This window comes from Haematobia irritans, chromosome 1 (assembly GCF_050003625.1).
Source record: "Haematobia irritans isolate KBUSLIRL chromosome 1, ASM5000362v1, whole genome shotgun sequence".
NCBI classification, from domain to species: Eukaryota; Metazoa; Arthropoda; class Insecta; order Diptera; family Muscidae; genus Haematobia; species Haematobia irritans.
The window spans coordinates 175,955,584-176,099,762 of record NC_134397.1 but is presented as its reverse complement, the minus strand read 5'-3'; positions in this window follow the sequence as shown (position 1 = coordinate 176,099,762).

The following is a 144,179-nucleotide window of genomic DNA, read 5'->3' as shown; positions in this document are numbered from 1 at the left end:
TTCTTTTGCCCATATCTCCTAAACTAAGCGTCCTAGAGCGAAAAGGACGATAATTCCTGACCACCCCCAAAAAGTTGAAAAATCCACCCAAAACCTACAAAAATTGAAATTTTTATATGAAAAACTTCTTTTGCCCATATCTCCTAAACTAAGCATCCTAAAGCGAAAAGGACGATAATTCGTGACCACCCCCAAAAGGTTTAAGAATCCACCCAAAACCTAAAAAAATTGAAATTTTTATATGAAAAACTTCTTTTGCCCATATCTCCTAAACTAAGCGTCCTAGAGCGAAAAGGACGATAATTCGTGACCACTCCCAAAAAGTAGAAAAATCCACCCAAAACCTAAAAAAATTGAAATTTTTATATGAAAAACTTCTTTTGCCCATATCTCCTAAACTAAGCGTCCTAGAGCGAAAAGGACGATAATTCGTGACCACTCCCAAAAAGTAGAAAAATCCACCCAAAACCTAAAAAAAATGAAATTTTTATATGAAAAACTTCTTTTGCCCATATCTCCTAAACTAAGCGTCCTAGAGCGAAAAGGACGATAATTCGTGACCACTCCCAAAAAGTAGAAAAATCCACCCAAAACCTAAAAAAAATTGAAATTTTTATATGAAAAACTTCTTTTGCCCATATCTCCTAAACTAAGCGTCCTAGAGCGAAAAGGACGATAATTCGTGACCACTCCCAAAAAGTAGGTAAATCCACCCAAAACCTAAAAAAATTGAAGTTTTTATATGAAAAACTTCTTTTGCCCATATCTCCTAAACTAAGCGTCCTAGAGCGAAAAGGACGATAATTCGTGACCACTCCCAAAAAGAAGAAAAATCCACCCAAAACCTAAAAAAAATGAAATTTTTATATGAAAAACTTCTTTTGCCCATATCTCCTAAACTAAGCGTCCTAGAGCGAAAAGGACGATAATTCGTGACCACCCCCAAAAGGTTGAAAAATCCACCGAAAACCTAAACAAATTGAAATTTTTATATGAAAAACTTCTTTTGCCCATATCTCCTAAACTAAGCGTCCTAGAGCGAAAAGGACGATAATTCGTGACCACCCCCAAAAAGTTGAAAAATCCACCCAAAACCTAAAAAAATTGAAATTTTTATAAGAAAAACTTCTTTTGCCCATATCTCCTAAACTAAGCGTCCTAGAGCGAAAAGGACGATAATTCGTGACCACCCCCAAAAGGTTGAAAAATCCACCGAAAACCTAAAAAAATTGAAACTTTTATATGAAAAACTTCTTTTGCCCATATCTCCTAAACTAAGCGTCCTAGAGCGAAAAGGACGATAATTCGTGACCACCCCAAAAAGGTTGAAAAATCCACCGAAAACCTAAAAAAATTGAAATTTTTATATGAAAAACTTCTTTTGCCCATATCTCCTAAACTAAGCGTCCTAGAGCGAAAAGGACGATAATTCGTGACCACCCCAAAAAGGTTGAAAAATCCACCCAAAACCTAAAAAAATTGAAATTTTTATATGAAAAACTTCTTTTGCCCATATCTCCTAAACTAAGCGTCCTAGAGCGAAAAGGACGATAATTCGTGACCACCCCCAAAAAGTTGAAAAATCCACCCAAAACCTAAAAAAATTGAAATTTTTATATGAAAAACTTCTTTTGCCCATATCTCCTAAACTAAGCGTCCTAGAGCGAAAAGGACGATAATTCGTGACCACACCCAAAAGGTTGAAAAATCCACCCAAAACCTAAAAAAATTGAAATTTTTATATGAAAAACTTCTTTTGCCCATATCTCCTAAACTAAGCGTCCTAGAGCGAAAAGGACGATAATTCGTGACCACCCCCAAAAGGTGGAAAAATCCACCCAAAACCTAAAAAAATTGAAATTTTTATAAGAAAAACTTCTTTTGCCCATATCTCCTAAACTATGCGTCCTAGAGCGAAAAGGACGATAATTCCTGACCACCCCCAAAAAGTTGAAAAATCCACCCAAAACCTAAAAAAATTGAAATTTTTATATGAAAAACTTCTTTTGCCCATATCTCCTAAACTAAGCGTCCTAGAGCGAAAAGGACGATAATTCGTGACCACCCCCAAAAAGTTGAAAAATCCACCCAAAACCTAAAAAAATTTAAATTTTTATATGAAAAACTTCTTTTGCCCATATCTCCTAAACTAAGCGTCCTAGAGCGAAAAGGACGATAATTCCTGACCACCCCCAAAAAGTTGAAAAATCCACCCAAAACCTACAAAAATTGAAATTTTTATATGAAAAACTTCTTTTGCCCATATCTCCTAAACTAAGCATCCTAAAGCGAAAAGGACGATAATTCGTGACCACCCCCAAAAGGTTGAAGAATCCACCCAAACCCTAAAAAAATTGAAATTTTTATATGAAAAACTTCTTTTGCCCATATCTCCTAAACTAAGCGTCCTAGAGCGAAAAGGACGATAATTCGTGACCACTCCCAAAAAGTAGAAAAATCCACCCAAAACCTAAAAAAATTGAAATTTTTATATGAAAAACTTCTTTTGCCCATATCTCCTAAACTAAGCGTCCTAGAGCGAAAAGGACGATAATTCGTGACCACTCCCAAAAAGTAGAAAAATCCACCCAAAACCTAAAAAAAATGAAATTTTTATATGAAAAACTTCTTTTGCCCATATCTCCTAAACTAAGCGTCCTAGAGCGAAAAGGACGATAATTCGTGACCACTCCCAAAAAGTAGAAAAATCCACCCAAAACCTAAAAAAATTGAAATTTTTATATGAAAAACTTCTTTTGTCCATATCTCCTAAACTAAGCGTCCTAGAGCGAAAAGGACGATAATTCGTGACCACTCCCAAAAAGTAGGTAAATCCACCCAAAACCTAAAAAAATTGAAGTTTTTATATGAAAAACTTCTTTTGCCCATATCTCCTAAACTAAGCGTCCTAGAGCGAAAAGGACGATAATTCGTGACCACTCCCAAAAAGAAGAAAAATCCACCCAAAACCTAAAAAAAATGAAATTTTTATATGAAAAACTTCTTTTGCCCATATCTCCTAAACTAAGCGTCCTAGAGCGAAAAGGACGATAATTCGTGACCACCCCCAAAAGGTTGAAAAATCCACCGAAAACCTAAACAAATTGAAATTTTTATATGAAAAACTTCTTTTGCCCATATCTCCTAAACTAAGCGTCCTAGAGCGAAAAGGACGATAATTCGTGACCACCCCCAAAAAGTTGAAAAATCCACCCAAAACCTAAAAAAATTGAAATTTTTATAAGAAAAACTTCTTTTGCCCATATCTCCTAAACTAAGCGTCCTAGAGCGAAAAGGACGATAATTCGTGACCACCCCCAAAAGGTTGAAAAATCCACCGAAAACCTAAAAAAATTGAAATTTTTATATGAAAAACTTCTTTTGCCCATATCTCCTAAACTAAGCGTCCTAAAGCGAAAAGGACGATAATTCGTGACCACCACCAAAAGGTTGAAAAATCCACCCAAAACTTAAAAAAAATTTAAATTTTTATATGAAAAACTTCTTTTGCCCATATCTCCTAAACTAAGCGTCCTAGAGCGAAAAGGACGATAATTCGTGACCACTCCCAAAAAGTAGAAAAATCCACCCAAAACCTAAAAAAAATGAAATTTTTATATGAAAAACTTCTTTTGCCCATATCTCCTAAACTAAGCGTCCTAGAGCGAAAAGGACGATAATTCGTGACCACCCCCAAAAGGTTGAAAATCCACCCAAAACCTAAAAAAATTGAAATTTTTATATGAAAAACTTCTTTTGCCCATATCTCCTAAACTAAGCGTCCTAGAGCGAAAAGGACGATAATTCGTGACCAGCCCCAAAAGGTTGAAAAATCCACCCAAAACTTAAAAAATTGAAATTTTTATATGAAAAACTTCTTTTGCCCATATCTCCTAAACTAAGCGTCCTAGAGCGAAAAGGACGATAATTCGTGACCACCCCCAAAAAGTTGAAAAATCCACCGAAAACGTAAAAAAAATTGAAATTTTTATATGAAAAACTTCTTTTGCCCATATCTCCTAAACTAAGCGTCCTAGAGCGAAAAGGACGATAATTCGTGACCACCCCCAAAAGGTTGAAAAATCCACCCAAAACCTAAAAAAATTGAAATTTTTATATGGAAAACTTCTTTTGCCCATATCTCCTAAACTAAGCGTCCTAGAGCGAAAAGGACGATAATTCGTGACCACCCCCAAAAAGTTGAAAAATCCACCCAAAACCTAAAAAAATTGAAATTTTTATATGAAAAACTTCTTTTGCCCATATCTCCTAAACTAAGCGTCCTAGAGCGAAAAGGACGATAATTCGAGACCACCCCCAAAAAGTTTAAAAATCCACCCAAAACCTAAAAAAATTGAAATTTTTATATGAAAAACTTCTTTTGCCCATATCTCCTAAACTAAGCGTCCTAGAGCGAAAAGGACGATAATTCCTGACCACCCCCAAAAAGTTGAAAAATCCACCCAAAACCTAAAAAAATTGAAATTTTTATATGAAAAGCTTATTTTGCCCATATCTCCTAAACTAAGCGTCCTAGAGCGAAAAGGACGATAATTCGTGACCACCCCCAAAAGGTTGAAAAATCCACCGAAAACCTACAAAAATTGAAATTTTTATATGAAAAACTTCTTTTGCCCATATCTCCTAAACTAAGCTTCCTAGAGCGAAAAGGACGATAATTCGTGACCACCCCCAAAAAGTTGAAAAATCCACCCAAAACCTAAAAAAATTGAAATTTTTATATGAAAAACTTCTTTTGCCCATATCTCCTAAACTAAGCGTCCTAGAGCGAAAAGGACGATAATTCGTGACCACCCCCAAAAAGTTGAAAAATCCACCCAAAACCTAAAAAAATTGAAATTTTTATATGGAAAGCTTCTTTTGCCCATATATCCTAAACTAAGCGTCCTAGAGCGAAAAGGACGATAATTCGTGACCACCCTAAGAAGGTTGAAAAATCCACCCAAAACCTAAAAAAATTGAAATTTTTATATGAAAAACTTCTTTTGCCCATATCTCCTAAACTAAGCGACCTAAAGCGAAAAGGACGATAATTCGTGACCACCCCCAAAAGGTTGAAGAATCCACCCAAAACCTAAAAAAATTGAAATTTTTATATGAAAAACTTCTTTTGCCCATATCTCCTAAACTAAGCGTCATAGAGCGAAAAGGACGATAATTCGTGACCACCCCCAAAAAGTTGAAAAATCCACCCAAAACCTAAAAAAATTGAAATTTTTATATGAAAAACTTCTTCTGCCCATATCTCCTAAACTAAGCGTCCTAGAGCGAAAAGGACGATAATTCCTGACCACCCCCAAAAAGTTGAAAAATCCACCCAAAACCTAAAAAAATTGAAGTTTTTATATGAAAAGCTTCTTTTGCCCATATCTACTAAACTAAGCGTCCTAGAGCGAAAAGGACGATAATTCCTGACCACCCCCAAAAAGTTGAAAAATCCACCGAAAACCTAAAAAAATTGAAATTTTTATATGAAAAACTTCTTTTGCCCATATCTCCTAAACTAAGCGTCCTAGAGCGAAAAGGACTATAATTCGTGGCCACCCCCAAAAAGTTGAAAAATCCACCGAAAACCTAAAAAAATTGAAATTTTTATAAGAAAAACTTCTTTTGCCCATATCTCCTAAACTAAGCGTCCTAGAGCGAAAAGGACGATAATTCGTGACCACCCCCAAAAGGTTGAAAAATCCACCCAAAACCTAAAAAAATTGAAATTTTTATATGAAAAACTTCTTTTGCCCATATCTCCTAAACTAAGCGTCCTAGAGCGAAAAGGACGATAATTCGTGACCAAGTTGAAAAATCCACCCAAAACCTTAAAAAATTGAAATTTTTATATGAAAAACTTCTTTTGCCCATATCTCCTAAACTAAGCGTCCTAGAGCGAAAAGGACGATAATTCGTGACCACCCCCAAAAAGTTGAAAAATCCACCCAAAACCTAAAAAAATTGAAATTTTTATATGGAAAGCTTCTTTTGCCCATATCTCCTAAACTAAGCGTCCTAGAGCGAAAAGGACGATAATTCGTGACCACCCTAAAAAGGTTGAAAAATCCACCGAAAACCTAAAAAAATTGAAATTTTTATATGAAAAACTTCTTTTGCCCATATCTCCTAAACTAAGCGTCCTAGAGCGAAAAGGACGATAATTCGTGACCACCCCCAAAAAGTTGAAAAATCCACCGAAAACGTAAAAAAAATTGAATTTTTATATGAAAAACTTCTTTTGCCCATATCTCCTAAACTAAGCGTCCTAGAGCGAAAAGGACGATAATTCGTGACCACCCCCAAAAGGTTGAAAATCCACCCAAAACCTAAAAAAATTGAAATTTTTATATGGAAAACCTCTTTTGCCCATATCTCCTAAACTAAGCGTCCTAGAGCGAAAAGGACGATAATTCGTGACCACCCCCAAAAAGTTGAAAAATCCACCCAAAACCTAAAAAAATTGAAATTTTTATATGAAAAACTTCTTTTGCCCATATCTCCTAAACTAAGCGTCCTAGAGCGAAAAGGACGATAATTCGTGACCAGTCCCAAAAGGTTGAAAAATCCACCGAAAACCTAAAAAAATTAAAATTTTTATATGAAAAACTTCTTTTGCCCATATCTCCTAAACTAAGCGTTCTAGAGCGAAAAGGACGATAATTCGTGACCACCCCCAAAAAGTAGAAAAATCCACCCAAAACCTGAAAAATTGGAAATTTTTATATGAAAACCTTCTTTTGCCCATATCTCCTAAACTAAGCGTCCTAGAGCGAAAAGGACGATAATTCGTGACCACCCCCAAAAAGTTGAAAAATCCACCCAAAACCTAAAAAAATTGAAATTTTTATATGAAAAACTTCTTTTGCCCATATCTCCTAAACTAAGCGTCCTAGAGCGAAAAGGACAATAATTCGTGACCACTCCCAAAAAGTAGAAAAATCCACCCAAAACCTAAAAAAAATGAAATTTTTATATGAAAAACTTCTTTTGCCCATATCTCCTAAACTAAGCGTCCTAGAGCGAAAAGGACGATAATTCGTGACCACCCCCAAAAAGTAGAAAAATCCACCCAAAACCTGAAAAATTGGAAATTTTTATATGAAAACCTTCTTTTGCCCATTTCTCCTAAACTAAGCGTCCTAGAGCGAAAAGGACGATAATTCGTGAACACCCCCAAAAGGTTGAAAAATCCACCGAAAACCTAAAAAAATTGAAATTTTTATATGAAAAACTTCTTTTGCCCATATCTCCTAAACTAAGCGTCCTAAAGCGAAAAGGACGATAATTCGTGACCACCCCCAAAAGGTTGAAGAATCCACCCAAAACCTAAAAAAAATTGAAATTTTTATATGAAAAACTTCTTTTGCCCATATCTCCTAAACTAAGCGTCCTAGAGCGAAAAGGACGATAATTCGTGACCACCACCAAAAGGTTGAAAAATCCACCCAAAACCTAAAAAAATTGAAATTTTTATATGAAAAACTTCTTTTGCCCATATCTCCTAAACTAAGTGTCCTAGTGCGAAAAGGACGATAATTCGTGACCACCCCCAAAAAGTTGAAAAATCCACCCAAAACCTAAAAAAATTGAAATTTTTATATGAAAAACTTCTTTTGCCCATATCTCCTAAACTAAGCGTCCTAGAGCGAAAAGGACGATAATTCGTGACCACCCCCAACAAGTTGAAAAATCCACCCAAAACCTAAAAAAATTGAAATTTTTATATGAAAAACTTCTTTTGCCCATATCTCCTAAACTAAGCGTCCTAGAGCGAAAAGTACGATAATTCGTGACCAGCCCCAAAAGGTTGAAAAATCCACCGAAAACCTAAAAAAATTGAAATTTTTATATGAAAAACTTCTTTTGCCCATATCTCCTAAACTAAGCGTCCTAGAGCGAAAAGGACGATAATTCGTGACCACCTCCAAAAAGTTGAAAAATCCACCGAAAACGTAAAAAAATTGAAATTTTTATATGAAAAACTTCTTTTGCCCATATCTCCTAAACTAAGCGTCCTAGAGCGAAAAGGACGATAATTCGTGACCACCCCCAAAAGGTTGAAAAATCCACCCAAAACCTAAAAAAATTGAAATTTTTATATGGAAAACTTCTTTTGCCCATATCTCCTAAACTAAGCGTCCTAGAGCGAAAAGGACGATAATTCGTGACCACCCCCAAAAAGTTGAAAAATCCACCCAAAACCTAAAAAAATTGAAATTTTTATATGAAAAACTTCTTTTGCCCATATCTCCTAAACTAAGCGTCCTAGAACGAAAAGGACGATAATTCGTGACCAGTCCCAAAAGGTTGAAAAAGCCACCGAAAACCTAAAAAAATTTAAATTTTTATATGAAAAACTTCTTTTGCCCATATCTCCTAAACTAAGCGTTCTAGAGCGAAAAGGACGATAATTCGTGACCACCCCCAAAAAGTAGAAAAATCCACCCAAAACCTGAAAAATTGGAAATTTTTATATGAAAACCTTCTTTTGCCCATATCTCCTAAACTAAGCGTCCTAGAGCGAAAAGGACGATAATTCGTGACCACCCCCAAAAAGTTGAAAAATCCACCCAAAACCTAAAAAAATTGAAATTTTTATATGAAAAACTTCTTTTGCCCATATCTCCTAAACTAAGCGTCCTAGAGCGAAAAGGACGATAGTTCCTGACCACCCCCAAAAAGTTGAAAAATCCACCCAAAACCTAAAAAAATTAAAATTTTTATATGAAAAACTTCTTTTGCCCATATCTCCTAAACTAAGCGTCCTAGAGCGAAAAGGACGATAATTCGTGACCAGCCCCAAAAGGTTGAAAAATCCACCGAAAACCTAAAAAAATTGAAATTTTTATATGAAAAACTTCTTTTGCCCATATCTCCTGAACTAAGCGTCCTAGAGCGAAAAGGACGATAATTCGTGACCACCCCCAAAAAGTTGAAAAATCCGCCGAAAACGTAAAAAAAATTGAAATTTTTATATGAAAAACTTCTTTTGCCCATATCTCCTAAACTAAGCGTCCTAGAGCGAAAAGGACGATAATTCGTGACCACCCCCAAAAGGTTGAAAAATCCACCCAAAACCTAAAAAAATTGAAATTTTTATATGAAAAACTTCTTTTGCCCATATCTCCTAAACTAAGCGTCCTAGAGCGAAAAGGACGATAATTCGTGACCACCCCCAAAAAGTTGAAAAATCCACCGAAAACCTAAAAAAATTTAAATTTTCATATGAAAAACTTCCTTTGCCCATATCTCCTAAACTAAGCGTCCTAGAGCGAAAAGGACGATAATTCGTGACCACCCCCAAAAGGTTGAAAAATCCACCCAAAACCTAAAAAAATTGAAATTTTTATATGGAAAACTTCGTTTGCCCATATCTTTTGCCCATATCTCCTAAACTAAGCGTCCTAGAGCGAAAAGGACGATAATTCGTGACCAGCCCCAAAAGGTTGAAAAATCCACCGAAAACCTAAAAAAATTGAAATTTTTATATGAAAAACTTCTTTTGCCCATATCTCCTAAACTAAGCGTCCTAGAGCGAAAAGGACGATAATTCGTGACCACCCCCAAAAAGTTGAAAAATCCGCCGAAAACGTAAAAAAAAATTGAAATTTTTATATGAAAAACTTCTTTTGCCCATATCTCCTAAACTAAGCGTCCTAGAGCGAAAAGGACGATAATTCGTGACCACCCCCAAAAGGTTGAAAAATCCACCCAAAACCTAAAAAAATTGAAATTTTTATATGAAAAACTTCTTTTGCCCATATCTCCTAAACTAAGCGTCCTAGAGCGAAAAGGACGATAATTCGTGACCACCCCCAAAAGATTGAAAAATCCACCCAAAACCTAAAAAAATTGAAATTTTTATATGAAAAACTTCTTTTGCCCATATCTCCTAAACTAAGCGTCCTAGAGCGAAAAGGACGATAATTCCTGACCACCCCCAAAAAGTTGAAAAATCCACCCAAAACCTAAAAAAATTGAAATTTTTATATGAAAAACTTCTTTTGCCCATATCTCCTAAACTAAGCGTCCTAGAGTGAAAAGGACGATAATTCGTGACCAGCCCCAAAAGGTTGAAAAATCCACCGAAAACCTAAAAAAATTGAAATTTTTATATGAAAAACTTCTTTTGCCCATATCTCCTAAACTAAGCGTCCTAGAGCGAAAAGGACGATAATTCGTGACCACCCCCAAAAAGTTGAAAAATCCACCGAAAACCTAAAAAAATTGAAATTTTTATATGAAAAACTTCTTTTGCCCATATCTCCTAAACTAAGCGTCCTAGAGCGAAAAGGACGATAATTCGTGACCACCCCCAAAAGGTTGAAAAATCCACCCAAAACCTAAAAAAATTGAAATTTTTATATGGAAAACTTCTTTTGCCCATATCTCCTAAACTAAGCGTCCTAGAGCGAAAAGGACGATAATTCGTGACCACCCCCAAAAGGTTGAAAAATCCACCGAAAACCTAAAAAAATTTAAATTTTTATATGAAAAACTTCTTTTGCCCATATCTCTCAAACTAAGCGTCCTAAAGCGAAAAGGACGATAATTCGTGACCACCCCCAAAAGGTTGAAGAATCCACCCAAAACCTAAAAAAATTGGAATTTTTATATGAAAAACTTCTTTTGCCCATATCTCCTAAACTTAGCGTCCTAGAGCGAAAAGGACGATAATTCGTGACCACCCCCAAAAAGGTTGAAAAATCCACCCAAAACCTAAAAAAATTGAAATTTTTATATGAAAAACTTATTTTGCCCATATCTCCTAAACTAAGCGTCCTAGAGCGAAAAGGACGATAATTCGTGACCACCCCCAAAAAGTTGAAAAATCCACCCAAAACCTAAAAAAATTGAAATTTTTATATGAAAAGCTTCTTTTGCCCATATCTCCTAAACTAAGCGTCCTAGAGCGAAAAGGACGATAATTCGTGACCACCCCCAAAAGGTTGAAAAATCCACCGAAAACCTAAAAAAATTGAAATTTTTATATGAAAAACTTCTTTTGCCCATATCTTCTAAACTAAGCGTCCTAGAGCGAAAAGGACGATAATTCGTGACCACCCCCAAAAAGTTGAAAAATCCACCCAAAACCTAAAAAATTGAAATTTTTATAAGAAAAACTTCTTTTGCCCATATCTCCTAAACTAAGCGTCCTAGAGCGAAAAGGACGATAATTCGTGACCACCCCCAAAAGGTTGAAAAATCCACCGAAAACCTAAAAAAATTGAAATTTTTATATGAAAAACTTCTTTTGCCCATATCTCCTAAACTAAGCGTCCTAGAGCGAAAAGGACGATAATTCGTGACCACCCCCAAAAGGTTGAAAAATCCACCGAAAACCTAAAAAAATTGAAATTTTTATATGAAAAACTTCTTTTGCCCATATCTCTCAAACTAAGCGTCCTAAAGCGAAAAGGACGATAATTCGTGACCACCCCCAAAAGGTTGAAGAATCCACCCAAAACCTAACAAAATTGAAATTTTTATATGAAAAACTTCTTTTGCCCATATCTCCTAAACTTAGCGTCCTAGAGCGAAAAGGACGATAATTCGTGACCACCCCCAAAAAGTTGAAAAATCCACCCAAAACCTAAAAAAATTGAAATTTTTATATGAAAAACTTCTTTTGCCCATATCTCCTAAACTAAGCGTCCTAGAGCGAAAAGGACGATACTTCCTGACCACCCCCAAAAAGTTGAAAAATCCACCCAAAACCTAAAAAAATTGAAATTTTTATATGAAAAGCTTCTTTTGCCCATATCTCCTAAACTAAGCGTCCTAGAGCGAAAAGGACGATAATTCGTGACCACCCCCAAAAGGTTGAAAAATCCACCGAAAACCTAAAAAAATTGAAATTTTTATATGAAAAACTTCTTTTGCCCATATCTCCTAAACTAAGCGTCCTAGAGCGAAAAGGACGATAATTCGTGACCACCCCCAAAAAGTTGAAAAATCCACCCAAAACCTAAAAAAATTGAAATTTTTATAAGAAAAACTTCTTTTGCCCATATCTCCTAAACTAAGCGTCCTAGAGCGAAAAGGACGATAATTCGTGACCACCCCCAAAAGGTTGAAAAATCCACCGAAAACCTAAAAAAATTGAAATTTTTATATGAAAAACTTCTTTTGCCCATATCTCCTAAACTAAGCGTCCTAGAGCGAAAAGGACGATAATTCGTGACCACCCCCAAAAGGTTGAAAAATCCACCGAAAACCTAAAAAAAATTTAAATTTTTATATGAAAAACTTCTTTTGCCCATATCTCCTAAACTAAGCGTCCTAGAGCGAAAAGGACGATAATTCGTGACCACTCCCAAAAAGTAGAAAAATCCACCCAAAACCTAAAAAAATTGAAATTTTTATATGAAAAACTTCTTTTGCCCATATCTCCTAAACTAAGCGTCCTAGAGCGAAAAGGACAATAATTCGTGACCACCCCCAAAAAGTTGAAAAATCCACCGAAAACCTTAAAAAATTAAAATTTTTATATGAAAAACTTCTTTTGCCCATATCTCCTAAACTAAGCGTCCCAGAGCGAAAAGGACGATAATTCGTGACCACCCCCAAAAAGTTGAAAAATCCACCCAAAACCTAAAAAAAATCGAAATTTTTATATGAAAAACTTCTTTTGCCCATATCTCCTAAACTAAGCGTCCTAGAGCGAAAAGGACGATAATTCGTGACCACCCCCAAAAAGTAGAAAAATCCACCCAAAACCTGAAAAAATTGAAATTTTTATATGAAAAACTTCTTTTGCCCATATCTCCTAAACTAAGCGTCCTAGAGCGAAAAGGACGATAATTCGTGACCACCCCCAAAAAGTTGAAAAATCCACCCAAAACCTTAAAAAATTGAAATTTTTATATGAAAAGCTTCTTTTGCCCATATCTCCTAAACTAAGCGTCCTAGAGCGAAAAGGACGATAATTCGTGACCACCCCCAAAAAGTTGAAAAATCCACCCAAAACCTAAAAAAATTGAAATTTTTATATGAAAAACTTCTTTTGCCCATATCTCCTAAACTAAGCGTCCTAGATCGAAAAGGACGATAATTCGTGACCACCCCCAAAGAGTTGAAAAATCCACCCAAAACCTACAAAAATTTAAATTTTTATATGAAAAGCTTCTTTTGCCCATATCTCCTAAACTAAGCGTCCTAGAGCGAAAAGGACGATAATTCGTTACCACCCCCAAAAGGTTGAAAAATCCACCCAAAACCTAAAAAAATTGAAATTTTTATATGAAAAACTTCTTTTGCCCATATCTCCTAAACTAAGCGTCCTAGAGCGAAAAGGACGATAATTCGTGACCAGCCCCAAAAGGTTGAAAAATCCACCGAAAACCTAAAAAAATTGAAATTTTTATATGAAAAACTTCTTTTGCCCATATCTCCTAAACTAAGCGTCCTAGAGCGAAAAGGACGATACTTCCTGACCACCCCCAAAAAGTTGAAAAATCCACCCAAAACCTAAAAAAATTGAAATTTTTATATGAAAAACTTCTTTTGCCCATATCTCCTAAACTAAGCGTCCTAGAGCGAAAAGCACGATAATTCGTGACCACCCCCAAAAAGTAGAAAAATCCACCCAAAACCTGAAAAATTGGAAATTTTTATATGAAAACCTTCTTTTGCCCATATCTCCTAAACTAAGCGTCCTAGAGCGAAAAGGACGATAATTCGTGACCACCCCCAAAAAGTTGAAAAATCCACCCAAAACCTAAAAAAATTGAAATTTTTATATGAAAAACTTCTTTTGCCCATATCTCCTAAACTAAGCGTCCTAGAGCGAAAAGGACGATAATTCGTGACCACCCCCAAAGAGTTGAAAAATCCACCCAAAACCTACAAAAATTGAAATTTTTATATGAAAAACTTCTTTTGCCCATATCTCCTAAACTAAGCGTCCTAGAGCGAAAAGGACGATAATTCGTTACCACCCCCAAAAGGTTGAAAAATCCACCCAAAACCTAAAAAAATTGAAATTTTTATATGAAAAACTTCTTTTGCCCATATCTCCTAAACTAAGCGTCCTAGAGCGAAAAGGACGGTAATTCGTGACCAGCCCCAAAAAGTTGAAAAATCCACCCAAAACCTAAAAAAATTGAAATTTTTATATGAAAAACTTCTTTTGCCATATCTCCTAAACTAAGCGTCCTAGAGCGAAAAGGACGATAATTCGTGACCACCCCCAAAAGGTTGAAAAATCCACCCAAAACCTAAAAAAATTGACATTTTTATATGAAAAACTTCTTTTGCCCATATCTCCTAAACTAAGCGTCCTAGAGCGAAAAGGACGATAATTCGTGACCACCCCCAAAAAGTAGAAAAATCCACCCAAAACCTGAAAAATTGGAAATTTTTATATGAAAACCTTCTTTTGCCCATATCTCCTAAACTAAGCGTCCTAGAGCGAAAAGGACGATAATTCGTGACCACCCCCAAAAAGTTGAAAAATCCACCCAAAACCTAAAAAAATTGAAATTTTTATATGAAAAACTTCTTTTGCCCATATCTCCTAAACTAAGCGTCCTAAAGCGAAAAGGACGATAATTCGTGACCACCCCCAAAAGGTTGAAGAATCCACCCAAAACCTAAAAAAATTGAAATTTTTATATGAAAAACTTCTTTTGCCCATATCTCCTAAACTAAGCGTCCTAGAGCGAAAAGGACGATAATTCGTGACCACCCCCAAAAAGTTGAAAAATCCACCGAAAACCTAAAAAAATTGAAATTTTTATATGAAAAACTTCTTTTGCCCATATCTCCTAAACTAAGCGTCCTAGAGCGAAAAGGACGATAATTCCTGACCACCCCCAAAAAGTTGAAAAATCCACCCAAAACCTAAAAAAATTGAAATTTTTATATGAAAAACTTCTTTTGCCCATATCTCCTAAACTAAGCGTCCTAGAGCGAAAAGGACGATAATTCGTGACCAGCCCCAAAAGGTTGAAAAATCCACCGAAAACCTAAAAAAATTGAAATTTTTATATGAAAAACTTCTTTTGCCCATATCTCCTAAACTAAGCGTCCTAGAGCGAAAAGGACGATAATTCGTGACCACCCCCAAAAAGTTGAAAAATCCACCGAAAACCTAAAAAAATTGAAATTTTTATATGAAAAACTTCTTTTGTCCATATCTCTTAAACTAAGCGTCCTAGAGCGAAAAGGACGATAATTCGTGACCACCCCCAAAAGGTTGAAAAATCCACCCAAAACCTAAAAAAATTGAAATTTTTATATGAAAAACTTCTTTTGCCCATATCTCCTAAACTAAGCGTCCTAGAGCGAAAAGGACGATAATTCCTGACCACCCCCAAAAAGTTGAAAAATCCACCCAAAACCTAAAAAAATTGAAATTTTTATATGAAAAACTTCTTTTGCCCATATCTCCTAAACTAAGCGTCCTAGAGCGAAAAGGACGATAATTCGTGACCAGCCCCAAAAGGTTGAAAAATCCACCGAAAACCTAAAAAAATTGAAATTTTTATATGAAAAACTTCTTTTGCCCATATCTCCTAAACTAAGCGTCCTAGAGCGAAAAGGACGATAATTCGTGACCACCCCCAAAAAGTTGAAAAATCCACCGAAAACCTAAAAAAATTGAAATTTTTATATGAAAAACTTCTTTTGTCCATATCTCTTAAACTAAGCGTCCTAGAGCGAAAAGGACGATAATTCGTGACCACCCCCAAAAGGTTGAAAAATCCACCCAAAACCTACAAAAATTGAAATTTTTATATGAAAAACTTCTTTTGCCCATATCTCCTAAACTAAGCGTCCTAGAGCGAAAAGGACGATAATTCCTGACCACCCCCAAAAAGTTGAAAAATCCACCCAAAACCTAAAAAAATTGAAATTTTTATATGAAAAACTTCTTTTGCCCATATCTCCTAAACTAAGCGTCCTAGAGCGAAAAGGACGATAATTCGTGACCAGCCCCAAAAGGTTGAAAAATCCACCGAAAACCTAAAAAAATTGAAATTTTTATATGAAAAACTTCTTTTGCCCATATCTCCTAAACTAAGCGTCCTAGAGCGAAAAGGACGATAATTCGTGACCACCCCCAAAAAGTTGAAAAATCCACCGAAAACCTAAAAAAATTGAAATTTTTATATGAAAAACTTCTTTTGCCCATATCTCCTAAACTAAGCGTCCTAGAGCGAAAAGGACGATAATTCGTGACCACCCCCAAAAAGTTGAAAAATCCACCCAAAACCTAAAAAAATTGAAATTTTTATATGAAAAACTTCTTTTGCCCATATCTCCTAAACTAAGCGTCCTAGAGCGAAAAGGACGATAATTCGTGACCAGCCCCAAAAGGTTGAAAAATCCACCCAAAACCTAAAAAAATTGAAATTTTTATATGAAAAACTTCTTTTGCCCATATCTCCTAAACTAAGCGTCCTAGAGCGAAAAGGACGATAATTCGTGACCACCCCCAAAAAGTTGAAAAATCCACCGAAAACCTAAAAAAATTGAAATTTTTATATGAAAAACTTCTTTTGCCCATATCTCCTAAACTAAGCGTCCTAGAGCGAAAAGGACGATAATTCGTGACCACCCCCAAAAAGTTGAAAAATCCACCCAAAACCTAAAAAAATTGAAATTTTTATAAGAAAAACTTCTTTTGCCCATATCTCCTAAACTAAGCGTCCTAGAGCGAAAAGGACGATAATTCGTGACCACCCCCAAAAGGTTGAAAAATCCACCCAAAACCTAAAAAAATTGAAATTTTTATATGAAAAACTTCTTTTGCCCATATCTCCTAAACTAAGCGTCCTACAGCGAAAAGGACAATAATTCGTGACCACCCCCAAAAGGTTGAAGAATCCACCCAAAACCTAAAAAAATTGAAATTTTTATATGAAAAACTTCTTTTGCCCATATCTCCTAAACTAAGCGTCCTAGAGCGAAAAGGACGATATTTCGTGACCACCCCCAAAAAGTTGAAAAATCCACCCAAAACCTAAAAAAATTGAAATTTTTATATGAAAAACTTCTTTTGCCCATATCTCCTAAACTAAGCGTCCTAGAGCGAAAAGGACGATAATTCCTGACCACCCCCAAAAGGTTGAAAAATCCACCCAAAACCTAAAAAAATTGACATTTTTATATGAAAAACTTCTTTTGCCCATATCTCCTAAACTAAGCGTCCTAGAGCGAAAAGGACGATAATTCGTGACCACCCCCAAAAAGTAGAAAAATCCACCCAAAACCTGAAAAATTGGAAATTTTTATATGAAAACCTTCTTTTGCCCATATCTCCTAAACTAAGCGTCCTAGAGCGAAAAGGACGATAATTCGTGACCACCCCCAAAAAGTTGAAAAATCCACCCAAAACCTAAAAAAATTGAAATTTTTATATGAAAAACTTCTTTTGCCCATATCTCCTAAACTAAGCGTCCTAAAGCGAAAAGGACGATAATTCGTGACCACCCCCAAAAGGTTGAAGAATCCACCCAAAACCTAAAAAAATTGAAATTTTTATATGAAAAACTTCTTTTGCCCATATCTCCTAAACTAAGCGTCCTAGAGCGAAAAGGACGATAATTCGTGACCACCCCCAAAAAGTTGAAAAATCCACCGAAAACCTAAAAAAATTGAAATTTTTATATGAAAAACTTCTTTTGCCCATATCTCCTAAACTAAGCGTCCTAGAGCGAAAAGGACGATAATTCCTGACCACCCCCAAAAAGTTGAAAAATCCACCCAAAACCTAAAAAAATTGAAATTTTTATATGAAAAACTTCTTTTGCCCATATCTCCTAAACTAAGCGTCCTAGAGCGAAAAGGACGATAATTCGTGACCAGCCCCAAAAGGTTGAAAAATCCACCGAAAACCTAAAAAAATTGAAATTTTTATATGAAAAACTTCTTTTGCCCATATCTCCTAAACTAAGCGTCCTAGAGCGAAAAGGACGATAATTCGTGACCACCCCCAAAAAGTTGAAAAATCCACCGAAAACCTAAAAAAATTGAAATTTTTATATGAAAAACTTCTTTTGTCCATATCTCTTAAACTAAGCGTCCTAGAGCGAAAAGGACGATAATTCGTGACCACCCCCAAAAGGTTGAAAAATCCACCCAAAACCTAAAAAAATTGAAATTTTTATATGAAAAACTTCTTTTGCCCATATCTCCTAAACTAAGCGTCCTAGAGCGAAAAGGACGATAATTCCTGACCACCCCCAAAAAGTTGAAAAATCCACCCAAAACCTAAAAAAATTGAAATTTTTATATGAAAAACTTCTTTTGCCCATATCTCCTAAACTAAGCGTCCTAGAGCGAAAAGGACGATAATTCCTGACCACCCCCAAAAGGTTGAAAAATCCACCCAAAACCTAAAAAAATTGACATTTTTATATGAAAAACTTCTTTTGCCCATATCTCCTAAACTAAGCGTCCTAGAGCGAAAAGGACGATAATTCGTGACCACCCCCAAAAAGTAGAAAAATCCACCCAAAACCTGAAAAATTGGAAATTTTTATATGAAAACCTTCTTTTGCCCATATCTCCTAAACTAAGCGTCCTAGAGCGAAAAGGACGATAATTCGTGACCACCCCCAAAAAGTTGAAAAATCCACCCAAAACCTAAAAAAATTGAAATTTTTATATGAAAAACTTCTTTTGCCCATATCTCCTAAACTAAGCGTCCTAAAGCGAAAAGGACGATAATTCGTGACCACCCCCAAAAGGTTGAAGAATCCACCCAAAACCTAAAAAAATTGAAATTTTTATATGAAAAACTTCTTTTGCCCATATCTCCTAAACTAAGCGTCCTAGAGCGAAAAGGACGATAATTCGTGACCACCCCCAAAAAGTTGAAAAATCCACCGAAAACCTAAAAAAATTGAAATTTTTATATGAAAAACTTCTTTTGCCCATATCTCCTAAACTAAGCGTCCTAGAGCGAAAAGGACGATAATTCCTGACCACCCCCAAAAAGTTGAAAAATCCACCCAAAACCTAAAAAAATTGAAATTTTTATATGAAAAACTTCTTTTGCCCATATCTCCTAAACTAAGCGTCCTAGAGCGAAAAGGACGATAATTCGTGACCAGCCCCAAAAGGTTGAAAAATCCACCGAAAACCTAAAAAAATTGAAATTTTTATATGAAAAACTTCTTTTGCCCATATCTCCTAAACTAAGCGTCCTAGAGCGAAAAGGACGATAATTCGTGACCACCCCCAAAAAGTTGAAAAATCCACCGAAAACCTAAAAAAATTGAAATTTTTATATGAAAAACTTCTTTTGTCCATATCTCTTAAACTAAGCGTCCTAGAGCGAAAAGGACGATAATTCGTGACCACCCCCAAAAGGTTGAAAAATCCACCCAAAACCTAAAAAAATTGAAATTTTTATATGAAAAACTTCTTTTGCCCATATCTCCTAAACTAAGCGTCCTAGAGCGAAAAGGACGATAATTCCTGACCACCCCCAAAAAGTTGAAAAATCCACCCAAAACCTAAAAAAATTGAAATTTTTATATGAAAAACTTCTTTTGCCCATATCTCCTAAACTAAGCGTCCTAGAGCGAAAAGGACGATAATTCGTGACCAGCCCCAAAAGGTTGAAAAATCCACCGAAAACCTAAAAAAATTGAAATTTTTATATGAAAAACTTCTTTTGCCCATATCTCCTAAACTAAGCGTCCTAGAGCGAAAAGGACGATAATTCGTGACCACCCCCAAAAAGTTGAAAAATCCACCGAAAACCTAAAAAAATTGAAATTTTTATATGAAAAACTTCTTTTGTCCATATCTCTTAAACTAAGCGTCCTAGAGCGAAAAGGACGATAATTCGTGACCACCCCCAAAAGGTTGAAAAATCCACCCAAAACCTAAAAAAATTGAAATTTTTATATGAAAAACTTCTTTTGCCCATATCTCCTAAACTAAGCGTCCTAGAGCGAAAAGGACGATAATTCCTGACCACCCCCAAAAAGTTGAAAAATCCACCCAAAACCTAAAAAAATTGAAATTTTTATATGAAAAACTTCTTTTGCCCATATCTCCTAAACTAAGCGTCCTAGAGCGAAAAGGACGATAATTCGTGACCAGCCCCAAAAGGTTGAAAAATCCACCGAAAACCTAAAAAAATTGAAATTTTTATATGAAAAACTTCTTTTGCCCATATCTCCTAAACTAAGCGTCCTAGAGCGAAAAGGACGATAATTCGTGACCACCCCCAAAAAGTTGAAAAATCCACCGAAAACCTAAAAAAATTGAAATTTTTATATGAAAAACTTCTTTTGCCCATATCTCCTAAACTAAGCGTCCTAGAGCGAAAAGGACGATAATTCGTGACCACCCCCAAAAAGTTGAAAAATCCACCCAAAACCTAAAAAAATTGAAATTTTTATATGAAAAACTTCTTTTGCCCATATCTCCTAAACTAAGCGTCCTAGAGCGAAAAGGACGATAATTCGTGACCAGCCCCAAAAGGTTGAAAAATCCACCGAAAACCTAAAAAAATTGAAATTTTTATATGAAAAACTTCTTTTGCCCATATCTCCTAAACTAAGCGTCCTAGAGCGAAAAGGACGATAATTCGTGACCACCCCCAAAAAGTTGAAAAATCCACCGAAAACCTAAAAAAATTGAAATTTTTATATGAAAAACTTCTTTTGCCCATATCTCCTAAACTAAGCGTCCTAGAGCGAAAAGGACGATAATTCGTGACCACCCCCAAAAGGTTGAAAAATCCACCCAAAACCTAAAAAAATTTAAATTTTTATATGGAAAACTTCTTTTGCCCATATCTCCTAAACTAAGCGTCCTAGAGCGAAAAGGACGATAATTCGTGACCACCCCCAAAAGGTTGAAAAATCCACCCAAAACCTAAAAAAATTGAAATTTTTATATGAAAAACTTCTTTTGCCCATATCTCCTAAACTAAGCGTCCTACAGCGAAAAGGACAATAATTCGTGACCACCCCCAAAAGGTTGAAGAATCCACCCAAAACCTAAAAAAATTGAAATTTTTATATGAAAAACTTCTTTTGCCCATATCTCCTAAACTAAGCGTCCTAGAGCGAAAAGGACGATAATTCGTGACCACCCCCAAAAAGTTGAAAAATCCACCCAAAACCTAAAAAAATTGAAATTTTTATATGAAAAACTTCTTTTGCCCATATCTCCTAAACTAAGCGTCCTAGAGCGAAAAGGACGATAATTCCTGACCACCCCCAAAAAGTTGAAAAATCCACCCAAAACCTAAAAAATTGAAATTTTTATATGAAAAGCTTCTTTTGCCCATATCTCCTAAACTAAGCGTCCTAGAGCGAAAAGGACGATAATTCGTGACCACCCCCAAAAGGTTGAAAAATCCACCGAAAACCTAAAAAAATTGAAATTTTTATATGAAAAACTTCTTTTGCCCATATCTCCTAAACTAAGCGTCCTAGAGCGAAAAGGACGATAATTCGTGACCACCCCCAAAAAGTTGAAAAATCCACCCAAAACCTAAAAAAATTGAAATTTTTATAAGAAAAACTTCTTTTGCCCATATCTCCTAAACTAAGCGTCCTAGAGCGAAAAGGACGATAATTCGTGACCACCCCCAAAAGGTTGAAAAATCCACCGAAAACCTAAAAAAATTGAAATTTTTATATGAAAAACTTCTTTTGCCCATATCTCCTAAACTAAGCGTCCTAGAGCGAAAAGGACGATAATTCGTGACCACCCCCAAAAGGTTGAAAAATCCACCCAAAACCTAAAAAAAATTGAAATTTTTATATGGAAAACTTCTTTTGCCCATATCTCCTAAACTAAGCGTCCTAGAGCGAAAAGGACGATAATTCATGACCACCCCCAAAAGGTTGAAAAATCCACCCAAAACCTAAAAAAATTGAAATTTTTATATGAAAAACTTCTTTTGCCCATATCTCCTAAACTAAGCGTCCTAGAGCGAAAAGGACGATAATTCGTGACCACCCCCAAAAGGTTGAAAAATCCACCGAAAACCTAAAAAAATTTAAATTTTTATATGAAAAACTTCTTTTGCCCATATCTCCTAAACTAAGCGTCCTAGAGCGAAAAGGACGATAATTCGTGACCACTCCCAAAAAGTAGAAAAATCCATCCAAAACCTAAAAAAATTGAAATTTTTATATGAAAAACTTCTTTTGCCCATATCTCCTAAACTAAGCGTCCTAGAGCGAAAAGAACGATAATTCGTGACCACCCCCAAAAGGTTGAAAAATCCACCCAAAACCTAAAAAAATTGAAATTTTTATATGAAAAACTTCTTTTGCCCATATCTCCTAAACTAAGCGTCCTAAAGCGAAAAGGACGATAATTCGTGACCACCCCCAAAAGGTTGAAGAATCTACCCAAAACCTAAAAAAATTGAAATTTTTATATGAAAAACTTCTTTTGCCCATATCTCCTAAACTAAGCGTCCTAGAGCGAAAAGGACGATAATTCGTGACCACCCCCAAAAAGTTGAAAAATCCACCCAAAACCTAAAAAATTGAAATTTTAATATGAAAAACTTCTTTTGCCCATATCTCCTAAACTAAGCGTCCTAGAGCGAAAAGGACGGTAATTCGTGACCAGCCCCAAAAAGTTGAAAAATCCACCCAAAACCTAAAAAAATTGAAATTTTTATATGAAAAACTTCTTTTGCCATATCTCCTAAACTAAGCGTCCTAGAGCGAAAAGGACGATAATTCGTGACCACCCCCAAAAGGTTGAAAAATCCCCCCAAAACCTAAAAAAATTGACATTTTTATATGAAAAACTTCTTTTGCCCATATCTCCTAAACTAAGCGTCCTAGAGCGAAAAGGACGATAATTCGTGACCACCCCCAAAAAGTAGAAAAATCCACCCAAAACCTGAAAAATTGGAAATTTTTATATGAAAACCTTCTTTTGCCCATATCTCCTAAACTAAGCGTCCTAGAGCGAAAAGGACGATAATTCGTGACCACCCCCAAAAAGTTGAAAAATCCACCCAAAACCTAAAAAAACTGAAATTTTTATATGAAAAACTTCTTTTGCCCATATCTCCTAAACTAAGCGTCCTAAAGCGAAAAGGACGATAATTCGTGACCACCCCCAAAAGGTTGAAGAATCCACCCAAAACCTAAAAAAATTGAAATTTTTATATGAAAAACTTCTTTTGCCCATATCTCCTAAACTAAGCGTCCTAGAGCGAAAAGGACGATAATTCGTGACCACCCCCAAAAAGTTGAAAAATCCACCGAAAACCTAAAAAAATTGAAATTTTTATATGAAAAACTTCTTTTGCCCATATCTCCTAAACTAAGCGTCCTAGAGCGAAAAGGACGATAATTCCTGACCACCCCCAAAAAGTTGAAAAATCCACCCAAAACCTAAAAAAATTGAAATTTTTATATGAAAAACTTCTTTTGTCCATATCTCTTAAACTAAGCGTCCTAGAGCGAAAAGGACGATAATTCGTGACCACCCCCAAAAGGTTGAAAAATCCACCCAAAACCTAAAAAAATTGAAATTTTTATATGAAAAACTTCTTTTGCCCATATCTCCTAAACTAAGCGTCCTAGAGCGAAAAGGACGATAATTCGTGACCACCCCCAAAAAGTTGAAAAATCCACCGAAAACCTAAAAAAATTGAAATTTTTATATGAAAAACTTCTTTTGTCCATATCTCTTAAACTAAGCGTCCTAGAGCGAAAAGGACGATAATTCGTGACCACCCCCAAAAAGTTGAAAAATCCACCGAAAACCTAAAAAAATTGAAATTTTTATATGAAAAACTTCTTTTGTCCATATCTCTTAAACTAAGCGTCCTAGAGCGAAAAGGACGATAATTCGTGACCACCCCCAAAAGGTTGAAAAATCCACCCAAAACCTAAAAAAATTGAAATTTTTATATGAAAAACTTCTTTTGCCCATATCTCCTAAACTAAGCGTCCTAGAGCGAAAAGGACGATAATTCCTGACCACCCCCAAAAAGTTGAAAAATCCACCCAAAACCTAAAAAAATTGAAATTTTTATATGAAAAACTTCTTTTGCCCATATCTCCTAAACTAAGCGTCCTAGAGCGAAAAGGACGATAATTCGTGACCAGCCCCAAAAGGTTGAAAAATCCACCGAAAACCTAAAAAAATTGAAATTTTTATATGAAAAACTTCTTTTGCCCATATCTCCTAAACTAAGCGTCCTAGAGCGAAAAGGACGATAATTCGTGACCACCCCCAAAAAGTTGAAAAATCCACCGAAAACCTAAAAAAATTGAAATTTTTATATGAAAAACTTCTTTTGCCCATATCTCCTAAACTAAGCGTCCTAGAGCGAAAAGGACGATAATTCCTGACCACCCCCAAAAAGTTGAAAAATCCACCCAAAACCTAAAAAAATTGAAATTTTTATATGAAAAACTTCTTTTGCCCATATCTCCTAAACTAAGCGTCCTAGAGCGAAAAGGACGATAATTCGTGACCAGCCCCAAAAGGTTGAAAAATCCACCGAAAACCTAAAAAAATTGAAATTTTTATATGAAAACCTTCTTTTGCCCATATCTCCTAAACTAAGCGTCCTAGAGCGAAAAGGACGATAATTCGTGACCACCCCCAAAAAGTTGAAAAATCCACCGAAAACCTAAAAAAATTGAAATTTTTATATGAAAAACTTCTTTTGCCCATATCTCCTAAACTAAGCGTCCTAGAGCGAAAAGGACGATAATTCGTGACCACCCCCAAAAGGTTGAAAAATCCACCCAAAACCTAAAAAATTTAAATTTTTATATGGAAAACTTCTTTTGCCCATATCTCCTAAACTAAGCGTCCTAGAGCGAAAAGGACGATAATTCGTGACCAGCCCCAAAAGGTTGAAAAATCCACCGAAAACCTAAAAAAATTGAAATTTTTATATGAAAAACTTCTTTTGCCCATATCTCCTAAACTAAGCGTCCTAGAGCGAAAAGGACGATAATTCGTGACCACCCCCAAAAAGTTGAAAAATCCACCGAAAACCTAAAAAAATTGAAATTTTTATATGAAAAACTTCTTTTGCCCATATCTCCTAAACTAAGCGTCCTAGAGCGAAAAGGACGATAATTCGTGACCACCCCCAAAAAGTTGAAAAATCCACCCAAAACCTAAAAAAATTGATATTTTTATATGAAAAACTTCTTTTGCCTATATCTCCTAAACTAAGCGTCCTAGAGCGAAAAGGACGATAATTCCTGACCACCCCCAAAAAGTTGAAAAATCCACCCAAAACCAAAAAAATTGAAATTTTTATATGAAAAGCTTCTTTTGCCCATATCTCCTAAACTAAGCGTCCTAGAGCGAAAAGGACGATAATTCGTGACCACCCCCAAAAGGTTGAAAAATCCACCGAAAACCTAAAAAAATTGAAATTTTTATATGAAAAACTTCTTTTGCCCATATCTCCTAAACTAAGCGTCCTAGAGCGAAAAGGACGATAATTCGTGACCACCCCCAAAAAGTTGAAAAATACACCCAAAACCTAAAAAAATTGAAATTTTTATAAGAAAAACTTCTTTTGCCCATATCTCCTAAACTAAGCGTCCTAGAGCGAAAAGGACGATAATTCGTGACCACCCCCAAAAGGTTGAAAAATCCACCGAAAACCTAAAAAAATTGAAATTTTTATATGAAAAACTTCTTTTGCCCATATCTCCTAAACTAAGCGTCCTAGAGCGAAAAGGACAATAATTCGTGACCACCCCCAAAAAGTTGAAAAATCCACCCAAAACCTTAAAAAATTGAAATTTTTATATGAAAAACTTCTTTTGCCCATATCTCCTAAACTAAGCGTCCTAGAGCGAAAAGGACGATAATTCGTGACCACCCCCAAAAAGTTGAAAAATCCACCCAAAACCTAAAAAAATCGAAATTTTTATATGAAAAACTTCTTTTGCCCATATCTCCTAAACTAAGCGTCCTAGAGCGAAAAGGACGATAATTCGTGACCACCCCCAAAAAGTTGAAAAATCCACCCAAAACCTTAAAAAAATTGAAATTTTTATATGAAAAACTTCTTTTGCCCATATCTCCTAAACTAAGCGTCCTAGAGCGAAAATGACGATAATTCATGACCACCCCCAAAAAGTAGAAAAATCCACCCAAAACCTGAAAAAATTGACATTTTTATATGAAAAACTTCTTTTGCCCATATCTCCTAAACTAAGCGTCCTAGAGCGAAAAGGACGATAATTCGTGACCACCCCCAAAAAGTTGAAAAATCCACCCAAAACCTTAAAAAATTGAAATTTTTATATGAAAAGCTTCTTTTGCCCATATCTCCTAAACTAAGCGTCCTAGAGCGAAAAGGACGATAATTCGTGACCACCCCCAAAAAGTTGAAAAATCCACCCAAAACCTAAAAAAATTGAAATTTTTATATGAAAAACTTCTTTTGCCCATATCTCCTAAACTAAGCGTCCTAGAGCGAAAAGGACGATAATTCGTGACCACCCCCAAAAAGTTGAAAAATCCACCGAAAACCTAAAAAAATTGAAATTTTTATATGAAAAACTTCTTTTGCCCATATCTCCTAAACTAAGCGTCCTAGAGCGAAAAGGACGATAATTCGTGACCACCCCCAAAAAGTTGAAAAATCCACCCAAAACCTAAAAAAATTGATATTTTTATATGAAAAACTTCTTTTGCCTATATCTCCTAAACTAAGCGTCCTAGAGCGAAAAGGACGATAATTCCTGACCACCCCCAAAAAGTTGAAAAATACACCCAAAACCAAAAAAATTGAAATTTTTATATGAAAATCTTCTTTTGCCCATATCTCCTAAACTAAGCGTCCTAGAGCGAAAAGGACGATAATTCGTGACCACCCCCAAAAAGTTGAAAAATCCACCCAAAACCTTAAAAAATTGAAATTTTTATATGAAAAACTTCTTTTGCCCATATCTCCTAAACTAAGCGTCCTAGAGCGAAAAGGACGATAATTCGTGACCACCCCCAAAAAGTTGAAAAATCCACCCAAAACCTAAAAAAATCGAAATTTTTATATGAAAAACTTCTTTTGCCCATATCTCCTAAACTAAGCGTCCTAGAGCGAAAAGGACGATAATTCGTGACCACCCCCAAAAAGTTGAAAAATCCACCCAAAACCTTAAAAAAATTGAAATTTTTATATGAAAAACTTCTTTTGCCCATATCTCCTAAACTAAGCGTCCTAGAGCGAAAATGACGATAATTCATGACCACCCCCAAAAAGTAGAAAAATCCACCCAAAACCTGAAAAAATTGACATTTTTATATGAAAAACTTCTTTTGCCCATATCTCCTAAACTAAGCGTCCTAGAGCGAAAAGGACGATAATTCGTGACCACCCCCAAAAAGTTGAAAAATCCACCCAAAACCTTAAAAAATTGAAATTTTTATATGAAAAGCTTCTTTTGCCCATATCTCCTAAACTAAGCGTCCTAGAGCGAAAAGGACGATAATTCGTGACCACCCCCAAAAAGTTGAAAAATCCACCCAAAACCTAAAAAAATTGAAATTTTTATATGAAAAACTTCTTTTGCCCATATCTCCTAAACTAAGCGTCCTAGAGCGAAAAGGACGATAATTCGTGACCACCCCCAAAGAGTTGAAAAATCCACCCAAAACCTACAAAAATTGAAATTTTTATATGAAAAACTTCTTTTGCCCATATCTCCTAAACTAAGCGTCCTAGAGCGAAAAGGACGATAATTCGTTACCAGCCCCAAAAAGTTGAAAAATCCACCCAAAACCTAAAAAAATTGAAATTTTTATATGAAAAACTTCTTTTGCCATATCTCCTAAACTAAGCGTCCTAGAGCGAAAAGGACGATAATTCGTGACCACCCCCAAAAGGTTGAAAAATCCACCCAAAACCTAAAAAAAATTGACATTTTTATATGAAAAACTTCTTTTGCCCATATCTCCTAAACTAAGCGTCCTAGAGCGAAAAGGACGATAATTCGTGACCACCCCCAAAAAGTAGAAAAATCCACCCAAAACCTGAAAAATTGGAAATTTTTATATGAAAACCTTCTTTTGCCCATATCTCCTAAACTAAGCGTCCTAGAGCGAAAAGGACGATAATTCGTGACCACCCCCAAAAAGTTGAAAAATCCACCCAAAACCTAAAAAAATTGAAATTTTTATATGAAAAACTTCTTTTGCCCATATCTCCTAAACTAAGCGTCCTAAAGCGAAAAGGACGATAATTCGTGACCACCCCCAAAAGGTTGAAGAATCCACCCAAAACCTAAAAAAATTGAAATTTTTATATGAAAAACTTCTTTTGCCCATATCTCCTAAACTAAGCGTCCTAGAGCGAAAAGGACGATAATTCGTGACCACCCTCAAAAAGTTGAAAAATCCACCGAAAACCTAAAAAAATTGAAATTTTTATATGAAAAACTTCTTTTGCCCATATCTCCTAAACTAAGCGTCCTAGAGCGAAAAGGACGATAATTCCTGACCACCCCCAAAAAGTTGAAAAATCCACCCAAAACCTAAAAAAATTGAAATTTTTATATGAAAAACTTCTTTTGCCCATATCTCCTAAACTAAGCGTCCTAGAGCGAAAAGGACGATAATTCGTGACCAGCCCCAAAAGGTTGAAAAATCCACCGAAAACCTAAAAAAATTGAAATTTTTATATGAAAAACTTCTTTTGCCCATATCTCCTAAACTAAGCGTCCTAGAGCGAAAAGGACGATAATTCGTGACCACCCCCAAAAAGTTGAAAAATCCACCGAAAACCTAAAAAAATTGAAATTTTTATATGAAAAACTTCTTTTGTCCATATCTCTTAAACTAAGCGTCCTAGAGCGAAAAGGACGATAATTCGTGACCACCCCCAAAAGGTTGAAAAATCCACCCAAAACCTAAAAAAATTGAAATTTTTATATGAAAAACTTCTTTTGCCCATATCTCCTAAACTAAGCGTCCTAGAGCGAAAAGGATGATAATTCCTGACCACCCCCAAAAAGTTGAAAAATCCACCCAAAACCTAAAAAAATTGAAATTTTTATATGAAAAACTTCTTTTGCCCATATCTCCTAAACTAAGCGTCCTAGAGCGAAAAGGACGATAATTCGTGACCAGCCCCAAAAGGTTGAAAAATCCACCGAAAACCTAAAAAAATTGAAATTTTTATATGAAAAACTTCTTTTGCCCATATCTCCTAAACTAAGCGTCCTAGAGCGAAAAGGACGATAATTCGTGACCACCCCCAAAAAGTTGAAAAATCCACCGAAAACCTAAAAAAATTGAAATTTTTATATGAAAAACTTCTTTTGTCCATATCTCTTAAACTAAGCGTCCTAGAGCGAAAAGGACGATAATTCGTGACCACCCCCAAAAGGTTGAAAAATCCACCCAAAACCTAAAAAAATTGAAATTTTTATATGAAAAACTTCTTTTGCCCATATCTCCTAAACTAAGCGTCCTAGAGCGAAAAGGACGATAATTCCTGACCACCCCCAAAAAGTTGAAAAATCCACCCAAAACCTAAAAAAATTGAAATTTTTATATGAAAAACTTCTTTTGCCCATATCTCCTAGAGCGAAAAGGACGATAATTCATATCTCCTAGAGCGAAAAGGACGATAATTCGTGACCTCCCCCAAAAAGTTGAAAAATCCACCGAAAACCTAAAAAAATTGAAATTTTTATATGAAAAACTTCTTTTGCCCATATCTCCTAAACTAAGCGTCCTAGAGCGAAAAGGACGATAATTCGTGACCACCCCCAAAAAGTTGAAAAATCCACCGAAAACCTAAAAAAATTGAAATTTTTATATGAAAAACTTCTTTTGCCCATATCTCCTAAACTAAGCGTCCTAGAGCGAAAAGGACGATAATTCGTGACCACCCCCAAAAGGTTGAAAAATCCACCCAAAACCTAAAAAAATTTAAATTTTTATATGGAAAACTTCTTTTGCCCATATCTCCTAAACTAAGCGTCCTAGAGCGAAAAGGACGATAATTCGTGACCACCCCCAAAAGGTTGAAAAATCCACCCAAAACCTAAAAAAATTGAAATTTTTATATGAAAAACTTCTTTTGCCCATATCTCCTAAACTAAGCGTCCTACAGCTAAAAGGACAATAATTCGTGACCACCCCCAAAAGGTTGAAGAATCCACCCAAAACCTAAAAAAATTGGAATTTTTATATGAAAAACTTCTTTTGCCCATATCTCCTAAACTAAGCGTCCTACAGCTAAAAGGACAATAATTCGTGACCACCCCCAAAAGGTTGAAGAATCCACCCAAAACCTAAAAAAATTGAAATTTTTATATGAAAAACTTCTTTTGCCCATATCTCCTAAACTAAGCGTCCTACAGCTAAAAGGACAATAATTCGTGACCACCCCCAAAAGGTTGAAGAATCCACCCAAAACCTAAAAAAATTGAAATTTTTATATGAAAAACTTCTTTTGCCCATATCTCCTAAACTAAGCGTCCTAGAGCGAAAAGGACGATAATTCCTGACCACCCCCAAAAAGTTGAAAAATCCACCCAAAACCTAAAAAATTGAAATTTTTATATGAAAAGCTTCTTTTTCCCATATCTCCTAAACTAAGCGTCCTAGAGCGAAAAGGACGATAATTCGTGACCACCCCCAAAAAGTTGAAAAATCCACCGAAAACCTAAAAAAATTGAAATTTTTATATGAAAAACTTCTTTTGCCCATATCTCCTAAACTAAGCGTCCTAAAGCGAAAAGGACGATAATTCGTGACCACCCCCAAAAGGTTGAAGAATCCACCCAAAACCTAAAAAAATTGAAATTTTTATATGAAAAACTTCTTTTGCCCATATCTCCTAAACTAAGCGTCCTAGAGCGAAAAGGACGATAATTCGTGACCACCCCCAAAAAGTTGAAAAATCCACCGAAAACCTAAAAAAATTGAAATTTTTATATGAAAAACTTCTTTTGCCCATATCTCCTAAACTAAGCGTCCTAGAGCGAAAAGGACGATAATTCCTGACCACCCCCAAAAAGTTGAAAAATCCACCCAAAACCTAAAAAAATTGAAATTTTTATATGAAAAACTTCTTTTGCCCATATCTCCTAAACTAAGCGTCCTAGAGCGAAAAGGACGATAATTCGTGACCAGCCCCAAAAGGTTGAAAAATCCACCCAAAACCTAAAAAAATTGAAATTTTTATATGAAAAACTTCTTTTGCCCATATCTCCTAAACTAAGCGTCCTAGAGCGAAAAGGACGATAATTCGTGACCACCCCCAAAAAGTTGAAAAATCCACCGAAAACCTAAAAAAATTGAAATTTTTATATGAAAAACTTCTTTTGTCCATATCTCTTAAACTAAGCGTCCTAGAGCGAAAAGGACGATAATTCGTGACCACCCCCAAAAGGTTGAAAAATCCACCCAAAACCTAAAAAATTTGAAATTTTTATATGAAAAACTTCTTTTGCCCATATCTCCTAAACTAAGCGTGCTAGAGCGAAAAGGACGATAATTCCTGACCACCCCCAAAAAGTTGAAAAATCCACCCAAAACCTAAAAAAATTGAAATTTTTATATGAAAAACTTCTTTTGCCCATATCTCCTAAACTAAGCGTCCTAGAGCGAAAAGGACGATAATTCGTGACCAGCCCCAAAAGGTTGAAAAATCCACCGAAAACCTAAAAAAATTGAAATTTTTATATGAAAAACTTCTTTTGCCCATATCTCCTAAACTAAGCGTCCTAGAGCGAAAAGGACGATAATTCGTGACCACCCCCAAAAAGTTGAAAAATCCACCGAAAACCTAAAAAAATTGAAATTTTTATATGGAAAACTCTTTTGCCCATATCTCCTAAACTAAGCGTCCTAGAGCGAAAAGGACGATAATTCGTGACCACCCCCAAAAGGTTGAAAAATCCACCCAAAACCTAAAAAAATTGAAATTTTTATATGAAAAACTTCTTTTGCCCATATCTCCTAAACTAAGCGTCCTACAGCGAAACGGACAATAATTCGTGACCACCCCCAAAAGGTTGAAGAATCCACCCAAAACCTAAAAAAATTGAAATTTTTATATGAAAAACTTCTTTTGCCCATATCTCCTAAACTAAGCGTCCTAGAGCGAAAAGGACGATAATTCGTGACCACCCCCAAAAAGTTGAAAAATCCACCCAAAACCTAAAAAAATTGAAATTTTTATATGAAAAACTTCTTTTGCCCATATCTCCTAAACTAAGCGTCCTAGAGCGAAAAGGACGATAATTCCTGACCACCCCTAAAAAGTTGAAAAATCCACCCAAAACCTAAAAAATTGAAATTTTTATATGAAAAGCTTCTTTTGCCCATATCTCCTAAACTAAGCGTCCTAGAGCGAAAAGGACGATAATTCGTGACCACCCCCAAAAGGTTGAAAAATCCACCGAAAACCTAAAAAAATTGAAATTTTTATATGAAAAACTTCTTTTGCCCATATCTCCTAAACTAAGCGTCCTAGAGCGAAAAGGACGATAATTCGTGACCACCCCCAAAAAGTTGAAAAATCCACCCAAAACCTAAAAAAATTGAAATTTTTATAAGAAAAACTTCTTTTGCCCATATCTCCTAAACTAAGCGTCCTAGAGCGAAAAGGACGATAATTCGTGACCACCCCCAAAAGGTTGAAAAATCCACCGAAAACCTAAAAAAATTGAAATTTTTATATGAAAAACTTCTTTTGCCCATATCTCCTAAACTAAGCGTCCTAGAGCGAAAAGGACGATAATTCGTGACCACCCCCAAAAGGTTCAAAAATCCACCCAAAACCTAAAAAAAATTGAAATTTTTATATGGAAAACTTCTTTTGCCCATATCTCCTAAACTAAGCGTCCTAGAGCGAAAAGGACGATAATTCGTGACCACCCCCAAAAGGTTGAAAAATCCACCCAAAACCTAAAAAAATTGAAATTTTTATATGAAAAACTTCTTTTGCCCATATCTCCTAAACTAAGCGTCCTAGAGCGAAAAGGACGATAATTCGTGACCACCCCCAAAAGGTTGAAAAATCCACCGAAAACCTAAAAAAATTGAAATTTTTATATGAAAAACTTCTTTTGCCCATATCTCCTAAACTAAGCGTCCTAGAGCGAAAAGGACGATAATTCGTGACCACTCCCAAAAAGTAGAAAAATCCACCCAAAACCTAAAAAAATTGAAATTTTTATATGAAAAACTTCTTTTGCCCATATCTCCTAAACTAAGCGTCCTAGAGCGAAAAGAACGATAATTCGTGACCACCCCCAAAAGGTTGAAAAATCCACCCAAAACCTAAAAAAATTGAAATTTTTATATGAAAAACTTCTTTTGCCCATATCTCCTAAACTAAGCGTCCTAAAGCGAAAAGGACGATAATTCGTGACCACCCCCAAAAGGTTGAAGAATCCACCCAAAACCTAAAAAAATTGAAATTTTTATATGAAAAACTTCTTTTGTCCATATCTCCTAAACTAAGCGTCCTAGAGCGAAAAGGACGATAATTCGTGACCACCCCCAAAAAGTTGAAAAATCCACCCAAAACCTAAAAAAAATGAAATTTTTATAAGAAAAACTTCTTTTGCCCATATCTCCTAAACTAAGCGTCCTAGAGCGAAAAGGACGATAATTCGGGACCACCCCCAAAAGGTTGAAAAATCCACCGAAAACCTAAAAAAATTGAAATTTTTATATGAAAAACTTCTTTTGCCCATATCTCCTAAACTAAGCGTCCTAGAGCGAAAAGGACGATAATTCGTTACCACTCCCAAAAAGTAGAAAAATCCACCCAAAACCTAAAAAAATTGAAATTTTTATATGAAAAACTACTTTTGCCCATATCTCCTAAACTAAGCGTCCTAGAGCGAAAAGGACAATAATTCGTGACCACCCCCAAAAAGTTGAAAAATCCACCCAAAACCTTAAAAAATTGAAATTTTTATATGAAAAACTTCTTTTGCCCATATCTCCTAAACTAAGCGTCCTAGAGCGAAAAGGACGATAATTCGTGACCACCCCCAAAAAGTTGAAAAATCCACCCAAAACCTTAAAAAATTGAAATTTTTATATGAAAAGCTTCTTTTGCCCATATCTCCTAAACTAAGCGTCCTAGAGCGAAAAGGACGATAATTCGTGACCACCCCCAAAAGGTTGAAAAATCCACCCAAAACCTAAAAAAATTGAAATTTTTATATGAAAAACTTCTTTTGCCCATATCTCCTAAACTAAGCGTCCTAGAGCGAAAAGGACGATAATTCCTGACCACCCCCAAAAAGTTGAAAAATCCACCCAAAACCTAAAAAAATTGAAATTTTTATATGAAAAACTTCTTTTGCCCATATCTCCTAAACTAAGCGTCCTAGAGCGAAAAGGACGATAATTCGTGACCAGCCCCAAAAGGTTGAAAAATCCACCCAAAACCTAAAAAAATTGAAATTTTTATATGAAAAACTTCTTTTGCCCATATCTCCTAAACTAAGCGTCCTAGAGCGAAAAGGACGATAATTCGTGACCTCCCCCAAAAAGTTGAAAAATCCACCGAAAACCTAAAAAAATTGAAATTTTTATATGAAAAACTTCTTTTGCCCATATCTCCTAAACTAAGCGTCCTAGAGCGAAAAGGACGATAATTCCTGACCACCCCCAAAAAGTTGAAAAATCCACCCAAAACCTAAAAAAATTGAAATTTTTATATGAAAAACTTCTTTTGCCCATATCTCCTAAACTAAGCGTCCTAGAGCGAAAAGGACGATAATTCGTGACCAGCCCCAAAAGGTTGAAAAATCCACCGAAAACCTAAAAAAATTGAAATTTTTATATGAAAAACTTCTTTTGCCCATATCTCCTAAACTAAGCGTCCTAGAGCGAAAAGGACGATAATTCGTGACCACCCCCAAAAAGTTGAAAAATCCACCGAAAACCTAAAAAAATTGAAATTTTTATATGAAAAACTTCTTTTGCCCATATCTCCTAAACTAAGCGTCCTAGAGCGAAAAGGACGATAATTCGTGACCACCCCCAAAAGGTTGAAAAATCCACCCAAAACCTAAAAAAATTGAAATTTTTATATGGAAAACTTCTTTTGCCCATATCTCCTAAACTAAGCGTCCTAGAGCGAAAAGGACGATAATTCGTGACCACCCCCAAAAGGTTGAAAAATCCACCCAAAACCTAAAAAAATTGAAATTTTTATATGAAAAACTTCTTTTGCCCATATCTCCTAAACTAAGCGTCCTACAGCTAAAAGGACAATAATTCGTGACCACCCCCAAAAGGTTGAAGAATCCACCCAAAACCTAAAAAAATTGAAATTTTTATATGAAAAACTTCTTTTGCCCATATCTCCTAAACTAAGCGTCCTACAGCTAAAAGGACAATAATTCGTGACCACCCCCAAAAGGTTGAAGAATCCACCCAAAACCTAAAAAAATTGAAATTTTTATATGAAAAACTTCTTTTGCCCATATCTCCTAAACTAAGCGTCCTACAGCTAAAAGGACAATAATTCGTGACCACCCCCAAAAGGTTGAAGAATCCACCCAAAACCTAAAAAAATTGAAATTTTTATATGAAAAACTTCTTTTGCCCATATCTCCTAAACTAAGCGTCCTAGAGCGAAAAGGACGATAATTCCTGACCACCCCCAAAAAGTTGAAAAATCCACCCAAAACCTAAAAAATTGAAATTTTTATATGAAAAGCTTCTTTTTCCCATATCTCCTAAACTAAGCGTCCTAGAGCGAAAAGGACGATAATTCGTGACCACCCCCAAAAAGTTGAAAAATCCACCGAAAACCTAAAAAAATTGAAATTTTTATATGAAAAACTTCTTTTGCCCATATCTCCTAAACTAAGCGTCCTAAAGCGAAAAGGACGATAATTCGTGACCACCCCCAAAAGGTTGAAAAATCCACCCAAAACCTAAAAAAATTGAAATTTTTATATGAAAAACTTCTTTTGCCCATATCTCCTAAACTAAGCGTCCTAGAGCGAAAAGGACGATAATTCGTGACCACCCCCAAAAAGTTGAAAAATCCACCGAAAACCTAAAAAAATTGAAATTTTTATATGAAAAACTTCTTTTGCCCATATCTCCTAAACTAAGCGTCCTAGAGCGAAAAGGACGATAATTCCTGACCACCCCCAAAAAGTTGAAAAATCCACCCAAAACCTAAAAAAATTGAAATTTTTATATGAAAAACTTCTTTTGCCCATATCTCCTAAACTAAGCGTCCTAGAGCGAAAAGGACGATAATTCGTGACCAGCCCCAAAAGGTTGAAAAATCCACCCAAAACCTAAAAAAATTGAAATTTTTATATGAAAAACTTCTTTTGCCCATATCTCCTAAACTAAGCGTCCTAGAGCGAAAAGGACGATAATTCGTGACCACCCCCAAAAAGTTGAAAAATCCACCGAAAACCTAAAAAAATTGAAATTTTTATATGAAAAACTTCTTTTGTCCATATCTCTTAAACTAAGCGTCCTAGAGCGAAAAGGACGATAATTCGTGACCACCCCCAAAAGGTTGAAAAATCCACCCAAAACCTAAAAAATTTGAAATTTTTATATGAAAAACTTCTTTTGCCCATATCTCCTAAACTAAGCGTGCTAGAGCGAAAAGGACGATAATTCCTGACCACCCCCAAAAAGTTGAAAAATCCACCCAAAACCTAAAAAAATTGAAATTTTTATATGAAAAACTTCTTTTGCCCATATCTCCTAAACTAAGCGTCCTAGAGCGAAAAGGACGATAATTCGTGACCAGCCCCAAAAGGTTGAAAAATCCACCGAAAACCTAAAAAAATTGAAATTTTTATATGAAAAACTTCTTTTGCCCATATCTCCTAAACTAAGCGTCCTAGAGCGAAAAGGACGATAATTCGTGACCACCCCCAAAAAGTTGAAAAATCCACCGAAAACCTAAAAAAATTGAAATTTTTATATGGAAAACTCTTTTGCCCATATCTCCTAAACTAAGCGTCCTAGAGCGAAAAGGACGATAATTCGTGACCACCCCCAAAAGGTTGAAAAATCCACCCAAAACCTAAAAAAATTGAAATTTTTATATGAAAAACTTCTTTTGCCCATATCTCCTAAACTAAGCGTCCTACAGCGAAAAGGACAATAATTCGTGACCACCCCCAAAAGGTTGAAGAATCCACCCAAAACCTAAAAAAATTGAAATTTTTATATGAAAAACTTCTTTTGCCCATATCTCCTAAACTAAGCGTCCTAGAGCGAAAAGGACGATAATTCGTGACCACCCCCAAAAAGTTGAAAAATCCACCCAAAACCTAAAAAAATTGAAATTTTTATATGAAAAACTTCTTTTGCCCATATCTCCTAAACTAAGCGTCCTAGAGCGAAAAGGACGATAATTCCTGACCACCCCTAAAAAGTTGAAAAATCCACCCAAAACCTAAAAAATTGAAATTTTTATATGAAAAGCTTCTTTTGCCCATATCTCCTAAACTAAGCGTCCTAGAGCGAAAAGGACGATAATTCGTGACCACCCCCAAAAGGTTGAAAAATCCACCGAAAACCTAAAAAAATTGAAATTTTTATATGAAAAACTTCTTTTGCCCATATCTCCTAAACTAAGCGTCCTAGAGCGAAAAGGACGATAATTCGTGACCACCCCCAAAAAGTTGAAAAATCCACCCAAAACCTAAAAAAATTGAAATTTTTATAAGAAAAACTTCTTTTGCCCATATCTCCTAAACTAAGCGTCCTAGAGCGAAAAGGACGATAATTCGTGACCACCCCCAAAAGGTTGAAAAATCCACCGAAAACCTAAAAAAATTGAAATTTTTATATGAAAAACTTCTTTTGCCCATATCTCCTAAACTAAGCGTCCTAGAGCGAAAAGGACGATAATTCGTGACCACCCCCAAAAGGTTGAAAAATCCACCCAAAACCTAAAAAAAATTGAAATTTTTATATGGAAAACTTCTTTTGCCCATATCTCCTAAACTAAGCGTCCTAGAGCGAAAAGGACGATAATTCGTGACCGCCCCCAAAAGGTTGAAAAATCCACCCAAAACCTAAAAAAATTGAAATTTTTATATGAAAAACTTCTTTTGCCCATATCTCCTAAACTAAGCGTCCTAGAGCGAAAAGGACGATAATTCGTGACCACCCCCAAAAGGTTGAAAAATCCACCGAAAACCTAAAAAAATTGAAATTTTTATATGAAAAACTTCTTTTGCCCATATCTCCTAAACTAAGCGTCCTAGAGCGAAAAGGACGATAATTCGTGACCACTCCCAAAAAGTAGAAAAATCCACCCAAAACCTAAAAAAATTGAAATTTTTATATGAAAAACTTCTTTTGCCCATATCTCCTAAACTAAGCGTCCTAGAGCGAAAAGAACGATAATTCGTGACCACCCCCAAAAGGTTGAAAAATCCACCCAAAACCTAAAAAAATTTAAATTTTTATATGAAAAACTTCTTTTGCCCATATCTCCTAAACTAAGCGTCCTAAAGCGAAAAGGACGATAATTCGTGACCACCCCCAAAAGGTTGAAGAATCCACCCAAAACCTAAAAAAATTGAAATTTTTATATGAAAAACTTCTTTTGTCCATATCTCCTAAACTAAGCGTCCTAGAGCGAAAAGGACGATAATTCGTGACCACCCCCAAAAAGTTGAAAAATCCACCCAAAACCTAAAAAAAATGAAATTTTTATAAGAAAAACTTCTTTTGCCCATATCTCCTAAACTAAGCGTCCTAGAGCGAAAAGGACGATAATTCGGGACCACCCCCAAAAGGTTGAAAAATCCACCGAAAACATAAAAAAATTGAAATTTTTATATGAAAAACTTCTTTTGCCCATATCTCCTAAACTAAGCGTCCTAGAGCGAAAAGGACGATAATTCGTTACCACTCCCAAAAAGTAGAAAAATCCACCCAAAACCTAAAAAAATTGAAATTTTTATATGAAAAACTACTTTTGCCCATATCTCCTAAACTAAGCGTCCTAGAGCGAAAAGGACAATAATTCGTGACCACCCCCAAAAAGTTGAAAAATCCACCCAAAACCTTAAAAAATTGAAATTTTTATATGAAAAACTTCTTTTGCCCATATCTCCTAAACTAAGCGTCCTAGAGCGAAAAGGACGATAAGTCGTGACCACCCCCAAAAAGTTGAAAAATCCACCCAAAACCTTAAAAAATTGAAATTTTTATATGAAAAGCTTCTTTTGCCCATATCTCCTAAACTAAGCGTCCTAGAGCGAAAAGGACGATAATTCGTGACCACCCCCAAAAGGTTGAAAAATCCACCCAAAACCTAAAAAAATTGAAATTTTTATATGAAAAACTTCTTTTGCCCATATCTCCTAAACTAAGCGTCCTAGAGCGAAAAGGACGATAATTCGTGACCACCCCCAAAAAGTAGAAAAATCCACCCAAAACCTAAAAAAATTGAAATTTTTATATGAAAAACTTCTTTTGCCCATATCTCCAAAACTAAGCGTCCTAGAGCGAAAAGGACGATAATTCGTGACCACCCCCAAAAAGTTTAAAAATCCACCCAAAACCTAAAAAAATTGAAATTTTTATAAGAAAAACTTCTTTTGCCCATATCTCCTAAACTAAGCGTCCTAGAGCGAAAAGGACGATAATTCGTGACCACCCCCAAAAGGTTGAAAAATCCACCGAAAACCTAAAAAAATTGAAATTTTTATATGAAAAACTTCTTTTGCCCATATCTCCTAAACTAAGCGTCCTAGAGCGAAAAGGACGGTAATTCGTGACCAGCCCCAAAAAGTTGAAAAATCCACCCAAAACCTAAAAAAATTGAAATTTTTATATGAAAAACTTATTTTGCCATATCTCCTAAACTAAGCGTCCTAGAGCGAAAAGGACGATAATTCGTGACCACCCCCAAAAGGTTGAAAAATCCACACAAAACCTAAAAAAATTGACATTTTTATATGAAAAACTTCTTTTGCCCATATCTCCTAAACTAAGCGTCCTAGAGCGAAAAGGACGATAATTCGTGACCACCCCCAAAAAGTAGAAAAATCCACCTAAAACCTGAAAAATTGGAAATTTTTATATGAAAACCTTCTTTTGCCCATATCTCCTAAACTAAGCGTCCTAGAGCGAAAAGGACGATAATTCGTGACCAGCCCCAAAAGGTTGAAAAATCCACTCAAAACCTAAAAAAATTGAAATTTTTATATGAAAAACTTCTTTTGCCCATATCTCCTAAACTAAGCGTCCTAGAGCGAAAAGGACGATAATTCCTGACCACCCCCAAAAAGTTGAAAAATCCACCCAAAACCTAAAAAAATTGAAATTTTTATATGAAAAACTTCTTTTGCCCATATCTCCTAAACTAAGCGTCCTAGAGCGAAAAGGACGATAATTCGTGACCAGCCCCAAAAGGTTGAAAAATCCACCGAAAACCTAAAAAAATTGAAATTTTTATATGAAAAACTTCTTTTGCCCATATCTCCTAAACTAAGCGTCCTAGAGCGAAAAGGACGATAATTCGTGACCACCCCCAAAAAGTTGAAAAATCCACCGAAAACCTAAAAAAATTGAAATTTTTATATGAAAAACTTCTTTTGCCCATATCTCCTAAACTAAGCGTCCTAGAGCGAAAAGGACGATAATTCGTGACCACCCCCAAAAAGTTGAAAAATCCACCGAAAACCTAAAAAAATTGAAATTTTTATATGAAAAACTTCTTTTGCCCATATCTCCTAAACTAAGCGTCCTAGAGCGAAAAGGACGATAATTCGTGACCACCCCCAAAAGGTTGAAAAATCCACCCAAAACCTAAAAAAATTTAAATTTTTATATGGAAAACTTCTTTTGCCCATATCTCCTAAACTAAGCGTCCTAGAGCGAAAAGGACGATAATTCGTGACCACCCCCAAAAGGTTGAAAAATCCACCCAAAACCTAAAAAAATTGAAATTTTTATATGAAAAACTTCTTTTGCCCATATCTCCTAAACTAAGCGTCCTACAGCGAAAAGGACAATAATTCGTGACCACCCCCAAAAGGTTGAAGAATCCACCCAAAACCTAAAAAAATTGAAATTTTTATATGAAAAACTTCTTTTGCCCATATCTCCTAAACTAAGCGTCCTAGAGCGAAAAGGACGATAATTCGTGACCACCCCCAAAAAGTTGAAAAATCCACCGAAAACCTAAAAAAATTGAAATTTTTATATGAAAAACTTCTTTTGCCCATATCTCCTAAACTAAGCGTCCTAGAGCGAAAAGGACGATAATTCGTGACCACCCCCAAAAAGTTGAAAAATCCACCGAAAACCTAAAAAAATTGAAATTTTTATATGAAAAACTTCTTTTGCCCATATCTCCTAAACTAAGCGTCCTAGAGCGAAAAGGACGATAATTCGTGACCACCCCCAAAAAGTTGAAAAATCCACCCAAAACCTAAAAAAATTGAAATTTTTATATGAAAAACTTCTTTTGCCCATATCTCCTAAACTAAGCGTCCTAGAGCGAAAAGGACGATAATTCGTGACCAGCCCCAAAAGGTTGAAAAATCCACCGAAAACCTAAAAAAATTGAAATTTTTATATGAAAAACTTCTTTTGCCCATATCTCCTAAACTAAGCGTCCTAGAGCGAAAAGGACGATAATTCGTGACCACCCCCAAAAAGTTGAAAAATCCACCGAAAACCTAAAAAAATTGAAATTTTTATATGAAAAACTTCTTTTGCCCATATCTCCTAAACTAAGCGTCCTAGAGCGAAAAGGACGATAATTCCTGACCACCCCCAAAAAGTTGAAAAATCCACCCAAAACCTAAAAAAATTGAAATTTTTATATGAAAAACTTCTTTTGCCCATATCTCCTAAACTAAGCGTCCTAGAGCGAAAAGGACGATAATTCGTGACCAGCCCCAAAAGGTTGAAAAATCCAACGAAAACCTAAAAAAATTGAAATTTTTATATGAAAACCTTCTTTTGCCCATATCTCCTAAACTAAGCGTCCTAGAGCGAAAAGGACGATAATTCGTGACCACCCCCAAAAAGTTGAAAAATCCACCGAAAACCTAAAAAAATTGAAATTTTTATATGAAAAACTTCTTTTGCCCATATCTCCTAAACTAAGCGTCCTAGAGCGAAAAGGACGATAATTCGTGACCACCCCCAAAAGGTTGAAAAATCCACCCAAAACCTAAAAAAATTTAAATTTTTATATGGAAAACTTCTTTTGCCCATATCTCCTAAACTAAGCGTCCTAGAGCGAAAAGGACGATAATTCGTGACCAGCCCCAAAAGGTTGAAAAATCCACCGAAAACCTAAAAAAATTGAAATTTTTATATGAAAAACTTCTTTTGCCCATATCTCCTAAACTAAGCGTCCTAGAGCGAAAAGGACGATAATTCGTGACCACCCCCAAAAAGTTGAAAAATCCACCGAAAACCTAAAAAAATTGAAATTTTTATATGAAAAACTTCTTTTGCCCATATCTCCTAAACTAAGCGTCCTAGAACGAAAAGGACGATAATTCGTGACCACCCCCAAAAAGTTGAAAAATCCACCCAAAACCTAAAAAAATTGATATTTTTATATGAAAAACTTCTTTTGCCTATATCTCCTAAACTAAGCGTCCTAGAGCGAAAAGGACGATAATTCCTGACCACCTCCAAAAAGTTGAAAAATCCACCCAAAACCAAAAAAATTGAAATTTTTATATGAAAAGCTTCTTTTGCCCATATCTCCTAAACTAAGCGTCCTAGAGCGAAAAGGACGATAATTCGTGACCACCCCCAAAAGGTTGAAAAATCCACCGAAAACCTAAAAAAATTGAAATTTTTATATGAAAAACTTCTTTTGCCCATATCTCCTAAACTAAGCGTCCTAGAGCGAAAAGGACGATAATTCGTGACCACCCCCAAAAAGTTGAAAAATACACCCAAAACCTAAAAAAATTGAAATTTTTATAAGAAAAACTTCTTTTGCCCATATCTCCTAAACTAAGCGTCCTAGAGCGAAAAGGACGATAATTCGTGACCACCCCCAAAAGGTTGAAAAATCCACCGAAAACCTAAAAAAATTGAAATTTTTATATGAAAAACTTCTTTTGCCCATATCTCCTAAACTAAGCGTCCTAGAGCGAAAAGGACAATAATTCGTGACCACCCCCAAAAAGTTGAAAAATCCACCCAAAACCTTAAAAAATTGAAATTTTTATATGAAAAACTTCTTTTGCCCATATCTCCTAAACTAAGCGTCCTAGAGCGAAAAGGACGATAATTCGTGACCACCCCCAAAAAGTTGAAAAATCCACCCAAAACCTAAAAAAATCGAAATTTTTATATGAAAAACTTCTTTTGCCCATATCTCCTAAACTAAGCGTCCTAGAGCGAAAAGGACGATAATTCGTGACCACCCCCAAAAAGTTGAAAAATCCACCCAAAACCTTAAAAAAATTGAAATTTTTATAAGAAAAACTTCTTTTGCCCATATCTCCTAAACTAAGCGTCCTAGAGCGAAAATGACGATAATTCATGACCACCCCCAAAAAGTAGAAAAATCCACCCAAAACCTGAAAAAATTAAAATTTTTATATGAAAAACTTCTTTTGCCCATATCTCCTAAACTAAGCGTCCTAGAGCGAAAAGGACGATAATTCGTGACCACCCCCAAAAAGTTGAAAAATCCACCCAAAACCTTAAAAAATTGAAATTTTTATATGAAAAGCTTCTTTTGCCCATATCTCCTAAACTAAGCGTCCTAGAGCGAAAAGGACGATAATTCGTGACCACCCCCAAAAAGTTGAAAAATCCACCCAAAACCTAAAAAAATTGAAATTTTTATATGAAAAACTTCTTTTGCCCATATCTCCTAAACTAAGCGTCCTAGAGCGAAAAGGACGATAATTCGTGACCACCCCCAAAGAGTTGAAAAATCCACCCAAAACCTACAAAAATTGAAATTTTTATATGAAAAACTTCTTTTGCCCATATCTCCTAAACTAAGCGTCCTAGAGCGAAAAGGACGATAATTCGTTACCAGCCCCAAAAAGTTGAAAAATCCACCCAAAACCTAAAAAAATTGAAATTTTTATATGAAAAACTTCTTTTGCCATATCTCCTAAACTAAGCGTCCTAGAGCGAAAAGGACGATAATTCGTGACCACCCCCAAAAGGTTGAAAAATCCACCCAAAACCTAAAAAAAGTTGACATTTTTATATGAAAAACTTCTTTTGCCCATATCTCCTAAACTAAGCGTCCTAGAGCGAAAAGGACGATAATTCGTGACCACCCCCAAAAAGTAGAAAAATCCACCCAAAACCTGAAAAATTGGAAATTTTTATATGAAAACCTTCTTTTTCCCATATCTCCTAAACTAAGCGTCCTAGAGCGAAAAGGACGATAATTCGTGACCACCCCCAAAAAGTTGAAAAATCCACCCAAAACCTAAAAAAATTGAAATTTTTATATGAAAAACTTCTTTTGCCCATATCTCCTAAACTAAGCGTCCTAAAGCGAAAAGGACGATAATTCGTGACCACCCCCAAAAGGTTGAAGAATCCACCCAAAACCAAAAAAAATTGAAATTTTTATATGAAAAACTTCTTTTGCCCATATCTCCTAAACTAAGCGTCCTAGAGCGAAAAGGACGATAATTCGTGACCAGCCCCAAAAGGTTGAAAAATCCACCGAAAACCTAAAAAAATTGAAATTTTTATATGAAAAACTTCTTTTGCCCATATCTCCTAAACTAAGCGTCCTAGAGCGAAAAGGACGATAATTCGTGACCACCCCCAAAAAGTTGAAAAATCCACCGAAAACCTAAAAAAATTGAAATTTTTATATGAAAAACTTCTTTTGTCCATATCTCTTAAACTAAGCGTCCTAGAGCGAAAAGGACGATAATTCGTGACCACCCCCAAAAGGTTGAAAAATCCACCCAAAACCTAAAAAAATTGAAATTTTTATATGAAAAACTTCTTTTGCCCATATCTCCTAAACTAAGCGTCCTAGAGCGAAAAGGACGATAATTCCTGACCACCCCCAAAAAGTTGAAAAATCCACCCAAAACCTAAAAAAATTGAAATTTTTATATGAAAAACTTCTTTTGCCCATATCTCCTAAACTAAGCGTCCTAGAGCGAAAAGGACGATAATTCGTGACCAGCCCCAAAAGGTTGAAAAATCCACCGAAAACCTAAAAAAATTGAAATTTTTATATGAAAAACTTCTTTTGCCCATATCTCCTAAACTAAGCGTCCTAGAGCGAAAAGGACGATAATTCGTGACCACCCCCAAAAAGTTGAAAAATCCACCGAAAACCTAAAAAAATTGAAATTTTTATATGAAAAACTTCTTTTGTCCATATCTCTTAAACTAAGCGTCCTAGAGCGAAAAGGACGATAATTCGTGACCACCCCCAAAAGGTTGAAAAATCCACCCAAAACCTAAAAAAATTGAAATTTTTATATGAAAAACTTCTTTTGCCCATATCTCCTAAACTAAGCGTCCTAGAGCGAAAAGGACGATAATTCCTGACCACCCCCAAAAAGTTGAAAAATCCACCCAAAACCTAAAAAAATTGAAATTTTTATATGAAAAACTTCTTTTGCCCATATCTCCTAAACTAAGCGTCCTAGAGCGAAAAGGACGATAATTCGTGACCAGCCCCAAAAGGTTGAAAAATCCACCGAAAACCTAAAAAAATTGAAATTTTTATATGAAAAACTTCTTTTGTCCATATCTCCTAAACTAAGCGTCCTAGAGCGAAAAGGACGATAATTCGTGACCTCCCCCAAAAAGTTGAAAAATCCACCGAAAACCTAAAAAAATTGAAATTTTTATATGAAAAACTTCTTTTGCCCATATCTCCTAAACTAAGCGTCCTAGAGCGAAAAGGACGATAATTCCTGACCACCCCCAAAAAGTTGAAAAATCCACCCAAAACCTAAAAAAATTGAAATTTTTATATGAAAAACTTCTTTTGCCCATATCTCCTAAACTAAGCGTCCTAGAGCGAAAAGGACGATAATTCGTGACCAGCCCCAAAAGGTTGAAAAATCCACCGAAAACCTAAAAAAATTGAAATTTTTATATGAAAAACTTCTTTTGCCCATATCTCCTAAACTAAGCGTCCTAGAGCGAAAAGGACGATAATTCGTGACCACCCCCAAAAAGTTGAAAAATCCACCGAAAACCTAAAAAAATTGAAATTTTTATATGAAAAACTTCTTTTGCCCATATCTCCTAAACTAAGCGTCCTAGAGCGAAAAGGACGATAATTCGTGACCACCCCCAAAAGGTTGAAAAATCCACCCAAAACCTAAAAAAATTTAAATTTTTATATGGAAAACTTCTTTTGCCCATATCTCCTAAACTAAGCGTCCTAGAGCGAAAAGGACGATAATTCGTGACCACCCCCAAAAGGTTGAAAAATCCACCCAAAACCTAAAAAAATTGAAATTTTTATATGAAAAACTTCTTTTGCCCATATCTCCTAAACTAAGCGTCCTACAGCTAAAAGGACAATAATTCGTGACCACCCCCAAAAGGTTGAAGAATCCACCCAAAACCTAAAAAAATTGAAATTTTTATATGAAAAACTTCTTTTGCCCATATCTCCTAAACTAAGCGTCCTACAGCTAAAAGGACAATAATTCGTGACCACCCCCAAAAGGTTGAAGAATCCACCCAAAACCTAAAAAAATTGAAATTTTTATATGAAAAACTTCTTTTGCCCATATCTCCTAAACTAAGCGTCCTACAGCTAAAAGGACAATAATTCGTGACCACCCCCAAAAGGTTGAAGAATCCACCCAAAACCTAAAAAAATTGAAATTTTTATATGAAAAACTTCTTTTGCCCATATCTCCTAAACTAAGCGTCCTAGAGCGAAAAGGACGATAATTCCTGACCACCCCCAAAAAGTTGAAAAATCCACCCAAAACCTAAAAAATTGAAATTTTTATATGAAAAGCTTCTTTTGCCCATATCTCCTAAACTAAGCGTCCTAGAGCGAAAAGGACGATAATTCGTGACCACCCCCAAAAAGTTGAAAAATCCACCGAAAACCTAAAAAAATTGAAATTTTTATATGAAAAACTTCTTTTGCCCATATCTCCTAAACTAAGCGTCCTAAAGCGAAAAGGACGATAATTCGTGACCACCCCCAAAAGGTTGAAGAATCCACCCAAAACCTAAAAAAATTGAAATTTTTATATGAAAAACTTCTTTTGCCCATATCTCCTAAACTAAGCGTCCTAGAGCGAAAAGGACGATAATTCGTGACCACCCCCAAAAAGTTGAAAAATCCACCGAAAACCTAAAAAAATTGAAATTTTTATATGAAAAACTTCTTTTGCCCATACCTCCTAAACTAAGCGTCCTAGAGCGAAAAGGACGATAATTCCTGACCACCCCCAAAAAGTTGAAAAATCCACCCAAAACCTAAAAAAATTGAAATTTTTATATGAAAAACTTCTTTTGCCCATATCTCCTAAACTAAGCGTCCTAGAGCGAAAAGGACGATAATTCGTGACCAGCCCCAAAAGGTTGAAAAATCCACCCAAAACCTAAAAAAATTGAAATTTTTATATGAAAAACTTCTTTTGCCCATATCTCCTAAACTAAGCGTCCTAGAGCGAAAAGGACGATAATTCGTGACCACCCCCAAAAAGTTGAAAAATCCACCGAAAACCTAAAAAATTGAAATTTTTATATGAAAAACTTCTTTTGTCCATATCTCTTAAACTAAGCGTCCTAGAGCGAAAAGGACGATAATTCGTGACCACCCCCAAAAGGTTGAAAAATCCACCCAAAACCTAAAAAAATTGAAATTTTTATATGAAAAACTTCTTTTGCCCATATCTCCTAAACTAAGCGTGCTAGAGCGAAAAGGACGATAATTCCTGACCACCCCCAAAAAGTTGAAAAATCCACCCAAAACCTAAAAAAATTGAAATTTTTATATGAAAAACTTCTTTTGCCCATATCTCCTAAACTAAGCGTCCTAGAGCGAAAAGGACGATAATTCGTGACCAGCCCCAAAAGGTTGAAAAATCCACCGAAAACCTAAAAAAATTGAAATTTTTATATGAAAAACCTCTTTTGCCCATATCTCCTAAACTAAGCGTCCTAGAGCGAAAAGGACGATAATTCGTGACCACCCCCAAAAAGTTGAAAAATCCACCGAAAACCTAAAAAAATTGAAATTTTTATATGGAAAACTCTTTTGCCCATATCTCCTAAACTAAGCGTCCTAGAGCGAAAAGGACGATAATTCGTGACCACCCCCAAAAGGTTGAAAAATCCACCCAAAACCTAAAAAAATTGAAATTTTTATATGGAAAACTCTTTTGCCCATATCTCCTAAACTAAGCGTCCTAGAGCGAAAAGGACGATAATTCGTGACCACCCCCAAAGAGTTGAAAAATCCACCCAAAACCTACAAAAATTGAAATTTTTATATGAAAAACTTCTTTTGCCCATATCTCCTAAACTAAGCGTCCTAGAGCGAAAAGGACGATAATTCGTTACCAGCCCCAAAAAGTTGAAAAATCCACCCAAAACCTAAAAAAATTGAAATTTTTATATGAAAAACTTCTTTTGCCATATCTCCTAAACTAAGCGTCCTAGAGCGAAAAGGACGATAATTCGTGACCACCCCCAAAAGGTTGAAAAATCCACCCAAAACCTAAAAAAAATTGACATTTTTATATGAAAAACTTCTTTTGCCCATATCTCCTAAACTAAGCGTCCTAGAGCGAAAAGGACGATAATTCGTGACCACCCCCAAAAAGTAGAAAAATCCACCCAAAACCTGAAAAATTGGAAATTTTTATATGAAAACCTTCTTTTTCCCATATCTCCTAAACTAAGCGTCCTAGAGCGAAAAGGACGATAATTCGTGACCACCCCCAAAAAGTTGAAAAATCCACCCAAAACCTAAAAAAATTGAAATTTTTATATGAAAAACTTCTTTTGCCCATATCTCCTAAACTAAGCGTCCTAAAGCGAAAAGGACGATAATTCGTGACCACCCCCAAAAGGTTGAAGAATCCACCCAAAACCAAAAAAAATTGAAATTTTTATATGAAAAACTTCTTTTGCCCATATCTCCTAAACTAAGCGTCCTAGAGCGAAAAGGACGATAATTCGTGACCAGCCCCAAAAGGTTGAAAAATCCACCGAAAACCTAAAAAAATTGAAATTTTTATATGAAAAACTTCTTTTGCCCATATCTCCTAAACTAAGCGTCCTAGAGCGAAAAGGACGATAATTCGTGACCACCCCCAAAAAGTTGAAAAATCCACCGAAAACCTAAAAAAATTGAAATTTTTATATGAAAAACTTCTTTTGTCCATATCTCTTAAACTAAGCGTCCTAGAGCGAAAAGGACGATAATTCGTGACCACCCCCAAAAGGTTGAAAAATCCACCCAAAACCTAAAAAAATTGAAATTTTTATATGAAAAACTTCTTTTGCCCATATCTCCTAAACTAAGCGTCCTAGAGCGAAAAGGACGATAATTCCTGACCACCCCCAAAAAGTTGAAAAATCCACCCAAAACCTAAAAAAATTGAAATTTTTATATGAAAAACTTCTTTTACCCATATCTCCTAAACTAAGCGTCCTAGAGCGAAAAGGACGATAATTCGTGACCAGCCCCAAAAGGTTGAAAAATCCACCGAAAACCTAAAAAAATTGAAATTTTTATATGAAAAACTTCTTTTGCCCATATCTCCTAAACTAAGCGTCCTAGAGCGAAAAGGACGATAATTCGTGACCTCCCCCAAAAAGTTGAAAAATCCACCGAAAACCTAAAAAAATTGAAATTTTTATATGAAAAACTTCTTTTGCCCATATCTCCTAAACTAAGCGTCCTAGAGCGAAAAGGACGATAATTCCTGACCACCCCCAAAAAGTTGAAAAATCCACCCAAAACCTAAAAAAATTGAAATTTTTATATGAAAAACTTCTTTTGCCCATATCTCCTAAACTAAGCGTCCTAGAGCGAAAAGGACGATAATTCGTGACCAGCCCCAAAAGGTTGAAAAATCCACCGAAAACCTAAAAAAATTGAAATTTTTATATGAAAAACTTCTTTTGCCCATATCTCCTAAACTAAGCGTCCTAGAGCGAAAAGGACGATAATTCGTGACCACCCCCAAAAAGTTGAAAAATCCACCGAAAACCTAAAAAAATTGAAATTTTTATATGAAAAACTTCTTTTGCCCATATCTCCTAAACTAAGCGTCCTAGAGCGAAAAGGACGATAATTCGTGACCACCCCCAAAAGGTTGAAAAATCCACCCAAAACCTAAAAAAATTTAAATTTTTATATGGAAAACTTCTTTTGCCCATATCTCCTAAACTAAGCGTCCTAGAGCGAAAAGGACGATAATTCGTGACCACCCCCAAAAGGTTGAAAAATCCACCCAAAACCTAAAAAAATTGAAATTTTTATATGAAAAACTTCTTTTGCCCATATCTCCTAAACTAAGCGTCCTACAGCTAAAAGGACAATAATTCGTGACCACCCCCAAAAGGTTGAAGAATCCACCCAAAACCTAAAAAAATTGAAATTTTTATATGAAAAACTTCTTTTGCCCATATCTCCTAAACTAAGCGTCCTACAGCTAAAAGGACAATAATTCGTGACCACCCCCAAAAGGTTGAAGAATCCACCCAAAACCTAAAAAAATTGAAATTTTTATATGAAAAACTTCTTTTGCCCATATCTCCTAAACTAAGCGTCCTACAGCTAAAAGGACAATAATTCGTGACCACCCCCAAAAGGTTGAAGAATCCACCCAAAACCTAAAAAAATTGAAATTTTTATATGAAAAACTTCTTTTGCCCATATCTCCTAAACTAAGCGTCCTAGAGCGAAAAGGACGATAATTCCTGACCACCCCCAAAAAGTTGAAAAATCCACCCAAAACCTAAAAAATTGAAATTTTTATATGAAAAGCTTCTTTTGCCCATATCTCCTAAACTAAGCGTCCTAGAGCGAAAAGGACGATAATTCGTGACCACCCCCAAAAAGTTGAAAAATCCACCGAAAACCTAAAAAAATTGAAATTTTTATATGAAAAACTTCTTTTGCCCATATCTCCTAAACTAAGCGTCCTAAAGCGAAAAGGACGATAATTCGTGACCACCCCCAAAAGGTTGAAGAATCCACCCAAAACCTAAAAAAATTGAAATTTTTATATGAAAAACTTCTTTTGCCCATATCTCCTAAACTAAGCGTCCTAGAGCGAAAAGGACGATAATTCGTGACCACCCCCAAAAAGTTGAAAAATCCACCGAAAACCTAAAAAAATTGAAATTTTTATATGAAAAACTTCTTTTGCCCATATCTCCTAAACTAAGCGTCCTAGAGCGAAAAGGACGATAATTCCTGACCACCCCCAAAAAGTTGAAAAATCCACCCAAAACCTAAAAAAATTGAAATTTTTATATGAAAAACTTCTTTTGCCCATATCTCCTAATCTAAGCGTCCTAGAGCGAAAAGGACGATAATTCGTGACCAGCCCCAAAAGGTTGAAAAATCCACCCAAAACCTAAAAAAATTGAAATTTTTATATGAAAAACTTCTTTTGCCCATATCTCCTAAACTAAGCGTCCTAGAGCGAAAAGGACGATAATTCGTGACCACCCCCAAAAAGTTGAAAAATCCACCGAAAACCTAAAAAATTGAAATTTTTATATGAAAAACTTCTTTTGTCCATATCTCTTAAACTAAGCGTCCTAGAGCGAAAAGGACGATAATTCGTGACCACCCCCAAAAGGTTGAAAAATCCACCCAAAACCTAAAAAAATTGAAATTTTTATATGAAAAACTTCTTTTGCCCATATCTCCTAAACTAAGCGTGCTAGAGCGAAAAGGACGATAATTCCTGACCACCCCCAAAAAGTTGAAAAATCCACCCAAAACCTAAAAAAATTGAAATTTTTATATGAAAAACTTCTTTTGCCCATATCTCCTAAACTAAGCGTCCTAGAGCGAAAAGGACGATAATTCGTGACCAGCCCCAAAAGGTTGAAAAATCCACCGAAAACCTAAAAAAATTGAAATTTTTATATGAAAAACTTCTTTTGCCCATATCTCCTAAACTAAGCGTCCTAGAGCGAAAAGGACGATAATTCGTGACCACCCCCAAAAAGTTGAAAAATCCACCGAAAACCTAAAAAAATTGAAATTTTTATATGGAAAACTCTTTTGCCCATATCTCCTAAACTAAGCGTCCTAGAGCGAAAAGGACGATAATTCGTGACCACCCCCAAAAGGTTGAAAAATCCACCCAAAACCTAAAAAAATTGAAATTTTTATATGAAAAACTTCTTTTGCCCATATCTCCTAAACTAAGCGTCCTACAGCGAAAAGGACAATAATTCGTGACCACCCCCAAAAGGTTGAAGAATCCACCCAAAACCTAAAAAAATTGAAATTTTTATATGAAAAACTTCTTTTGCCCATATCTCCTAAACTAAGCGTCCTAGAGCGAAAAGGACGATAATTCCTGACCACCCCTAAAAAGTTGAAAAATCCACCCAAAACCTAAAAAATTGAAATTTTTATATGAAAAGCTTCTTTTGCCCATATCTCCTAAACTAAGCGTCCTAGAGCGAAAAGGACGATAATTCGTGACCACCCCCAAAAGGTTGAAAAATCCACCGAAAACCTAAAAAAATTGAAATTTTTATATGAAAAACTTCTTTTGCCCATATCTCCTAAACTAAGCGTCCTAGAGCGAAAAGGACGATAATTCGTGACCACCCCCAAAAGGTTGAAAAATCCACCGAAAACCTAAAAAAATTGAAATTTTTATATGAAAAACTTCTTTTGCCCATATCTCCTAAACTAAGCGTCCTAGAGCGAAAAGGACGATAATTCGTGACCACCCCCAAAAAGTAGAAAAATCCACCCAAAACCTAAAAAAATTGAAATTTTTATATGAAAAACTTCTTTTGCCCATATCTCCTAAACTAAGCGTCCTAGAGCAAAAAGGACGATAATTCGTTACCACTCCCAAAAAGTAGAAAAATCCACCCAAAACCTAAAAAAATTGAAATTTTTATATGAAAAACTACTTTTGCCCATATCTCCTAAACTAAGCGTCCTAGAGCGAAAAGGACAATAATTCGTGACCACCCCCAAAAAGTTGAAAAATCCACCCAAAACCTTAAAAAATTAAAATTTTTATATGAAAAACTTCTTTTGCCCATATCTCCTAAACTAAGCGTCCTAGAGCGAAAAGGACGATAATTCGTGACCACCCCCAAAAAGTTGAAAAATCCACCCAAAACCTTAAAAAATTGAAATTTTTATATGAAAAGCTTCTTTTGCCCATATCTCCTAAACTAAGCGTCCTAGAGCGAAAAGGACGATAATTCGTGACCACCCCCAAAAGGTTGAAAAATCCACCCAAAACCTAAAAAAATTGAAATTTTTATATGAAAAACTTCTTTTGCCCATATCTCCTAAACTAAGCGTCCTAGAGCGAAAAGGACGATAATTCGTGACCACCCCCAAAAAGTAGAAAAATCCACCCAAAACCTAAAAAAATTGAAATTTTTATATGAAAAACTTCTTTTGCCCATATCTCCAAAACTAAGCGTCCTAGAGCGAAAAGGACGATAATTCGTGACCACCCCCAAAAAGTTGAAAAATCCACCCAAAACCTAAAAAAATTGAAATTTTTATAAGAAAAACTTCTTTTGCCCATATCTCCTAAACTAAGCGTCCTAGAGCGAAAAGGACGATAATTCGTGACCACCCCCAAAAGGTTGAAAAATCCACCGAAAACCTAAAAAAATTGAAATTTTTATATGAAAAACTTCTTTTGCCTATATCTCCTAAACTAAGCGTCCTAGAGCGAAAAGGACGGTAATTCGTGACCAGCCCCAAAAAGTTGAAAAATCCACCCAAAACCTAAAAAAAATTGAAATTTTTATATGAAAAACTTCTTTTGCCATATCTCCTAAACTAAGCGTCCTAGAGCGAAAAGGACGATAATTCGTGACCACCCCCAAAAGGTTGAAAAATCCACACAAAACCTAAAAAAATTGACATTTTTATATGAAAAACTTCTTTTGCCCATATCTCCTAAACTAAGCGTCCTAGAGCGAAAAGGACGATAATTCGTGACCACCCCCAAAAAGTAGAAAAATCCACCCAAAACCTGAAAAATTGGAAATTTTTATATGAAAACCTTCTTTTGCCCATATCTCCTAAACTAAGCGTCCTAGAGCGAAAAGGACGATAATTCGTGACCAGCCCCAAAAGGTTGAAAAATCCACCCAAAACCTAAAAAAATTGAAATTTTTATATGAAAAACTTCTTTTGCCCATATCTCCTAAACTAAGCGTCCTAGAGCGAAAAGGACGATAATTCGTGACCACCCCCAAAAAGTTGAAAAATCCACCGAAAACCTAAAAAAATTGAAATTTTTATATGAAAAACTTCTTTTGTCCATATCTCTTAAACTAAGCGTCCTAGAGCGAAAAGGACGATAATTCGTGACCACCCCCAAAAGGTTGAAAAATCCACCCAAAACCTAAAAAAATTGAAATTTTTATATGAAAAACTTCTTTTGCCCATATCTCCTAAACTAAGCGTCCTAGAGCGAAAAGGACGATAATTCCTGACCACCCCCAAAAAGTTGAAAAATCCACCCAAAACCTAAAAAAATTGAAATTTTTATATGAAAAACTTCTTTTGCCCATATCTCCTAAACTAAGCGTCCTAGAGCGAAAAGGACGATAATTCGTGACCAGCCCCAAAAGGTTGAAAAATCCACCGAAAACCTAAAAAAATTGAAATTTTTATATGAAAAACTTCTTTTGCCCATATCTCCTAAACTAAGCGTCCTAGAGCGAAAAGGACGATAATTCGTGACCACCCCCAAAAAGTTGAAAAATCCACCGAAAACCTAAAAAAATTGAAATTTTTATATGAAAAGCTTCTTTTGCCCATATCTCCTAAACTAAGCGTCCTAGAGCGAAAAGGACGATAATTCGTGACCACCCCCAAAAGGTTGAAAAATCCACCGAAAACCTAAAAAAATTGAAATTTTTATATGAAAAACTTCTTTTGCCCATATCTCCTAAACTAAGCGTCCTAGAGCGAAAAGGACGATAATTCGTGACCACCCCCAAAAAGTTGAAAAATCCACCCAAAACCTAAAAAAATTGAAATTTTTATATGAAAAACTTCTTTTGCCCATATCTCCTAAACTAAGCGTCCTAGAGCGAAAAGGACGATAATTCGTGGCCACCCCCAAAAGGTTGAAAAATCCACCGAAAACCTAAAAAAATTGAAATTTTTATATGAAAAACTTCTTTTGCCCATATCTCCTAAACTAAGCGTCCTAGAGCGAAAAGGACGATAATTCGTGACCACCCCCAAAAGGTTGAAAAATCCACCCAAAACCTAAAAAAAATTGAAATTTTTATATGGAAAACTTCTTTTGCCCATATCTCCTAAACTAAGCGTCCTAGAGCGAAAAGGACGATAATTCGTGACCACCCCCAAAAGGTTGAAAAATCCACCCAAAACCTAAAAAAATTGAAATTTTTATATGAAAAACTTCTTTTGCCCATATCTCCTAAAATAAGCGTCCTTGAGCGAAAAGGACGATAATTCGTGACCACCCCCAAAAGGTTGAAAAATCCACCGAAAACCTAAAAAAACTGAAATTTTTATATGAAAAACTTCTTTTGCCCATATCTCCTAAACTAAGCGTCCTAGAGCGAAAAGGACGATAATTCGTGACCACTCCCAAAAAGTAGAAAAATCCACCCAAAACCTAAAAAAATTGAAATTTTTATATGAAAAACTTCTTTTGCCCATATCTCCTAAACTAAGCGTCCTAGAGCGAAAAGAACGATAATTCGTGACCACCCCCAAAAGGTTGAAAAATCCACCCAAAACCTAAAAAAATTGAAATTTTTATATGAAAAACTTCTTTTGCCCATATCTCCTAAACTAAGCGTCCTAAAGCGAAAAGGACGATAATTCGTGACCACCCCCAAAAGGTTGAAGAATCCACCCAAAACCTAAAAAAATTGAAATTTTTATATGAAAAACTTCTTTTGCCCATATCTCCTAAACTAAGCGTCCTAGAGCGAAAAGGACGATAATTCGTGACCACCCCCAAAAAGTTGAAAAATCCACCCAAAACCTAAAAAAAATGAAATTTTTATATGAAAAACTTCTTTTGCCCATATCTCCTAAACTAAGCGTCCTAGAGCGAAAAGGACGATAATTCCTGACCACCCCCAAAAGTTGAAAAATCCACCCAAAACCTAAAAAAATTGAAATTTTTATATGAAAAGCTTCTTTTGCCCATATCTCCTAAACTAAGCGTCCTAGAGCGAAAAGGACGATAATTCGTGACCACCCCCAAAAGGTTGAAAAATCCACCCAAAACCTAAAAAAATTGAAATTTTTATATGAAAAACTTCTTTTGCCCATATCTCCTAAACTAAGCGTCCTAGAGCGAAAAGAACGATAATTCGTGACCACCCCCAAAAAGTTGAAAAATCCACCCAAAACCTAAAAAAAATGAAATTTTTATAAGAAAAACTTCTTTTGCCCATATCTCCTAAACTAAGCGTCCTAGAGCGAAAAGGACGATAATTCGTGACCACCCCCAAAAGGTTGAAAAATCCACCGAAAACCTAAAAAAATTGAAATTTTTATATGAAAAACTTCTTTTGCCCATATCTCCTAAACTAAGCGTCCTAGAGCGAAAAGGACAATAATTCGTGACCACCCCCAAAAAGTTGAAAAATCCACCCAAAACCTTAAAAAATTGAAATTTTTATATGAAAAACTTCTTTTGCCCATATCTCCTAAACTAAGCGTCCTAGAGCGAAAAGGACGATAATTCGTGACCACCCCCAAAAGGTTGAAAAATCCACCCAAAACCTTAAAAAATTGAAATTTTTATATGAAAAGCTTCTTTTGCCCATATCTCCTAAACTAAGCGTCCTAGAGCGAAAAGGACGATAATTCGTGACCACCCCCAAAAAGTTGAAAAATCCACCCAAAACCTACAAAAATTGAAATTTTTATATGAAAAACTTCTTTTGCCCATATCTCCTAAACTAAGCGTCCTAGAGCGAAAAGGACGATAATTCGTTACCACCCCCAAAAGGTTGAAAAATCCACCCAAAACCTACAAAAATTGAAATTTTTATATGAACAACTTCTTTTGCCCATATCTCCTAAACTAAGCGTCCTAGAGCGAAAAGGACGATAATTCGTGACCAGCCCCAAAAAGTTGAAAAATCCACCCAAAACCTTAAAAAATTGAAATTTTTATATGAAAAACTTCTTTTGCCATATCTCCTAAACTAAGCGTCCTAGAGCGAAAAGGACGATAATTCGTGACCACCCCCAAAAGGTTGAAAAATCCACCCAAAACCTAAAAAAATTGAAATTTTTATATGAAAAACTTCTTTTGCCCATATCTCCTAAACTAAGCGTCCTAGAGCGAAAAGGACGATAATTCGTGACCACCCCCAAAAAGTAGAAAAGTCCACCCAAAACCTGAAAAATTGGAAATTTTTATATGAAAACCTTCTTTTGCCCATATCTCCTAAACTAAGCGTCCTAGAGCGAAAAGGACGATAATTCGTGACCACCCCCAAAAAGTTGAAAAGTCCACCCAAAACCTAAAAAAATTGAAATTTTTATATGAAAAACTTCTTTTGCCCATATCTCCTAAACTAAGCGTCCTAGAGCGAAAAGGACGATAATTCGTGACCACCCCCAAAAAGTTGAAAAATCCACCCAAAACCTAAAAAAATTGAAATTTTTATATGAAAAACTTCTTTTGCCCATATCTCCTAAACTAAGCGTCCTAGAGCGAAAAGGACGATAATTCATGACCACCCCCAAAAAGTTTAAAAATCCACCCAAAACCTAAAAAAATTGAAATTTTTATATGAAAAACTTCTTTTGCCCATATCTCCTAAACTAAGCGTCCTAGAGCGAAAAGGACGATAATTCGTGACCAGCCCCAAAAGGTTGAAAAATCCACCGAAAACCTAAAAAAATTGAAATTTTTATATGGAAAGCTTCTTTTGCCCATATCTCCTAAACTAAGCGTCCTAAAGCGAAAAGGACGATAATTCGTGACCACCCCCAAAAGGTTGAAGAATCCACCCAAAACCTAAAAAAATTGAAATTTTTATATGAAAAACTTCTTTTGCCCATATCTCCTAAACTAAGCGTCCTAGAGCGAAAAGGACGATAATTCGTGACCACCCCCAAAAAGTTGAAAAATCCACCCAAAACCTAAAAAAATTGAAATTTTTATATGAAAAACTTCTTTTGCCCATATCTACTAAACTAAGCGTCCTAGAGCGAAAAGGACGATAATTCGTGACCACCCCCAAAAGGTTGAAAAATCCACCCAAAACCTAAAAAAATTGAAATTTTTATATGAAAAACTTCTTTTGCCCATATCTCCTAAACTAAGCGTCCTAGAGCGAAAAGGACAATAATTCGTGACCACCCCCAAAAAGTTGAAAAATCCACCCAAAACCTTAAAAAATTGAAATTTTTATATGAAAAACTTCTTTTGCCCATATCTCCTAAACTAAGCGTCCTAGAGCGAAAAGGACGATAATTCGTGACCACCCCCAAAAAGTTGAAAAATCCACCCAAAACCTTAAAAAATTGAAATTTTTATATGAAAAGCTTCTTTTGCCCATATCTCCTAAACTAAGCGTCCTAGAGCGAAAAGGACGATAATTCGTGACCACCCCCAAAAAGTTGAAAAATCCACCCAAAACCTTAAAAAATTGAAATTTTTATATGAAAAACTTCTTTTGCCCATATCTCCTAAACTAAGCGTCCTAGAGCGAAAAGGACAATAATTCGTGACCACCCCCAAAAAGTTGAAAAATCCACCCAAAACCTACAAAAATTGAAATTTTTATATGAAAAACTTCTTTTGCCCATATCTCCTAAACTAAGCGTCCTAGAGCGAAAAGGACGATAATTCGTTACCACCCCCAAAAGGTTGAAAAATCCACCCAAAACCTACAAAAATTGAAATTTTTATATGAACAACTTCTTTTGCCCATATCTCCTAAACTAAGCGTCCTAGAGCGAAAAGGACGATAATTCGTGACCAGCCCCAAAAAGTTGAAAAATCCACCCAAAACCTAAAAAAATTGAAATTTTTATATGAAAAACTTCTTTTGCCATATCTCCTAAACTAAGCGTCCTAGAGCGAAAAGGACGATAATTCGTGACCACCCCCAAAAGGTTGAAAAATCCACCCAAAACCTAAAAAAATTGAAATTTTTATATGAAAAACTTCTTTTGCCCATATCTCCTAAACTAAGCGTCCTAGAGCGAAAAGGACGATAATTCGTGACCACCCCCAAAAAGTAGAAAAATCCACCCAAAACCTGAAAAATTGGAAATTTTTATATGAAAACCTTCTTTTGCCCATATCTCCTAAACTAAGCGTCCTAGAGCGAAAAGGACGATAATTCGTGACCACCCCAAAAAAGTTGAAAAATCCACCCAAAACCTAAAAAAATTGAAATTTTTATATGAAAAACTTCTTTTGCCCATATCTCCTAAACTAAGCGTCCTAAAGCGAAAAGGACGATAATTCGTGACCACCCCAAAAAGGTTGAAGAATCCACCCAAAACCTAAAAAAAGTGAAATTTTTATATGAAAAACTTCTTTGCCCATATCTCCTAAACTAAGCGTCCTAGAGCGAAAAGGACGATAATTCGTGACCACCCCCAAAAAGTTGAAAAATCCACCCAAAACCTAAAAAAATTGAAATTTTTATACGAAAAACTTCTTTTGCCCATATCTCCTAAACTAAGCGTCCTAGAGCGAAAAGGACGATAATTCCTGACCACCCCCAAAAAGTTTAAAAATCCACCCAAAACCTAAAAAAATGGAAATTTTTATATGAAAAACTTCTTTTGCCCATATCTCCTAAACTAAGCGTCCTAGAGCGAAAAGGACGATAATTCGTGACCAGCCCCAAAAGGTTGAAAAATCCACCGAAAACCTAAAAAAATTGAAATTTTTATATAGAAAACTTCTTTTGCCCATATCTCCTAAACTAAGCGTCCTAAAGCGAAAAGGACGATAATTCGTGACCACCCCCAAAAGGTTGAAGAATCCACCCAAAACCTAAAAAAATTGAAATTTTTATATGAAAAACTTCTTTTGCCCATATCTCCTAAACTAAGCGTCCTAGAGCGAAAAGGACGATAATTCGTGACCACCCCCAAAAGGTTGAAAAATCCACCGAAAATCTAAAAAAATTGAAATTTTTATATGAAAAACTTCTTTTGCCCATATCTCCTAAACTAAGCGTCCTAGAGCGAAAAGGACGATAATTCGTGACCACCCCCAAAAAGTTGAAAAATCCACCCAAAACCTAAAAAAATTGAAATTTTTATAAGAAAAACTTCTTTTGCCCATATCTCCTTAACTAAGCGTCCTAGAGCGAAAAGGACGATAATTCGTGACCACCCCCAAAAGGTTGAAAAATCCACCCAAAACCTAAAAAAATTGAAATTTTTATAAGAAAAACTTCTTTTGCCCATATCTCCTAAACTAAGCGTCCTAGAGCGAAAAGGACGATAGTTCGTGACCACCCCCAAAAGGTTGAAAAATCCACCGAAAACCTAAAAAAATTGAAATTTTTATATGAAAAACTTCTTTTGCCCATATCTCCTAAACTAAGCGTCCTAGAGCGAAAAGGACGATAATTCGTGACCACCCCCAAAAGGTTGAAAAATCCACCCAAAACCTAAAAAAATTTAAATTTTTATATGGAAAACTTCTTTTGCCCATATCTCCTAAACTAAGCGTCCTAGAGCGAAAAGGACGATAATTCGTGACCACCCCCAAAAGGTTGAAAAATCCACCCAAAACCTAAAAAAAATGAAATTTTTATATGAAAAACTTATTTTGCCCATATCTCCTAAACTAAGCGTCCTAAAGCGAAAAGGACGATAATTCGTGACCACCCCCAAAAGGTTGAAAAATCCACCGAAAACCTAAAAAAATTTAAATTTTTATATGAAAAACTTCGTTAGCCCATATCTCCTAAACTAAGCGTCCTAGAGCGAACAGGACGATAATTCGTGACCACTCCCAAAAAGTAGAAAAATCCACCCAAAACCTAAAAAAATTGAAATTTTTATATGAAAAACTTCTTTTGCCCATATCTCCTAAACTAAGCGTCCTAGAGCGAAAAGGACGATAATTCGTGACCACCCCCAAAAAGTTGAAAAATCCACCCAAAACCTTAAAAAATTGAAATTTTTATATGAAAAACTTCTTTTGCCCATATCTCCTAAACTAAGCGTCCTAGAGCGAAAAGGACGATAATTCGTGACCACCCCCAAAAAGTTGAAAAATCCACCCAAAACCTAAAAAATTGAAATTTTTATAAGAAAAACTTCTTTTGCCCATATCTCCTAAACTAAGCGTCCTAGAGCGAAAAGGACGATAATTCGTGACCACCACCAAAAGGTTGAAAAATCCACCGAAAACCTAAAAAAATTGAAATTTTTATATGAAAAACTTCTTTTGCCCATATCTCCTAAACTAAGCGTCCTAGAGCGAAAAGGACGATAATTCGTGACCACCCCCAAAAGGTTGAAAAATCCACCGAAAACCTAAAAAAATTGAAATTTTTATATGAAAAACTTCTTTTGCCCATATCTCCTAAACTAAGCGTCCTAGAGCGAAAAGGACAATAATTCGTGACCACCCTCAAAAAGTTGAAAAATCCACCCAAAACCTTAAAAAATTGCAATTTTTTATTAAAAACTTCTTTTGCCCATGTCTCCTAAACTAAGCGTCCTAGAGCGAAAAGGACGATAATTCGTGACCACCCCCAAAAAGTAGAAAAATCCACCCAAAACCTGAAAAAATTTAAATTTTTATATGAAAAACTTCTTTTGCCCATATCTCCTAAACTAAGCGTCCTAGAGCGAAAAGGACGATAATTCGTGACCACCCCCAAAAAGTTGAAAAATCCACCCAAAACCTTAAATAATTGAAATTTTTATATGAAAAGCTTCTTTTGCCCATATCTCCTAAACTAAGCGTCCTAGAGCGAAAAGGACGATAATTCGTGACCACCCCCAAAAAGTTGAAAAATCCACCCAAAACCTAAAAAAATTGAAATTTTTATATGAAAAACTTCTTTTGCCCATATCTCCTAAAGAGTTGAAAAATCCACCCAAAACCTACAAAAATTGAAATTTTTATATGAAAAACTTCTTTTGCCCATATCTCCTAAACTAAGCGTCCTAGAGCGAAAAGGACGATAATTCGTTACCACCCCCAAAAGGTTGAAAAATCCACCCAAAACCTAAAAAAATTGAATTTTTTATATGAAAAACTTCTTTTGCCCATATCTCCTAAACTAAGCGTCCTAGAGCGAAAAGGACGATAATTAGTGACCAGCCACAAAAAGTTGAAAAATCCACCCAAAACCTAAAAAAATTGAAATTTTTATATGAAAAACTTCTTTTGCCATATCTCCTAAACTAAGCGTCCTAGAGCGAAAAGGACGATAATTCGTGACCACCCCCAAAAGGTTGAAAAATCCACCCAAAACCTAAAAAAATTGAAATTTTTATATGAAAAACTTCTTTTGCCCATATCTCCTAAACTAAGCGTCCTAGAGCGAAAAGGACGTTAATTCGTGACCACCCCCAAAAAGTAGAAAAATCCACCCAAAACCTGAAAAATTGGAAATTTTTATATGAAAACCTTCTTTTGCCCATATCTCCTAAACTAAGCGTCCTAGAGCGAAAAGGACGATAATTCGTGACCACCCCCAAAAAGTTGAAAAATCCACCCAAAACCTAAAAAAATTGAAATTTTTATATGAAAAACTTCTTTTGCCCATATCTCCTAAACTAAGCGTCCTAAAGCGAAAAGGACGATAATTCGTGACCACCCCCAAAAGGTTGAAGAATCCACCCAAAACCTAAAAAAATTGAAATTTTTATATGAAAAACTTCTTTTGCCCATATCTCCTAAACTAAGCGTCCTAGAGCGAAAAGGACGATAATTCGTGACCACCCCCAAAAAGTTGAAAAATCCACCCAAAACCTAAAAAAATTGAAATTTTTATATGAAAAACTTATTTTGCCCATATCTCCTAAACTAAGCGTCCTAGAGCGAAAAGGACGATAATTCCTGACCACCCCCAAAAAGTTGAAAAATCCACCCAAAACCTAAAAAAATTTAAATTTTTATATGAAAAACTTCTTTTGCCCATATCTCCTAAACTAAGCGTCCTAGAGCGAAAAGGACGATAATTCGTGACCAGCCCCAAAAGGTTGAAAAATCCACCGAAAACCTAAAAAAATTGAAATTTTTATATGAAAAACTTTTTTGCCCATATCTCCTAAACTAAGCGTCCTAGAGCGAAAAGGACGATAATTCGTGACCACCCCCAAAAAGTTGAAAAATCCACCGAAAACCTAAAAAAATTGAAATTTTTATATGAAAAACTTCTTTTGCCCATATCTCCTAAACTAAGCGTCCTAGAGCGAAAAGGACGATAATTCGTGACCACCCCCAAAAGGTTGAAAAATCCACCCAAAACCTAAAAAAATTGAAATTTTTATATGGAAAACTTCTTTTGCCCATATCTCCTAAACTAAGCGTCCTAGAGCGAAAAGGACGATAATTCGTGACCACCCCCAAAAGGTTGAAAAATCCACCCAAAACCTAAAAAAATTGAAATTTTTATATGAAAAACTTCTTTTGCCCATATCTCCTAAACTAAGCGCCCTAGAGCGAAAAGGACGATAATTCCTGACCACCCCCAAAAAGTTGAAAAATCCACCCAAAACCTAAAAAAATTTAAATTTTTATATGAAAAACTTCTTTTGCCCATATCTCCTAAACTAAGCGTCCTAGAGCGAAAAGGACGATAATTCGTGACCAGCCCCAAAAGGTTGAAAAATCCACCGAAAACCTAAAAAAATTGAAATTTTTATATGAAAAACTTCTTTTGCCCATATCTCCTAAACTAAGCGCCCTAAAGCGAAAAGGACGATAATTCGTGACCACCCCCAAAAGGTTGAAGAATCCACCCAAAACCTAAAAAAATTGAAATTTTTATATGAAAAACTTCTTTTGCCCATATCTCCTAAACTAAGCGTCCTAGAGCGAAAAGGACGATAATTCGTGACCACCCCCAAAAAGTTGGAAAATCCACCCAAAACCTAAAAAAATTGAAATTTTTATATGAAAAACTCCTTTTGCCCATATCTACTAAACTAAGCGTCCTAGAGCGAAAAGGACGATAATTCCTGACCACCCCCAAAAAGTTGAAAAATCCACCCAAAACCTAAAAAAATTGAAATTTTTATATGAAAAGCTTCTTTTGCCCATATCTCCTAAACTAAGCGTCCTAGAGCGAAAAGGACGATAATTCGTGACCACCCCCAAAAGGTTGAAAAATCCACCGAAAACCTAAAAAAAATGAAATTTTTATATGAAAAACTTCTTTTGCCCATATCTCCTAAACTAAGCGTCCTAAAGCGAAAAGGACGATAATTCGTGACCACCCCCAAAAGGTTGAAGAATCCACCCAAAACCTAAAAAAATTGAAATTTTTATATGAAAAACTTCTTTTGCCCATATCTCCTAAACTAAGCGTCCTAGAGCGAAAAGGACGATAATTCGTGACCAGCCCCAAAAGGTTGAAAAATCCACCGAAAACCTAAAAAAATTGAAATTTTTATATGGAAAACTTCTTTTGCTCATATCTCCTAAACTAAGCGTCCTAAAGCGAAAAGGACGATAATTCGTGACCACCCCCAAAAGGTTGAAGAATCCACCCAAAACCTAAAAAAATTGAAATTTTTATATGAAAAACTTCTTTTGCCCATATCTCCTAAACTAAGCGTCCTAGAGCGAAAAGGACGATAATTCGTGACCACCCCCAAAAAGTTGAAAAATCCACCCAAAACCTAAAAAAATTGAAATTTTTATATGAAAAACTTCTTTTGCCCATATCTACTAAACTAAGCGTCCTAGAGCGAAAAGGACGATAATTCGTGACCACCCCCAAAAGGTTGAAAAATCCACCCAAAACCTAAAAAAATTGAAATTTGTATATGAAAAACTTCTTTTGCCCATATCTCCTAAACTAAGCGTCCTAGAGCGAAAAGGACAATAATTCGTGACCACCCCCAAAAAGTTGAAAAATCCACCCAAAACCTTAAAAAATTGAAATTTTTATATGAAAAACTTCTTTTGCCCATATCTCCTAAACTAAGCGTCCTAGAGCGAAAAGGACGATAATTCGTGACCACCCCCAAAAAGTTGAAAAATCCACCCAAAACCTTAAAAAATTGAAATTTTTATATGAAAAGCTTCTTTTGCCCATATCTCCTAAACTAAGCGTCCTAGAGCGAAAAGGACGATAATTCGTGACCACCCCCAAAAAGTTGAAAAATCCACCCAAAACCTACAAACATTGAAATTTTTATATGAAAAACTTCTTTTGCCCATATCTCCTAAACTAAGCGTCCTAGAGCGAAAAGGACGATAATTCGTTACCACCCCCAAAAGGTTGAAAAATCCACCCAAAACCTACAAAAATTGAAATTTTTATATGAACAACTTCTTTTGCCCATATCTCCTAAACTAAGCGTCCTAGAGCGAAAAGGACGATAATTCGTGACCAGCCCCAAAAAGTTGAAAAATCCACCCAAAACCTAAAAAAATTGAAATTTTTATATGAAAAACTTCTTTTGCCATATCTCCTAAACTAAGCGTCCTAGAGCGAAAAGGACGATAATTCGTGACCACCCCCAAAAGGTTGAAAAATCCACCCAAAACCTAAAAAAATTGAAATTTTTATATGAAAAACTTCTTTTGCCCATATCTCCTAAACTAAGCGTCCTAGAGCGAAAAGGACGATAATTCGTGACCACCCCCAAAAAGTAGAAAAATCCACCCAAAACCTGAAAAATTGGAAATTTTTATATGAAAACCTTCTTTTGCCCATATCTCCTAAACTAAGCGTCCTAGAGCGAAAAGGACGATAATTCGTGACCACCCCAAAAAAGTTGAAAAATCCACCCAAAACCTAAAAAAATTGAAATTTTTATATGAAAAACTTCTTTTGCCCATATCTCCTAAACTAAGCGTCCTAAAGCGAAAAGGACGATAATTCGTGACCACCCCAAAAAGGTTGAAGAATCCACCCAAAACCTAAAAAAAGTGAAATTTTTATATGAAAAACTTCTTTTGCCCATATCTCCTAAACTAAGCGTCCTAGAGCGAAAAGGACGATAATTCGTGACCACCCCCAAAAAGTTGAAAAATCCACCCAAAACCTAAAAAAATTGAAATTTTTATATGAAAAACTTCTTTTGCCCATATCTCCTAAACTAAGCGTCCTAGAGCGAAAAGGACGATAATTCCTGACCACCCCCAAAAAGTTTAAAAATCCACCCAAAACCTAAAAAATGGAAATTTTTATATGAAAAACTTCTTTTGCCCATATCTCCTAAACTAAGCGTCCTAGAGCGAAAAGGACGATAATTCGTGACCAGCCCCAAAAGGTTGAAAAATCCACCGAAAACCTAAAAAAATTGAAATTTTTATATAGAAAACTTCTTTTGCCCATATCTCCTAAACTAAGCGTCCTAAAGCGAAAAGGACGATAATTCGTGACCACCCCCAAAAGGTTGAAGAATCCACCCAAAACCTAAAAAAATTGAAATTTTTATATGAAAAACTTCTTTTGCCCATATCTCCTAAACTAAGCGTCCTAGAGCGAAAAGGACGATAATTCGTGACCACCCCCAAAAGGTTGAAAAATCCACCGAAAATCTAAAAAAAATGGAAATTTTTATATGAAAAACTTCTTTTGCCCATATCTCCTAAACTAAGCGTCCTAGAGCGAAAAGGACGATAATTCGTGACCACCCCCAAAAAGTTGAAAAATCCACCCAAAACCTAAAAAAATTGAAATTTTTATAAGAAAAACTTCTTTTGCCCATATCTCCTAAACTAAGCGTCCTAGAGCGAAAAGGACGATAATTCGTGACCACCCCCAAAAGGTTGAAAAATCCACCCAAAACCTAAAAAATTGAAATTTTTATAAGAAAAACTTCTTTTGCCCATATCTCCTAAACAAGCGTCCTAGAGCGAAAAGGACGATAGTTCGTGACCACCCCCAAAAGGTTGAAAAATCCACCGAAAACCTAAAAAAATTGAAATTTTTATATGAAAAACTTCTTTTGCCCATATCTCCTAAACTAAGCGTCCTAGAGCGAAAAGGACGATAATTCGTGACCACCCCCAAAAGGTTGAAAAATCCACCCAAAACCTAAAAAAATTTAAATTTTTATATGGAAAACTTCTTTTGCCCATATCTCCTAAACTAAGCGTCCTAGAGCGAAAAGGACGATAATTCGTGACCACCCCCAAAAGGTTGAAAAATCCACCCAAAACCTAAAAAAAATGAAATTTTTATATGAAAAACTTATTTTGCCCATATCTCCTAAACTAAGCGTCCTAAAGCGAAAAGGACGATAATTCGTTACCACCCCCAAAAGGTTGAAAAATCCACCGAAAACCTAAAAAAATTTAAATTTTTATATGAAAAACTTCGTTTGCCCATATCTCCTAAACTAAGCGTCCTAGAGCGAAAAGGACGATAATTCGTGACCACTCCCAAAAAGTAGAAAAATCCACCCAAAACCTAAAAAAATTTAAATTTTTATATGAAAAACTTCTTTTGCCCATATCTCCTAAACTAAGCGTCCTAGAGCGAAAAGGACGATAATTCGTGACCACCCCCAAAAAGTTGAAAAATCCACCCAAAACCTTAAAAAATTGAAATTTTTATATGAAAAACTTCTTTTGCCCATATCTCCTAAACTAAGCGTCCTAGAGCGAAAAGGACGATAATTCGTGACCACCCCCAAAAAGTTGAAAAATCCACCCAAAACCTAAAAAATTGAAATTTTTATAAGAAAAACTTCTTTTGCCCATATCTCCTAAACTAAGCGTCCTAGAGCGAAAAGGACGATAATTCGTGACCACCACCAAAAGGTTGAAAAATCCACCGAAAACCTAAAAAAATTGAAATTTTTATATGAAAAACTTCTTTTGCCCATATCTCCTAAACTAAGCGTCCTAGAGCGAAAAGGACGATAATTCGTGACCACCCCCAAAAGGTTGAAAAATCCACCGAAAACCTAAAAAAATTGAAATTTTTATATGAAAAACTTCTTTTGCCCATATCTTCTAAACTAAGCGTCCTAGAGCGAAAAGGACGATAATTCGTGACCACTCCCAAAAAGTAGAAAAATCCACCCAAAACCTAAAAAAATTGAAATTTTTATATGAAAAACTTCTTTTGCCCATATCTCCTAAACTAAGCGTCCTAGAGCGAAAAGGACAATAATTCGTGACCACCCTCAAAAAGTTGAAAAATCCACCCAAAACCTTAAAAAATTGCAATTTTTTATTAAAAACTTCTTTTGCCCATGTCTCCTAAACTAAGCGTCCTAGAGCGAAAAGGACGATAATTCGTGACCACCCCCAAAAAGTAGAAAAATCCACCCAAAACCTGAAAAAATTGAAATTTTTATATGAAAAACTTCTTTTGCCCATATCTCCTAAACTAAGCGTCCTAGAGCGAAAAGGACGATAATTCGTGACCACCCCCAAAAAGTTGAAAAATCCACCCAAAACCTTAAATAATTGAAATTTTTATATGAAAAGCTTCTTTTGCCCATATCTCCTAAACTAAGCGTCCTAGAGCGAAAAGGACGATAATTCGTGACCACCCCCAAAAAGTTGAAAAATCCACCCAAAACCTAAAAAAATTGAAATTTTTATATGAAAAACTTCTTTTGCCCATATCTCCTAAAGAGTTGAAAAATCCACCCAAAACCTACAAAAATTGAAATTTTTATATGAAAAACTTCTTTTGCCCATATCTCCTAAACTAAGCGTCCTAGAGCGAAAAGGACGATAATTCGTTACCACCCCCAAAAGGTTGAAAAATCCACCCAAAACCTAAAAAAATTGAATTTTTTATATGAAAAACTTCTTTTGCCCATATCTCCTAAACTAAGCGTCCTAGAGCGAAAAGGACGATAATTAGTGACCAGCCACAAAAAGTTGAAAAATCCACCCAAAACCTAAAAAAATTGAAATTTTTATATGAAAAACTTCTTTTGCCATATCTCCTAAACTAAGCGTCCTAGAGCGAAAAGGACGATAATTCGTGACCACCCCCAAAAGGTTGAAAAATCCACCCAAAACCTAAAAAAATTGAAATTTTTATATGAAAAACTTCTTTTGCCCATATCTCCTAAACTAAGCGTCCTAGAGCGAAAAGGACGTTAATTCGTGACCACCCCCAAAAAGTAGAAAAATCCACCCAAAACCTGAAAAATTGGAAATTTTTATATGAAAACCTTCTTTTGCCCATATCTCCTAAACTAAGCGTCCTAGAGCGAAAAGGACGATAATTCGTGACCACCCCCAAAAAGTTGAAAAATCCACCCAAAACCTAAAAAAATTGAAATTTTTATATGAAAAACTTCTTTTGCCCATATCTCCTAAACTAAGCGTCCTAAAGCGAAAAGGACGATAATTCGTGACCACCCCCAAAAGGTTGAAGAATCCACCCAAAACCTAAAAAAATTGAAATTTTTATATGAAAAACTTCTTTTGCCCATATCTCCTAAACTAAGCGTCCTAGAGCGAAAAGGACGATAATTCGTGACCACCCCCAAAAAGTTGAAAAATCCACCCAAAACCTAAAAAAATTGAAATTTTTATATGAAAAACTTCTTTTGCCCATATCTCCTAAACTAAGCGTCCTAGAGCGAAAAGGACGATAATTCCTGACCACCCCCAAAAAGTTGAAAAATCCACCCAAAACCTAAAAAAATTTAAATTTTTATATGAAAAACTTCTTTTGCCCATATCTCCTAAACTAAGCGTCCTAGAGCGAAAAGGACGATAATTCGTGACCAGCCCCAAAAGGTTGAAAAATCCACCGAAAACCTAAAAAAATTGAAATTTTTATATGAAAAACTTTTTTGCCCATATCTCCTAAACTAAGCGTCCTAGAGCGAAAAGGACGATAATTCGTGACCACCCCCAAAAAGTTGAAAAATCCACCGAAAACCTAAAAAAATTGAAATTTTTATATGAAAAACTTCTTTTGCCCATATCTCCTAAACTAAGCGTCCTAGAGCGAAAAGGACGATAATTCGTGACCACCCCCAAAAGGTTGAAAAATCCACCCAAAACCTAAAAAAATTGAAATTTTTATATGGAAAACTTCTTTTGCCCATATCTCCTAAACTAAGCGTCCTAGAGCGAAAAGGACGATAATTCGTGACCACCCCCAAAAGGTTGAAAAATCCACCCAAAACCTAAAAAAATTGAAATTTTTATATGAAAAACTTCTTTTGCCCATATCTCCTAAACTAAGCGCCCTAGAGCGAAAAGGACGATAATTCCTGACCACCCCCAAAAAGTTGAAAAATCCACCCAAAACCTAAAAAAATTTAAATTTTTATATGAAAAACTTCTTTTGCCCATATCTCCTAAACTAAGCGTCCTAGAGCGAAAAGGACGATAATTCGTGACCAGCCCCAAAAGGTTGAAAAATCCACCGAAAACCTAAAAAAATTGAAATTTTTATATGAAAAACTTCTTTTGCCCATATCTCCTAAACTAAGCGCCCTAAAGCGAAAAGGACGATAATTCGTGACCACCCCCAAAAGGTTGAAGAATCCACCCAAAACCTAAAAAAATTGAAATTTTTATATGAAAAACTTCTTTTGCCCATATCTCCTAAACTAAGCGTCCTAGAGCGAAAAGGACGATAATTCGTGACCACCCCCAAAAAGTTGGAAAATCCACCCAAAACCTAAAAAAATTGAAATTTTTATATGAAAAACTCCTTTTGCCCATATCTACTAAACTAAGCGTCCTAGAGCGAAAAGGACGATAATTCCTGACCACCCCCAAAAAGTTGAAAAATCCACCCAAAACCTAAAAAAATTGAAATTTTTATATGAAAAGCTTCTTTTGCCCATATCTCCTAAACTAAGCGTCCTAGAGCGAAAAGGACGATAATTCGTGACCACCCCCAAAAGGTTGAAAAATCCACCGAAAACCTAAAAAAAATGAAATTTTTATATGAAAAACTTCTTTTGCCCATATCTCCTAAACTAAGCGTCCTAAAGCGAAAAGGACGATAATTCGTGACCACCCCCAAAAGGTTGAAGAATCCACCCAAAACCTAAAAAAATTGAAATTTTTATAAGAAAAACTTCTTTTGCCCATATCTCCTAAACTAAGCGTCCTAGAGCGAAAAGGACGATAATTCGTGACCACCCCCAAAAGGTTGAAAAATCCACCGAAAACCTAAAAAAATTGAAATTTTTATATGAAAAACTTCTTTTGCCCATATCTCCTAAACTAAGCGTCCTAGAGCGAAAAGGACGATAATTCGTGACCACCCCCAAAAGGTTGAAAAATCCACCCAAAACCTAAAAAAATTAAAATTTTTATATGGAAAACTTCTTTTGCCCATATCTCCTAAACTAAGCGTCCTAGAGCGAAAAGGACGATAATTCGTGACCACCCCCAAAAAGTAGAAAAATCCACCCAAAACCTAAAAAAATTGAAATTTTTATATGAAAAACTTCTTTTGCCCATATCTCCTAAACTAAGCGTCCTAGAGCGAAAAGGACGATAATTCGTGACCACCCCCAAAAGGTTGAAAAATCCACCCAAAACCTAAAAAAAATGAAATTTTTATATGAAAAACTTATTTTGCCCATATCTCCTAAACTAAGCGTCCTAAAGCGAAAAGGACGATAATTCGTTACCACCCCCAAAAGGTTGAAAAATCCACCGAAAACCTAAAAAAATTTAAATTTTTATATGAAAAACTTCGTTTGCCCATATCTCCTAAACTAAGCGTCCTAGAGCGAAAAGGACGATAATTCGTGACCACTCCCAAAAAGTAGAAAAATCCACCCAAAACCTAAAAAAATTTAAATTTTTATATGAAAAACTTCTTTTGCCCATATCTCCTAAACTAAGCGTCCTAGAGCGAAAAGGACGATAATTCGTGACCACCCCCAAAAAGTTGAAAAATCCACCCAAAACCTTAAAAAATTGAAATTTTTATATGAAAAACTTCTTTTGCCCATATCTCCTAAACTAAGCGTCCTAGAGCGAAAAGGACGATAATTCGTGACCACCCCCAAAAAGTTGAAAAATCCACCCAAAACCTAAAAAATTGAAATTTTTATAAGAAAAACTTCTTTTGCCCATATCTCCTAAACTAAGCGTCCTAGAGCGAAAAGGACGATAATTCGTGACCACCACCAAAAGGTTGAAAAATCCACCGAAAACCTAAAAAAATTGAAATTTTTATATGAAAAACTTCTTTTGCCCATATCTCCTAAACTAAGCGTCCTAGAGCGAAAAGGACGATAATTCGTGACCACCCCCAAAAGGTTGAAAAATCCACCGAAAACCTAAAAAAATTGAAATTTTTATATGAAAAACTTCTTTTGCCCATATCTTCTAAACTAAGCGTCCTAGAGCGAAAAGGACGATAATTCGTGACCACTCCCAAAAAGTAGAAAAATCCACCCAAAACCTAAAAAAATTGAAATTTTTATATGAAAAACTTCTTTTGCCCATATCTCCTAAACTAAGCGTCCTAGAGCGAAAAGGACAATAATTCGTGACCACCCTCAAAAAGTTGAAAAATCCACCCAAAACCTTAAAAAATTGCAATTTTTTATTAAAAACTTCTTTTGCCCATGTCTCCTAAACTAAGCGTCCTAGAGCGAAAAGGACGATAATTCGCGACCACCCCCAAAAAGTAGAAAAATCCACCCAAAACCTGAAAAAATTGAAATTTTTATATGAAAAACTTCTTTTGCCCATATCTCCTAAACTAAGCGTCCTAGAGCGAAAAGGACGATAATTCGTGACCACCCCCAAAAAGTTGAAAAATCCACCCAAAACCTTAAATAATTGAAATTTTTATATGAAAAGCTTCTTTTGCCCATATCTCCTAAACTAAGCGTCCTAGAGCGAAAAGGACGATAATTCGTGACCACCCCCAAAAAGTTGAAAAATCCACCCAAAACCTAAAAAAATTGAAATTTTTATATGAAAAACTTCTTTTGCCCATATCTCCTAAAGAGTTGAAAAATCCACCCAAAACCTACAAAAATTGAAATTTTTATATGAAAAACTTCTTTTGCCCATATCTCCTAAACTAAGCGTCCTAGAGCGAAAAGGACGATAATTCGTTACCACCCCCAAAAGGTTGAAAAATCCACCCAAAACCTAAAAAAATTGAATTTTTTATATGAAAAACTTCTTTTGCCCATATCTCCTAAACTAAGCGTCCTAGAGCGAAAAGGACGATAATTAGTGACCAGCCACAAAAAGTTGAAAAATCCACCCAAAACCTAAAAAAATTGAAATTTTTATATGAAAAACTTCTTTTGCCATATCTCCTAAACTAAGCGTCCTAGAGCGAAAAGGACGATAATTCGTGACCACCCCCAAAAGGTTGAAAAATCCACCCAAAACCTAAAAAAATTGAAATTTTTATATGAAAAACTTCTTTTGCCCATATCTCCTAAACTAAGCGTCCTAGAGCGAAAAGGACGTTAATTCGTGACCACCCCCAAAAAGTAGAAAAATCCACCCAAAACCTGAAAAATTGGAAATTTTTATATGAAAACCTTCTTTTGCCCATATCTCCTAAACTAAGCGTCCTAGAGCGAAAAGGACGATAATTCGTGACCACCCCCAAAAAGTTGAAAAATCCACCCAAAACCTAAAAAAATTGAAATTTTTATATGAAAAACTTCTTTTGCCCATATCTCCTAAACTAAGCGTCCTAAAGCGAAAAGGACGATAATTCGTGACCACCCCCAAAAGGTTGAAGAATCCACCCAAAACCTAAAAAAATTGAAATTTTTATATGAAAAACTTCTTTTGCCCATATCTCCTAAACTAAGCGTCCTAGAGCGAAAAGGACGATAATTCGTGACCACCCCCAAAAAGTTGAAAAATCCACCCAAAACCTAAAAAAATTGAAATTTTTATATGAAAAACTTCTTTTGCCCATATCTCCTAAACTAAGCGTCCTAGAGCGAAAAGGACGATAATTCCTGACCACCCCCAAAAAGTTGAAAAATCCACCCAAAACCTAAAAAAATTTAAATTTTTATATGAAAAACTTCTTTTGCCCATATCTCCTAAACTAAGCGTCCTAGAGCGAAAAGGACGATAATTCGTGACCAGCCCCAAAAGGTTGAAAAATCCACCGAAAACCTAAAAAAATTGAAATTTTTATATGAAAAACTTTTTTGCCCATATCTCCTAAACTAAGCGTCCTAGAGCGAAAAGGACGATAATTCGTGACCACCCCCAAAAAGTTGAAAAATCCACCGAAAACCTAAAAAAATTGAAATTTTTATATGAAAAACTTCTTTTGCCCATATCTCCTAAACTAAGCGTCCTAGAGCGAAAAGGACGATAATTCGTGACCACCCCCAAAAGGTTGAAAAATCCACCCAAAACCTAAAAAAATTGAAATTTTTATATGGAAAACTTCTTTTGCCCATATCTCCTAAACTAAGCGTCCTAGAGCGAAAAGGACGATAATTCGTGACCACCCCCAAAAGGTTGAAAAATCCACCCAAAACCTAAAAAAATTGAAATTTTTATATGAAAAACTTCTTTTGCCCATATCTCCTAAACTAAGCGCCCTAGAGCGAAAAGGACGATAATTCCTGACCACCCCCAAAAAGTTGAAAAATCCACCCAAAACCTAAAAAAATTTAAATTTTTATATGAAAAACTTCTTTTGCCCATATCTCCTAAACTAAGCGTCCTAGAGCGAAAAGGACGATAATTCGTGACCAGCCCCAAAAGGTTGAAAAATCCACCGAAAACCTAAAAAAATTGAAATTTTTATATGAAAAACTTCTTTTGCCCATATCTCCTAAACTAAGCGCCCTAAAGCGAAAAGGACGATAATTCGTGACCACCCCCAAAAGGTTGAAGAATCCACCCAAAACCTAAAAAAATTGAAATTTTTATATGAAAAACTTCTTTTGCCCATATCTCCTAAACTAAGCGTCCTAGAGCGAAAAGGACGATAATTCGTGACCACCCCCAAAAAGTTGGAAAATCCACCCAAAACCTAAAAAAATTGAAATTTTTATATGAAAAACTCCTTTTGCCCATATCTACTAAACTAAGCGTCCTAGAGCGAAAAGGACGATAATTCCTGACCACCCCCAAAAAGTTGAAAAATCCACCCAAAACCTAAAAAAATTGAAATTTTTATATGAAAAGCTTCTTTTGCCCATATCTCCTAAACTAAGCGTCCTAGAGCGAAAAGGACGATAATTCGTGACCACCCCCAAAAGGTTGAAAAATCCACCGAAAACCTAAAAAAAATGAAATTTTTATATGAAAAACTTCTTTTGCCCATATCTCCTAAACTAAGCGTCCTAAAGCGAAAAGGACGATAATTCGTGACCACCCCCAAAAGGTTGAAGAATCCACCCAAAACCTAAAAAAATTGAAATTTTTATAAGAAAAACTTCTTTTGCCCATATCTCCTAAACTAAGCGTCCTAGAGCGAAAAGGACGATAATTCGTGACCACCCCCAAAAGGTTGAAAAATCCACCGAAAACCTAAAAAAATTGAAATTTTTATATGAAAAACTTCTTTTGCCCATATCTCCTAAACTAAGCGTCCTAGAGCGAAAAGGACGATAATTCGTGACCACCCCCAAAAGGTTGAAAAATCCACCCAAAACCTAAAAAAATTAAAATTTTTATATGGAAAACTTCTTTTGCCCATATCTCCTAAACTAAGCGTCCTAGAGCGAAAAGGACGATAATTCGTGACCACCCCCAAAAAGTAGAAAAATCCACCCAAAACCTAAAAAAATTGAAATTTTTATATGAAAAACTTCTTTTGCCCATATCTCCTAAACTAAGCGTCCTACAGCGAAAAGGACAATAATTCGTGACCACCCCCAAAAGGTTGAAGAATCCACCCAAAACCTAAAAAAATTGAAATTTTTATATGAAAAACTTCTTTTGCCCATATCTCCTAAACTAAGCGTCCTAGAGCGAAAAGGACGATAATTCGTGACCAGCCCCAAAAAGTTTAAAAATCCACCCAAAACCTAAAAAAATTGAAATTTTTATATGAAAAACTTCTTTTGCCATATCTCCTAAACTAAGCGTCCTAGAGCGAAAAGGACGATAATTCGTGACCACCCCCAAAAGGTTGAAAATTCCACCCAAAACCTAAAAAAATTGAAATTTTTATATGAAAAACTTCTTTTGCCCATATCTCCTAAACTAAGCGTCCTAGAGCGAAAAGGACGATAATTCGTGACCACCCCCAAAAAGTAGAAAAATCCACCCAAAACCTAAAAAAATTGGAAATTTTTATATGAAAACTTTCTTTTGCCCATATCTCCTAAACTAAGCGTCCTAGAGCGAAAAGGACGATAATTCGTGACCACCCCCAAAAAGTTGAAAAATCCACCCAAAACCTAAAAAAATTGAAATTTTTATATGAAAAACTTCTTTTGCCCATACCTCCTAAACTAAGCGTCCTAAAGCGAAAAGGACGATAATTCGTGACCACCCCCAAAAGGTTGAAGAATCCACCCAAAACCAAAAAAATTTAAATTTTTATATGAAAAACTTCTTTTGCCCATATCTCCTAAACTAAGCGCCCTAGAGCGAAAAGGACGATAATTCGTGACCACCCCCAAAAAGTTGAAAAATCCACCCAAAACCCAAAAAAATAGAAATTTTTATATGAAAAACTTCTTTTGCCCATATCTCCTAAACTAAGCGTCCTAGAGCGAAAAGGACGATAATTCCTGACCAGCCCCAAAAAGTTGAAAAATCCACCGAAAACCTAAAAAAATTGAAATTTTTATATGAAAAACTTCTTTTGCCCATATCTCCTAAACTAAGCGTCCTAGAGCGAAAAGGACGATAATTCGTGACCACCCCCAAAAGGTTGAAGAATCCACCGAAAACCTAAAAAAATTGAAATTTTTATATGAAAAACTTCTTTTGCCCATATCTCCTAAACTAAGCGTCCTAGAGCGAAAAGGACGATAATTCGTGACCACCCCCAAAAGGTTGAAAAATCCACCCAAAACCTAAAAAAAATTGAAATTTTTATATGGAAAACTTCTTTTGCCCATATCTCCTAAACTAAGCGTCCTAGAGCGAAAAGGACGATAATTCGTGACCACCCCCAAAAGGTTGAAAAATCCACCCAAAACCTAAAAAAATTTAAATTTTTATATGAAAAACTTCTTTTGCCCATATCTCCTAAAATAAGCGTCCTTGAGCGAAAAGGACGATAATTCGTGACCACCCCCAAAAGGTTGAAAAATCCACCGAAAACCTAAAAAAACTGAAATTTTTATATGAAAAACTTCTTTTGCCCATATCTCCTAAACTAAGCGTCCTAGAGCGAAAAGGACGATAATTCGTGACCACTCCCAAAAAGTAGAAAAATCCACCCAAAACCTAAAAAAATTGAAATTTTTATATGAAAAACTTCTTTTGCCCATATCTCCTAAACTAAGCGTCCTAGAGCGAAAAGAACGATAATTCGTGACCACCCCCAAAAGGTTGAAAAATCCACCCAAAACCTAAAAAAATTGAAATTTTTATATGAAAAACTTCTTTTGCCCATATCTCCTAAACTAAGCGTCCTAAAGCGAAAAGGACGATAATTCGTGACCACCCCCAAAAGGTTGAAGAATCCACCCAAAACCTAAAAAAATTGAAATTTTTATATGAAAAACTTCTTTTGCCCATATCTCCTAAACTAAGCGTCCTAGAGCGAAAAGGACGATAATTCGTGACCACCCCCAAAAAGTTGAAAAATCCACCCAAAACCTAAAAAAAAATGAAATTTTTATATGAAAAACTTCTTTTGCCCATATCTCCTAAACTAAGCGTCCTAGAGCGAAAAGGACGATAATTCCTGACCACCCCCAAAAGTTGAAAAATCCACCCAATAGATATGGGCTTCTTTTGCCCATATCTCCTAAACTAAGCGTCCTAGAGCGAAAAGGACGATAATTCGTGACCACCCCCAAAAGGTTGAAAAATCCACCGAAAACCTAAAAAAATTGAAATTTTTATATGAAAAACTTCTTTTGCCCATATCTCCTAAACTAAGCGTCCTAGAGCGAAAAGAACGATAATTCGTGACCACCCCCAAAAAGTTGAAAAATCCACCCAAAACCTAAAAAAATGAAATTTTTATAAGAAAAACTTCTTTTGCCCATATCTCCTAAACTAAGCGTCCTAGAGCGAAAAGGACGATAATTCGTGACCACCCCCAAAAGGTTGAAAAATCCACCGAAAACCTAAAAAATTTGAAATTTTTATATGAAAAACTTCTTTTGCCCATATCTCCTAAACTAAGCGTCCTAGAGCGAAAAGGACAATAATTCGTGACCACCCCCAAAAAGTTGAAAAATCCACCCAAAACCTTAAAAAATTGAAATTTTTATATGAAAAACTTCTTTTGCCCATATCTCCTAAACTAAGCGTCCTAGAGCGAAAAGGACGATAATTCGTGACCACCCCCAAAAAGTTGAAAAATCCACCCAAAACCTTAAAAAATTGAAATTTTTATATGAAAAGCTTCTTTTGCCCATATCTCCTAAACTAAGCGTCCTAGAGCGAAAAGGACGATAATTCGTGACCACCCCCAAAAAGTTGAAAAATCCACCCAAAACCTACAAAAATTGAAATTTTTATATGAAAAACTTCTTTTGCCCATATCTCCTAAACTAAGCGTCCTAGAGCGAAAAGGACGATTATTCGTTACCACCCCCAAAAGGTTGAAAAATCCACCCAAAACCTACAAAAATTGAAATTTTTATATGAACAACTTCTTTTGCCCATATCTCCTAAACTAAGCGTCCTAGAGCGAAAAGGACGATAATTCGTGACCAGCCCCAAAAAGTTGAAAAATCCACCCAAAACCTAAAAAAATTGAAATTTTTATATGAAAAACTTCTTTTGCCATATCTCCTAAACTAAGCGTCCTAGAGCGAAAAGGACGATAATTCGTGACCACCCCCAAAAGGTTGAAAAATCCACCCAAAACCTAAAAAAATTGAAATTTTTATATGAAAAACTTCTTTTGCCCATATCTCCTAAACTAAGCGTCCTAGAGCGAAAAGGACGATAATTCGTGACCACCCCCAAAAAGTAGAAAAATCCACCCAAAACCTGAAAAATTGGAAATTTTTATATGAAAACCTTCTTTTGCCCATATCTCCTAAACTAAGCGTCCTAGAGCGAAAAGGACGATAATTCGTGACCACCCCCAAAAAGTTGAAAAGTCCACCCAAAACCTAAAAAAATTGAAATTTTTATATGAAAAACTTCTTTTGCCCATATCTCCTAAACTAAGCGTCCTAGAGCGAAAAGGACGATAATTCGTGACCACCCCCAAAAAGTTGAAAAATCCACCCAAAACCTAAAAAAATTGAAATTTTTATATGAAAAACTTCTTTTGCCCATATCTCCTAAACTAAGCGTCCTAGAGCGAAAAGGACGATAATTCCTGACCACCCCCAAAAAGTTTAAAAATCCACCCAAAACCTAAAAAAATTGAAATTTTTATATGAAAAACTTCTTTTGCCCATATCTCCTAAACTAAGCGTCCTAGAGCGAAAAGGACGATAATTCGTGACCAGCCCCAAAAGGTTGAAAAATCCACCGAAAACCTAAAAAAATTGAAATTTTTATATGGAAAACTTCTTTTGCCCATATCTCCTAAACTAAGCGTCCTAAAGCGAAAAGGACGATAATTCGTGACCACCCCCAAAAGGTTGAAGAATCCACCCAAAACCTAAAAAAATTGAAATTTTTATATGAAAAACTTCTTTTGCCCATATCTCCTAAACTAAGCGTCCTAGAGCGAAAAGGACGATAATTCGTGACCACCCCCAAAAAGTTGAAAAATCCACCCAAAACCTAAAAAAATTGAAATTTTTATATGAAAAACTTCTTTTGCCCATATCTACTAAACTAAGCGTCCTAGAGCGAAAAGGACGATAATTCGTGACCACCCCCAAAAGGTTGAAAAATCCACCCAAAACCTAAAAAAATTGAAATTTTTATATGAAAAACTTCTTTTGCCCATATCTCCTAAACTAAGCGTCCTAGAGCGAAAAGGACAATAATTCGTGACCACCCCCAAAAAGTTGAAAAATCCACCCAAAACCTTAAAAAATTGAAATTTTTATATGAAAAACTTCTTTTGCCCATATCTCCTAAACTAAGCGTCCTAGAGCGAAAAGGACGATAATTCGTGACCACCCCCAAAAAGTTGAAAAATCCACCCAAAACCTTAAAAAATTGAAATTTTTATATGAAAAGCTTCTTTTGCCCATATCTCCTAAACTAAGCGTCCTAGAGCGAAAAGGACGATAATTCGTGACCACCCCCAAAAAGTTGAAAAATCCACCCAAAAACTACAAAAATTGAAATTTTTATATGAAAAACTTCTTTTGCCCATATCTCCTAAACTAAGCGTCCTAGAGCGAAAAGGACGATAATTCGTTACCACCCCCAAAAGGTTGAAAAATCCACCCAAAACCTACAAAAATTGAAATTTTTATATGAACAACTTCTTTTGCCCATATCTCCTAAACTAAGCGTCCTAGAGCGAAAAGGACGATAATTCGTGACCAGCCCCAAAAAGTTGAAAAATCCACCCAAAACCTAAAAAAATTGAAATTTTTATATGAAAAACTTCTTTTGCCATATCTCCTAAACTAAGCGTCCTAGAGCGAAAAGGACGATAATTCGTGACCACCCCCAAAAGGTTGAAAAATCCACCCAAAACCTAAAAAAATTGAAATTTTTATATGAAAAACTTCTTTTGCCCATATCTCCTAAACTAAGCGTCCTAGAGCGAAAAGGACGATAATTCGTGACCACCCCCAAAAAGTAGAAAAATCCACCCAAAACCTGAAAAATTGGAAATTTTTATATGAAAACCTTCTTTTGCCCATATCTCCTAAACTAAGCGTCCTAGAGCGAAAAGGACGATAATTCGTGACCACCCCAAAAATGTTGAAAAATCCACCCAAAACCTAAAAAAATTGAAATTTTTATATGAAAAACTTCTTTTGCCCATATCTCCTAAACTAAGCGTCCTAAAGCGAAAAGGACGATAATTCGTGACCACCCCAAAAAGGTTGAAGAATCCACCCAAAACCTAAAAAAAGTGAAATTTTTATATGAAAAACTTCTTTTGCCCATATCTCCTAAACTAAGCGTCCTAGAGCGAAAAGGACGATAATTCGTGACCACCCCCAAAAAGTTGAAAAATCCACCCAAAACCTAAAAAAATTGAAATTTTTATATGAAAAACTTCTTTTGCCCATATCTCCTAAACTAAGCGTCCTAGAGCGAAAAGGACGATAATTCCTGACCACCCCCAAAAAGTTTAAAAATCCACCCAAAACCTAAAAAAATGGAAATTTTTATATGAAAAACTTCTTTTGCCCATATCTCCTAAACTAAGCGTCCTAGAGCGAAAAGGACGATAATTCGTGACCAGCCCCAAAAGGTTGAAAAATCCACCGAAAACCTAAAAAAATTGAAATTTTTATATAGAAAACTTCTTTTGCCCATATCTCCTAAACTAAGCGTCCTAAAGCGAAAAGGACGATAATTCGTGACCACCCCCAAAAGGTTGAAGAATCCACCCAAAACCTAAAAAAATTGAAATTTTTATATGAAAAACTTCTTTTGCCCATATCTCCTAAACTAAGCGTCCTAGAGCGAAAAGGACGATAATTCGTGACCACCCCCAAAAGGTTGAAAAATCCACCGAAAACCTAAAAAAATTGAAATTTTTATATGAAAAACTTCTTTTGCCCATATCTCCTAAACTAAGCGTCCTAGAGCGAAAAGGACGATAATTCGTGACCACCCCCAAAAAGTTGAAAAATCCACCCAAAACCTAAAAAAATTGAAATTTTTATAAGAAAAACTTCTTTTGCCCATATCTCCTAAACTAAGCGTCCTAGAGCGAAAAGGACGATAATTCGTGACCACCCCCAAAAGGTTGAAAAATCCACCCAAAACCTAAAAAAATTGAAATTTTTATAAGAAAAACTTCTTTTGCCCATATCTCCTAAACTAAGCGTCCTAGAGCGAAAAGGACGATAGTTCGTGACCACCCCCAAAAGGTTGAAAAATCCACCGAAAACCTAAAAAAATTGAAATTTTTATATGAAAAACTTCTTTTGCCCATATCTCCTAAACTAAGCGTCCTAGAGCGAAAAGGACGATAATTCGTGACCACCCCCAAAAGGTTGAAAAATCCACCCAAAACCTAAAAAAATTTAAATTTTTATATGGAAAACTTCTTTTGCCCATATCTCCTAAACTAAGCGTCCTAGAGCGAAAAGGACGATAATTCGTGACCACCCCCAAAAGGTTGAAAAATCCACCCAAAACCTAAAAAAAATGAAATTTTTATATGAAAAACTTATTTTGCCCATATCTCCTAAACTAAGCGTCCTAAAGCGAAAAGGACGATAATTCGTGACCACCCCCAAAAGGTTGAAAAATCCACCGAAAACCTAAAAAAATTTAAATTTTTATATGAAAAACTTCGTTTGCCCATATCTCCTAAACTAAGCGTCCTAGAGCGAAAAGGACGATAATTCGTGACCACTCCCAAAAAGTAGAAAAATCCACCCAAAACCTAAAAAAATTGAAATTTTTATATGAAAAACTTCTTTTGCCCATATCTCCTAAACTAAGCGTCCTAGAGCGAAAAGGACGATAATTCGTGACCACCCCCAAAAAGTTGAAAAATCCACCCAAAACCTTAAAAAATTGAAATTTTTATATGAAAAACTTCTTTTGCCCATATCTCCTAAACTAAGCGTCCTAGAGCGAAAAGGACGATAATTCGTGACCACCCCCAAAAAGTTGAAAAATCCACCCAAAACCTAAAAAATTGAAATTTTTATAAGAAAAACTTCTTTTGCCCATATCTCCTAAACTAAGCGTCCTAGAGCGAAAAGGACGATAATTCGTGACCACCACCAAAAGGTTGAAAAATCCACCGAAAACCTAAAAAAATTGAAATTTTTATATGAAAAACTTCTTTTGCCCATATCTCCTAAACTAAGCGTCCTAGAGCGAAAAGGACGATAATTCGTGACCACCCCCAAAAGGTTGAAAAATCCACCGAAAACCTAAAAAAATTGAAATTTTTATATGAAAAACTTCTTTTGCCCATATCTCCTAAACTAAGCGTCCTAGAGCGAAAAGGACGATAATTCGTGACCACTCCCAAAAAGTAGAAAAATCCACCCAAAACCTAAAAAAATTGAAATTTTTATATGAAAAACTTCTTTTGCCCATATCTCCTAAACTAAGCGTCCTAGAGCGAAAAGGACAATAATTCGTGACCACCCTCAAAAAGTTGAAAAATCCACCCAAAACCTTAAAAAATTGCAATTTTTTATTAAAAACTTCTTTTGCCCATGTCTCCTAAACTAAGCGTCCTAGAGCGAAAAGGACGATAATTCGTGACCACCCCCAAAAAGTAGAAAAATCCACCCAAAACCTGAAAAAATTGAAATTTTTATATGAAAAACTTCTTTTGCCCATATCTCCTAAACTAAGCGTCCTAGAGCGAAAAGAACGATAATTCGTGACCACCCCCAAAAAGTTGAAAAATCCACCCAAAACCAACAAAAATTGAAATTTTTATATGAAAAACTTCTTTTGCCCATATCTCCTAAACTAAGCGTCCTAGAGCGAAAAGGACGATAATTCGTTACCACCCCCAAAAGGTTGAAAAATCCACCCAAAACCTAAAAAAATTGAATTTTTTATATGAAAAACTTCTTTTGCCCATATCTCCTAAACTAAGCGTCCTAGAGCGAAAAGGACGATAATTAGTGACCAGCCACAAAAAGTTGAAAAATCCACCCAAAACCTAAAAAAATTGAAATTTTTATATGAAAAACTTCTTTTGCCATATCTCCTAAACTAAGCGTCCTAGAGCGAAAAGGACGATAATTCGTGACCACCCCCAAAAGGTTGAAAAATCCACCCAAAACCTAAAAAAATTGAAATTTTTATATGAAAAACTTCTTTTGCCCATATCTCCTAAACTAAGCGTCCTAGAGCGAAAAGGACGTTAATTCGTGACCACCCCCAAAAAGTAGAAAAATCCACCCAAAACCTGAAAAATTGGAAATTTTTATATGAAAACCTTCTTTTGCCCATATCTCCTAAACTAAGCGTCCTAGAGCGAAAAGGACGATAATTCGTGACCACCCCCAAAAAGTTGAAAAATCCACCCAAAACCTAAAAAAATTGAAATTTTTATATGAAAAACTTCTTTTGCCCATATCTCCTAAACTAAGCGTCCTAAAGCGAAAAGGACGATAATTCGTGACCACCCCCAAAAGGTTGAAGAATCCACCCAAAACCTAAAAAAATTGAAATTTTTATATGAAAAACTTCTTTTGCCCATATCTCCTAAACTAAGCGTCCTAGAGCGAAAAGGACGATAATTCGTGACCACCCCCAAAAAGTTGAAAAATCCACCCAAAACCTAAAAAAATTGAAATTTTTATATGAAAAACTTCTTTTGCCCATATCTCCTAAACTAAGCGTCCTAGAGCGAAAAGGACGATAATTCCTGACCACCCCCAAAAAGTTGAAAAATCCACCCAAAACCTAAAAAAATTTAAATTTTTATATGAAAAACTTCTTTTGCCCATATCTCCTAAACTAAGCGTCCTAGAGCGAAAAGGACGATAATTCGTGACCAGCCCCAAAAGGTTGAAAAATCCACCGAAAACCTAAAAAAATTGAAATTTTTATATGAAAAACTTCTTTTGCCCATATCTCCTAAACTAAGCGTCCTAGAGCGAAAAGGACGATAATTCGTGACCACCCCCAAAAAGTTGAAAAATCCACCGAAAACCTAAAAAAATTGAAATTTTTATATGAAAAACTTCTTTTGCCCATATCTCCTAAACTAAGCGTCCTAGAGCGAAAAGGACGATAATTCGTGACCACCCCCAAAAGGTTGAAAAATCCACCCAAAACCTAAAAAAATTGAAATTTTTATATGAAAAACTTCTTTTGCCCATATCTCCTAAACTAAGCGCCCTAGAGCGAAAAGGACGATAATTCCTGACCACCCCCAAAAAGTTGAAAAATCCACCCAAAACCTAAAAAAATTTAAATTTTTATATGAAAAACTTCTTTTGCCCATATCTCCTAAACTAAGCGTCCTAGAGCGAAAAGGACGATAATTCGTGACCAGCCCCAAAAGGTTGAAAAATCCACCGAAAACCTAAAAAAATTGAAATTTTTATATGAAAAACTTCTTTTGCCCATATCTCCTAAACTAAGCGCCCTAAAGCGAAAAGGACGATAATTCGTGACCACCCCCAAAAGGTTGAAGAATCCACCCAAAACCTAAAAAAATTGAAATTTTTATATGAAAAACTTCTTTTGCCCATATCTCCTAAACTAAGCGTCCTAGAGCGAAAAGGACGATAATTCGTGACCACCCCCAAAAAGTTGGAAAATCCACCCAAAACCTAAAAAAATTGAAATTTTTATATGAAAAACTCCTTTTGCCCATATCTACTAAACTAAGCGTCCTAGAGCGAAAAGGACGATAATTCCTGACCACCCCCAAAAAGTTGAAAAATCCACCCAAAACCTAAAAAAATTGAAATTTTTATATGAAAAGCTTCTTTTGCCCATATCTCCTAAACTAAGCGTCCTAGAGCGAAAAGGACGATAATTCGTGACCACCCCCAAAAGGTTGAAAAATCCACCGAAAACCTAAAAAAAATGAAATTTTTATATGAAAAACTTCTTTTGCCCATATCTCCTAAACTAAGCGTCCTAGAGCGAAAAGGACGATAATTCGTGACCACCCCCAAAAGGTTGAAAAATCCACCGAAAACCTAAAAAAATTGAAATTTTTATATGAAAAACTTCTTTTGCCCATATCTCCTAAACTAAGCGTCCTAGAGCGAAAAGGACGATAATTCGTGACCACCCCCAAAAGGTTGAAAAATCCACCCAAAACCTAAAAAAATTAAAATTTTTATATGGAAAACTTCTTTTGCCCATATCTCCTAAACTAAGCGTCCTAGAGCGAAAAGGACGATAATTCGTGACCACCCCCAAAAAGTTGAAAAATCCACCCAAAACCTAAAAAAATTGAAATTTTTATAAGAAAAACTTCTTTTGCCCATATCTCCTAAACTAAGCGTCCTAGAGCGAAAAGGACGATAGTTCGTGACCACCCCCAAAAGGTTGAAAAATCCACCGAAAACCTAAAAAAATTGAAATTTTTATATGCAAAACTTCTTTTGCCCATATCTCCTAAACTAAGCGTCCTAGAGCGAAAAGGACGATAATTCGTGACCAGCCCCAAAAAGTTTAAAAATCCACCCAAAACCTAAAAAAATTGAAATTTTTATATGAAAAACTTCTTTTGCCATATCTCCTAAACTAAGCGTCCTAGAGCGAAAAGGACGATAATTCGTGACCACCCCCAAAAGGTTGAAAAATCCACCGAAAACCTAAAAAAATCGAAATTTTTATATGAAAAACTTCTTTTGCCCATATCTCCTAAACTAAGCGTCCTAGAGCGAAAAGGACGATAATTCGTGACCACCCCCAAAAAGTTGAAAAATCCACCGAAAACGTAAAAAAATTGAAATTTTTATATGAAAAACTTCTTTTGCCCATATCTCCTAAACTAAGCGTCCTAGAGCGAAAAGGACGATAATTCGTGACCACCCCCAAAAGGTTGAAAAATCCACCCAAAACCTAAAAAAATTTAAATTTTTATATGGAAAACTTCTTTTGCCCATATCTCCTAAACTAAGCGTCCTAGAGCGAAAAGGACGATAATTCGTGACCACCCCCAAAAGGTTGAAAAATCCACCCAAAACCTAAAAAAAATGAAATTTTTATATGAAAAACTTATTTTGCCCATATCTCCTAAACTAAGCGTCCTAAAGCGAAAAGGACGATAATTCGTGACCACCCCCAAAAGGTTGAAAAATCAACCGAAAACCTAAAAAAATCGAAATTTTTATATGAAAAACTTCGTTTGCCCATATCTCCTAAACTAAGCGTCCTAGAGCGAAAAGGACGATAATTCGTGACCACTCCCAAAAAGTAGAAAAATCCACCCAAAACCTAAAAAAATTGAAATTTTTATATGAAAAACTTCTTTTGCCCATATCTCCTAAACTAAGCGTCCTAGAGCGAAAAGGACGATAATTCGTGACCACCCCCAAAAAGTTGAAAAATCCACCCAAAACCTTAAAAAATTGAAATTTTTATATGAAAAACTTCTTTTGCCCATATCTCCTAAACTAAGCGTCCTAGAGCGAAAAGGACGATAATTCGTGACCACCCCCAAAAAGTTGAAAAATCCACCCAAAACCTAAAAAATTGAAATTTTTATAAGAAAAACTTCTTTTGCCCATATCTCCTAAACTAAGCGTCCTAGAGCGAAAAGGACGATAATTCGTGACCACCACCAAAAGGTTGAAAAATCCACCGAAAACCTAAAAAAATTGAAATTTTTATATGAAAAACTTCTTTTGCCCATATCTCCTAAACTAAGCGTCCTAGAGCGAAAAGGACGATAATTCGTGACCACCCCCAAAAGGTTGAAAAATCCACCGAAAACCTAAAAAAATTGAAATTTTTATATGAAAAACTTCTTTTGCCCATATCTCCTAAACTAAGCGTCCTAGAGCGAAAAGGACGATAATTCGTGACCACTCCCAAAAAGTAGAAAAATCCACCCAAAACCTAAAAAAATTGAAATTTTTATATGAAAAACTTCTTTTGCCCATATCTCCTAAACTAAGCGTCCTAGAGCGAAAAGGACAATAATTCGTGACCACCCTCAAAAAGTTGAAAAATCCACCCAAAACCTTAAAAAATTGCAATTTTTTATTAAAAACTTCTTTTGCCCATGTCTCCTAAACTAAGCGTCCTAGAGCGAAAAGGACGATAATTCGTGACCACCCCCAAAAAGTAGAAAAATCCACCCAAAACCTGAAAAAATTGAAATTTTTATATGAAAAACTTCTTTTGCCCATATCTCCTAAACTAAGCGTCCTAGAGCGAAAAGGACGATAATTCGTGACCACCCCCAAAAAGTTGAAAAATCCACCCAAAACCTTAAATAATTGAAATTTTTATATGAAAAGCTTCTTTTGCCCATATCTCCTAAACTAAGCGTCCTAGAGCGAAAAGGACGATAATTCGTGACCACCCCCAAAAAGTTGAAAAATCCACCCAAAACCTAAAAAAATTGAAATTTTTATATGAAAAACTTCTTTTGCCCATATCTCCTAAAGAGTTGAAAAATCCACCCAAAACCAACAAAAATTGAAATTTTTATATGAAAAACTTCTTTTGCCCATATCTCCTAAACTAAGCGTCCTAGAGCGAAAAGGACGATAATTCGTTACCACCCCCAAAAGGTTGAAAAATCCACCCAAAACCTAAAAAAATTGAATTTTTTATATGAAAAACTTCTTTTGCCCATATCTCCTAAACTAAGCGTCCTAGAGCGAAAAGGACGATAATTAGTGACCAGCCACAAAAAGTTGAAAAATCCACCCAAAACCTAAAAAAATTGAAATTTTTATATGAAAAACTTCTTTTGCCATATCTCCTAAACTAAGCGTCCTAGAGCGAAAAGGACGATAATTCGTGACCACCCCCAAAAGGTTGAAAAATCCACCCAAAACCTAAAAAAATTGAAATTTTTATATGAAAAACTTCTTTTGCCCATATCTCCTAAACTAAGCGTCCTAGAGCGAAAAGGACGTTAATTCGTGACCACCCCCAAAAAGTAGAAAAATCCACCCAAAACCTGAAAAATTGGAAATTTTTATATGAAAACCTTCTTTTGCCCATATCTCCTAAACTAAGCGTCCTAGAGCGAAAAGGACGATAATTCGTGACCACCCCCAAAAAGTTGAAAAATCCACCCAAAACCTAAAAAAATTGAAATTTTTATATGAAAAACTTCTTTTGCCCATATCTCCTAAACTAAGCGTCCTAAAGCGAAAAGGACGATAATTCGTGACCACCCCCAAAAGGTTGAAGAATCCACCCAAAACCTAAAAAAATTGAAATTTTTATATGAAAAACTTCTTTTGCCCATATCTCCTAAACTAAGCGTCCTAGAGCGAAAAGGACGATAATTCGTGACCACCCCCAAAAAGTTGAAAAATCCACCCAAAACCTAAAAAAATTGAAATTTTTATATGAAAAATTTCTTTTGCCCATATCTCCTAAACTAAGCGTCCTAGAGCGAAAAGGACGATAATTCCTGACCACCCCCAAAAAGTTGAAAAATCCACCCAAAACCTAAAAAAATTTAAATTTTTATATGAAAAACTTCTTTTGCCCATATCTCCTAAACTAAGCGTCCTAGAGCGAAAAGGACGATAATTCGTGACCAGCCCCAAAAGGTTGAAAAATCCACCGAAAACCTAAAAAAATTGAAATTTTTATATGAAAAACTTCTTTTGCCCATATCTCCTAAACTAAGCGTCCTAGAGCGAAAAGGACGATAATTCGTGACCACCCCCAAAAAGTTGAAAAATCCACCGAAAACCTAAAAAAATTGAAATTTTTATATGAAAAACTTCTTTTGCCCATATCTCCTAAACTAAGCGTCCTAGAGCGAAAAGGACGATAATTCGTGACCACCCCCAAAAGGTTGAAAAATCCACCCAAAACCTAAAAAAATTGAAATTTTTATATGAAAAACTTCTTTTGCCCATATCTCCTAAACTAAGCGCCCTAGAGCGAAAAGGACGATAATTCCTGACCACCCCCAAAAAGTTGAAAAATCCACCCAAAACCTAAAAAAATTTAAATTTTTATATGAAAAACTTCTTTTGCCCATATCTCCTAAACTAAGCGTCCTAGAGCGAAAAGGACGATAATTCGTGACCAGCCCCAAAAGGTTGAAAAATCCACCGAAAACCTAAAAAAATTGAAATTTTTATATGAAAAACTTCTTTTGCCCATATCTCCTAAACTAAGCGCCCTAAAGCGAAAAGGACGATAATTCGTGACCACCCCCAAAAGGTTGAAGAATCCACCCAAAACCTAAAAAAATTGAAATTTTTATATGAAAAACTTCTTTTGCCCATATCTCCTAAACTAAGCGTCCTAGAGCGAAAAGGACGATAATTCGTGACCACCCCCAAAAAGTTGGAAAATCCACCCAAAACCTAAAAAAATTGAAATTTTTATATGAAAAACTCCTTTTGCCCATATCTACTAAACTAAGCGTCCTAGAGCGAAAAGGACGATAATTCCTGACCACCCCCAAAAAGTTGAAAAATCCACCCAAAACCTAAAAAAATTGAAATTTTTATATGAAAAGCTTCTTTTGCCCATATCTCCTAAACTAAGCGTCCTAGAGCGAAAAGGACGATAATTCGTGACCACCCCCAAAAGGTTGAAAAATCCACCGAAAACCTAAAAAAAATGAAATTTTTATATGAAAAACTTCTTTTGCCCATATCTCCTAAACTAAGCGTCCTAGAGCGAAAAGGACGATAATTCGTGACCACCCCCAAAAGGTTGAAAAATCCACCGAAAACCTAAAAAAATTGAAATTTTTATATGAAAAACTTCTTTTGCCCATATCTCCTAAACTAAGCGTCCTAGAGCGAAAAGGACGATAATTCGTGACCACCCCCAAAAGGTTGAAAAATCCACCCAAAACCTAAAAAAATTAAAATTTTTATATGGAAAACTTCTTTTGCCCATATCTCCTAAACTAAGCGTCCTAGAGCGAAAAGGACGATAATTCGTGACCACCCCCAAAAAGTTGAAAAATCCACCCAAAACCTAAAAAAATTGAAATTTTTATAAGAAAAACTTCTTTTGCCCATATCTCCTAAACTAAGCGTCCTAGAGCGAAAAGAACGATAGTTCGTGACCACCCCCAAAAGGTTGAAAAATCCACCGAAAACCTAAAAAAATTGAAATTTTTATATGCAAAACTTCTTTTGCCCATATCTCCTAAACTAAGCGTCCTAGAGCGAAAAGGACGATAATTCGTGACCAGCCCCAAAAAGTTTAAAAATCCACCCAAAACCTAAAAAAATTGAAATTTTTATATGAAAAACTTCTTTTGCCATATCTCCTAAACTAAGCGTCCTAGAGCGAAAAGGACGATAATTCGTGACCACCCCCAAAAGGTTGAAAATTCCACCCAAAACCTAAAAAAATTGAAATTTTTATATGAAAAACTTCTTTTGCCCATATCTCCTAAACTAAGCGTCCTAGAGCGAAAAGGACGATAATTCGTGACCACCCCCAAAAAGTAGAAAAATCCACCCAAAACTTGAAAAATTGGAAATTTTTATATGAAAACTTTCTTCTGCCCATATCTCCTAAACTAAGCGTCCTAGAGCGAAAAGGACGATAATTCGTGACCACCCCCAAAAAGTTGAAAAATCCACCCAAAACCTAAAAAAATTGAAAATTTTATATGAAAAACTTCTTTTGCCCATACCTCCTAAACTAAGCGTCCTAAAGCGAAAAGGACGATAATTCGTGACCACCCCCAAAAGGTTGAAGAATCCACCCAAAACCAAAAAAATTGAAATTTTTATATGAAAAACTTCTTTTGCCCATATCTCCTAAACTAAGCGCCCTAGAGCGAAAAGGACGATAATTCGTGACCACCCCCAAAAAGTTGAAAAATCCACCCAAAACCCAAAAAAATAGAAATTTTTATATGAAAAACTTCTTTTGCCCATATCTCCTAAACTAAGCGTCCTAGAGCGAAAAGGACGATAATTCCTGACCACCCCCAAAAAGTTGAAAAATCCACCGAAAACCTAAAAAAATTGAAATTTTTATATGAAAAACTTCTTTTGCCCATATCTCCTAAACTAAGCGTCCTAGAGCGAAAAGGACGATAATTCGTGACCAGCCCCAAAAGGTTGAAAAATCCACCGAAAACCTAAAAAAATCGAAATTTTTATATGAAAAACTTCTTTTGCCCATATCTCCTAAACTAAGCGTCCTAGAGCGAAAAGGACGATAATTCGTGACCACCCCCAAAAAGTTGAAAAATCCACCGAAAACGTAAAAAAATTGAAATTTTTATATGAAAAACTTCTTTTGCCCATATCTCCTAAACTAAGCGTCCTAGAGCGAAAAGGACGATAATTCGTGACCACCCCCAAAAGGTTGAAAAATCCACCCAAAACCTAAAAAAATTGAAATTTTTATATGGAAAACTCCCAAAAGGTTGAAAAATCCACCCAAAACCTAAAAAAAATGAAATTTTTATATGAAAAACTTCTTTTGCCCATATCTCCTAAACTACGCGTCCTAGAGCGAAAAGGACGATAATTCCTGACCACCCCCAAAAAGTTGAAAAATCCACCCAAAACTTAAAAAAATTGAAATTTTTATATGAAAAACTTCTTTTGCCCATATCTCCTAAACTAAGCGTCCTAGAGCGAAAAGGACGATAATTCGTGACCAGCCCCAAAAGGTTGAAAAATCCACCGAAAACCTAAAAAAATTGAAATTTTTATATGAAAAACTTCTTTTGCCCATATCTCCTAAACTAAGCGTCCTAGAGCGAAAAGGACGATAATTCGTGACCACCCCCAAAAAGTTGAAAAATCCACCGAAAACCTAAAAAAATTGAAATTTTTATATGAAAAACTTCTTTTGCCCATATCTCTTAAACTAAGCGTCCTAGAGCGAAAAGGACGATAATTCGTGACCACCCCCAAAAGGTTGAAAAATCCACCCAAAACCTAAAAAAATTGAAATTTTTATATGGAAAACTTCTTTTGCCCATATCTCCTAAACTAAGCGTCCTAGAGCGAAAAGGACGATAATTCGTGACCACCCCCAAAAGGTTGAAAAATCCACCCAAAACCTAAAAAAATTGAAATTTTTATAAGAAAAACTTCTTTTGCCCATATCTCCTAAACTAAGCGTCCTAAAGCGAAAAGGACGATAATTCGTGACCACCCCCAAAAGGTTGAAGAATCCACCCAAAACCTAAAAAAATTGAAATTTTTATATGAAAAACTTCTTTTGCCCATATCTCCTAAACTAAGCGTCCTAGAGCGAAAAGGACGATAATTCGTGACCACCCCCAAAAAGTTGAAAAATCCACCCAAAACCTAAAAAAATTGAAATTTTTATATGAAAAACTTCTTTTGCCCATATCTCCTAAACTAAGCGTCCTAGAGCGAAAAGGACGATAATTCGTGACCACCCCCAAAAAGTTGAAAAATCCACCCAAAACCTAAAAAAATTGAAATTTTTATATGAAAAGCTTCTTTTGCCCATATCTCCTAAACAAAGCGTCCTAGAGCGAAAAGGACGATAATTCGTGACCACCCCCAAAAGGTTGAAAAATCCACCGAAAACCTAAAAAAATTTAAATTTTTATATGAAAAACTTCTTTTGCCCATATCTCCTAAACTAAGCGTCCTAGAGCGAAAAGGACGATAATTCGTGACCACCCCCAAAAAGTTGAAAAATCCACCCAAAACCTAAAAAAATTGAAATTTTTATAAGAAAAACTTCTTTTGCCCATATCTCCTAAACTAAGCGTCCTAGAGCGAAAAGGACGATAATTCGTGACCACCCCCAAAAGGTTAAAAATCCACCGGAATCCTACAAAAATTGAAATTTTTATATGAAAAACATCTTTTGCCCATATCTCCTAAACTAAGCGTCCTAGAGCGAAAAGGACGGTAATTCGTGACCACCCCCAAAAGGTTGAAAAATCCACCCAAAACCTAAAAAAATTGAAATTTTTATATGGAAAACTTCTTTTGCCCATATCTCCTAAACTAAGCGTCCTAGAGCGAAAAGGACGATAATTCGTGACCACCCCCAAAAGGTTGAAAAATCCACCCAAAACCTAAAAAAATTGAAATTTTTATATGAAAAACTTCTTTTGCCCATATCTCCTAAACTAAGCGTCCTAGAGCGAAAAGGACGATAATTCGTGACCACCCCCAAAAGGTTGAAAAATCCACCGAAAACCTAAAAAAATTGAAATTTTTATATGAAAAACTTCTTTTGCCCATATCTCCTAAACTAAGCGTCCTAGAGCGAAAAGGACGATAATTCGTGACCACTCCCAAAAAGAAGAAAAATCCACCCAAAACCTAAAAAAATTGAAATTTTTATATGAAAAACTTCTTTTGCCCATATCTCCTAAACTAAGCGTCCTAGAGCGAAAAGGACAATAATTCGTGACCACCCCCAAAAAGTTGAAAAATCCACCCAAAACCTTAAAAAATTGAAATTTTTATATGAAAAACTTCTTTTGCCCATATCTCCTAAACTAAGCGTCCTAGAGCGAAAAGGACGATAATTCGTGACCACCCCCAAAAAGTTGAAAAATCCACCCAAAACCTAAAAAAATTGAAATTTTTATATGAAAAACTTCTTTTGCCCATATCTCCTAAACTAAGCGTCCTAGAGCGAAAAGGACGATAATTCCTGACCACCCCCAAAAAGTTGAAAAATCCACCGAAAACCTAAAAAAATTGAAAATTTTATATGAAAAACTTCTTTTGCCCATATCTCCTAAACTAAGCGTCCTAGAGCGAAAAGGACGATAATTCGTGACCAGCCCCAAAAGGTTGAAAAATCCACCGAAAACCTAAAAAAATTGAAATTTTTATATGAAAAACTTCTTTTGCCCATATCTCCTAAACTAAGCGTCCTAGAGCGAAAAGGACGATAATTCCTGACCACCCCCAAAAAGTTGAAAAATCCACCCAAAACCTACAAAAATTGAAATTTTTATATGAAAAACTTCTTTTGCCCATATCTCCTAAACTAAGCGTCCTAGAGCGAAAAGGACGATAATTCGTGACCAGCCCCAAAAGGTTGAAAAATCCACCGAAAACCTAAAAAAATTGAAATTTTTATATGAAAAACTTCTTTTGCCCATATCTCCTAAACTAAGCGTCCTAGAGCGAAAAGGACGATAATTCGTGACCACCCCCAAAAAGTTGAAAAATCCACCGAAAACCTAAAAAAAGTGAAATTTTTATATGAAAAACTTCTTTTGCCCATATCTCCTAAACTAAGCGTCCTAGAGCGAAAAGGACGATAATTCGTGACCACCCCCAAAAGGTTGAAAAATCCACCCAAAACCTAAAAAAATTGAAATTTTTATATGGAAAACTTCTTTTGCCCATATCTCCTAAACTAAGCGTCCTAGAGCGAAAAGGACGATAATTCGTGACCACCCCCAAAAGGTTGAAAAATCCACCCAAAACCTAAAAAAATTGAAATTTTTATATGAAAAACTTCTTTTGCCCATATCTCCTAAACTAAGCGTCCTAAAGCGAAAAGGACGATAATTCGTGACCACCCCCAAAAGGTTGAAGAATCCACCCAAAACCTAAAAAAATTGAAATTTTTATATGAAAAACTTCTTTTGCCCATATCTCCTAAACTAAGCGTCCTAGAGCGAAAAGGACGATAATTCGTGACCACCCCCAAAAAGTTGAAAAATCCACCCAAAACCTAAAAAAATTGAAATTTTTATATGAAAAACTTCTTTTGCCCATATCTCCTAAACTAAGCGTCCTAGAGCGAAAAGGACGATAATTCGTGACCACCCCCAAAAAGTTGAAAAATCCACCCAAAACCTAAAAAAATTGAAATTTTTATATGAAAAACTTCTTTTGCCCATATCTCCTAAACTAAGCGTCCTAGAGCGAAAAGGACGATAATTCGTGACCACCCCCAAAAGGTTGAAAAATCCACCGAAAACCTAAAAAAATTTAAATTTTTATATGAAAAACTTCTTTTGCCCATATCTCCTAAACTAAGCGTCCTAGAGCGAAAAGGACGATAATTCGTGACCACCCCCAAAAAGTTGAAAAATCCACCCAAAACCTAAAAAAATTGAAATTTTTATAAGAAAAACTTCTTTTGCCCATATCTCCTAAACTAAGCGTCCTAGAGCGAAAAGGACGATAATTCGTGACCACCCCCAAAAGGTTAAAAATCCACCGGAATCCTACAAAAATTGAAATTTTTATATGAAAAACATCTTTTGCCCATATCTCCTAAACTAAGCGTCCTAGAGCGAAAAGGACGGTAATTCGTGACCACCCCCAAAAGGTTGAAAAATCCACCCAAAACCTAAAAAAATTGAAATTTTTATATGTAAAACTTCTTTTGCCCATATCTCCTAAACTAAGCGTCCTAGAGCGAAAAGGACGATAATTCGTGACCACCCCCAAAAGGTTGAAAAATCCACCCAAAACCTAAAAAAATTGAAATTTTTATATGAAAAACTTCTTTTGCCCATATCTCCTAAACTAAGCGTCCTAGAGCGAAAAGGACGATAATTCGTGACCACCCCCAAAAGGTTGAAAAATCCACCGAAAACCTAAAAAAATTGAAATTTTTATAAGAAAAACTTATTTTGCCCATATCTCCTAAACTAAGCGTCCTAGAGCGAAAAGGACGATAATTCGTGACCACCCCCAAAAGGTTAAAAATCCACCGGAATCCTACAAAAATTGAAATTTTTATATGAAAAACATCTTTTGCCCATATCTCCTAAACTAAGCGTCCTAGAGCGAAAAGGACGGTAATTCGTGACCACCCCCAAAAGGTTGAAAAATCCGCCCAAAACCTAAAAAAATTGAAATTTTTATATGGAAAACTTCTTTTGCCCATATCTCCTAAACTAAGCGTCCTAGAGCGAAAAGGACGATAATTCGTGACCACCCCCAAAAGGTTGAAAAATCCACCCAAAACCTAAAAAAATTGAAATTTTTATATGAAAAACTTCTTTTGCCCATATCTCCTAAACTAAGCGTCCTAGAGCGAAAAGGACGATAATTCGTGACCACCCCCAAAAGGTTGAAAAATCCACCGAAAACCTAAAAAAATTGAAATTTTTATATGAAAAACTTCTTTTGCCCATATCTCCTAAACTAAGCGTCCTAGAGCGAAAAGGACGATAATTCGTGACCACTCCCAAAAAGAAGAAAAATCCACCCAAAACCTAAAAAAATTGAAATTTTTATATGAAAAACTTCTTTTGCCCATATCTCCTAAACTAAGCGTCCTAGAGCGAAAAGGACGATAATTCGTGACCAGCCCCAAAAGGTTGAAAAATCCACCGAAAACCTAAAAAAATTGAAATTTTTATATGAAAAACTTCTTTTGCCCATATCTCCTAAACTAAGCGTCCTAGAGCGAAAAGGACGATAATTCCTGACCACCCCCAAAAAGTTGAAAAATCCACCCAAAACCTAAAAAAATTGAAATTTTTATATGAAAAACTTCTTTTGCCCATATCTCCTAAACTAAGCGTCCTAGAGCGAAAAGGACGATAATTCGTGACCAGCCCCAAAAGGTTGAAAAATCCACCGAAAACCTAAAAAATTGAAATTTTTATATGAAAAACTTCTTTTGCCCATATCTCCTAAACTAAGCGACCTAGAGCGAAAAGGACGATAATTCGTGACCACCCCCAAAAAGTTGAAAAATCCACCGAAAACCTAAAAAAATTGAAATTTTTATATGAAAAACTTCTTTTGCCCATATCTCCTAAACTAAGCGTCCTAGAGCGAAAAGGACGATAATTCGTGACCACCCCCAAAAGGTTGAAAAATCCACCCAAAACCTAAAAAAATTGAAATTTTTATATGGAAAACTTCTTTTGCCCATATCTCCTAAACTAAGCGTCCTAGAGCGAAAAGGACGATAATTCGTGACCACCCCCAAAAGGTTGAAAAATCCACCCAAAACCTAAAAAAATTGAAATTTTTATATGAAAAACTTCTTTTGCCCATATCTCCTAAACTAAGCGTCCTAAAGCGAAAAGGACGATAATTCGTGACCACCCCCAAAAGGTTGAAGAATCCACCCAAAACCTAAAAAAATTGAAATTTTTATATGAAAAACTTCTTTTGCCCATATCTCCTAAACTAAGCGTCCTAGAGCGAAAAGGACGATAATTCGTGACCACCCCCAAAAAGTTGAAAAATCCACCCAAAACCTAAAAAAATTGAAATTTTTATATGAAAAACTTCTTTTGCCCATATCTCCTAAACTAAGCGTCCTAGAGCGAAAAGGACGATAATTCGTGACCACCCCCAAAAAGTTGAAAAATCCACCCAAAACCTAAAAAAATTGAAATTTTTATATGAAAAACTTCTTTTGCCCATATCTCCTAAACTAAGCGTCCTAGAGCGAAAAGGACGATAATTCGTGACCACCCCCAAAAGGTTGAAAAATCCACCGAAAACCTAAAAAAATTTAAATTTTTATATGAAAAACTTCTTTTGCCCATATCTCCTAAACTAAGCGTCCTAGAGCGAAAAGGACGATAATTCGTGACCACCCCCAAAAAGTTGAAAAATCCACCCAAAACCTAAAAAAATTGAAATTTTTATAAGAAAAACTTCTTTTGCCCATATCTCCTAAACTAAGCGTCCTAGAGCGAAAAGGACGATAATTCGTGACCACCCCCAAAAGGTTAAAAATCCACCGGAATCCTACAAAAATTGAAATTTTTATATGAAAAACATCTTTTGCCCATATCTCCTAAACTAAGCGTCCTAGAGCGAAAAGGACGGTAATTCGTGACCACCCCCAAAAGGTTGAAAAATCCACCCAAAACCTAAAAAAATTGAAATTTTTATATGGAAAACTTCTTTTGCCCATATCTCCTAAACTAAGCGTCCTAGAGCGAAAAGGACGATAATTCGTGACCACCCCCAAAAGGTTGAAAAATCCACCCAAAACCTAAAAAAATTGAAATTTTTATATGAAAAACTTCTTTTGCCCATATCTCCTAAACTAAGCGTCCTAGAGCGAAAAGGACAATAATTCGTGACCACCCCCAAAAAGTTGAAAAATCCACCCAAAACCTTAAAAAATTGAAATTTTTATATGAAAAACTCTTTTGCCCATATCTCCTAAACTAAGCGTCCTAGAGCGAAAAGGACGATAATTCGTGACCACCCCCAAAAAGTTGAAAAATCCACCCAAAACCTAAAAAAATTGAAATTTTTATATGAAAAACTTCTTTTGCCCATATCTCCTAAACTAAGCGTCCTAGAGCGAAAAGGACGATAATTCCTGACCACCCCCAAAAAGTTGAAAAATCCACCGAAAACCTAAAAAAATTGAAATTTTTATATGAAAAACTTCTTTTGCCCATATCTCCTAAACTAAGCGTCCTAGAGCGAAAAGGACGATAATTCGTGACCACCCCCAAAAAGTTGAAAAATCCACCGAAAACCTAAAAAAATTGAAATTTTTATATGAAAAACTTCTTTTGCCCATATCTCCTAAACTAAGCGTCCTAGAGCGAAAAGGACGATAATTCGTGACCACCCCCAAAAGGTTGAAAAATCCACCCAAAACCTAAAAAAATTTAAATTTTTATATGGAAAACTTCTTTTGCCCATATCTCCTAAACTAAGCGTCCTAGAGCGAAAAGGACGATAATTCGTGACCACCCCCAAAAGGTTGAAAAATCCACCCAAAACCTAAAAAAATTTAAATTTTTATATGAAAAACTTCTTTTGCCCATATCTCCTAAACTAAGCGTCCTAAAGCGAAAAGGACGATAATTCGTGACCACCCCCAAAAGGTTGAAGAATCCACCCAAAACCTAAAAAAATTGAAATTTTTATATGAAAAACTTCTTTTGCCCATATCTCCTAAACTAAGCGTCCTAGAGCGAAAAGGACGATAATTCGTGACCACCCCCAAAAAGTTGAAAAATCCACCCAAAACCTAAAAAAATTGAAATTTTTATATGAAAAACTTCTTTTGCCCATATCTCCTAAACTAAGCGTCCTAGAGCGAAAAGGACGATAATTCGTGACCACCCCCAAAAAGTTGAAAAATCCACCCAAAACCTAAAAAAAATCAAAATTTTTATATGAAAAGCTTCTTTTGCCCATATCTCCTAAACTAAGCGTCCTAGAGCGAAAAGGACGATAATTCGTGACCACCCCCAAAAGGTTGAAAAATCCACCGAAAACCTAAAAAAATTTAAATTTTTATATGAAAAACTTCTTTTGCCCATATCTCCTAAACTAAGCGTCCTAGAGCGAAAAGGACGATAATTCGTGACCACCCCCAAAAAGTTGAAAAATCCACCCAAAACCTAAAAAAATTGAAATTTTTATAAGAAAAACTTCTTTTGCCCATATCTCCTAAACTAAGCGTCCTAGAGCGAAAAGGACGACAATTCGTGACCACCCCCAAAAGGTTGAAAAATCCACCGAAAACCTACAAAAATTGAAATTTTTATATGAAAAACATCTTTTGCCCATATCTCCTAAACTAAGCGTCCTAGAGCGAAAAGGACGGTAATTCGTGACCACCCCCAAAAGGTTGAAAAATCCACCCAAAACCTAAAAAAATTGAAATTTTTATATGGAAAACTTCTTTTGCCCATATCTCCTAAACTAAGCGTCCTAGAGCGAAAAGGACGATAATTCGTGACCACCCCCAAAAGGTTGAAAAATCCACCCAAAACCTAAAAAAATTGAAATTTTTATATGAAAAACTTCTTTTGCCCATATCTCCTAAACTCAGCGTCCTAGAGCGAAAAAGACGATAATTCGTGACCACCCCCAAAAGGTTGAAAAATCCACCGAAAACCTAAAAAAATTGAAATTTTTATATGAAAAACTTCTTTTGCCCATATCTCCTAAACTAAGCGTCTTAGAGCGAAAAGGACGATAATTCGTGACCACTCCCAAAAAGTAGAAAAATCCACCCAAAACCTAAAAAAATTGAAATTTTTATATGAAAAACTTCTTTTGCCCATATCTCCTAAACTAAGCGTCCTAGAGCGAAAAGGACGATAATTCGTGACCACCCCCAAAAAGTTGAAAAATCCACCCAAAACCTAAAAAAATTGAAATTTTTATATGAAAAACTTCTTTTGCCCATATCTCCTCAACTAAGCGTCCTAAAGCGAAAAGGACGATAATTCGTGACCACCCCCAAAAGGTTGAAGAATCCACCCAAAACCTAAAAAAATTGAAATTTTTAGATGAAAAACTTCTTTTGCCCATATCTCCTAAACTAAGCGTCCTAGAGCGAAAAGGACGATAATTCGTGAGCACCCCCAAAAGGTTGAAAAATCCACCGAAAACTTAAAAACATTGAAATTTTTATATGAAAAACTTCTTTTGCCCATATCTCCTAAACTAAGCGTCCTAGAGCGAAAAGGACGATAATTCGTGACCACCCCCAAAAGGTTGAAAAATCCACCGAAAACCTAAAAATATTGAAATTTTTATATGAAAAACTTCTTTTGCCCATATCTCCTAAACTAAGCGTCCTAGAGCGAAAAGGACGATAATTCCTGACCACCCCCAAAAAGTTGAAAAATCCACCCAAAACCTAAAAAAATTGAAATTTTTATATGAAAAACTTCTTTTGCCCATATCTCCTAAACTCAGCGTCCTAGAGCGAAAAAGACGATAATTCGTGACCACCCCCAAAAGGTTGAAAAATCCACCGAAAACCTAAAAAAATTGAAATTTTTATATGAAAAACTTCTTTTGCCCATATCTCCTAAACTAAGCGTCTTAGAGCGAAAAGGACGATAATTCGTGACCACTCCCAAAAAGTAGAAAAATCCACCCAAAACCTAAAAAAATTGAAATTTTTATATGAAAAACTTCTTTTGCCCATATCTCCTAAACTAAGCGTCCTAGAGCGAAAAGGACGATAATTCGTGACCAACCCCAAAAAGTTGAAAAATCCACCCAAAACCTAAAAAAATTGAAATTTTTATATGAAAAACTTCTTTTGCCCATATCTCCTCAACTAAGCGTCCTACAGCGAAAAGGACGAAAATTCGTGACCACCCCCAAAAGGTTGAAGAATCCACCCAAAACCTAAAAAAATTGAAATTTTTAGATGAAAAACTTCTTTTGCCCATATCTCCTAAACTAAGCGTCCTAGAGCGAAAAGGACGATAATTCGTGAGCACCCCCAAAAGGTTGAAAAATCCACCGAAAACCTAAAAACATTGAAATTTTTATATGAAAAACTTCTTTTGCCCATATCTCCTAAACTAAGCGTCCTAGAGCGAAAAGGACGATAATTCGTGACCACCCCCAAAAGGTTGAAAAATCCACCGAAAACCTAAAAATATTGAAATTTTTATATGAAAAACTTCTTTTGCCCATATCTCCTAAACTAAGCGTCCTAGAGCGAAAAGGACGATAATTCCTGACCACCCCCAAAAAGTTGAAAAATCCACCCAAAACCTAAAAAAATTGAAATTTTTATATGAAAAACTTCTTTTGCCCATATCTCCTAAACTAAGCGTCCTAGAGCGAAAAGGACGATAATTCGTGACCAGCCACAAAAGGTTGAAAAATCCACCCAAAACCTAAAAAAATTGAAATTTTTATATGGAAAACTTCTTTTGCCCATATCTCCTAAACTAAGCGTCCTAGAGCGAAAAGGACGATAATTCGTGACCACCCCCAAAAGGTTGAAAAATCCACCCAAAACCTAAAAAAATTGAAATTTTTATATGAAAAACTTCTTTTGCCCATATCTCCTAAACTAAGCGTCCTAAAGCGAAAAGGACGATAATTCGTGACCACCCCCAAAAGGTTGAAGAATCCACCCAAAACCTGAAAAAATTGAAATTTTTATATGAAAAACTTCTTTTGCCCATATCTCCTAAACTAAGCGTCCTAGAGCGAAAAGGACGATAATTCGTGACCACCCCCAAAACCACCCCCAAAACCTAAAAAAATTGAAATTTTTATATGAAAAACTTCTTTTGCACATATCTCCTAAACTAAGCGTCCTAGAGCGAAAAGTACGATAATTCGTGACCACCCCCAAAAAGTTGAAAAATCCACCCAAAACCTAAAAAAATTGAAATTTTTATATGAAAAGCTTCTTTTGCCCATATCTCCTAAACTAAGCGTCCTAGAGCGAAAAGGACGATTATTCGTGACCACCCCCAAAAGGTTGAAAAATCCACCGAAAACCTAAAAAAATTGAAATTTTTATATGAAAAACTTCTTTTGCCCATATCTCCTAAACTAAGCGTCCTAGAGCGAAAAGGACGATAATTCGTGACCACCCCCAATAAGTTGAAAAATCCACCCAAAATCTAAAAAAATTGAAATTTTTATATGAAAAACTTCTTTTGCCCATATCTCCTAAACTAAGCGTCCTAGAGCGAAAAGGACGATAATTCGTGACCAGCCCCAAAAAGTTGAAAAATCCACCCAAAACCTAAAAAAATTGAAATTTTTATATGAAAAACTTCTTTTGCCATATCTCCTAAACTAAGCGTCTTAGAGCGAAAAGGACGATAATTCGTGACCACCCCCAAAAGGTTGAAAAATCCACCCAAAACCTAAAAAAATTTAAATTTTTATATGAAAAACTTCTTTTGCCCATATCTCCTAAACTAAGCGTCCTAGAGCGAAAAGGACGATAATTCGTGACCACCCCCAAAAAGTAGAAAAATCCACCCAAAACCTGAAAAATTGGAAATTTTTATATGAAAACCTTCTTTTGCCCATATCTCCTAAACTAAGCGTCCTAGAGCGAAAAGGACGATAATTCGTGACCACCCCCAAAAAGTTGAAAAATCCACCCAAAACCTAAAAAAATTGAAATTTTTATATGAAAAACTTCTTTTGCCCATATCTCCTAAACTAAGCGTCCTAAAGCGAAAAGGACGATAATTCGTGACCACCCCCAAAAGGTTGAAGAATCCACCCAAAACCTAAAAAAATTGAAATTTTTATATGAAAAACTTCTTTTGCCCATATCTCCTAAACTAAGCGTCCTAGAGCGAAAAGGACGATAATTCGTGACCACCCCCAAAAAGTTGAAAAATCCACCCAAAACCTAAAAAAATTGAAATTTTTATATGAAAAACTTCTTTTGCCCATATCTCCTAAACTAAGCGTCCTAGAGCGAAAAGGACGATAATTCGTGACCACCCCCAAAAAGTTGAAAAATCCACCCAAAACCTAAAAAAATTGAAATTTTTATATGAAAAACTTCTTTTGCCCATATCTCCTAAACTAAGCGTCCTAGAGCGAAAAGGACGATAATTCGTGACCAGCCCCAAAAGGTTGAAAAATCCACCGAAAACCTAAAAAAATTGAAATTTTTATATGAAAAACTTCTTTTGCCCATATCTCCTAAACTAAGCGTCCTAGAGCGAAAAGGACGATAATTCGTGACCACCCCCAAAAAGGTGAAAAATCCACCGAAAACCTAAAAAAATTTAAATTTTTATATGAAAAACTTCTTTTGCCCATATCTCCTAAACTAAGCGTCCTAGAGCGAAAAGGACGATAATTCGTGACCACCCCCAAAAAGTTGAAAAATCCACCCAAAACCTAAAAAAATTGAAATTTTTATATGAAAAACTTCTTTTGCCCATATCTCCTAAACTAAGCGTCCTAGAGCGAAAAGGACGATAATTCGTGACCACCCCCAAAAAGTTGAAAAATCCACCCAAAACCTAAAAAAATTGAAATTTTTATATGAAAAACTTCTTTTGCCCATATCTCCTAAACTAAGCGTCCTAGAGCGAAAAGGACGATAATTCCTGACCACCCCCAAAAAGTTGAAAAATCCACCCAAAACCTAAAAAATTGAAATTTTTATATGAAAAGCTTCTTTTGCCCATATCTCCTAAACTAAGCGTCCTAGAGCGAAAAGGACGATAATTCGTGACCACCCCCAAAAGGTTGAAAAATCCACCGAAAACCTAAAAAAATTGAAATTTTTATATGAAAAACTTCTTTTGCCCATATCTCCTAAACTAAGCGTCCTAGAGCGAAAAGGACGATAATTCGTGACCACCCCCAAAAAGTTGAAAAATCCACCCAAAACCTAAAAAAATTGAAATTTTTATAAGAAAAACTTCTTTTGCCCATATCTCCTAAACTAAGCGTCCTAGAGCGAAAAGGACGATAATTCGTGACCACCCCCAAAAGGTTGAAAAATCCACCGAAAACCTAAAAAAATTGAAATTTGTATATGAAAAACTTCTTTTGCCCATATCTCCTAAACTAAGCGTCCTAGAGCGAAAAGGACGATAATTCGTGACCACCCCCAAAAGGTTGAAAAATCCACCCAAAACCTAAAAAAATTGAAATTTTTATATGGAAAACTTCTTTTGCCCATATCTCCTAAACTAAGCGTCCTAGAGCGAAAAGGACGATAATTCGTGACCACCCCCAAAAGGTTGAAAAATCCACCCAAAACCTAAAAAAATTGAAATTTTTATATGAACAACTTCTTTTGCCCATATCTCCTAAACTAAGCGTCCTAGAGCGAAAAGGACGATAATTCCTGACCACCCCCAAAAAGTTGAAAAATCCACCCAAAACCTAAAAAAATTGAAATGTTTATATGAAAAACTTCTTTTGCCCATATCTCCTAAACTAAGCGTCCTAGAGCGAAAAGGACGATAATTCGTGACCAGCCCCAAAAGGTTGAAAAATCCACCGAAAACCTAAAAAAATTGAAATTTTTATATGAAAAACTTCTTTTGCCCATATCTCCTAAACTAAGCGTCCTAAAGCGAAAAGGACGATAATTCGTGACCACCCCCAAAAGGTTGAAGAATCCACCCAAAACCTAAAAAAATTGAAATTTTTATATGAAAAACTTCTTTTGCCCATATCTCCTAAACTAAGCGTCCTAGAGCGAAAAGGACGATAATTCGTGACCACCCCCAAATGGTTGAAAAATCCACCGAAAACCTAAAAAAATTGAAATTTTTATATGAAAAACTTCTTTTGCCCATATCTCCTAAACTAAGCGTCCTAGAGCGAAAAGGACGATAATTCGTGACCACCCCCAATAAGTTGAAAAATCCACCCAAAATCTAAAAAAATTGAAATTTTTATATGAAAAACTTCTTTTGCCCATATCTCCTAAACTAAGCGTCCTAGAGCGAAAAGGACGATAATTCGTGACCAGCCCCAAAAAGTTGAAAAATCCACCCAAAACCTAAAAAAATTGAAATTTTTATATGAAAAACTTCTTATGCCATATCTCCTAAACTAAGCGTCCTAGAGCGAAAAGGACGATAATTCGTGACCACCCCCAAAAGGTTGAAAAATCCACCCAAAACCTAAAAAAATTTAAATTTTTATATGAAAAACTTCTTTTGCCCATATCTCCTAAACTAAGCGTCCTAGAGCGAAAAGGACGATAATTCGTGACCACCCCCAAAAAGTAGAAAAATCCACCCAAAACCTGAAAAATTGGAAATTTTTATATGAAAACCTTCTTTTGCCCATATCTCCTAAACTAAGCGTCCTAGAGCGAAAAGGACGATAATTCGTGACCACCCCCAAAAAGTTGAAAAATCCACCCAAAACCTAAAAAAATTGAAATTTTTATATGAAAAACTTCTTTTGCCCATATCTCCTAAACTAAGCGTCCTAAAGCGAAAAGGACGATAATTCGTGACCACCCCCAAAAGGTTGAAGAATCCACCCAAAACCTAAAAAAATTGAAATTTTTATATGAAAAACTTCTTTTGCCCATATCTCCTAAACTAAGCGTCCTAGAGCGAAAAGGACGATAATTCGTGACCACCCCCAAAAAGTTGAAAAATCCACCCAAAACCTAAAAAAATTGAAATTTTTATATGAAAAACTTCTTTTGCCCATATCTCCTAAACTAAGCGTCCTAGAGCGAAAAGGACGATAATTCGTGACCACCCCCAAAAAGTTGAAAAATCCACCCAAAACCTAAAAAAATTTAAATTTTTATATGAAAAACTTCTTTTGCCCATATCTCCTAAACTAAGCGTCCTAGAGCGAAAAGGACGATAATTCGTGACCAGCCCCAAAAGGTTGAAAAATCCACCGAAAACCTAAAAAAATTGAAATTTTTATATGAAAAACTTCTTTTGCCCATATCTCCTAAACTAAGCGTCCTAAAGCGAAAAGGACGATAATTCGTGACCACCCCCAAAAGGTTGAAGAATCCACCCAAAACCTAAAAAAATTGAAATTTTTATATGAAAAACTTCTTTTGCCCATATCTCCTAAACTAAGCGTCCTAGAGCGAAAAGGACGATAGTTCGTGACCACCCCCAAACGGTTGAAAAATCCACCGAAAACCTAAAAAAATTGAAATTTTTATATGAAAAACTTCTTTTGCCCATATCTACTAAACTAAGCGTCCTAGAGCGAAAAGGACGATAATTCCTGACCACCCCCAAAAAGTTGAAAAATCCACCCAAAACCTAAAAAAATTGAAATTTTTATATGAAAAACTTCTTTTGCCCATATCTCCTAACCTAAGCGTCCTAGAGCGAAAAGGACGATAATTCGTGACCAGCCCCAAAAGGTTGAAAAATCCACCGAAAACCTAAAAAAATTGAAATTTTTATATGAAAAACTTCTTTTGCCCATATCTCCTAAACTAAGCGTCCTAGAGCGAAAAGGACGATAATTCGTGACCACCCCCAAAAAGTTGAAAAATCCACCGAAAACCTAAAAAAATTTAAATTTTTATATGAAAAACTTCTTTTGCCCATATCTCCTAAACTAAGCGTCCTAGAGCGAAAAGGACGATAATTCGTGACCACCCCCAAAAAGTTGAAAAATCCACCGAAAACCTAAAAAAATTGAAATTTTTATATGAAAAACTTCTTTTGCCCATATCTCCTAAACTAAGCGTCCTAGAGCGAAAAGGACGATAATTCGTGACCACCCCCAAAAGGTTGAAAAATCCACCCAAAACCTAAAAAAATTTAAATTTTTATATGGAAAACTCCTTTTGCCCATATCTCCTAAACTAAGCGTCCTAGAGCGAAAAGGACGATAATTCGTGACCACCCCCAAAAGGTTGAAAAATCCACCCAAAACCTAAAAAAATTGAAATTTTTATATGAAAAACTTCTTTTGCCCATATCTCCTAAACTAAGCGTCCTAAAGCGAAAAGGACGATAAATCGTGACCACCCCCAAAAGGTTGAAGAATCCACCCAAAACCTAAAAAAATTGAAATTTTTATATGAAAAACTTCTTTTGCCCATATCTCCTAAACTAAGCGTCCTAGAGCGAAAAGGACGATAATTCCTGACCACCCCCAAAAAGTTGAAAAATCCACCCAAAACCTAAAAAAATTGAAATTTTTATATGAAAAGCTTCTTTCGCCCATATCTCCTAAACTAAGCGTCCTAGAGCGAAAAGGACGATAATTCGTGACCACCCCCAAAAGGTTGAAAAATCCACCGAAAACCTAAAAAAATTGAAATTTTTATATGAAAAACTTCTTTTGCCCATATCTCCTAAACTAAGCGTCCTAGAGCGAAAAGGACGATAATTCGTGACCACCCCCAAAAAGTTGAAAAATCCACCCAAAACCTAAAAAAATTGAAATTTTTATAAGAAAAACTTCTTTTGCCCATATCTCCTAAACTAAGCGTCCTAGAGCGAAAAGGACGATAATTCGTGACCACCCCCAAAAGGTTGAAAAATCCACCGAAAACCTAAAAAAATTGAAATTTTTATATGAAAAACTTCTTTTGCCCATATCTCCTAAAATAAGCGTCCTAGAGCGAAAAGGACGGTAATTCGTGACCACCCCCAAAAGGTTGAAAAATCCACCCAAAACCTAAAAAAATTGAAATTTTTATATGGAAAACTTCTTTTGCCCATATCTCCTAAACTAAGCGTCCTAGAGCGAAAAGGACGATAATTCGTGACCACCCCCAAAAGGTTGAAAAATCCACCCAAAACCTAAAAAAATTGAAATTTTTATATGAAAAACTTCTTTTGCCCATATCTCCTAAACTAAGCGTCCTAGAGCGAAAAGGACGATAATTCGTGGCCACCCCCAAAAAGTTGAAAAATCCACCCAAAACCTAAAAAAATCGAAATTTTTATATGAAAAACTTCTTTTGCCCATATCTCCTAAACTAAGCGTCCTAGAGCGAAAAGGACGATAATTCGTGACCACTCCCAAAAAGTAGAAAAATCCACCCAAAATCTAAAAAAATTGAAATTTTTATATGAAAAACTTCTTTTGCCCATACCTCCTAAACTAAGCGTCCTAGAGCGAAAAGGACAATAATTCGTGACCACCCCCAAAAAGTTGAAAAATCCACCCAAAACCTTAAAAAATTGAAATTTTTATATGAAAAACTTCTTTTGTCCATATCTCCTAAACTAAGCGTCCTAGAGCGAAAAGGACGATAATTCGTGACCACCCCCAAAAAGTTGAAAAATCCACCCAAAACCTAAAAAAATCGAAATTTTTATATGAAAAACTTCTTTTGCCCATATCTCCTAAACTAAGCGTCCTAGAGCGAAAAGGACGATAATTCGTGACCACCCCCAAAAAGGTGAAAAATCCACCGAAAACCTAAAAAAATTTAAATTTTTATATGAAAAACTTCTTTTGCCCATATCTCCTAAACTAAGCGTCCTAGAGCGAAAAGGACGATAATTCGTGACCACCCCCAAAAAGATGAAAAATCCACCCAAAACCTAAAAAAATTGAAATTTTTATATGAAAAACTTCTTTTGCCCATATCTCCTAAACTAAGCGTCCTAGAGCGAAAAGGACGATAATTCGTGACCACCCCCAAAAAGTTGAAAAATCCACCCAAAACTTAAAAAAATTGAAATTTTTATATGAAAAACTTCTTTTGCCCATATCTCCTAAACTAAGCGTCCTAGAGCGAAAAGGACGATAATTCCTGACCACCCCCAAAAAGTTGAAAAATCCACCCAAAACCTAAAAAATTGAAATTTTTATATGAAAAGCTTCTTTTGCCCATATCTCCTAAACTAAGCGTCCTAGAGCGAAAAGGACGATAATTCGTGACCACCCCCAAAAGGTTGAAAAATCCACCGAAAACCTAAAAAAATTGAAATTTTTATATGAAAAACTTCTTTTGCCCATATCTCCTAAACTAAGCGTCCTAGAGCGAAAAGGACGATAATTCGTGACCACCCCCAAAAAGTTGAAAAATCCACCCAAAACCTAAAAAAATTGAAATTTTTATATGAAAAACTTCTTTTGCCCATATCTCCTAACCTAAGCGTCCTAGAGCGAAAAGGACGATAATTCGTGACCAGCCCCAAAAGGTTGAAAAATCCACCGAAAACCTAAAAAAATTGAAATTTTTATATGAAAAACATCTTTTGCCCATATCTCCTAAACTAAGCGTCCTAGAGCGAAAAGGACGATAATTCGTGACCACCCCCAAAAAGTTGAAAAATCCACCGAAAACCTAAAAAAAATTAAATTTTTATATGAAAAACTTCTTTTGCCCATATCTCCTAAACTAAGCGTCCTAGAGCGAAAAGGACGATAATTCGTGACCACCCCCAAAAAGTTGAAAAATCCACCGAAAACCTAAAAAAATTGAAATTTTTATATGAAAAACTTCTTTTGCCCATATCTCCTAAACTAAGCGTCCTAGAGCGAAAAGGACGATAATTCGTGACCACCCCCAAAAGGTTGAAAAATCCACCCAAAACCTAAAAAAATTTAAATTTTTATATGGAAAACTCCTTTTGCCCATATCTCCTAAACTAAGCGTCCTAGAGCGAAAATAACGATAATTCGTGACCACCCCCAAAAGGTTGAAAAATCCACCCAAAACCTAAAAAAATTGAAATTTTTATATGAAAAACTTCTTTTGCCCATATCTCCTAAACTAAGCGTCTAAAGCGAAAAGGACGATAATTCGTGACCACCCCCAAAAGGTTGAAGAATCCACCCAAAACCTAAAAAAATTGAAATTTTTATATGAAAAACTTCTTTTGCCCATATCTCCTAAACTAAGCGTCCTAGAGCGAAAAGGACGATAATTCCTGACCACCCCCAAAAAGTTGAAAAATCCACCCAAAACCTAAAAAAATTGAAATTTTTATATGAAAAGCTTCTTTCGCCCATATCTCCTAAACTAAGCGTCCTAGAGCGAAAAGGACGATAATTCGTGACCACCCCCAAAAGGTTGAAAAATCCACCGAAAACCTAAAAAAATTGAAATTTTTATATGAAAAACTTCTTTTGCCCATATCTCCTAAACTAAGCGTCCTAGAGCGAAAAGGACGATAATTCGTGACCACCCCCAAAAAGTTTAAAAATCCACCCAAAACCTAAAAAAATTGAAATTTTTATAAGAAAAACTTCTTTTGCCCATATCTCCTAAACTAAGCGTCCTAGAGCGAAAAGGACGATAATTCGTGACCACCCCCAAAAGGTTGAAAAATCCACCGAAAACCTAAAAAAATTGAAATTTTTATATGAAAAACTTCTTTTGCCCATATCTCCTAAAATAAGCGTCCTAGAGCGAAAAGGACGGTAATTCGTGACCACCCCCAAAAGGTTGAAAAATCCACCCAAAACCTAAAAAAATTGAAATTTTTATATGGAAAACTTCTTTTGCCCATATCTCCTAAACTAAGCGTCCTAGAGCGAAAAGGACGATAATTCGTGACCACCAAAACCTAAAAAAATCGAAATTTTTATATGAAAAACTTCTTTTGCCCATATCTCCTAAACTAAGCGTCCTAGAGCGAAAAGGACGATAATTCGTGACCACCCCCAAAAAGTTGAAAAATCCACCCAAAACCTTAAAAAATTGAAATTTTTATATGAAAAACTTCTTTTGCCCATATCTCCTAAACTAAGCGTCCTAGAGCGAAAAGGACGATAATTCGTGACCACCCCCAAAAGGTTGAAAAATCCACCGAAAACCTAAAAAAATTGAAATTTTTATATGAAAAACTTCTTTTGCCCATATCTCCTAATCTAAGCGTCCTAGAGCGAAAAGGACGATAATTCGTGACCACCCCCAAAAAGTTGAAAAATCCACCGAAAACCTAAAAAATTGAAATTTTTATATGAAAAACTTCTTTTGCCCATATCTCCTAAACTAAGCGTCCTAGAGCGAAAAGGACGATAATTCGTGACCACCCCCAAAAGGTTGAAAAATCCACCCAAAACCTAAAAAAATTGAAATTTTTATATGAAAAACTTCTTTTGCCCATATCTCCTAAACTAAGCGTCCTAAAGCGAAAAGGACGATAATTCGTGACCACCCCCAAAAGGTTGAAGAATCCACCCAAAACCTAAAAAAATTGAAATTTTTATATGAAAAACTTCTTTTGCCCATATATCCTAAACTAAGCGTCCTAGAGCGAAAAGGACGATAATTCGTGACCACCCCCAAAAGGTTGAAAAATCCACCGAAAACCTAAAAAAAATTGAAATTTTTATATGAAAAACTTCTTTTGTCCATATCTCCTAAACTAAGCGTCCTAGAGCGAAAAGGACGATAATTCGTTACCACCCCCAATAAGTTGAAAAATCCACCCAAAACCTAAAAAAATTGAAATTTTTATATGAAAAGCTTCTTTTGCCCATATCTCCTAAACTAAGCGTCCTAGAGCGAAAAGGACGATAATTCGTGACCACCCCCAAAAAGTTGAAAAATCCACCCAAAACGTAAAAAAATTGAAATTTTTATAAGAAAAACTTCTTTTGCCCATATCTCCTAAACTAAGCGTCCTAGAGCGAAAAGGACGATAATTCGTGACCACCCCCAAAAGGTTGAAAAATCCACCGAAAACCTAAAAAAAATGAAATTTTTATATGAAAAACTTCTTTTGCCCATATCTCCTAAACTAAGCGTCCTAGAGCGAAAAGGACGATAATTCGTGACCACTCCCAAAAAGTAGAAAAATCCACCCAAAACCTAAAAAAATTGAAATTTTTATATGAAAAACTTCTTTTGCCCATATCTCCTAAACTAAGCGTCCTAGAGCGAAAAGGACAATAATTCGTGACCACCCCCAAAAAGTTGAAAAATCCACCCAAAACCTTAAAAAATTGAAATTTTTATATGAAAAACTTCTTTTGCCCATATCTCCTAAACTAAGCGTCCTAGAGCGAAAAGGACGATAATTCGTGACCACCCCCAAAAAGTTGAAAAATCCACCCAAAACCTAAAAAAATCGAAATTTTTATATGAAAAACTTCTTTTGCCCATATCTCCTAAACTAAGCGTCCTAGAGCGAAAAGGACGATAATTCGTGACCACCCCCAAAAAGTTGAAAAATCCACCCAAAACCTTAAAAAATTGAAATTTTTATATGAAAAACTTCTTTTGCCCATATCTCCTAAACTAAGCGTCCTAGAGCGAAAAGGACGATAATTCGTGACCAGCCCCAAAAAGTTGAAAAATCCACCCAAAACCTGAAAAAATTGAAATTTTTATATGAAAAACTTCTTTTGCCCATATCTCCTAAACTAAGCGTCCTAGAGCGAAAAGGACGATAATTCGTGACCACCCCCAAAAAGTTTAAAAATCCACCCAAAACCTTAAAAAATTGAAATTTTTATATGAAAAGCTTCTTTTGCCCATATCTCCTAAACTAAGCGTCCTAGAGCGAAAAGGACGATAATTCGTGACCACCCCCAAAAAGTTGAAAAATCCACCCAAAACCTAAAAAAATTGAAATTTTTATATGAAAAACTTCTTTTGCCCATATCTCCTAAACTAAGCGTCCTAGAGCGAAAAGGACGATAATTCGTGACCACCCCCAAAAGGTTGAAGAATCCACCCAAAACCTAAAAAAAATGAAATTTTTATATGAAAAACTTCTTTTGCCCATATCTCCTAAACTAAGCGTCCTAGAGCGAAAAGGACGATAATTCGTGACCACCCCCAAAAGGTTGACAAATCCACCGAAAACCTAAAAAATTGAAATTTTTATATGAAAAACTTCTTTTGCCCATATCTCCTAAACTAAGCGTCCTAGAGCGAAAAGGACGATAATTCGTGACCACCCCCAAAAAGTTGAAAAATCCACCGAAAACCTAAAAAAATTGAAATTTTTATATGAAAAACTTCTTTTGCCCATATCTCCTAAACTAAGCGTCCTAGAGCGAAAAGGACGATAATTCGTGACCACCCCCAAAAGGTTGAAAAATCCACCCAAAACCTAAAAAAATTGAAATTTTTATATGGAAAACTTCTTTTGCCCATATCTCCTAAACTAAGCGTCCTAGAGCGAAAAGGACGATAATTCGTGACCACCCCCAAAAAGTTGAAAAATCCACCCAAAACCTAAAATAATTGAAATTTTTATATGAAAAACTTCTTTTGCCCATATCTCCTAAACTAAGCGTCCTAGAGCGAAAAGGACGATAATTCCTGACCACCCCCAAAAGGTTGAAAAATCCACCCAAAACCTAAAAAAATTGAAATTTTTATATGGAAAACTTCTTTTGCCCATATCTCCTAAACTAAGCGTCCTAGAGCGAAAAGGACGATAATTCGTGACCACCCCCAAAAGGTTGAAAAATCCACCCAAAACCTAAAAAAATTGAAATTTTTATATGAAAAACTTCTTTTGCCCATATCTCCTAAACTAAGCGCCCTAGAGCGAAAAGGACGATAATTCGTGACCAGCCACAAAAGGTTGAAAAATCCACCCAAAACCTAAAAAAATTGAAATTTTTATATGAAAAACTTCTTTTGCCCATATCTCCTAATCTAAGCGTCCTAGAGCGAAAAGGACGATAATTCGTGACAAACCCCAAAAAGTTGAAAAATCCACCGAAAACCTAAAAAATTTAAATTTTTATATGGAAAACTTCTTTTGCCCATATCTCCTAAACTAAGCGTCCTAGAGCGAAAAGGACGATAATTCGTGACCACCCCCAAAAGGTTGAAAAATCCACCCAAAACCTAAAAAAATTGAAATTTTTATATGAAAAACTTCTTTTGCCCATATCTCCTAAACTAAGCGTCCTAAAGCGAAAAGGACGATAATTCGTGACCACCCCCAAAAGGTTGAAGAATCCACCCAAAACCTAAAAAAATTGAAATTTTTATATGAAAAACTTCTTTTGCCCATATCTTCTAAACTAAGCGTCCTAGAGCGAAAAGGACGATAATTCGTGACCAGCCCCAAAAGGTTGAAAAATCCACCGAAAACCTAAAAAAATTGAAATTTTTATATGAAAAACTTCTTTTGTCCATATCTCCTAAACTAAGCGTCCTAGAGCGAAAAGGACGATAATTCGTGACCACCCCCAATAAGTTGAAAAATCCACCCAAAACCTAAAAAAATTGAAATTTTTATATGAAAAACTTCTTTTGCCCATATCTCCTAAACTAAGCGTCCTAGAGCGAAAAGGACGATAATTCGTGACCACCCCCAATAAGTTGAAAAATCCACCCAAAACCTAAAAAAATTGAAATTTTTATAAGAAAAACTTCTTTTGCCCATATCTCCTAAACTAAGCGTCCTAGAGCGAAAAGGACGATAATTCGTGACCACCCCCAAAAGGTTGAAAAATCCACCGAAAACCTAAAAAAAATTAAATTTTTATATGAAAAACTTCTTTTGCCCATATCTCCTAAACTAAGCGTCCTAGAGCGAAAAGGACGATAATTCGTGACCACTCCCAAAAAGTAGAAAAATCCACCCAAAACCTAAAAAAATTGAAATTTTTATATGAAAAACTTCTTTTGCCCATATCTCCTAAACTAAGCGTCCTAGAGCGAAAAGGACAATAATTCGTGACCACTCCCAAAAAGTTGAAAAATCCACCCAAAACCTTAAAAAATTGAAATTTTTATATGAAAAACTTCTTTTGCCCATATCTCCTAAACTAAGCGTCCTAGAGCGAAAAGGACGATAATTCGTGACCACCCCCAAAAAGTTGAAAAATCCACCCAAAACCTAAAAAAATCGAAATTTTTATATGAAAAACTTCTTTTGCCCATATCTCCTAAACTAAGCGTCCTAGAGCGAAAAGGACGATAATTCGTGACCACCCCCAAAAAGTTGAAAAATCCACCCAAAACCTTAAAAAATTGAAATTTTTATATGAAAAACTTCTTTTGCCCATATCTCCTAAACTAAGCGTCCTAGAGCGAAAAGGACGATAATTCGTGACCACCCCCAAAAAGTAGAAAAATCCACCTAAAACCTGAAAAAATTGAAATTTTTATATGAAAAACTTCTTTTGCCCATATCTCCTAAACTAAGCGTCCTAGAGCGAAAAGGACGATAATTCGTGACCACCCCCAAAAAGTTGAAAAATCCACCCAAAACCTTAAAAAATTGAAATTTTTATATGAAAAGCTTCTTTTGCCCATATCTCCTAAACTAAGCGTCCTAGAGCGAAAAGGACGATAATTCGTGACCACCCCCAAAAAGTTGAAAAATCCACCCAAAACCTAAAAAAATTGAAATTTTTATATGAAAAACTTCTTTTGTCCATATCTCCTAAGCTAAGCGTCCTAGAGCGAAAAGGACGATAATTCGTGACCACCCCCAATAAGTTGAAAAATCCACCCAAAACCTAAAAAAATTGAAATTTTTATATGAAAAACTTCTTTTGCCCATATCTCCTAAACTAAGCGTCCTAGAGCGAAAAGGACGATAATTCGTGACCACCCCCAATAAGTTGAAAAATCCACCCAAAACCTAAAAAAATTGAAATTTTTATAAGAAAAACTTCTTTTGCCCATATCTCCTAAACTAAGCGTCCTAGAGCGAAAAGGACGATAATTCGTGACCACCCCCAAAAGGTTGAAAAATCCACCGAAAACCTAAAAAAATTGAAATTTTTATATGAAAAACTTCTTTTGCCCATATCTCCTAAACTAAGCGTCCTAGAGCGAAAATAACGATAATTCGTGACCACCCCCAAAAGGTTGAAAAATCCACCCAAAACCTAAAAAAATTGAAATTTTTATATGGAAAACTTCTTTTGCCCATATCTCCTAAACTAAGCGTCCTAGAGCGAAAAGGACGATAATTCGTGACCACCCCCAAAAGGTTGAAAAATCCACCCAAAACCTAAAAAAATTGAAATTTTTATATGAAAAACTTCTTTTGCCCATATCTCCTAAACTAAGCGTCCTAGAGCGAAAAGGACGATAATTCGTGACCACCCCCAAAAGGTTGAAAAATCCACCGAAAACCTAAAAAAATTGAAATTTTTGTATGAAAAACTTCTTTTGCCCATATCTCCTAAACTAAGCGCCCTAGAGCGAAAAGGACGATAATTCGTGACCACTCCCAAAAGGTTGAAAAATCCACCCAAAACCTAAAAAAATTGAAATTTTTATATGAAAAACTTCTTTTGCCCATATCTCCTAAACTAAGCGTCCTAGAGCGAAAAGGACGATAATTCGTGACCACCCCCAAAAGGTTGAAAAATCCACCGAAAACCTAAAAAAATTGAAATTTTTATATGAAAAACTTCTTTTGCCCATATCTCCTAAACTAAGCGTCCTAGAGCGAAAAGGACGATAATTCGTGACCACTCCCAAAAAGTAGAAAAATCCACCCAAAACCTAAAAAAATTGAAATTTTTATATGAAAAACTTCTTTTGCCCATATCTCCTAAACTAAGCGTCCTAGAGCGAAAAGGACAATAATTCGTGACCACCCCCAAAAAGTTGAAAAATCCACCCAAAACCTTAAAAAATTTGAAATTTTTATATGAAAAACTTATTTTGCCCATATCTCCTAAACTAAGCGTCCTAGAGCGAAAAGGACGATAATTCGTGACCACCCCCAAAAAGTTGAAAAATCCACCCAAAACCTAAAAAAATCGAAATTTTTATATGAAAAACTTCTTTTGCCCATATCTCCTAAACTAAGCGTCCTAGAGCGAAAAGGACGATAATTCGTGACCACCCCCAAAAAGTTGAAAAATCCACCCAAAACCTTAAAAAATTGAAATTTTTATATGAAAAACTTCTTTTGCCCATATCTCCTAAACTAAGCGTCCTAGAGCGAAAAGGACGATAATTCGTGACCACCCCCAAAAAGTAGAAAAATCCACCCAAAACCTGAAAAAATTTAAATTTTTATATGAAAAACTTCTTTTGCCCATATCTCCTAAACTAAGCGTCCTAGAGCGAAAAGGACGATAATTCGTGACCAGCCCCAAAAAGTTGAAAAATCCACCCAAAACCTTAAAAAATTGAAATTTTTATATGAAAAGCTTCTTTTGCCCATATCTCCTAAACTAAGCGTCCTAGAGCGAAAAGGACGATAATTCGTGACCACCCCCAAAAAGTTGAAAAATCCACCCAAAACCTAAAAAAATTGAAATTTTTATATGAAAAACTTCTTTTGCCCATATCTCCTAAACTAAGCGTCCTAGAGCGAAAAGGACGATAATTCGTGACCACCCCCAAAGAGTTGAAAAATCCACCCAAAACCTACAAAAATTGAAATTTTTATATGAAAAACTTCTTTTGCCCATATCTCCTAAACTAAGCGTCCTAGAGCGAAAAGGACGATAATTCGTTACCACCCCCAAAAGGTTGAAAAATCCACCCAAAACCTAAAAAAATTGAAATTTTTATATGAAAAACTTCTTTTGCCCATATCTCCTAAACTAAGCGTCCTAGAGCGAAAAGGACGATAATTCGTGACTAGCCCCAAAAAGTTGAAAAATCCACCCAAAACCTAAAAAAATTGAAATTTTTATATGAAAAATTTCTTTTGCCCATATCTCCTAAACTAAGCGTCCTAGAGCGAAAAGGACGATAATTCGTGACCACCCCCAAAAGGTTGAAAATCCACCCAAAACCTAAAAAAATTGAAATTTTTATATGAAAAACTTCTTTTGCCCATATCTCCTAAACTAAGCGTCCTAGGCGAAAAGGACGATAATTCGTGACCACCCCCAAAAAGTAGAAAAATCCACCCAAAACCTGAAAAATTGGAAATTTTTATATGAAAACCTTCTTTTGCCCACATTTCCTAAACTAAGCGTCCTAGAGCGAAAAGGACGATAATTCGTGACCACCCCCAAAAAGTTGAAAAATCCACCCAAAACCTAAAAAAATTGAAATTTTTATATGAAAAACTTCTTTTGCCCATATCTCCTAAACTAAGCGTCCTAAAGCGAAAAGGACGATAATTCGTGACCACCCCCAAAAAGTTGAAAAATCCACCCAAAACCTAAAAAAATTTAAATTTTTATATGAAAAACTTCTTTTGCCCATATCTCCTAAACTAAGCGTCCTAGACCGAAAAGGACGATAATTCCTGACCACCCCCAAAAAGTTGAAAAATCCACCCAAAACCTAAAAAAATTGAAATTTTTATATGAAAAACTTCTTTTGCCCATATCTCCTAAACTAAGCGTCCTAGAGCGAAAAGGACGATAATTCGTGACCACCCCCAAAAAGTTGAAAAATCCACCCAAAACCTAAAAAAATTGAAATTTTTATATGAAAAACTTCTTTTGCCCATATCTCCTAAACTAAGCGTCCTAGAGCGAAAAGGACGATAATTCGTGACCACCCCCAAAAAGTTGAAAAATCCACCGAAAACCTAAAACAATTGAAATTTTTATATGAAAAACTTCTTTTGCCCATATCTCCTAAACTAAGCGTCCTAGAGCGAAAAGGACGATAATTCGTGACCAGCCCCAAAAGGTTGAAAAATCCACCGAAAACCTAAAAAAATTGAAATTTTTATATGAAAAACTTCTTTTGCCCATATCTCCTAAACTAAGCGTCCTAGAGCGAAAAGGACGATAATTCGTGACCACCCCCAAAATGTTGAAAAATCCACCGAAAACCTAAAAAAATTGAAATTTTTATATGAAAAACTTCTTTTGCCCATATCTCCTAAACTAAGCGTCCTAGAGCGAAAAGGGCGATAATTCGTGACCACCCCCAAAAGGTTGAAAAATCCACCCAAAACCTAAAAAATTTAAATTTTTATATGAAAAACTTCTTTTGCCCATATCTCCTAAACTAAGCGCCCTAGAGCGAAAAGGACGATAATTCGTGACCAGCCCCAAAAGGTTGAAAAATCCACCCAAAACCTAAAAAAATTTAAATTTTTATATGAAAAACTTCTTTTGCCCATATCTCCTAAATTAAGCGTCCTAGAGCGAAAAGGACGATAATTCCTGACCACCCCCAAAAAGTTGAAAAATCCACCCAAAACCTAAAAAATTGAAATTTTTATATGAAAAACTTCTTTTGCCCATATCTCCTAAACTAAGCGTCCTAGAGCGAAAAGGACGATAATTCGTGACCACCCCCAAAAAGTTGAAAAATCCACCCAAAACCTAAAAAAATTGAAATTTTTATATGAAAAACTTCTTTTGCCCATATCTCCTAAACTAAGCGTCCTAGAGCGAAAAGGACGATAATTCCTGACCACCCCCAAAAAGTTGCAAAATCCACCCAAAACCTAAAAAAATTGAAATTTTTATATGAAAAGCTTCTTTTGCCCATATCTCCTAAACTAAGCGTCCGAGAGCGAAAAGGACGATAATTCGTGACCACCCCCAAAAGGTTGAAAAATCCACCGAAAACCTAAAAAAATTGAAATTTTTATATGAAAAACTTCTTTTGCCCATATCTCCTAAACTAAGCGTCCTAGAGCGAAAAGGACGATAATTCGTGACCACCACCAAAAGGTTGAAAAATCCACCGAAAACCTAAAAAAAATTGAAATTTTTATATGAAAAACTTCTTTTGCCCATATCTCCTAAACTAAGCGTCCTAGAGCGAAAAGGACGATAATTCGTGACCACTCCCAAAAAGTAGAAAAATCCACCCAAAACCTAAAAAAATTGAAATTTTTATATGAAAAACTTCTTTTGCCCATATCTCCTAAACTAAGCGTCCTAGAGCGAAAAGGACAATAATTCGTGACCACCCCCAAAAAGTTGAAAAATCCACCCAAAACCTTAAAAAATTTAAATTTTTATATGAAAAACTTCTTTTGCCCATATCTCCTAAACTAAGCGTCCTAGAGCGAAAAGGACGATAATTCGTGACCACCCCCAAAAAGTTGAAAAATCCACCCAAAACCTACAAAAATTGAAATTTTTATATGAAAAACTTCTTTTGCCCATATCTCCTAAACTAAGCGTCCTAGAGCGAAAAGGACGATAATTCGTTACCACCCCCAAAAGGTTGAAAAATCCACCCAAAACCTAAAAAAATTGAAATTTTTATATGAAAAACTTCTTTTGCCCATATCTCCTAAACTAAGCGTCCTAGAGCAAAAAGGACGATAATTCGTGACCAGCCCCAAAAAGTTGAAAAATGCACCCAAAACCTAAAAAATTGAAATTTTTATATGAAAAACTTCTTTTGCCCATATCTCCTAAACTAAGCGTCCTAGAGCGAAAAGGACGATAATTCGTGACCACCCTCAAAAGGTTGAAAAATCAACCCAAAACCTAAAAAAATTGAAATTTTTATATGAAAAACTTCTTTTGCCCATATCTCCTAAACTAAGCGTCCTAGAGCGAAAAGGACGATAATTCGTGACCACCCCAAAAAGTACAAAAATCCACCCAAAACCTGAAAAATTGGAAATTTTTATATGAAAACCTTCATTTGCCCATATCTCCTAAACTAAGCGTCCTAGAGCGAAAAGGACGATAATTCGTGACCACCCCCAAAAAGTTGAAAAATCCACCCAAAACCTAAAAAAATTGAAATTTTTATATGAAAAACTTCTTTTGCCCATATCTCCTAAACTAAGCGTCCTAAAGCGAAAAGGACGATAATTCGTGACCACCCCCAAAAGGTTGAAGAATCCACCCAAAACCTAAAAAAATTGAAATTTTTATATGAAAAACTTCTTTTGCCCATATCTCCTAAACTAAGCGTCCTAGAGCGAAAAGGACGATAATTCGTGACCACCCCCAAAAAGTTGAAAAATCCACCCAAAACCTAAAAAAATTGAAATTTTTATATGAAAAACTTCTTTTGCCCATATCTCCTAAACTAAGCGTCCTAGAGCGAAAAGGACGATAATTCCTGACCACCCCCAAAAAGTTGAAAAATCCACCCAAAACCTAAAAAAATTGAAATTTTTATATGAAAAACTTCTTTTGCCCATATCTCCTAAACTAAGCGTCCTAGAGCGAAAAGGACGATAATTCGTGACCACCACCAAAAGGTTGAAAAATCCACCGAAAACCTAAAAAAAATTGAAATTTTTATATGAAAAACTTCTTTTGCCCATATCTCCTAAACTAAGCGTCCTAGAGCGAAAAGGACGATAATTCGTGACCACTCCCAAAAAGTAGAAAAATCCACCCAAAACCTAAAAAAATTGAAATTTTTATATGAAAAACTTCTTTTGCCCATATCTCCTAAACTAAGCGTCCTAGAGCGAAAAGGACAATAATTCGTGACCACCCCCAAAAAGTTGAAAAATCCACCCAAAACCTTAAAAAATTTAAATTTTTATATGAAAAACTTCTTTTGCCCATATCTCCTAAACTAAGCGTCCTAGAGCGAAAAGGACGATAATTCGTGACCACCCCCAAAAAGTTGAAAAATCCACCCAAAACCTACAAAAATTGAAATTTTTATATGAAAAACTTCTTTTGCCCATATCTCCTAAACTAAGCGTCCTAGAGCGAAAAGGACGATAATTCGTTACCACCCCCAAAAGGTTGAAAAATCCACCCAAAACCTAAAAAAATTGAAATTTTTATATGAAAAACTTCTTTTGCCCATATCTCCTAAACTAAGCGTCCTAGAGCAAAAAGGACGATAATTCGTGACCAGCCCCAAAAAGTTGAAAAATGCACCCAAAACCTAAAAAATTGAAATTTTTATATGAAAAACTTCTTTTGCCCATATCTCCTAAACTAAGCGTCCTAGAGCGAAAAGGACGATAATTCGTGACCACCCTCAAAAGGTTGAAAAATCAACCCAAAACCTAAAAAAATTGAAATTTTTATATGAAAAACTTCTTTTGCCCATATCTCCTAAACTAAGCGTCCTAGAGCGAAAAGGACGATAATTCGTGACCACCCTAAAAAGTACAACAATCCACCCAAAACCTGAAAAATTGGAAATTTTTATATGAAAACCTTCTTTTGCCCATATCTCCTAAACTAAGCGTCCTAGAGCGAAAAGGACGATAATTCGTGACCACCCCCAAAAAGTTGAAAAATCCACCCAAAACCTAAAAAAATTGAAATTTTTATATGAAAAACTTCTTTTGCCCATATCTCCTAAACTAAGCGTCCTAAAGCGAAAAGGACGATAATTCGTGACCACCCCCAAAAGGTTGAAGAATCCACCCAAAACCTAAAAAAATTGAAATTTTTATATGAAAAACTTCTTTTGCCCATATCTCCTAAACTAAGCGTCCTAGAGCGAAAAGGACGATAATTCGTGACCACCCCCAAAAAGTTGAAAAATCCACCCAAAACCTAAAAAAATTGAAATTTTTATATGAAAAACTTCTTTTGCCCATATCTCCTAAACTAAGCGTCCTAGAGCGAAAAGGACGATAATTCCTGACCACCCCCAAAAAGTTGAAAAATCCACCCAAAACCTAAAAAAATTGAAATTTTTATATGAAAAACTTCTTTTGCCCATATCTCCTAAACTAAGCGTCCTAGAGCGAAAAGGACGATAATTCGTGACCAGCCCCAAAAGGTTGAAAAATCCACCGAAAACCTAAAAAAACTGAAATTTTTATATGAAAAACTTCTTTTGCCCATATCTCCTAAACTAAGCGTCCTAGAGCGAAAAGGACGATAATTCGTGACCACCCCCAAAAAGTTGAAAAATCCACCGAAAACCTAAAAAAATTGAAATTTTTTTATGAAAAGCTTCTTTTGCCCATATCTCCTAAACTAAGCGTCCTAGAGCGAAAAGGACGATAATTCGTGACCACCCCCAAAAAGTTGAAAAATCCACCCAAACCTTAAAAAATTGAAATTTTTATATGAAAAGCTTCTTTTGCCCATATCTCCTAAACTAAGCGTCCTAGAGCGAAAAGGACGATAATTCGTGACCACCCCCAAAAAGTTGAAAAATCCACCCAAAACCTAAAAAAATTGAAATTTTTATATGAAAAACTTCTTTTGCCCATATCTCCTAAACTAAGCGTCCTAGAGCGAAAAGGACGATAATTCGTGACCACCCCCAAAAAGTTGAAAAATCCACCCAAAACCTAAAAAAATTGAAATTTTTATATGAAAAACTTCTTTTGCCCATATCTCCTAAACTAAGCGTCCTAGAGCGAAAAGGACGATAATTCGTTACCACCCCCAAAAGGTTGAAAAATCCACCCAAAACCTAAAAAAATTGAAATTTTTATATGAAAAACTTCTTTTGCCCATATCTCCTAAACTAAGCGTCCTAGAGCGAAAAGGAGGATAATTCGTGACCACCACCAAAAGGTTGAAAAATCCACCTAAAACCTAAAAAATTGAAATTTTTATATGAAAAACTTCTTTTGCCCATATCTCCTAAACTAAGCGTCCTAGAGCGAAAAGGGCGATAATTCGTGACCACCGCCAAAAAGTTGAAAAATCACCCCAAAACCTAAAAAGTTGAAATTTTTATATGAAAAACTTCTTTTGCCCATATCTCCTAAACTAAGCGTCCTAGAGCGAAAAGGACTTCAATTCGTGACCATCACCCAAAAAGTTGAAAAATCCACCCAAAACCTAAAAAAATTGAAATTTTTATATGAAAAACTTCTTTCGCCCATATCTCCTAAACTAAGCGTCCTAGAGCGAAAAGGACGATAATTCGTGACCACCCCCAAAAAGTTGAAAAATCCACCCAAAACCTAAAAAAATTGAAATTTTTATATGAAAAACTTCTTTTGCCCATATCTCCTAAACTAAGCGTCCTAGAGCGAAAAGGACGATAATTCGTGACCACCCCCAAAAAGTTGAAATATCCACTCAAAACCTAAAAAAATTGAAATTTTTATAAGAAAAACTTCTTTTGGCCATATCTCCTAAACTAAGCGTCCTAGAGCGAAAAGGACGATAATTCGTGACCACCCCCAAAAAGTTGAAAAATCCACCCAAAACCTAAAAAATTTAAATTTTTATATGAGAAACTTCTTTTGCCCATAAATCCTAAACTAAGCGTCCTAGAGCGAAAAGGACGATAATTCGTGACCACCCCCAAAAAGTAGAAAAATCCACCCAAAACCTGAAAAAATTGAAATTTTTATATGAAAAACTTCTTTTGCCCATATCTCCTAAACTAAGCGTCCTAGAGCGAAAAGGACGATAATTCGTGACCACCCCCAAAAGGTTGAAAAATCCACCCAAAACCTAAAAAATTGAAATTTTTATATGAAAAACTTCTTTTGCCCATATCTCCTAAACTAAGCGTCCTAGAGCGAAAAGGACGATAATTCGTGACCATCCCCAAAAGGTTGAAAAATCCACCCAAAACCTAAAAAAATTGAAATTTTTATATGAAAAACTTCTTTTGCCCATATCTCCTAAACTAAGCGTCCTAGAGCGAAAAGGACGATAATTCGTGACCACCCCAAAAAGTACAAAAATCCACCCAAAACCTGAAAAATTGGAAATTTTTATATGAAAACCTTCTTTTGCCCATATCTCCTAAACAAAGCGTCCTAGAGCGAAAAGGACGATAATTCGTGACCACCCCCAAAAAGTTGAAAAATCCACCCAAAACCTAAAAAAATTGAAATTTTTATATGAAAAACTTCTTTTGCCCATATCTCCTAAACTAAGCGTCCTAAAGCGAAAAGGACGATAATTCGTGACCACCCCCAAAAGGTTGAAGAATCCACCCAAAACCTAAAAAAAATGAAATTTTTATATGAAAAACTTCTTTTGCCCATATCTCCTAAACTAAGCGTCCTAAAGCGAAAAGGACGATAATTCGTGACCACCCCCAAAAAGTTGAAAAATCCACCCAAAACCTAAAAAAATTGAAATTTTTATATGAAAAACTTCTTTTGCCCATATCTCCTAAGCGTCCTAGAGCGAAAAGGACGATAATTCCTGACCACCCCCAAAAAGTTGAAAAATCCACCCAAAACCTAAAAAAATTGAAATTTTTATATGAAAAACTTCTTTTGCCCATATCTTCTAAACTAAGCGTCCTAGAGCGAAAAGGACGATAATTCGTGACCAGCCCCAAAAGGTTGAAAAATCCACCGAAAACCTAAAAAAATTGAAATTTTTATATGAAAAACTTCTTTTGCCCATATCTCCTAAACTAAGCGTCCTAGAGCGAAAAGGACGATAATTCGTGACCACCCCCAAAAAGTTGAAAAATCCACCCAAAACCTAAAAAAATTGAAATTTTTATATGAAAAACTTCTTTTGCCCATATCTCCTAAACTAAGCGTCCTAGAGCGAAAAGGACGATAATTCGTGACCACCCCCAAAAGGTTGAAAAATCCACCCAAAACCTAAAAAAATTGAAATTTTTATATGAAAAACTTCTTTTGCCCATATCTCCTAAACTAAGCGTCCTAAAGCAAAAAGGACGATAATTCGTGACCACCCCCAAAAGGTTGAAGAATCCACCCAAAACCTAAAAAAATTGAAATTTTTATATGAAAAACTTCTTTTGCCCATATCTCCTAAACTAAGCGTCCTAGAGCGAAAAGGACGATAATTCGTGACCACCCCCAAAAAGTTGAAAAATCCACCCAAAACCTAAAAAAATTGAAATTTTTATATGAAAAACTTCTTTTGCCCATATCTCCTAAACTAAGCGTCCTAGAGCGAAAAGGACGATAATTCCTGACCACCCCCAAAAAGTTGAAAAATCCACCCAAAACCTAAAAAAATTGAAATTTTTATATGAAAAGCTTCTTTTGCCCATATCTCCTAACCTAAGCGTCCTAGAGCGAAAACGACGATAATTCGTGACCACCCCCAAAAGGTTGAAAAATCCACCGAAAACCTAAAAAAATTGAAATTTTTATATGAAAAACTTCTTTTGCCCATATCTCCTAAACTAAGCGTCCTAGAGCGAAAAGGACGATAATTCGTGACCACCCCCAAAAAGCTGAAAAATCCACCCAAAACCTAAAAAAATTGAAATTTTTATAAGAAAAACTTCTTTTGCCCATATTTCCTAAACTATGCGTCCTAGAGCGAAAAGGACGATAATTCGTGACCACCCCCAAAAGGTTGAAAAATCCACCGAAAACCTAAAAAAATTGAAATTTTTATATGAAAAACTTCTTTTGCCCATATCTCCTAAACTAAGCGTCCTAGAGCGAAAAGGACGATAATTCGTGACCACCCCCAAAAGGTTGAAAAATCCACCCAAAACCTGAAAAAATTGAAATTTTTATATGAAAAACTTCTTTTGCCCATATCTCCTAAACTAAGCGTCCTAGAGCGAAAAGGACGATAATTCGTGACCACCCCCAAAAAGTTGAAAAATCCACCCAAACCTTAAAAAATTGAAATTTTTATATGAAAAGCTTCTTTTGCCCATATCTCCTAAACTAAGCGTCCTAGAGCGAAAAGGACGATAATTCGTGACCACCCCCAAAAAGTTGAAAAATCCACCCAAAACCTAAAAAAATTGAAATTTTTATAAGAAAAACTTCTTTTGCCCATATCTCCTAAACTAAGCGTCCTAGAGCGAAAAGGACGATAATTCGTGACCACCCCCAAAAAGTAGAAAAATCCACCCAAAACCTGAAAAATTGGAAATTTTTATATGAAAACCTTCTTTTGCCCATATCTCCTAAACTAAGCGTCCTAGAGCGAAAAGGACGATAATTCGTGACCACCCCCAAAAAGTTGAAAAATCCACCCAAAACCTAAAAAAATTGAAATTTTTATATGAAAAACTTCTTTTGCCCATATCTCCTAAACTAAGCGTCCTAAAGCGAAAAGGACGATAATTCGTGACCACCCCCAAAAGGTTGAAGAATCCACCCAAAACCTAAAAAAATTGAAATTTTTATATGAAAAACTTCTTTTGCCCATATCTCCTAAACTAAGCGTCCTAGAGCGAAAAGGACGATAATTCGTGACCACCCCCAAAAAGTTGAAAAATCCACCCAAAACCTAAAAAAATTGAAATTTTTATATGAAAAACTTCTTTTGCCCATATCTCCTAAACTAAGCGTCCTAGAGCGAAAAGGACGATAATTCCTGACCACCCCAAAAAAGTTGAAAAATCCACCTAAAACCTAAAAAAATTGAAATTTTTATATGAAAAACTTCTTTTGCCCATATCTCCTAAACTAAGCGTCCTAGAGCGAAAAGGACGATAATTCGTGACCAGCCCCAAAAGGTTGAAAAATCCACCGAAAACCTAAAAAAATTGAAATTTTTATATGAAAAACTTCTTTTGCCCATATCTCCTAAACTAAGCGTCCTAGAGCGACAAGGACGATAATTCGTGACCACCACCAAAAGGTTGAAAAATCCACCGAAAACCTAAAAAAAATTGAAATTTTTATATGAAAAACTTCTTTTGCCCATATCTCCTAAACTAAGCGTCCTAGAGCGAAAAGGACGATAATTCGTGACCACTCCCAAAAAGTAGAAAAATCCACCCAAAACCTAAAAAAATTGAAATTTTTATATGAAAAACTTCTTTTGCCCATATCTCCTAAACTAAGCGTCCTAGAGCGAAAAGGACAATAATTCGTGACCACCCCCAAAAAGTTGAAAAATCCACCCAAAACCTTAAAAAATTTAAATTTTTATATGAAAAACTTCTTTTGCCCATATCTCCTAAACTAAGCGTCCTAGAGCGAAAAGGACGATAATTCGTGACCACCCCCAAAAAGTTGAAAAATCCACCCAAAACCTACAAAAATTGAAATTTTTATATGAAAAACTTCTTTTGCCCATATCTCCTAAACTAAGCGTCCTAGAGCGAAAAGGACGATAATTCGTTACCACCCCCAAAAGGTTGAAAAATCCACCCAAAACCTAAAAAAATTGAAATTTTTATATGAAAAACTTCTTTTGCCCATATCTCCTAAACTAAGCGTCCTAGAGCAAAAAGGACGATAATTCGTGACCAGCCCCAAAAAGTTGAAAAATGCACCCAAAACCTAAAAAATTGAAATTTTTATATGAAAAACTTCTTTTGCCCATATCTCCTAAACTAAGCGTCCTAGAGCGAAAAGGACGATAATTCGTGACCACCCTCAAAAGGTTGAAAAATCAACCCAAAACCTAAAAAACTTGAAATTTTTATATGAAAAACTTCTTTTGCCCATATCTCCTAAACTAAGCGTCCTAGAGCGAAAAGGACGATAATTCGCGAATACCCCAAAAAGTACAAAAATCCACCCAAAACCTGAAAAATTGGAAATTTTTATATGAAAACCTTCTTTTGCCCATATCTCCTAAACTAAGCGTCCTAGAGCGAAAAGGACGATAATTCGTGACCACCCCCAAAAAGTTGAAAAATCCACCCAAAACCTAAAAAAATTGAAATTTTTATATGAAAAACTTCTTTTGCCCATATCTTCTAAACTAAGCGTCCTAAAGCGAAAAGGACGATAATTCGTGACCACCCCCAAAAGGTTGAAGAATCCACCCAAAACCTAAAAAAATTCAAATTTTTATATGAAAAACTTCTTTTGCCCATATCTCCTAAACTAAGCGTCCTAGAGCGAAAAGGACGATAATTCCTGACCACCCCCAAAAAGTTGAAAAATCCACCCAAAACCTAAAAAAATTGAAATTTTTATATGAAAAACTTCTTTTGCCCATATCTCCTAAACTAAGCGTCCTAGAGCGAAAAGGACGATAATTCGTGACCAGCCCCAAAAGGTTGAAAAATCCACCGAAAACCTAAAAAAACTGAAATTTTTATATGAAAAACTTCTTTTGCCCATATCTCCTAAACTAAGCGTCCTAGAGCGAAAAGGACGATAATTCGTGACCACCACCAAAAGGTTGAAAAATCCACCGAAAACCTAAAAAAAATTGAAATTTTTATATGAAAAACTTCTTTTGCCCATATCTCCTAAACTAAGCGTCCTAGAGCGAAAAGGACGATAATTCGTGACCACTCCCAAAAAGTAGAAAAATCCACCCAAAACCTAAAAAATTGAAATTTTTATATGAAAAACTTATTTTGCCCATATCTCCTAAACTAAGCGTCCTAGAGCGAAAAGGACAATAATTCGTGACCACCCCCAAAAAGTTGAAAAATCCACCCAAAACCTTAAAAAATTTAAATTTTTATATGAAAAACTTCTTTTGCCCATATCTCCTAAACTAAGCGTCCTAGAGCGAAAAGGACGATAATTCGTGACCACCCCCAAAAAGTTGAAAAATCCACCCAAAACCTACAAAAATTGAAATTTTTATATGAAAAACTTCTTTTGCCCATATCTCCTAAACTAAGCGTCCTAGAGCGAAAAGGACGATAATTCGTTACCACCCCCAAAAGGTTGAAAAATCCACCCAAAACCTAAAAAAATTGAAATTTTTATATGAAAAACTTCTTTTGCCCATATCTCCTAAACTAAGCGTCCTAGAGCAAAAAGGACGATAATTCGTGACCAGCCCCAAAAAGTTGAAAAATGCACCCAAAACCTAAAAAATTGAAATTTTTATATGAAAAACTTCTTTTGCCCATATCTCCTAAACTAAGCGTCCTAGAGCGAAAAGGACGATAATTCGTGACCACCCTCAAAAGGTTGAAAAATCAACCCAAAACCTAAAAAAATTGAAATTTTTATATGAAAAACTTCTTTTGCCCATATCTCCTAAACTAAGCGTCCTAGAGCGAAAAGGACGATAATTCGTGACCACCCCAAAAAGTACAAAAATCCACCCAAAACCTGAAAAATTGGAAATTTTTATATGAAAACCTTCTTTTGCCCATATCTCCTAAACTAAGCGTCCTAGAGCGAAAAGGACGATAATTCGTGACCACCCCCAAAAAGTTGAAAAATCCACCCAAAACCTAAAAAAATTGAAATTTTTATATGAAAAACTTCTTTTGCCCATATCTCCTAAACTAAGCGTCCTAAAGCGAAAAGGACGATAATTCGTGACCACCCCCAAAAGGTTGAAGAATCCACCCAAAACCTAAAAAAATTGAAATTTTTATATGAAAAACTTCTTTTGCCCATATCTCCTAAACTAAGCGTCCTAGAGCGAAAAGGACGATAATTCGTGACCACCCCCAAAAAGTTGAAAAATCCACCCAAAACCTAAAAAAATTGAAATTTTTATATGAAAAACTTCTTTTGCCCATATCTCCTAAACTAAGCGTCCTAGAGCGAAAAGGACGATAATTCCTGACCACCCCCAAAAAGTTGAAAAATCCACCCAAAACCTAAAAAAATTGAAATTTTTATATGAAAAACTTCTTTTGCCCATATCTCCTAAACTAAGCGTCCTAGAGCGAAAAGGACGATAATTCGTGACCAGCCCCAAAAGGTTGAAAAATCCACCGAAAACCTAAAAAAACTGAAATTTTTATATGAAAAACTTCTTTTGCCCATATCTCCTAAACTAAGCGTCCTAGAGCGAAAAGGACGATAATTCGTGACCACCCCCAAAAAGTTGAAAAATCCACCGAAAACCTAAAAAAATTGAAATTTTTTTATGAAAAGCTTCTTTTGCCCATATCTCCTAAACTAAGCGTCCTAGAGCGAAAAGGACGATAATTCGTGACCACCCCCAAAAAGTTGAAAAATCCACCCAAAACCTAAAAAAATTGAAATTTTTATATGAAAAACTTCTTTTGCCCATATCTCCTAAACTAAGCGTCCTAGAGCGAAAAGGACGATAATTCGTGACCACCCCCAAAAGGTTGAAAAATCCACCCAAAACCTAAAAAAATTGAAATTTTTATATGAAAAACTTCTTTTGCCCATATCTCCTAAACTAAGCGTCCTAAAGCAAAAAGGACGATAATTCGTGACCACCCCCAAAAGGTTGAAGAATCCACCCAAAACCTAAAAAAATTTAAATTTTTATATGAAAAACTTCTTTTGCCCATATCTCCTAAACTAAGCGTCCTAGAGCGAAAAGGACGATAATTCGTGACCACCGCCAAAAAGTTGAAAAATCACCCCAAAACCTAAAAAGTTGAAATTTTTATATGAAAAACTTCTTTTGCCCATATCTCCTAAACTAAGCGTCCTAGAGCGAAAAGGACTTCAATTCGTGACCATCACCCAAAAAGTTGAAAAATCCACCCAAAACCTAAAAAAATTGAAATTTTTATATGAAAAACTTCTTTTGCCCATATCTCCTAAACTAAGCGTCCTAGAGCGAAAAGGACGATAATTCGTGACCACCCCCAAAGAGTTGAAAAATCCACCCAAAACCTAAAAAAATTGAAATTTTTATATGAAAAACTTCTTTTGCCCATATCTCCTAAACTAAGCGTCCTAGAGCGAAAAGGACGATAATTCGTGACCACCCCCAAAAGGTTGAAAAATCCACCCAAAACCTAAAAAATTGAAATTTTTATATGAAAAACTTCTTTTGCCCATATCTCCTAAACTAAGCGTCCTAGAGCGAAAAGGACGATAATTCGTGACCACCCCCAAAAGGTTGAAAAATCCACCCAAAACCTAAAAAATTGAAATTTTTATATGAAAAACTTCTTTTGCCCATATCTCCTAAACTAAGCGTCCTAGAGCGAAAAGGACGATAATTCGTGACCACCCCCAAAAAGTTGAAAAATCCACCCAAAACCTAAAAAAATTGAAATTTTTATATGAAAAACTTCTTTTGCCCATATCTCCTAAACTAAGCGTCCTAGAGCGAAAAGGACGATAATTCGTGACCACCCCCAAAAGGTTGAAAAATCCACCCAAAACCTAAAAAAATTGAAATTTTTATATGAAAAACTTCTTTTGCCCATATCTCCTAAACTAAGCGTCCTAAAGCAAAAAGGACGATAATTCGTGACCACCCCCAAAAGGTTGAAGAATCCACCCAAAACCTAAAAAAATTGAAATTTTTATATGAAAAACTTCTTTTGCCCATATCTCCTAAACTAAGCGTCCTAGAGCGAAAAGGACGATAATTCGTGACCACCCCCAAAAAGTTGAAAAATCCACCCAAAACCTAAAAAAATTGAAATTTTTATATGAAAAACTTCTTTTGCCCATATCTCCTAAACTAAGCGTCCTAGAGCGAAAAGGACGATAATTCCTGACCACCCCCAAAAAGTTGAAAAATCCACCCAAAACCTAAAAAAATTGAAATTTTTATATGAAAAGCTTCTTTTGCCCATATCTCCTAACCTAAGCGTCCTAGAGCGAAAACGACGATAATTCGTGACCACCCCCAAAAGGTTGAAAAATCCACCGAAAACCTAAAAAAATTGAAATTTTTATATGAAAAACTTCTTTTGCCCATATCTCCTAAACTAAGCGTCCTAGAGCGAAAAGGACGATAATTCGTGACCACCCCCAAAAAGCTGAAAAATCCACCCAAAACCTAAAAAAATTGAAATTTTTATAAGAAAAACTTCTTTTGCCCATATTTCCTAAACTATGCGTCCTAGAGCGAAAAGGACGATAATTCGTGACCACCCCCAAAAGGTTGAAAAATCCACCGAAAACCTAAAAAAATTGAAATTTTTATATGAAAAACTTCTTTTGCCCATATCTCCTAAACTAAGCGTCCTAGAGCGAAAAGGACGATAATTCGTGACCACCCCCAAAAGGTTGAAAAATCCACCCAAAACCTGAAAAAATTGAAATTTTTATATGAAAAACTTCTTTTGCCCATATCTCCTAAACTAAGCGTCCTAGAGCGAAAAGGACGATAATTCGTGACCACCCCCAAAAAGTTGAAAAATCCACCCAAACCTTAAAAAATTGAAATTTTTATATGAAAAGCTTCTTTTGCCCATATCTCCTAAACTAAGCGTCCTAGAGCGAAAAGGACGATAATTCGTGACCACCCCCAAAAAGTTGAAAAATCCACCCAAAACCTACAAAAATTGAAATTTTTATAAGAAAAACTTCTTTTGCCCATATCTCCTAAACTAAGCGTCCTAGAGCGAAAAGGACGATAATTCGTGACCACCCCCAAAAAGTAGAAAAATCCACCCAAAACCTGAAAAATTGGAAATTTTTATATGAAAACCTTCTTTTGCCCATATCTCCTAAACTAAGCGTCCTAGAGCGAAAAGGACGATAATTCGTGACCACCCCCAAAAAGTTAAAAAATCCACCCAAAACCTAAAAAAATTGAAATTTTTATATGAAAAACTTCTTTTGCCCATATCTCCTAAACTAAGCGTCCTAAAGCGAAAAGGACGATAATTCGTGACCACCCCCAAAAGGTTGAAGAATCCACCCAAAACCTAAAAAAATTGAAATTTTTATATGAAAAACTTATTTTACCCATATCTCCTAAACTAAGCGTCCTAGAGCGAAAAGGACGATAATTCGTGACCACCCCCAAAAAGTTGAAAAATCCACCCAAAACCTAAAAAAATTGAAATTTTTATATGAAAAACTTCTTTTGCCCATATCTCCTAAACTAAGCGTCCTAGAGCGAAAAGGACGATAATTCCTGACCACCCCAAAAAAGTTGAAAAATCCACCTAAAACCTAAAAAAATTGAAATTTTTATATGAAAAACTTCTTTTGCCCATATCTCCTAAACTAAGCGTCCTAGAGCGAAAAGGACGATAATTCGTGACCAGCCCCAAAAGGTTGAAAAATCCACCGAAAACCTAAAAAAATTGAAATTTTTATATGAAAAACTTCTTTTGCCCATATCTCCTAAACTAAGCGTCCTAGAGCGAAAAGGACGATAATTCGTGACCACCACCAAAAAGTTGAAAAAAATGAAAAGCTTCTTTTGCCCATATCTCCTAAACTAAGCGTCCTAGAGCGAAAAGGACGATAATTCGTGACCACCCCCCAAAAAGTTGAAAAATCCACCCAAAACCTAAAAAATTGAAATTTTTATATGAAAAACTTCTTTTGCCCATATCTCCTAAACTAAGCGTCCTAGAGCGAAAAGGACGATAATTCGTGACCACCCCCAAAGAGTTGAAAAATCCACCCAAAACCTACAAAAATTGAAATTTTTATATGAAAAGCTTCTTTTGCCCATATCTCCTAAACTAAGCGTCCTAGAGCGAAAAGGACGATAATTCGTTACCACCCCCAAAAGGTTGAAAAATCCACCCAAAACCTAAAAAAATTGAAATTTTTATATGAAAAACTTCTTTTGCCCATATCTCCTAAACTAAGCGTCCTAGAGCAAAAAGGACGATAATTCGTGACCAGCCCCAAAAAGTTGAAAAATCCACCCAAAACCTAAAAAATTTAAATTTTTATATGAAAAACTTCTTTTGCCCATATCTCCTAAACTAGGCGTCCTAGAGCGAAAAGGACGATAATTCGTGACCACCCCCAAAAGGTTGAAAAATCCACCCAAAACCTAAAAAATTTGAAATTTTTATATGAAAAACTTCTTTTGCCCATATCTCCTAAACAAAGCGTCCTAGAGCGAAAAGGACGATAATTCGTGACCACCCCCAAAAAGTTGAAAAATCCACCCAAAACCTAAAAAAATTGAAATTTTTATATGAAAAACTTCTTTTGCCCATATCTCCTAAACTAAGCGTCCTAGAGCGAAAAGGACGATAATTCCTGACCACCCCCAAAAAGTTGAAAAATCCACCCAAAACCTAAAAAAAGTGAAATTTTTATATGAAAAACTTCTTTTGCCCATATCTTCTAAACTAAGCGTCCTAGAGCGAAAAGGACGATAATTCGTGACCAGCCCCAAAAGGTTGAAAAATCCACCGAAAACCTAAAAAAATTGAAATTTTTATATGAAAAACTTCTTTTGCCCATATCTCCTAAACTAAGCGTCCTAGAGCGAAAAGGACGATAATTCGTGACCACCCCCAAAAAGTTGAAAAATCCACCGAAAACCTAAAAAAATTGAAATTTTTATATGAAAAACTTCTTTTGCCCATATCTCCTAAACTAAGCGTCCTAAAGCGAAAAGGACGATAATTCGTGACCACCCCTAAAAGGTTGAAGAATCCACCTAAAACCTAAAAAAATTGAAATTTTTATATGAAAAACTTCATTTGGCCCATATCTCCTAAACTAAGCGTCCTAGAGCGAAAAGGACGATAATTCGTGACCACCCCCAAAAAGTTGAAAAATCCACCCAAAACCTAAAAAAATTGAAATTTTTATATGAAAACCTTCTTTTGCCCATATCTCCTAAACTAAGCGTCCTAGAGCGAAAAGGACGATAATTCGTGACCACCCCCAAAAGGTTGAAAAATCCACCGAAAACCTAAAAAAATTTAAATTTTTATATGAAAAACTTCTTTTGCCCATATCTCCTAAACTAAGCGTCCTAGAGCGAAAAGGACGATAATTCGTGACCACCCCCAAAAAGTTGAAAAATCCACCCAAAACCTAAAAAAATTGAAATTTTTATAAGAAAAACTTCTTTTGCCCATATCTCCTAAACTATGCGTCCTAGAGCGAAAAGGACGATAATTCGTGACCACCCCCAAAAGGTTGAAAAATCCACCGAAAACCTAAAAAAATTGAAATTTTTATATGAAAAACTTCTTTTGCCCATATCTCCTAAACTAAGCGTCCTAGAGCGAAAAGGACGATAATTCGTGACCACCCCCAAAAGGTTGAAAAATCCACCCAAAACCTGAAAAAATTGAAATTTTTATATGAAAAACTTCTTTTGCCCATATCTCCTAAACTAAGCGTCCTAGAGCGAAAAGGACGATAATTCGTGACCACCCCCAAAAAGTTGAAAAATCCACCCAAACCTTAAAAATTGAAATTTTTATATGAAAAGCTTCTTTTGCCCATATCTCCTAAACTAAGCGTCCTAGAGCGAAAAGGACGATAATTCGTGACCACCCCCAAAAAGTTGAAAAATCCACCCAAAACCTAAAAAAATTGAAATTTTTATATGAAAAACTTCTTTTGCCCATATCTCCTAAACTAAGCGTCCTAGAGCGAAAAGGACGATAATTCGTGACCACCCCCAAAGAGTTGAAAAATCCACCCAAAACCTACAAAAATTGAAATTTTTATATGAAAAACTTCTTTTGCCCATATCTCCTAAACTAAGCGTCCTAGAGCGAAAAGGACGATAATTCGTTACCACCCCCAAAAAGTTGAAAAATCCACCCAAAACCTAAAAAAATTGAAATTTTTATATGAAAAACTTCTTTTGCCCATATCTCCTAAACTAAGCGTCCTAGAGCGAAAAGGACGATAATTCGTTACCACCCCCAAAAGGTTGAAAAATCCACCCAAAACCTAAAAAAATTGAAATTTTTATATGAAAAACTTCTTTTGCCCATATCTCCTAAACTAAGCGTCCTAGAGCGAAAAGGACGATAATTCGTTACCACCCCCAAAAGGTTGAAAAATCCACCCAAAACCTAAAAAAATTGAAATTTTTATATGAAAAACTTCTTTTGCCCATATCTCCTAAACTAAGCGTCCTAGAGCGAAAAGGACGATAATTCGTTACCACCCCCAAAAGGTTGAAAAATCCACCCAAAACCTAAAAAAATTGAAATTTTTATATGAAAAACTTCTTTTGCCCATATCTCCTAAACTAAGCGTCCTAGAGCGAAAAGGACGATAATTCGTTACCACCCCCAAAAAGTAGAAAAATCCACCCAAAACCTGAAAAATTGGAAATTTTTATATGAAAACCTTCTTTTGCCCATATCTCCTAAACTAAGCGTCCTAGAGCGAAAAGGACGATAATTCGTGACCACCCCCAAAAAGTTGAAAAATCCACCCAAAACCTAAAAAAATTGAAATTTTTATATGAAAAATTTCTTTTGCCCATATCTCCTAAACTAAGCGTCCTAAAGCGAAAAGGACGATAATTCGTGACCACCCCCAAAAGGTTGAAGAATCCACCCAAAACCTAAAAAAATTGAAATTTTTATATGAAAAACTTCTTTTGCCCATATCTCCTAAACTAAGCGTCCTAGAGCGAAAAGGACGATAATTCGTGACCACCCCCAAAGAGTTGAAAAATCCACCCAAAACCTACAAAAATTGAAATTTTTATATGAAAAACTTCTTTTGCCCATATCTCCTAAACTAAGCGTCCTAGAGCGAAAAGGACGATAATTCGTTACCTCCCCCAAAAAGTAGAAAAATCCACCCAAAACCTGAAAAATTGGAAATTTTTATATGAAAACCTTCTTTTGCCCATATCTCCTAAACTAAGCGTCCTAGAGCGAAAAGGACGATAATTCGTGACCACCCCCAAAAAGTTGAAAAATCCACCCAAAACCTAAAAAAATTGAAATTTTTATATGAAAAATTTCTTTTGCCCATATCTCCTAAACTAAGCGTCCTAAAGCGAAAAGGACGATAATTCGTGACCACCCCCAAAAGGTTGAAGAATCCACCCAAAACCTAAAAAAATTGAAATTTTTATATGAAAAACTTCTTTTGCCCATATCTCCTAAACTAAGCGTCCTAGAGCGAAAAGGACGATAATTCGTGACCACCCCCAAAAAGTTGCAAAATCCACCTAAAACCTAAAAAAATTGAAATTTTTATATGAAAAACTTCTTTTGCCCATATCTCCTAAACTAAGCGTCCTAGAGCGAAAATGACGATAATTCGTGACCACCCCCAAAAGGTTGAAAAATCCACCCAAAACCTAAAAAAATTTAAATTTTTATATGGAAAACTTCTTTTGCCCATATCTCCTAAACTAAGCGTCCTAGAGCGAAAAGGACGATAATTCGTGACCACCCCCAAAAGGTTGAAAAATCCACCCAAAACCTAAAAAAATTGAAATTTTTATATGAAAAACTTCTTTTGCCCATATCTCCTAAACTAAGCGTCCTAAAGCGAAAAGGACGATAATTCGTGACCACCCCCAAAAGGTTGAAGAATCCACCCAAAACCTAAAAAAATTGAAATTTTTATATGAAAAACTTCTTTTGCCCATATCTCCTAAACTAAGCGTCCTAGAGCGAAAAGGACGATAATTCGTGACCACCCCCAAAAAGTTGAAAAATCCACCCAAAACCTAAAAAAATTGAAATTTTTATATGAAAAGCTTCTTTTGCCCATATCTCCTAAACTAAGCGTCCTAGAGCGAAAAGGACGATAATTCGTGACCACCCCCAAAAGGTTGAAAAATCCACCGAAAACCTAAAAAAATTGAAATTTTTATATGAAAAACTTCTTTTGCCCATATCTCCTAAACTAAGCGTCCTAGAGCGAAAAGGACGATAATTCGTGACCACCCCCAAAAAGTTGAAAAATCCACCCAAAACCTAAAAAAATTTAAATTTTTATAAGAAAAACTTCTTTTGCCCATATCTCCTTAACTAAGCGTCCTAGAGCGAAAAGGACGATAATTCGTGACCACCCCCAAAAGGTTGAAAAATCCACCGAAAACCTAAAAAAATTGAAATTTTTATATGAAAAACTTCTTTTGCCCATATCTCCTAAACTAAGCGTCCTAGAGCGAAAAGGACGATAATTCGTGACCACCCCCAAAAGGTTGAAAAATCCACCCAAAACCTAAAAAAATTTAAATTTTTATATGGAAAACTTCTTTTGCCCATATCTCCTAAACAAAGCGTCCTAGAGCGAAAAGGACAATAATTCGTGACCACCCCCAAAAGGTTGAAAAATCCACCCAAAACCTAATAAAATTGAAATTTTTATATGAAAAACTTCTTTTACCCATGTCTCCTAAACTAAGCGTCCTAGAGCGAAAAGGACGATAATTCGTGACCACCCCCAAAAGGTTGAAAAATCCACCGAAAACCTAAAAAAATTGAAATTTTTATATGAAAAACTTCTTTTGCCCATATCTCCTAAACTAAGCGTCCTAGAGCGAAAAGGACGATAATTCGTGACCACTCCCAAAAAATAGAAAAATCCACCCAATACCTAAAAAAATTGAAATTTTTATATGAAAAACTTCGTTTGCCCATATCTCCTAAACTAAGCGTCCTAGAGCGAAAAGGACGACAATTCGTGACCACCCCCAAAAAGTTGAAAAATCCACCCAAAACCTAAAAAAATCGAAATTTTTATATGAAAAACTTCTTTTGCCCATATCTCCTAAACTAAGCGTCCTAGAGCGAAAAGGACGATAATTCGTGACCACCCCCAAAAAGTTGAAAAATCCACCCAAAACCTAAAAAAATTGAAATTTTTATATGAAAAACTTCTTTTGCCCATATCTCCTAAACTAAGCGTCCTAGAGCGAAAAGGACGATAATTCGTGACCACCCCCAAAAAGTAGAAAAATCCACCCAAAACCTGAAAAATTGGAAATTTTTATATGAAAAACTTCTTTTGCCCATATCTCCTAAACTAAGCGTCCTAGAGCGAAAAGGACGATAATTCGTGACCACTCCCAAAAAATAGAAACATCCACCCAATACCTAAAAAAATTGAAATTTTTATATGAAAAACTTCTTTTGCCCATATCTCCTAAACTAAGCGTCCTAGAGCGAAAAGGACGATAATTCGTGACCACCCCCAAAAAGTTGAAAAATCCACCCAAAACCTAAAAAAATCGAAATTTTTATATGAAAAACTTCTTTTGCCCATATCTCCTAAACTAAGCGTCCTAGAGCGAAAAGGACGATAATTCGTGACCACCCCCAAAAAGTTGAAAAATCCACCCAAAACCTAAAAAAATTGAAATTTTTATATGAAAAACTTCTTTTGCCCATATCTCCTAAACTAAGCGTCCTAGAGCGAAAAGGACGATAATTCGTGACCACCCCCAAAAAGTAGAAAAATCCACCCAAAACCTGAAAAATTGGAAATTTTTATATGAAAACCTTCTTTTGCCCATATCTCCTAAACTAAGCGTCCTAGAGCGAAAAGGACGATAATTCGTGACCACCCCCAAAAAGTTGAAAAATCCACCCAAAACCTAAAAAAATTGAAATTTTTATATGAAAAACTTCTTTTGCCCATATCTCCTAAACTAAGCGTCCTAAAGCGAAAAGGACGATAATTCGTGACCACCCCCAAAAGGTTGAAGAATCCACCCAAAACCTAAAAAAATTGAAATTTTTATATGGAAAACTTCTTTTGCCCATATCTCCTAAACTAAGCGTCCTAGAGCGAAAAGGACGATAATTCGTGACCACCCCCAAAAAGTTGAAAAATCCACCCAAAACCTAAAAAAATTGAAATTTTTATATGAAAAACTTCTTTTGCCCATATCTCCTAAACTAAGCGTCCTAGAGCGAAAAAGACGATAATTCCTGACCACCCCCAAAAAGTTGAAAAATCCACCCGAAACCTAAAAAAATTGAAATTTTTATATGAAAAACTTCTTTTGCCCATATCTCCTAAACTAAGCGTCCTAGAGCGAAAAGGACGATAATTCGTGACCAGCCCCAAAAGGTTGAAAAATCCACCGAAAACCTAAAAAAATTGAAATTTTTATATGAAAAACTTCTTTTGCCCATATCTCCTAAACTAAGCGTCCTAGAGCGAAAAGGACGATAATTCGTGACCACCGCCAAAAAGTTGAAAAATCCACCCAAAACCTAAAAAAATTGAAATTTTTATATGAAAAACTTCTTTTGCCCATATCTCCTAAACTAAGCGTCCTAGAGCGAAAAGGACGATAATTCCTGACCACCCCCAAAAAGTTGAAAAATCCACCCAAAACTTAAAAAAATTGAAATTTTTATATGAAAAACTTCTTTTGCCCATATCTCCTAAACTAAGCGTCCTAGAGCGAAAAGGACGATAATTCGTGACCACCCCCAAAAAGTTGAAAAATCCACCGAAAACCTAAAAAAATTGAAATTTTTATATGAAAAACTTCTTTTGCCCATATCTCCTAAACTAAGCGTCCTAGAGCGAAAAGGACGATAATTCGTGACCACCCCCAAAAGGTTGAAAAATCCACCGAAAACCTAAAAAAATTGAAATTTTTATATGGAAAACTTCTTTTGCCCATATCTCCTAAACTAAGCGTCCTAGAGCGAAAAGGACGATAATTCGTGACCACCCCCAAAAGGATGAAGAATCCACCCAAAACCTAAAAAAATTGGAATTTTTATATGAAAAACTTCTTTTGCCCATATCTCCTAAACTAAGCGTCCTAGAGTGAAAAGGACGATAATTCGTGACCACCCCCAAAAAGTTGAAAAATCCATCCAAAACCTAAAAAAATTGAAATTTTTATATGAAAAACTTCTTTTGCCCATATCTCCTAAACTAAGCGTCCTAGAGCGAAAAGGACGATAATTCCTGACCACCCCCAAAAAGTTGAAAAATCCACCCAAAACCTAAAAAAATTGCAATTTTTATATGAAAAACTTCTTTTGCCCATATCTCCTAAACTAAGCGTCCTAGAGCGAAAAGGACGATAATTCGTGACCACCCCAAATAGGTTGAAAAATCCACCGAAAACCTAAAAAAATTGAAATTTTTATATGAAAAACTTCTTTTGCCCATATCTCCTAAACTAAGCGTCCTAGAGCGAAAAGGACGATAATTCGTGACCACCCCCAAAAAGTTGAAAAATCCACCCAAAACCTAAAAAAAATTTAAATTTTTATAAGAAAAACTTCTTTTGCCCATATCTCCTAAACTAAGCGTCCTAGAGCGAAAAGGACGATAATTCGTGACCACCCCCAAAAGGTTGAAAAATCCACCGAAAACCTAAAAAAATTCAAATTTTTATATGAAAAACTTCTTTTGCCCATATCTCCTAAACTAAGCGTCCTAGAGCGAAAAGGACGATAATTCGTGACCACCCCCAAAAGGTTGAAAAATCCACCCAAAACCTAAACCAATTGAAATTTTTATATGGAAAACTTCTTTTGCCCATATCTCCTAAACTAAGCGTCCTAGAGCGAAAAGGACGATAATTCGTGACCACCCCCAAAAGGTTGAAAAATCCACCGAAAACCTAAAAAAATTGAAATTTTTATATGAAAAACTTCTTTTGCCCATATCTCCTAAACTAAGCGTCCTAGAGCGAAAAGGACGATAATTCGTGACCATCACCCAAAAAGTTGAAAAATCCACCCAAAACCTAAAAAAATTGAAATTTTTATATGAAAAACTTCTTTTGCCCATATCTCCTAAACTAAGCGTCCTAGAGCGAAAAGGACGATAATTCGTGACCACCCCCAAAAGGTTGAAAAATCCACCGAAAACCTAAAAAAATTGAAATTTTTATATGAAAAACTTCTTTTGCCCATATCTCCTAAACTAAGCGTCCTAGAGCGAAAAGGACGATAATTCGTGACCACCCCCAAAAGGTTGAAAAATCCACCCAAAACCTAAACCAATTGAAATTTTTATATGGAAAACTTCTTTTGCCCATATCTCCTAAACTAAGCGTCCTAGAGCGAAAAGGACGATAATTCGTGACCACCCCCAAAAGGTTGAAAAATCCACCGAAAACCTAAAAAAATTGAAATTTTTATATGAAAAACTTCTTTTGCCCATATCTCCTAAACTAAGCGTCCTAGAGCGAAAAGGACGATAATTCGTGACCACCCCCAAAAAGTTGAAAAATCCACCCAAAACCTAAAAAAATTTAAATTTTTATAAGAAAAACTTCTTTTGCCCATATCTCCTAAACTAAGCGTCCTAGAGCGAAAAGGACGATAATTCGTGACCACCCCCAAAAGGTTGAAAAATCCACCGAAAACCTAAAAAAATTGAAATTTTTATATGAAAAACTTCTTTTGCCCATATCTCCTAAACTAAGCGTCCTAGAGCGAAAAGGACGATAATTCGTGACCACCCCCAAAAGGTTGAAAAATCCACCCAAAACCTAAAAAAATTGAAATTTTTATATGAAAAACTTCTTTTGCCCATATCTCCTAAACTAAGCGTCCTAGAGCGAAAAGGACAATAATTCGTGACCACCCCCAAAAGGTTGAAAAATCCACCCAAAACCTAATAAAATTGAAATTTTTATATGAAAAACTTCTTTTGCCCATGTCTCCTAAACTAAGCGTCCTAGAGCGAAAAGGACGATAATTCGTGACCACCCCCAAAAGGTTGAAAAATCCACGAAAACCTAAAAAAATTGAAATTTTTATATGAAAAACTTCTTTTGCCCATATCTCCTAAACTAAGCGTCCTAGAGCGAAAAGGACGATAATTCGTGACCACCCCCAAAAGGTTGAAAAATCCACCCAAAACCTAAAAAAATTTAAATTTTTATATGGAAAACTTCTTTTGCCCATATCTCCTAAACTAAGCGTCCTAGAGCGAAAAGGACAATAATTCGTGACCACCCCCAAAAGGTTGAA